General features: G+C 38.5%; 3 protein-coding genes across 3 annotated transcripts; all 3 read right to left on the bottom strand.

Moving 5' to 3' along the window:
• Positions 1–59,459: 59,459 nt before the first annotated feature.
• On the bottom strand, positions 59,460–85,099 carry zw10.S (zw10 kinetochore protein S homeolog). The gene is given in 16 exon segments (NM_001137572.1): positions 59,460–59,666; positions 60,852–61,054; positions 61,887–62,018; positions 64,029–64,159; positions 64,515–64,684; positions 67,675–67,746; positions 69,723–69,955; positions 71,246–71,428; positions 72,491–72,654; positions 73,850–74,041; positions 74,997–75,146; positions 76,698–76,857; positions 79,947–80,024; positions 81,129–81,230; positions 82,775–82,909; positions 84,943–85,099. Coding segments are annotated over 16 exon segments (2,331 nt in total). The 5' UTR covers positions 85,048–85,099; the 3' UTR covers positions 59,460–59,545.
• A 3,772-nt stretch (positions 85,100–88,871) lies between these two features.
• Positions 88,872–107,704, bottom strand: LOC108697239 (G protein-activated inward rectifier potassium channel 4). Its single transcript, XM_018227151.2, has 5 exons — positions 107,583–107,704; positions 106,446–106,530; positions 98,614–98,893; positions 95,389–96,637; positions 88,872–89,410 (listed from the first exon to the last, which is right to left on the bottom strand). The coding sequence occupies exons 3-5, from the start codon at positions 98,830–98,832 to the stop codon at positions 89,058–89,060; spliced, it is 1,821 nt and encodes a 606-aa protein (XP_018082640.2). The 5' UTR covers positions 98,833–98,893; positions 106,446–106,530; positions 107,583–107,704; the 3' UTR covers positions 88,872–89,057.
• Positions 107,705–114,027: 6,323 nt separating this feature from the next.
• On the bottom strand, positions 114,028–128,405 carry LOC108697238 (5-hydroxytryptamine receptor 3A). Its single transcript, XM_041570631.1, has 8 exons — positions 128,294–128,405; positions 127,648–127,805; positions 125,950–125,994; positions 125,439–125,548; positions 123,574–123,743; positions 119,775–119,932; positions 118,517–118,727; positions 114,028–114,320 (listed from the first exon to the last, which is right to left on the bottom strand). Exons 1-8 carry the CDS (start codon positions 128,403–128,405, stop codon positions 114,028–114,030), a joined length of 1,257 nt encoding a protein of 418 aa, XP_041426565.1.
• Positions 128,406–144,179: the final 15,774 nt, after the last annotated feature.

Raw genomic sequence — 144,179 nt, 5'->3', positions numbered from 1 at the left:
CTTCTGATGTTGGTACTTTTCCTATTGTCTCTGCTTTTTTCACTGGGGCTGCTCCAGGGACCCCTGGCAGATTTATCTAGACAAAATTCTATTGACAAGGCCCAGAGTGAAGAAAAATGAAAACTCACATATCCTTACCACTCAGCTCTGCTTGGGATTGTGCAGCTAGTTTGCCCTGACCTTTTGGTTGTCCAAGTGCCATTTGACATTTTTGAACCTATTATATTTTTATACAGTTAGGGGCACATTTACTAAGCTCGAGTGAAGGATTCAAATGAACTAAACTTTGAATTTAGAATTTTTCGACTATGACATTGACTTTGAATCGAACGATTCGAACTAAAAATCGTTCAACTATTCGATTGTCGAAGTACTGTCTCTGTAAACAAAAACTTCGACTACCTACTTCGCCAAATAAAACCTACCGAGCATCAATGTTAGCCTATGGGGACCTTCCCCATAAGCTTTCTAACCTATTTCTGATCGAAGAAAAATCGTTCGATCGATGGATTAAAATAGATTTTTCCTTCGATCGTTCGATCAAACTAAATGCCTATGGGGACCTTCCCCATAAGCTTTCTAACCTATTTCTGATCGAAGAAAAATCGTTCGATCGATGGATTAAAATAGATTTTTCCTTCGATCGTTCGATCAAACTAAATGCGGTAAATCCTTCGACTTTGATATTCGAAGTCGAAGGATTTTACTTTGATGGTCGAATATTGAGGGTTAATTAACCCTCGATATTCGACCAATAGTAAATGTGCCCCTCAGTCTTGTATTCATGGTCTAATTTTTCTTTTTTTATAAGAAGATGACATTTGCAACTGCTTTCTATTTTCTGAAAGTTTTGTACATGTGAGAAAACCAGATGGAATCAGTGTATCTTTCAGCTCCAGTTAATAAAGTGTCACTGTCAACAACATTTTCATGCAAAAAGGAGCTGCTCAGTCAGAACACTGTTGTTGTCAAAACCTATTAACCATCTCTCTTTGTTGATAACACATCAGGTTTGGAGTGATAAACTGAAATACAAAAACAATATGCAAATATTAAACAAGCACTGTTAAAGTCAATCCATATACAACCATTTAGAACCTCTTAATCTTGCTCCCAAATGTTTTTAAATTAATAATTAATCAAACTGTACTGGGGATTTTAACTATAGACCCATTAAGTCCATTTTTTTCTTTAAATCTATAGTATATGCCTCCATTAATTAGATATTACTTTTTCTGAAATTATTATTTTACTCTGGAGTAAGTGTTCACTAAAATGAATTCATATCTAGCAGCTAAAATTATATTCTATTTTTTTTTACTTTCATTTTTGTATTTATTGATAAGGAGAAAACACTATCTGTGTTAGGGACAATAATCAGTCCTGAGAGTATCTATTCCCGTCCTAATTAGTTTGTGCAAAGGTCTAGACCGGAAGAATGACACTGACACAGACAGTTCAGTATACAAAATGCTTCTTCTGCTTTATTCTAAGGCACACAGGATTATATAGGTTAGGTGGGGTGTCGGCTGGCAGCCCCGGATAAAAGAGTTTTATCAGCATAGCCAATGATTATAACATAAATCATAATATGTCCTTATTCGGAAAGCTTCTGCAGTCATCTTCAGGAAACAAGTGCAGAGTGGCTTGGCCACAAACCGTTGTGACAGTTTCTTAGCATGAGCCTGTTTCTTTGAAGAGGTTCCTCTTTGTTTCTTCCTAGTGTATAGCGATATATGATATATGTTTGCAAACAGCTGAGCAAGGAAATAGGTCAAACACACAGCATAACAGTAAAATAGACTTTTTACCTGAGAGATGATAAAGTAGCACAGTTACCTGTCCTCCACATCTGTATTCAGTCCAAATCAGGCATTGATATTATGTAATTTCTTGGGAAAGTGGAGGGAGAATTTGCTTAGCAATACAGGAGCTTGCATAGAGCATGAAGTAACTGCATAATACATTGGAATAATTGATATTCTCAGTAGCTGTCAAGTCATGGGGTAAGAAAAATTGCTTGATTTAAAAACCATGTGAGTGCATTAACTTTTCTCTTATGCCATGGTGAGTCTTGAATTACATTAATATATAAAATATATATCAATGAGGAGAGAAAGCTAAATGTTGGGAAGAAATGAATAAAAAACAGGGCTGTCAGCTGTTTGTTTATTGATTTGTAAAACTCTTCAGCAATGCAAAAGTAATAATACTTTTAACAATTCTGTGACTTAACAATGGAGGATTATTCTAAACTTACATACAACAAATACTGTACTTTGCAGAATCAATCTCTGGCAACCTACTGCAAACTTATACGATTTGGTACATTCCAGACAAAAAAAAAACCCTCTTTTTGAAATAGGCTTAGAGACATTACAATTTCTCTGGGAAATAGAGAAATATGCTTTGACTGAGGTCATGGCTGTAACTGACCTGTAACCCCAGGTAATTGTGCCAGCAGTTCATTCACACAAGGTAAATGTAATTGCCTTCTTTTTACAGTTCAAATACAGAGAAATCGTCTGTGTAATAGGGCCATACTTTTCAATGTTTCACTAGTTTTTAATTCGAAGAAATGTTAACTCTCTCTCTGTCAGGAATATCCAGTAAATAAAAGGACCATTGCTCTAAAATATAATTATATATAATTTTATATATATATATATATATATATATATATATATCCTTGTTTGTTATATATATATATACAGGTATGGGATCCGTTATCCGGAAACCCATTATCCAGAAAGCTCCGAATTACGGAAAGGTGGTCTCCCATAGACTCCATTATAATCAAATGATCCACATTTTTAAAAATGATTACCTATTTCTCTGTAATAATAAAACAGTACCTTGTACTTCATCCAAAATAAGATATAATGAATCCTTATTGGAAGCAAAACCATGTTATTGGGTTTATTTAATGTTCACATGAACTTCTAGTAGACTTAGGTATGAAGATACAAATTACTGATCCATTATACGGAAAACCCCAGGTTCCGAGCATTCTGGATAACAGGTCCCATACATGTAATATATATGTCTCTGTTGTACCTAAGGTCAAAGCTGCTGCATAATATAACATGCAGACAATAGTGTTGGGCGAATTTGTCCCGTTTCACTTCACCATGTAATTTGCGAATTTCCAGCGAAATTACACACATTAAAGTCAATGGGTGTTCGTGTAATTGTCACCAGCGTCTAAATTGACGCCAGCGTGGAAATTGTCACCAGTGTTAACGTTTTTTTGATGCCACTGAATTTTCGCTGCAATTCCGTGAATTTATTCGCTGGCGGCAAAATGCAGAAATTTGCCGCAAATTCGCGCCTGCCGAATAAATTTGCCCATCAATAGTGAACAATTCTGAAAGACAGTATTTTCATTCTGAAGCTGATTTTAACTTTCTATCCGATACCCTGGGAGAGTGTAACTTTAGTCATTAATGGAAAAAATATGTGCAATATGCAAGAATTAGTGTCCCATCTGTGAGTGGAAAATTTATTAAAAATGGTATTGTTTGTTCCAGTGCACAGTGCATATAATAAGAAATTTACAGGTATGGGATCCATTATCCTGAAATCCGTTATCCAGGAAGCTCCAAATTGCGGGATGACCATCTTTCCTATACTCCATTTTAATCAAATAATTCACATTTTGAAACATAATTTTGTTTGCTTTGTAATATTAAGATAGTACCTTGTACTTTATCCCAAATAAGATATAATTAATAGGGATGTAGCGAACGGCGGAAAAAATGTTCGCAAACATATTCGCGAACTTGCACCCAAAAATGCGAACGGTTCGCGAACGTCGCAAACCCCATAGACTTCAATGGGAAGGCGAATTTTAAAAGCTAGAAAAGACATTTCTGGCCAGAAAAATGATTTTAAAGTTGTTTAAAGGGTGCAACGACCTGGACAGTGGCATGCCAGAAGGGGATCAAGGGCAAAAATGTATCTGAAAAATACATTGTTGACACAGCGCTGCGTTTTGTGCTGTAAAGGGCAGAAATCACACTACGTCACTCAGGTGATGTTTCTGGACACGGAATGTGAAAAAGCTCACACAGCTAGGTGGCACTTGGTTAAAGACTGGGCAAACAATGCCTGCAAGGGCAACGTATACAGTAGGGGATACGGAATATATTATTGCTGCTGTAAAAACATCACTCAGGTGATGTTTACGGACACGGAATTATTATTGTTATTTAGACAGAATGTGAAAAAGCTCACACAGCTAGGTGGCACTTGCATACCTCCCAACTGTCCCTCTTTTGACCACTCAACCCCCTGTCCCTCTTTTGTACTGGAAAGTCCCTCTTTTCTCTGCACTGAACAGCCAGAAAAAAACCAGTTTCTAACTTAATTGGCTTTTGGCAGAGAGCTCAGAACAGCTAACAGGTGCAAATAAGATACTTTGTAACAATTTTGACTCTGGTTGGTGCTGGTAGTGATGAACTACTAGGAGGAGCAGCACACTAGGGATGTCGCGGACTGTTCACCCGCGAACTAATTCGCGAGAACATCAGCTGTTCGCGTCCGCCGAATGTTCGCGAACGTCGCGCGACGTTCGCCAATTTGGGTTCGCCTTAGCTGGCGCTTATTTTTGACCTCTCACCCCAGACCAGCAGATACATGGCAGCCAATGAGGAAGCTCTCCCTCCTGGACCACCCCCACACCCCCTGGACCACTCTCCTTCCATATATAAACTGAAGCCCTGCAGCGTTTTTTCATTCTGCCTGTGTGTGCTTGGAAGAGCTAGTGTAGGGAGAGAGCTGTTTAGTGATTTGAGGGACAGTTGATAGTAACTTTGCTGGCTAGTAATCTACTTGATACTGCTCTGTATTGTAGGGACAGAACTCTGCAGGGATTTGAGGGACAGTGAGTTTAGGTTAGGTAGCTTTGCTGACTAGTAATCTACCTTCTACTGCAGTGCTCTGTATGTAGCTGCTGTGGGCACTGCTTCTGATCTCATCTGCTGACTGCTGTAATAACCCAATAGTCCTTGTAAGGACTGCTTTTATTTTCTTTTTTGTTTTTTTTACTTTGCTACTGTAAGAGCCAGTGCTATTAGTCTAGCTGTGTTGGGGAGTGGGACTGGTGTGCTGCTCCTCCTAGTAGTTCACCACTACCAGCACCAACCAGAGTCAAAATTGTTACAAAGTATCTTATTTGCACCTGTTAGCTGTTCTGAGCTCTCTGCCAAAAGCTAATTAAGTTAGAAACTGGTTTTTTTCTGGCTGTTCAGTGCAGAGAAAAGAGGGACTAGTGTGCTGCTCCTCTTAGTAGTTCACCACCACCAGCACCAACCAGAGTCAGAATTGTTACAAAGTATCTTATTTGCACCTGTTAGCTGTTCTGAGCTCTCTGCCAAAAGCTAATTAAGTTAGAAACTGTTTTTTTTTCTGGCTGTTCAGTGCAGAGAAAAGAGGGACTGGTGTGCTGCTCCTCCTAGTAGTTCACCACTACCAGCACCAACCAGAGTCAAAATTGTTACAAAGTATCTTATTTGCACCTGTTAGCTGTTCTAATATATTATTAGCTTATATTAGCTTATATTATCTTATTATTATCTTATATATTAGCTTATATATTATATTAGCTGTTCGGAATATATTATTGCTGCTTGAAAAACGTCACTCAGGTGGTGTTTCTGGAGACGGTATTATTATTGATATTTAGACAGAATGTGAAAAAGCTCACACAGCTAGGTGGCAGTTGTTTGAAGAACACACTGGGCAAACAATGCCTGCAAGGTAAACGTATACACTACAGCAGTGGATACGGAATATATTATTGCTGCTTGAAAAACGTCACTCAGGTGGTGTTTCTGGAGACGGTATTATTATTGATATTTAGACAGAATGTGAAAAAGCTCACACAGCTAGGTGGCAGTTGTTTGAAGAACACACTGGGCAAACAATGCCTGCAAGGTCAACGTATACACTACAGCAGTGGATACGGAATATATTATTGCTGCTTGGAAAACGTCACTCAGGTGGTGTTTCTGGAGACGGTATTATTATTGATATTTAGACAGAATGTGAAAAAGCTCACACAGCTAGGTGGCAGTTGTTTGAAGAACACACTGGGCAAACAATGCCTGCAAGGTCAACGTATACACTACAGCAGTGGATACGGAATATATTATTGCTGCTTGGAAAACGTCACTCAGGTGGTGTTTCTGGAGACGGTATTATTATTGATATTTAGACAGAATGTGAAAAAGCTCACACAGCTAGGTGGCAGTTGTTTGAAGAACACACTGGGCAAACAATGCCTGCAAGTGCACTACTATTGGTGCACTACTATGAAGAACAGCAAACAGCACTGGACACGTTAAAGAACAGTAAGATAAGTAAAATAAAAAAAATATATATATATATTAAAAAAAAAATTACTCTGGTTGGTGCTGGACTACTAGGAGCAGCACACCAGTCCCACTCCCCAACACAGCTAGACTAATAGCACTGGGCTCTTATAGTAGCAAAGTAAAAAAACAAAAAAGAAAATAAAAGCAGTCCTTACAAGGACTATTGGGTTATTACAGCAGTCAGCAGATGAGATCAGAAGCAGTGCCCACAGCAGCTACATACAGAGCACTGCAGTAGAAGGTAGATTACTAGTCAGCAAAGCTAACTAACCTAAACTCACTGTCCCTCAAATCCCTGCAGAGTTCTGTCCCTACAATACAGAGCAGTATCAAGTAGATTACTAGCCAGCAAAGTTACTATCAACTGTCCCTCAAATCACTAAACAGCTCTCTCCCTACACTAGCTCTTCCAAGCACACACAGGCAGAATGAAAAAATGCTGCAGGGCTTCAGTTTATATATGGAAGGGGAGTGGTCCAGGGGGTGTGGGGGTGGTCCAGGAGGGAGAGCTTCCTGATTGGCTGCCATGTATCTGCTGGTCTGGGGTGAGAGGTCAAAAATAAGCGCCAGCTAAGGCGAACCCAAATTGGCGAACGTCGCGCGACGTTCGCGAACATTCGGCGGACGCGAACAGCCGATGTTCGCGCGAATTAGTTCGCGGGCGAACAGTCCGCGACATCCCTAATAATTAATCCTTATTGTAGGTAAAACAAAATTATTGGTTTTATTGAATGTTTAGATTATATTTTTAGTAAACTTAAGGTATGGAGATCCAAATTAATTTGGAAAGATCTCTTATTCAGAAAACCCCAGATCCCATGCATTCGGGATAACAGGTCCCATACCTGAACTAAGAAAGTAATTATATTTGCACCATAAATTACATCACCTTCAAGCACTTTCACCTTCAAGCTGATGCAGGTGCAATTCAGTGCATCCTTAATTCCCTGTAAAGAATCAGCATAAAAAATATAAAAAGCCAAGATCAGCTGTCTGGAAGGGCTTAAAAATTAAATCACATTAAAGGGGTTGATCACCTTCCAACTCTTTTTTCAGTTCAGTTGTTTTCAGATACTGTAGTTCACCAGAAATAAAGACTTTTTTTCCAGTTACTTTCTATTTTCCATTTGTGACAGTATTTTCCAATATTGAAGTTTAAAGTTCCATTTTTCACCTTCTTGTGTCTTTCTAAAGCACCTCTGGGGGGGGGGGGGGTCGCGGACACTGTAACTGTTTAAAATTGGCCCTGCTGAGCTGAATCCCTGAGTTTGATTAAAAGGCTAGTTCACCTCTTAGTTAACTTTTAACCCTGTATGTAATACAAGTCACTAAGTTTGCCCAGGACAAGTAACCCATGGCAACTAATATGTTTGCTTTTAAACAGGTGACAAGTAAATGCTGCCTTTGTATGGGTAACTGCTCCTGGGCAAACTTAGTGCCTTTTACTATGTAGTGTGTTATAGAATGAGAAATTGTAAGCACATTTCAACTGATCTTCAATTTAAATTTTTTATAGTTTTAAAACTATGTGTCTTCTTTGTCTTGTGACTCTTTCCATCTTTCAAATGGGGATCTCTGACACCTGCAGTCAAAACACTATTGCTCTGCGTGGCTACAATTTTTTTGTTATTGTTACTTTTTATAACTCATCTTTCTGTTTAGGTCCTCACCTATTCTTATTCCAGTCTCTTAGTCAAATCACTCCCTGGTTGCTAAGGTACTGTAATTTGGACATTTGCACCCAGCTGCCGGAGTGAAATCCCCCTCCTTTAAGGAACAAGACAGGGTTGCCCCTATCCCCACTACTCTTTAATATCTCACTTGAACCATTGATTAGATCATTAAACAACATAAACTCTTTCCATGGTATCAAAATCAACAAAGTTTATTTGAAATCACTTGCTTCTGTAATTGATTACTCAAAATGTCAATGACTCATTAGGGGAAATCTTCAAATTACTCCAAGAGTTTGGGTCCTTTTTGGGCTACAAAATAAACGCCAATAAATCAGAACTTATGAATATTAATTAATCTATTATGTGATCCTTCCAACAAAAATGTAATCTTAAGAACACCAAATCTCATTTAACTTACTCAGGGCTCACAATTCCATCTGAGGAAGCACTATGCTTTGATTCTCACTCCAGCTATTAATAAGGTGCTTTCTTTTTGCAATAAATGGAAAAATGCTCCCTTAAATTTAAAACAGAAGATAGCTTTTTTTTTAAAATGCTCATTTTCCCCAAACAAATCTACCTGCTGATAAATTTGCCGCTTCTAGTAAAGCACTCTAATATAAAAAAAACTGGATTAATCTTTGAACAATTTTATTTGGGGGAATAAGAAACCTAAAATTGCTCTTTCAGTTACCTTGTCCTAACGAACTGGGGGGTTGAAGGTTCCTGATTTTAGGTCCTTCAAACTAGCTTCTATCACTAGATAGATTATCAAGTGGATATCTGGGGGGGGAAAGATTTATAAAACCTTGAAATATTCTATGAAAATATTTCTAACATCTTGGCAGTTGTTCATAAAAAATGGAAAGAGGTGCCCACTGGTTTCAAAACTAATCCCCTATACAGAGACTTGCTGTTCACTTGGAAATTCTTGTTTTCGAGCCACAATTTTACCCACATGCAGATCCCCTTTATACCTCCACAACTCCTGTGAAGAAATTGTAAAATGAGCTGTCCCTCCTTCCTCTCTGTTAAGAGAAATAATTTACTTTTACAGATGAAGGATGTGGTAGATCCTAAACTGGCCTGAGTTTAGAAGACACAACAACCTGAAGCCCTCTTATCACTCTAAGTACATGTTCATTAAGAATGGCTTGATTGGAGCCCCAAATAAAAAATCACATGCTCTTCAGAAACACTGGCTTTCGAGGTCAATGAAAGATTTTCTTGAGAATCCTGATTTAATTAATATTTATCTCATTTCTCAAAAATATTGGTCTTCAGGAAACATGCAAAATCATTCTCTTAAGAAAGTGGCTAAAAATGGTTTGGTTACTTACATACTGCAATTACTCCTTCCTAACTCTCATATTCCATTATTAAATATAACAAGTTCTTGGTGTCTGAAAACTGGAGAGTACAACATTTTAAATTGGTTCACCTGGGCTATGGTAAATTGTATAAAAAGTCATCGGGCGTGAGCCCTAAGACATTTTTTCTGAAATGTACCCAACTAAATGTTGACTTATTTCACTACTTATGGTGTTGTCCAAAAGTGAGCAAGGTATGGTTATCCTTAAAAAAGTTTTTGATCCCAAAATGTAAGCTTTTAACTAAGCCCAGAATTTGCACTCCTACATCTGCATTCTCCAGGATCCAGTCCGAAGGAACAACCCAAATCCCAGAATATTTATTGTCTAGCCTAATTTTGATGTTTACAGCTGCTACTAAAAAAAAAAACTGTTCTTAAATTGGCTGTCCACTTCTTCACTGGCAGACATCCTGTCTCTTCTAAACCAACTCTGCTAGCAAGAAGCAATAAGGATTAAATCAGCAGAACCACATCTCAAGCAATCATTTACTGAAACTTGGTTAATATTCTGGGATAAAATTGACTTCAAATCACATACTCTGGGCTTGTTACAGTTATAAGCTTATCCTTAGTGGTTTAATGGTTATATCTACATATTCTTTGTTTTCATCCCTTGCTTTATGTTTGTACTATTTTAGAACCTTATAATATTCGCTGTTCAGTGATGTGTTAGTTTGGTTGTACGATTTGGTTTTAATTCATTTGTTTTAATCTGTTGAACAACTTAGATGGCTTCACCAATTATAGTTTCATTTTCCTATTAGGAATATTTGCCATAACAAGTTGTATAGGTGTGCCTCATAGTTCAGATTTGATCCTTTGTTAAAATCCTGCTTGTTTAACTTGGAAAACAATAAAAAAGATTCAAGGAAGCAGACGGCACTTCTGAAAATGGGGTTTATTGGAGTACCTGCTGGTAACACCTAACGCGTTTCGGGAGTTATCCCTTAATCATAGGTAAGCAGTACACTTGTTACAGCTGGGTTACTTATACACAAAGTATTGGTGCCCTCTAGTGGGCTTACATAAAAATTGCATCTTTATTTAAATCATTTAAAACCTGAAACAATTGAAACATGAGGACATTTAAAAAAATAAACAATAAAAACAATAAAACATTTAAAAATAAAATGTAATCTTAAACTTCCCAGTATAAAAATGTTTATTGACTATAATTGTTATTAAGCAGTGTCTGTTTATTCCTCTCTGTTTTATATTACAAAGAACTTTACACTCATCAATAAGAATAAACTATTGTATATCTGAAAGCTGCTTAGAATGACATTGTCTTTCATCATGCTTATGTTTGGGTTAAAGGGGTAGTTCACCTTTATGTTAACTTTTAGTATGTTATAGAATGGCCAATTCTAAGCAACTTTTCAATTGGTCTTCATTCTTTATTTTTTATAGTTTTTAAATTATTTATCTTTTTCTTCTGATTCTTTCTAGCTGTTAAATGTCGTCACCGACCCCATCTAAAAACAAATGCTCTATAAGACTGCAAATGTATTATTATTGCTAGTTTTTATTGCTCGTCTTTCTGTTCAGGCCTCTCCTACTAATATTGCAGTGTCTTATTCAAATCAATGCACGGTTGCTATGGCAATCTGGACCCTAGCAACTAGATTTCTGAAATTACAAAATAGAGAGCTGCTGAATAAAAATCTAAATAACTAAATATCAACAAATAATACAAAATGAAGACCAAATGCAAATCGTCTCAGAATATCACTCTCTTCTACACCAATACACGCAATATGTTGGCGCTCTATAAATACATGTTAATAATGAATAATAATATAACATACTAAAAGTTATTTCAAAGGTGAACAACCCCTTCAAGTTAGAGACATACAGTAATAGGGTTGCCACACATCCTGGTTTGGTTCGGGATGATAGTTTATCATTTCAAAATGATAGCTTGAAGAAGGGTAGTTTTATATAGTCAGCCCATATATTTTTAAGCCTCCCTGTTTTTTTCTGCACACTTGACAAAAAACAGTACCATGTTCTTACAAGATTATGACGTTTCACATAAACTACCTGTTTTATTTAGAATTGTTAAGCATGGAATATCTCTGTTTGTACGCATATACCAGACATTTGCAAGGGGCAGAAAAAGTACCTATACCAAAGCAACATTCTAGGAAAATACTATTCTGTGCATGCATCCTCAGAATATCCTACAATAATTATTGAAAGAATTCATATTTATGAGCTTAGTATGTGGATTACATTTTCCACATCTCATAAAAAATCAGAACCTCAGCTCTTGTGACTTTACTAGGCAGAAATTAAGCTCTGAGTTTCTCGGAGTGTTAAATTCTTATAATAGACCACATTCTACTTACACAGATGGGCTGAGCAAATGAATTGGAATTCTGCTATGCGGAATTAATGTTTCCTCTAGATGGCAGTTATCTTCTTTATTATGTATATGTGCAAAACTCTGGACATTTTTTTTTTCAGCTTTGTTAATCAAGGGCAGAACACGAGCATCTCCATTAAAGTGCCATTTTTAAAAAATAAAATTCTGCTCAATTTAGGGACCATAAGCTAATACACATGGAAAATTCGATGCTGATGCTGAAACAAATGAAGAACTTGAGGGAAGCAGAACAGGTGGCATTTGAATATAGTAGTGGTAGTCAGTTTTAGGAAAGGTATCACCATAGTTAATATTCAAAAAGTAGACTCAAAAGTAAGAACTTTAAAATAAATAACAATTTATAGTGTTACAGCATGTCAATTAATAGATTGTTTTCTAGCATGGTGTGGTGACTGTGTAATTTTTGAGTTGTTTAAAGCTAGGGAGAGTTGTGTATTCCTCCAAAGATAAGCAAAAAGATAGGAGTGGGTGCAGTTACATTCATTGGTTTGCTGGCCTTGTACAGCTGGGAAGTGTTATTGAGCTTTGTTGCCATAAGAATCCAAATCTGATTTTGCCAGACTACAGTTTCTAATATGCTTTACTCTTTTTTTTATTAAGTTTTTAACATATAAAACAATATAAAGCATAGCTTGTACATGTACATCTGTCAGTTATTAGTCTACATCAATCCAGAGAGAAGAAAAAACAACAAGGAGGAGGGCTTACTTTAACTAGAGAGGGTTGTTTTCAGAATGCCTCTAAGGCTCTAGAAGCCTTTGGTACCTGTCCCTGGTTGATTCAGTCTGTAGCCAAGGCCCGATAGTAAACGGTGTGTCGAATGGTGCTCTAGGTGGGTCAGGTAGTAGAGCAGGCAGTTCTATGAAAACAAACTTTATGATCTAGGATTTGAGTGTGTATCCTGTTAGTAATATCCCCTTGAGTGAGGTTGTATTTGGGGAATCTCGTCCTAATGCGCTGAGGTCTTTGTAATTTCAGTCTTGTGTCAGAAGCTAACAAGCAAACTATACTTCTATGAAATGAGACATTTTATTATGTAATGCAGCTATCCCTGCCTCAATTTTTTTGTTACTGTTTAAACTGCCTATTATTTCCTTTAATGAAGGTGGAGAAACATTCTTCTATTTAGCTGCTATTGCTAAGTGGGCAGCTGTATATATTTGGTTGAGGAGGATTTGTTAGTGCTTATGGGTTTTCTGCATAGGTCTGCCCATTAGAAAGGTTTGAAAATCTTTTGTTGCCGGCTTATGAAGGAGCCTGCTTACAAGTGCTGTTATCTCATCCCCCGTTGTTTGAATAATAGGGCAGGATCAGAAAATATGTACTAAAGTACCAATTTCCCCACAGCCCCTCCAACACAGTGGAGAATGATTAGGGAAAAAGGAGTGTAGTTTGGCTGGGGTATGGTACCAAAACATAAGTATTTTGTATATATGTTCTTTCTGCCTAGAGCACAGTACCAATTTTTTTGCATTCGTCCATATGGCATTCCACTCGTTATCTGTCGGGGGTTGAGGTAGTGTAGTATCCCATTTTTTCATATATGGATGTCTTGGGAGAATGTCCCCTTGGGGGTCATTGAGTATGTTGTAGATCTTTGATATAAGGCCTTTCTGTGGAAGTCCCAATTTTGCGCGATTTTCAAAGGAGGTGGGTGATGAGCTCTTGATCACATCGCAAAAGGTCTTAATAAAATGCTTGAGCTGTAAATACTCAAAAAATGTAAGCTTTTTTTGATGAATTTTGTCTGAAAGATCCGTGAAGAATACATTTCCTTGGTGAGTGGGTTGATTAAGTCGTTTACTGTCTGGAACTGAGTGGTTCGCCAATTATCAATATAGTGACGGCAGGTTCCAGGTTGAAAACTGGGGTTATCCAAGAATAGTGTGTATGGGGACAGTAAAGAAGATAGTTTGTCTTTCTGTTTGTTCCACAAGATTATCATGTTGCGTGTGGAAGAGAGAAGTATGGAAAGGCCTGTTAATCCAGACAGTTGGGACCAGATAAGGTGTTTAATATGGCCTTTTGTTGAAAAAGCATTCTCTCTGTGACCCCAGGTAGTGTTGGAACATGCTTTACTCTTGATAATATTCTGAATAATATTTGGAATTGCACACTATTCAGCATGTGAGTGAAAGTTGTATTCCTCATTTCCCATTAAATGACCCTGTGGCTTGAAAAAGTTTTATTCTCTCTTAAAGATGTATGAACTACTTAAAGTACGATAAAAGCTTTTCCAAGACACCCAGGATCTTGTCACCTCTGTTTACATGGTTATGTTGCACAGCATTATGACTAGGAGATAATATGGCAAATGTTTGCAGCATTATTACACTGGAAGCAACATTAGAAGGGAAGTGATCGTGCTGTTAAGGTGAGTGCTATTATTTTCCTGCTCTCCCTCTAAGTTATACCTCTGAACAGCAGTGCATGTGCTGACACAGAGGTTATTCAGTGTGTTAGTTTTATTCTCATGTTGCTGATGCTCAACCTTCCACTTCTAATGAGACATTGGCTGTTACATTTAATCAGTTCCAAACAGCAGGAGCTCAAACTTCTTGTCAAATCTTGGAGACATCAGGGACATGTTATGAAATGTGTGTTTTCTCTTTTTGATTTTTCCTCCGTTTCAGTTTGATTGAAAGCTTCAGAGCAATTTTTCCAATACAGATTTCCCTGGCCACAAAAATTCCTATGTCTGGCTCTCTTAACATCTCTTAATAAATGTATTGTTCTACAATTAAACTTCTTCAAGTCAGCAGTAATACTGTGGATACCCAAGTGCGATAAACAAAAACACAATCCTTGAGTAAAAAGGAGGTCTGGTTTTAGATTTATTTCATGACATTGACACACTGGGCCTGAAGACTTACATAGAAGCCCTGAGACACCCTTTCTGTATTTAGAGTGTTCTACCTATGGGTCTTAAGTTGCAAAATGTTTGAAGTATAATTATGGGCAGTCCCTGCTGAGTGCTGTAGTACAACTCCTGGAGGGCCCCAGACTGGAAGTCTATGTTGCAGATTTACTAAAGGGCGAAGTGGGTAACGCTGGCGACGATTCAGTATCATTACCTCTTTCAGGCACTTCGGCAATTTACTAATGGGCGCAGGCGTAACTTTGCTAGCAAAAGAGAAAGACGCTAGCAGTCATTCGCACTCTATCAACAGACGAATTTTCGCTCTGGTGAATGGACGTTACTCCACAAATTCACTTTACTGAACGTAAAATCGCCAGACTTGCCTTCGCCAGCTCAGACCAGGCGAAGTGCATTGGAGTGCATAGATCTTTCTCAATCTTCTGTTACTTACAACATATTTTTAGTGGGAAAAAGTTTCTAAGTCCCAAAAAATGCTGGCATATTTTCCTTATGAGTGATAACCTGCAAAAGTCCTTAAATATTTTTTATGGAACATAAACTATACAGTGGGTTCATGTGTAGGGCAATATAACAACTCTATTTTCTTTATTAAGGTTCCCTGGACTTGTGTAATGTAATGTATTTGCTGCAACATATACGTCCATTCAATTTATAATTTCCCGCCGTATGCGAATTAGCCTGGGCAAAGACCTCTAACAAAGTTGCGCTAGGCATAATTGAACACTAGCACATCTTCGATTTCATTGCCGAAGTAACGATATTGAAAATTCGCCAGTGTTCGGCACCCTGGACACAACTTCCCCTTTTAGTAAGTTAGCATTGTCTGATCGAATTGTCTGGTAAATTTTAGCTGCTTAGTAAATTTACCCCTATATCTGCATATGAAAAGAGTAACTTCAACACTGTGAATTTCAGGAATTACAAACTACTGAATATATATAGAATGGTAATTAGGAGTAACGTCATGCTAAACCAAATCTGGGCTCATCAAAATAGGAAAATGCAACATTTTAGCCAAGGATACATTATACATTCTAAAATGTGAGTAATTTCACAACTGGAGCACAATATCATTGCATGCACTATAACCAGTGTCGGACTGGCCCGGCGGGACACCGGGAAAAAACCCGGTGGGCCCCGACCCTCGTGGGCCCCCGCCGGGCCGGGCCCCCTCCCCCGATGCTTGTTTTTTGAAAAAAAAAAAAAAGGATCTTCGTGGATGCGCAGTGTGCGCATGCGTGCAGACGCAGCGCCGTGCGCGCATGCGTGCAGACGCAGCGCCATGCGCGCATGCGTGCAGACGGAGCACGGTGCGCACACAGAGGGGGCCATCGTGTGCGCATGCACACTGAAGGACGATGCGTTGCAGCAGGGGGACGGTGGTCTGTAGGGGGGCCCTGGACTGGAGTCCCGGTGGGCCCCTGGCCCCCCAGTCCGACCCTGACTATAACAAAATAATACATAGATTAGATAATATAGCACACTTACATAGTAGTGAATAACAGAAAGGAATAATCATTTTAAGTGCTCAGTTTAATTCACATTGTGGCCTTAACCAGCTCTTCAAGGCAAAAAATGCCAATGAAACATGGTCATACCATATGAATTCAAAATTCAACCTTTGATAAATGTGCTTCTAATTGTTTGCACACAGAAAAGACAATAACATGTAAGCTGAGATGTCACTTCAAAGCTGCTCATTATACGAGTTTTCACAAATTTGTTGGTGTGATAAATATTGTAATCACTTCCCCAATAAAATAATGTATAATATCGTACCTACAATTCATTTATTAATATAAATATATATATATATATATATATATATATATATATATATATATATATATATATATATATATATATATATATATATATATATATATATATATATATATATATATATATATAATCTGTGTCAAATGACCGCACTCTGAAGACCGGACTTGGTATGATCTTTGTGGGTGCAGGGTCCAAAAAAAATTCATATAGAGATTTGTACATAAGGATCCGCACACCACTATTTTTCATCAAAATAAGTGTTTTATTCGGTACATAGATCCGACGTTTCGGCCCACATAAGGGCCTAATGTGGGCCGAAACGTCGGATCTATGTACCGAATAAAACACTTATTTTGATGAAAAATAGTGGTGTGCGGATCCTTATGTACAAATCTATATATATATATATATATATATATATATATATATATATATATATATATATATATATATATATATATATATATATATATATTATATACATTTACATAGGATTGAAATTTGTCACTGGCAATATTTTTTATTTGTGAAAACAAAAACTGTATTGATGTAGAGAAGGCACTCTCATATTCTCCTATGATTCAGTGGCCCATTTTCTTTTTTTCCCATGAATATCGAAAACATTTGCGGTTGTCCTATATAACTAAAAAAAATAATTAAAAAGTTAGATTTATTAAAAGGCACATTTATCAAAGGTCAAATTTCGAATTCATGTGAATATTTAAAAACTCCGCTAAATGCCCATAAATTCAAAGTTCGACCAATCGAAATGTACTGATTAAATCAAATTTTTTAAACTCGGATGAATGGAATCTACCTACATGGATTCAAGAAAAAAACTGGAATGACAGGAAGGCTGCAAACAACTCCAAATTCATCCCTGGACCTCTCCCATTGTCGTAAACAGCAATTCGGCAGGCTTTAGGTGGCGAATAGTCGAATTTGGCTAGAGTATGATAAATCACGAAAATCAAATTCAAATTTTTAAAAAAACCCAAATCAAATTTGACTAATTCCCTAGTCAAATTTGACAGTTTTGACCATAAGAGTAAAAACCATAAAAACTTTTAATGCAATACTACCCCAAGAGAAAGTTGTGGAGGTGCTCTAGAAGTCAATGGGAGCTGTGCTGATCTTATTGGATCGCTTTAAATCAATTTGGACTTTTAGAGGATTTCAGATTATTTCTCAGCTAGAAACTAAAGGTTTTTAGAGGTTTTCGAGGTATTTATATTCCTCTCTGGATTGTTCAGGCTTTTTTTTCATTTGTACTTTTTAGAATCAGAATTTTTAATAAATCCAATGACAATTGTGGTTTTAGAGTTTGTAAGTTTAGTTGTGGTTTCTAAAACCACTAAAATCGGACCATTAATAAATAAGTCTCTCAGTGTTTGTGAAACGCGAACTACATAAGGTTACCTCAGTGTGTACCTGAATAAACATTTTGAATACATTGGTGAGGTATGTGAATTTACTTTGGGGCCTTCTTTCTCGAGATGCACCGAATCCACTATTTTGGATTTGGCCGAACACTCGAATCCCTCGCGAAAGATTCGGCCGAATACTGCAAATTAGGGGTGGGAAGGGGAATTTTTTATACTTCCTTGTTTTGCAACAAAAAGTCACGTTATTTCCCTCCCCTAATTTGCATATGCAAATTAGGATTCGGTTCAGTGCACCCCTACTTCTATCAATCCTCTATATTGTGTAAAAATAAACAACTGATCAGCCATTAATTGTTGGTTAGACTGGCATTTTAGTGGTTTTGGCAGCAGTTGTTCTCTGCAATATGTTTCAGCTGAAGTAGTGCCAATTTCTCTTTAATTTTTATGTATTAAAACCTTATATTGCTCCTTGCTGCCATTCAGCCAGTGGTATAAATATTTCTTTGCAGGTATTCTTTAATTAACTTGGGGTTATAAGAGTCCATCTATCTCACTAATGATCCCTTGGTAAAGAGTAAAGGACCAAAGGTTAATTCTAAACTGCATAATGCTGCAAAAGTGCTTAAAGATTTTAATTCCACACAACATTAAGTTCTGGATACCAGCATGCTGCTGCCAGACTAAAAATGACATGGCAGTTAATCTTAGGTATTTTGGTACCCTAAACAGGCCAGACTAGAGTGATCTAATGATGCTGATGCTGTAATAGTGTCTCTATATGTATATGCATTTTTATACTTTTCTTTTGATGCATAGTAAAATGTACATTTTGTCATTTTATAACATTTTGGTTAAAGTACTGAACACTAAAATATAGATATTGTGGGGCTGCCTTTCATTAGCAGAGTCTGGGGATCATGTTTAAACACAAGAAAGAATAGACAAGGCCAAATACATGAACAAGTCAGTTTCAGTTTGCTAAAATATTGAATCTTAGGTTATAGCTCACCTTTCAGCAGGACAATGATCCCAAACACTGGGATCAGTGAACATACAAATATGTAAGTACAGTGCCGGGCATGTCAGCCCCACCGATCGCGCTTGTCGAGGGATCGCTAGTGCGCATGCACCGTAAAGCGCACACTTGCGTGAACTGCTACCACAGCTTCTGGACAAAACTGTCCGAACTAAGGGAAGGCGTCAGAAGAGGTATGTGCCTGGCACCCTCTGCCTTTGTGCTCTAGGCATGTGCCTCTTCTGCCTACCCCTAGTTCCCCAAGTGGATTTGCAGCACAGCGCCGAGAGAGCAGGATTTCTTATTCTTGGATACCCCTAGTTCCAGCCCTGGGTAAGTATATTACAAAGGCCCAGTCCTGACCTCACTCCATCTAAAGATTAGAAATAATATGCTTTTATTTATTTTTTTAGATAGTATATGTCCTAGCATTTGGGGGGTTATATAAGTCCAATTTTTTCAGGACTTTTATAGGAGAAAAACGCAATTTTTTCGTAGAAAAAAAATAGAATTTTTCAAGATTTATTAAACCCGATGGTGTTAAAAGTCAGAATAAAAAAGTGCTCCATCTCAAACCTGCCGAGTTCACGAAGTCAATGGCAGATGTCCCGTTTACAATTGGAAGATCTCCAGATCTGCACTCGATTTCGTTCGATAAAAAACTTTTTTAGGCGATTTTCAGGCGAAAATCCGAAAAAGTTGAACGGTTCGGATTTTTTCACGATTTCATCTGGTCTTTTCCTGGACAAGAAATTTTTGTGATAAATAGGGGGGGGGAAGTCCATGTGGATTTGGTTGAATTTTTTTCAGAAAATAGTGAGAACTTTTTGGATTTTGATAAAAAAAAAACTTAAACTGGGGTATCTAAACCTTGCATTTTATTCTATTTACAAAATGTAAAACATTTATAATGTGATGATTCAGAAGAATGTGACAGGTCATCAGATTCTTCGAAAGCTGTAGAAGAGATGGGATGTTTGAGCTCAATAAGAAGACTGACTTCCACTGACATTAATCCATACTGCAAGGGATCTAAAATCTGACCAGAATGTGAATTTTTAAGCACAATATAACAGTAAAATCACCCCATAGTACTGACACATTTACTCAGAGCTTTACAAAGTTGTTCATCAGGTTTTTCCCCAGTGGAGATCATAGTCTAAGGCAGAATTGGGAGAAATCCTGAGGGACCCTGTCCCCAGTGGGCTCCAGTGCAGGATCCTCAGGTTCAGGAGGAACACAAAGCTGGGGGGTCTCCGCAGTAAGTTGACAATAGGGGTGGGGATCCTCAGTGGCACAACACTGTATATTTGGTTTCATGAGTAGTTTGTAAATTTTGAGTGTAAAAAAAACCCAAGGCAGCCAAAGGAAATCCACTCATGCGTAGGGAGAACTGTGTCTGTGTGGGTTTCCTTGCAAATAGTTGCCAAACTAAAAAGAATAAGCTCTGAAAGACAGTAGTGCTACTCTGTCACACTTTTTCAAATCCTATGTGCATGAGCATCATCAGATTAACCAGAACAACATGAAGCAAAACTGCCAAAATTAATAGAGTGAAAAGCTGGTAAATACTTTCCCTAAAAGGTTTAGAACTGTTGTTGTGGAGACTGACTACTCATGCAAACAACATAAAGAAATGTCACATTAAAACACTAATGTTGAGTTTTATTGGTATGAAACTAAAAAAAGGTTGATTAAAATGAAACTGCAGGATTTATTATTAGTAAAATGATAGAATTGGGTCTGAATACTTTGGCAAGGGACAGTATACGATTGCTGCGTCACAGGGCTGAAAAAGGCCATCGCACAAACGTTTACAACCAAACAAAAAGGTAATTTCCCTGCATAAAAGGTGCCATTGAAATGTAAGCAAAGCTGTAACTGGTCCATTCACATCTCATGACCCCATAATTCAAATAACAGCAAAACTGAGTTGAGCTCTGCTGATCTGTTTTGCTCGCTCAGCCTGGTAACAATCTGTACTCGCTGACTCTTTAGCTGCAGGTCACAGTCTGAGAATCAACAACATTGTGCAGTTTACTTTTGGTGAGTATCACAAAGTCAGATGCATTCAAGTATGGACAGAAAAAGGTTGAACAATCAGGTCCTGTATGTTTATGTGCAAGTAACACCCATCTGTATTTAGCTCTAAAAATGTATAATTTACATTAAAGTGTTCGCTCAGACATACAGTATTTTAACATGTTATCAAATGTCTTGTGTAGTGGAGACCTATTTATTAAAGGTCGAATGTTATTGTTTTTAGAGATTTTTGAAACTATGATTAAACTCTATTCCTTTAAATTGGAAATTTTTCCAAAAATTTTGAACCATTTGTGGTTTTCTATATTTGTAAAACGCTCTAAAAATGTTAGATTGTTATAAGTGTAAAAACCTCTAAAGCAAAACTTCACCTGGTAAATACCTGGGTAAATACACCTGGTCCTATAGAAGTCAATGGGAGCTGCGCTGATCCTGTTTTTTAGGACTCAACAGCTTTTACTTGTTTTTGTGGTTTTTACACATAATGAATATAACATTTTTAGAGTTTTAAAAAAATAAAGATTTTTAGAGAAAAAATTCACAAATAAACTAATTTCCACAAAGAGGCCCAGATTTCTTGCAAGGCCACAAAAGCATGGGCCTAGGGTGGCATAGATAAAGGGACAGCATGCTTCCTAGTCGCATGTGGGGAACGATTGTTTAATTAACTATTACTGTTACTTGCAGTTAATTATTAATATCTAAGTAGAGGATTTAACTAGAAATGTGTTATGTACAGCTGCAATATATAACACTTCTTATTTTACACTGTATGTGTCAGGGAGCCGGGAGCTCCCTCCAGGGAGGTTGTCTGGATCAAGGAGGAAGCCCTCTTGAGGGAACAAGGTCGCGGTATCCAAAGGGTTAAACGGAGAATAGTCAGGATCAGGCAAGAGTTCACAGGCAGGCAGAATACAATCAAAGTCCAAAGTCCAGGCAAAAAGGTCAGGATACAAGGCAGGAACAATATTAGGCAATAAGGCACACAGGAAACCCAGGATATGCTTCAGGAAAGTAATCCTATTCTTGGGCGCCATTCTGGCGTCTAGTTGGAGTTTTTATTTTCAAATTTGGCGCCATTCTGACGTCATTGACGCACTTGCGCCGACGTCGGCGCGCTGACGTCATCACCCGGCGCCGCTACCCACGTGGCGGCCATGGGCGCCGCCATTTTGGGAGCGACGCCGGCGAAGATGGACGCGCCGCCCGGAGCTCCTGGGCCTGCTCCGGGCGGCGATCGTTACAGTACCCCCCCCCTCACGGGGGGCCTCTGGACCACCAGGACTTGGCTTCTGGGGAAACTTGGAATGGAACTCCCTCACCAGACGAGGAGCGTGAACATCACGGTGTCCTTCCCAGGAGCATTCTTCAGGGCCAAAGCCCTTCCACTGAATGAGGTACTGAAGGGACCCTCTGGAGATTCTGGAGTCTAGGATTTTCTCCACCTCGTACTCGAGTTGACCCTCCACTGAGATGGCAGGAGGAGGAGACTGACTGCCAGAGAACCGGTTGGTGATGGCGGGTTTCACCAGAGACACGTGGAACACGTTGGGGATTCTCATCTCTGGTGGAAGCTGGAGTCTGACAGCCACAGGGTTGATTATCTCCAAGATGGGAAATGGTCCCACGAATTTTGGACCCAACTTGGGAGATGGTATCTTCAACCGGATATTCCTGGAAGAGAGCCAGACATTATCACCCACCTTGTAGAGAGGAGAGGATCTTCGACGACGATCCGCGAAAGTCTTATGAACCAGAGCACTCTTCTCTAGGTTCAACTTGGTCGCAGCCCAAATAGCAGACATATGGGCTGCGGAGTAGTCGGCAGCCGGGACGTCAGATAGCACAAAGTCTTGGGGAAAAGCTTGAGGATGCTGACCATACACCCACATGAACGGAGACCTTCCTGTAGAGGAATGACAAGCATTATTATGAGCGAATTCCGCCCATGGGAGGAGATCAGACCAGTCATCCTGGCAGAGGGATACGTGGTTCCTCAGGAACTGCTCCAGGGCTTGGTTGACACGTTCAGCTGCCCCATTCGTTTGCGGGTGGTATGCAGATGAAAACTGAAGAACAATTCCCAGGTCTTTGCATAAGGAACGCCAGAACTTGGCAGTAAACTGGGTGCCTCTATCGGAGACGATCTCCACCGGGAAACCATGCAGGCGGAAGATGTACTGGATAAAAAGCTGGGACAACTCCACCGCAGAGGGCAACTTCTTCAGAGGGATGAAATGGGCCATTTTGGAGAAGCGATCAATAACAACCCAGATCACAGTATTCCCACCGGAGGGAGGAAGTTCGACAATAAAGTCCATAGAGAGGTGCGTCCATGGACGAGAGGGTACCGGCAAAGGCTGTAACAACCCACTGGGGCGGGAATGGCTAGGCTTAGAAGTGGCGCAGACATTACAAGCAGCCACAAAGTCCTTTACATCCTTGCGGATATCAGGCCACCAGACTAGGCGCCTCAGGAGTTCAAGGGTCTTAGCCGAACCAGGATGTCCAGCTTGCCTGGAGCAGTGGGTTTGTTGCAGGATGGCCAGGCGAAGTTCTGGAGGGACGAAGGCCATGCCAATCGGAGTATCTTGAGGAGCCGAGGACTGCCCAGCCAGAATCTGGTCGGCAAATTGGGGATACAGAGAGGCAATGATCTTGACTGGTGGAATGATTGGTTCCTGTCTCTCAGGGTCACGGTCCACCGGAGTGAAGCTACGAGACAAGGCGTCGGCCTTCAGATTTTTGGAACCTGGGCGATAAGTCAAAACAAAGTTAAATCGGGAAAAGAAAAGGGCCCACCTGGCTTGTCTGGGATTTAGCCTCTTGAGGGACTGTATGAACTCCAGATTTTTGTGATCAGTGAAAATCTGGACAGGAATTTCAGAACCCTCCAGGAGGTGACGCCATTCTTCAAGGGCAAGCTTGACTGCCAAGAGTTCTCGATTCCCGACGTCATAGTTCTGCTCTGCGGATGAGAACTTCTTGGAGAAAAACGCACAGGGGTGCAATTTTCCATCAGAGGAATGTCTCTGAGACAGGATAGCTCCGGCTCCGACTTCAGAAGCATCAACTTCGATGCAGAAGGGTAGTGCAGGATTGGGATGTCGAAGAACAGGAGCGGACGTGAAGGCCTCTTTCAAGGACTGAAAGGCTTCTATAGCAGATGGAGGCCACAGGCTGGGTTTACCCCCTTTTCGGATGAGGGCCAGGATAGGTGCAATGCGGGAAGAGAACCCCCGGATGAACTGTCGATAATAATTAGCAAATCCGACGAATCTCTGGATTGCTTTGGTACTCAGTGGGAGAGGCCACTCCTGGATGGCCGACACTTTCACGGGGTCCATCTCAAATCCCTCTGGAGAGATAATGTATCCTAGGAAGGGGATCTTGGATACCTCGAAAACACACTTCTCCAACTTGGCGAAAAGAGAGTTCTTCCTCAGACGAGAGAGTACCTCCTTCACCTGGGAGCGATGACTTTCAAGGTCCTTGGAAAAGATCAGGATGTCGTCCAAGTATACGACTACGAACCTTCCTAGGAGATCTCGGAACACATCATTCACAAACTCCTGGAAGACGGCAGGGGCATTGCATAGGCCGAAGGGCATAACGAGATATTCATAGTGCCCATCCCGAGTGTTGAATGCCGTCTTCCATTCGTCACCCTCCCGGATGCGAATGAGGTTGTAGGCCCCCCGGAGATCCAACTTGGAGAAAATCTTGGCCCCTTTCAGCTGGTCAAAGAGCTCGGCAATCAGGGGCAGAGGGTATCTGTTTTTCACGGTGATCTTATTCAGACCCCGATAGTCTATACAAGGCCGAAGGCCTCCGTCCTTCTTCTCCACGAAGAAGAACCCAGCCCCTGCAGGAGAGGTAGAAGGGCGGATAAACCCCCGCTGGAGATTTTCTTGGATGTACTCCTTCATAGCGGTAGTCTCTGCAGGAGAGAGAGGGTAGGTGCGCCCTCTGGGGGGCATAGCTCCAGGCAGGAGTTCAACCGGACAGTCGTAGGAGCGATGTGGGGGAAGGAACTCTGCAGACTTTTTACAAAACACATCGGAAAATCCCTTGTAAGTGGAGGGCAAAGTCTTTAATTCCGCAGAGGAGACATTCACCTTCTCGAGGGGTTTTGGCGGAAGGCAATGTTGCAGGCAAAATAAACTCCAACGAGAGATCTGCCCAGTGGACCAGTCTATGGTGGGGTTATGCAGACGTAACCATGGAAGACCCAATATCACTGGAGTAGAAGGACAGGGGATGATGAAGAATGAAAGTTTTTCTTGATGCAGCGCCCCAACTTGTACAGATAGTTCCGCCGTGAACTTTGTGACGAATTCAAACTCCAGGGGTTTATCATCTATGGCAGTAATTCGCAGGGGAGAAGACAATGGAAGCAGAGGAATCTTCATGCGTTCGGCAAAAAAGGCATCCATGAAATTGCCATCCGCTCCGGAGTCGAGGAAGGCCCTTTCGAAGATAGACTTACTTGCCAGGTGAATCTGCAAAGGAAGGAGAAGCCTGCGTGAATTTTCTTGATACTTCTCCAGAGAACCTCGAGTGATGCCCCCTACATAAGAAACCTGAGACATACCTCGGGGTACAAAACTCTTGGCTTTGGCAGGACAGGCGTTGGCAAAATGGGAATGCCCACCACAGTATAAACAGAGACCTGCCATACGTCTTCGGAGTCTTTCCTGCTCGGAGAGGCGAGTCTTTCCTACTTGCATGGGTTCCTCCAAGGGAGACATCGACACATGGGTCACAGGAACAGCGGGTGTTTGCAGAATCGGCCTTTGAAAGCGAGGGGCCAACATGGGAGAAAATCGTCTACTGCGCTCTCTCTCCACCTGGTGCTCTCTGAGACGAGTGTCCACCTTAATGGATAGAGCGATCAACCCTTCCAGGGTGTCAGGAGTCTCTCTGGAGACGAGATCATCTTTGATGCGAATGGATAGGCCTTGGTAGTATACAGCCTTGTAAGCGTCATCACACCAGGAAGTCTCCGCCATCAGTGTTCGGAAGTCTATAGCATACTCATTGACACTGCGGCTTCCTTGCCGGAGCTGCAAGAGACGGGCAGGGGCGTTCGTAACCCGACCTGGAGCATCAAAGACTATACGAAAAGCTTGGAGAAAGTCTTTAACATCAAAAGTCAGCGGGGAATTCTTCTCCCAAAGAGACGTTGCCCACTCCAGTGGCTTGCCTTCCAATCGAGACATCACATACCCCACCTTGGAACGCTCGCTTGGAAACTGTGTGGGTTGGAACTCAAATTGAATTTGGCATTGCGTGGCAAATCCCCTGCAGGCTTGTGGGTCCCCACTGAAACGAGGGGGAGGTGGAATGCGAGGCTCACCTGTCGGGTAGCTTGTGTTCGTGGGGGCTGCCGCCATGGGGGGATCCCCAGTAGGTGGAGCAGTAGAGGACGCAGAAGGCACTTGAGCCAGCAGGACATCGAGTGCTTGCCCAATGTGAACTTGCTGGTTTTCGTAGTCCTCCATGCGGGATGCCAGTCCGCGGAGCGCTCGTCCGACATGAGGTGTGGCTTCCTCAAAGGGATCCATGGCCCAAGAATAATGTCAGGGAGCCGGGAGCTCCCTCCAGGGAGGTTGTCTGGATCAAGGAGGAAGCCCTCTTGAGGGAACAAGGTCGCGGTATCCAAAGGGTTAAACGGAGAATAGTCAGGATCAGGCAAGAGTTCACAGGCAGGCAGAATACAATCAAAGTCCAAAGTCCAGGCAAAAAGGTCAGGATACAAGGCAGGAACAATATTAGGCAATAAGGCACACAGGAAACCCAGGATATGCTTCAGGAAAGTAATCCTATTCTTGGGCGCCATTCTGGCGTCTAGTTGGAGTTTTTATTTTCAAATTTGGCGCCATTCTGACGTCATTGACGCACTTGCGCCGACGTCGGCGCGCTGACGTCATCACCCGGCGCCGCTACCCACGTGGCGGCCATGGGCGCCGCCATTTTGGGAGCGACGCCGGCGAAGATGGACGCGCCGCCCGGAGCTCCTGGGCCTGCTCCGGGCGGCGATCGTTACAGTATGTAAAAGAGACATCAACTAACCCCACTTTATTAGGGTGATGATGATCCACTCTGGAGACTCTATTTCATGTTATCATTTTGATTGAAGAGGAATTGTTTTTTTAAAAACTCCAGGGTTGGATCATTATCTATCTAACAATACTTAGGGGTTATTTACTAAACTCTGAATGCAAAAATCATGATTTTTTTTTTTTATATAATATCAGACTTTTAAAAAATCACAAATTTTTTAGAATTTATTAAACCCTGAGGATGGAAAAGTCAGAATCTGAAAATCCGGCATCTCAGACCTTTCGAGGTTGCATATAAGTCAATGGGAGAAGTCCCAATGATTTTTGATGTGCGCTGGGTTTTCGTGCAATACCCCGAACTTTTCAGAGTTTTCAGGTAAAAATTGCAGAAAAATCTTGAAATTCGTGAATATCGTATGAAAAACTCCAAAAAATCGTGAAAATCTGTTATTTTTTTTACCGCAAAAATTTTTTCTGGAAAATGTAATAATAAATAAGTGTAAAAAACCCAAGCGGAGTTGATTGGAGTTTGTAGCAGAAAACATTGAGATAAATTCAGACTTTGATAAATAACCCTAGGAGCACAGGTATTGTAGATTGCATTAACTGTTTTAGGTAACATTAATTATTATATATGCAGGTATTGTATATTGATGGTGCAGTGCATTTGTATTCTTTCTTCATTTTGCTCCACAGCAGCTGCTGCTGCTCCCCTTTGATTTCATCTGCCTGTTTTTATGAGTAAAGTGGAAAGCACAAAGGTCTGTACTGGGACTCATTACACTTTGGAGTGAAAGGTCACACAGTTTCATTGTTTGCTCTGTATCAATAAAATAAATGCCATTGTAGAGTAAATGAAACAGTTAAATATTTATCATATTTTTAATAAGGACAGGTCAGGGGCACAAATAGAGAGAGCAAGGGAGTGTGATCTAGCCTTTTTATATATTTGAAAGGGTTCATATACTGTACATATCCAGTTGTTATATTTGACAGCATATATATAGAGAGAGAGAGTATGTTTTGAATAGTTCCTTTTAAGGGTTGTATAAAGTTGTCAAGAAAACTATAACTGTGTAGTATTTTTTAATGCAAAATTGCTTTTTTGCTAATCTTTTCACTGCTCACAAAGGAAATATGAATCGGTTAAAGAAATAGTATAGTATAATTGTATAAATATGCCTCTGACTAATAAATATTCAAACGTATTCATAAAGAGCAGCGCACTGGAATCTTAAAACATGCTATTTGCGTCATCGCAAGATATTTAAATGTAAACCTGCATTAAATAAAGGCAACAGCCACCAATCAGATGAAAAATCAAATATATCCTTGAATATATACATATATTTGGTATAAAATCATTTTCAGGTACCCAATGGAATTTAGAAACAATAGAAGCCAGTATCAGCACTGAGAAATCGAATATAATCGAATTAGAACATAATTTTTAAAAAAAGATGATAATAATAGATTGCATTTAAAAAGTTCATATGTAAAACCGTGCTTCAAGTAAATAAACCATTTTCAAAATAATATATATTATTATATATATAGTAGTATGTGCCATTGAGTAGTGATAAATAGATAATTGCCTTTTTAAAAAATAAGGACCATCCCCAGGGATCATAGGATTCATGGTGCACACAAACAAACCAAACAAATGATACATGTTAGGTCACATGAGCCACTTAACAGACAGTTCTGTCTTTTGCTTCCATACTTCTTCCTGTTTCAGTTAGAGCTGCAGTATTTCTGGTCAGGTGATCTCCAAGGAAGCACAGACACAATCACATAATGGAGCTCAAGGGAAAAAAGGCAATATTTACTTAAATATATCTACAGCACATATATTTATTTTGATGGGATAGTTTTCCTTTAAGGGGCATTAATCTTGGTACCCTATTGATGCTGTTTCATGTTGTCTCTCACTCTTCTCTAGAGTCATGAATCCTTGGCACGATGTGTTGTTGACATTAAAAATACTGCTATCATACTCATTAGGGGGTTTGAAAGGAAGACTTCGGACCTTACAGAGCATTTTGTTTTTAGATGGGGTGTTTCACCTTTATGTTAACTTTTAGTATGTTATAGAATGGCCAAATCTAAGCAACGTTTCATCTAGTCTTCATTGTTTATTTATTTTTAGTTTTTTCTTATTTATTTGCCTTCTACTATGGATTCTTTTCAGCTTTCAAATGGGGGTCACTGACGCAATGTACAAATTTATTGTTTTTTCTACTTTTTATTACTCATCTTTCTATTCAGGACTTTTCCTATCCATATTCCAGCCTCTTCAAATCACAGACGTATGTGACTGCCTAAGGACTGTCGCCAGAGGATAAAAACTCAAGACCTGATCATCAGGGAAATAGCCACCACCTGGGATATGTTGAAATATAAGAAAAGTCTCTCTAATAATAGCTCCAGATTAACTCCCATATTACACAATAAAGAATTACCCCTGGGAATGAGGCCCATTCATTTAAAAAAATGGTCTCACTCAGCGTCTTTATGGGCCTTTCAACTGCTAGATGGAAAGGCACAAACAAATAGATGACATTATACCAACAGAAGATATTACATCCCTTGATTAAGTTACAGCACTTTCTAAACACTAAATGGATCACAGATGCTACAGGACCAGAGGATAATGTATTTGAATAATTATTTACGAGAATAGAGCACACCCCTCATCAGAGCCGGGCCATGCTGGCCAGACGCCCTAGGCAACCTGGCCGGTCCCAGCGGCAGCTGGATGTGCGCATGCATGAACTGCCGCTTGGCGTGGGAATTGCAGCTCGGTATGCGCATGCGTGAATTGCCACTCGTGCATGTGCGAATTGGTGCGCAAGTTGGCACACAGAGCCGCAGAAGCGCAAAATGGATCAGAAAGATATGGGACTGGACATGGGGTAGGCAACAGAGAGTGTAGGCACCCCCCAGCTTTGCACCCTAGGCACGTGCCTACTCTGCCTACCCCTAGTTCTGGCCCTGTCCCTCATGAAATGTCTGCATTACATTTATCTACAAAATGCTTATAAACGGACCGGAAGCACCACTGAGCAACTTCAAATGAAAATGGGAATTGGAACTACAGTACAATTTTACAGAGGAAGAATGGGAACTAATTGACATTATGTCTAGCCCCATGTCCGATTTCAAATTTAAATATAAAAAAAATCTGTTTGCTCTTTTGAGAAATGGATTTCAGTGCAGAATTCTGCTGGAGTAGCACTATTAACTGATGCATTTTGAAAAAAACATGTTTTCCGATGACAGGATCCCTTTAAAACGAGGGTCTTTCGATTTGGGTTGACCATTGTTTCCAGCCAATAGTTACAAATTTAAGATCTTATCTAAGAGATACTGCCCATTTGCTATTCAAATTGAAAGACATGGATGTCCAATCTCTATATTCTTGTATCCTACATTCAAAGGGTTTGGAGGCCATCAATTATATATTACATAATTCAGGACTTTATTCACATGACTGTATTTCCTTTTTGATCTTGGCTCTTGAATTTCTTTTGACTCATAACTATTTTTATTTTGATGGTTCATATTATCTCCAAAGACATGGAGCAGCAATGGGAGCTAAGTTCTCACCATCCTATGCCAACCTATACATGGGTTGGTGGGAGCGTACCCACGTCTTTGGAGACGACTGTATCATTTATTATGGTCTCTACATAGATGATCTCATAGTTATTTAGTCTGGATCATCAGACATTATTTAAATACCAATTCCTTAAATTTGTCGTTTACCTTTAATCAGAATCTGGGTACTATAGAATTTTTTGGATACCAAACTTATGGATATGCCATCCACAGGCAAAACTGTAACCAAAATATACATTAAACCAATGGCTGGTAACACTATTCAGAGAGCCGCGATACACTATAATGAGCATTCCATTCAGTCAGTTTTTACACTTAGGCGAAATTGCTCTACAATTGAAATATATGATGAACAATCAATTATGCTGATAGAGGTTATTCTGCTGATATTGTTGAATCTGCTCATCTTAATTTTTAGAAAACAGCAATAGAAATGGAGATGGTAATACCCCAATTTATTTCAGTATGGCGTACAGCACTGAATATAATGACATTTGTAAAATAATATGAAAACATCTCCCAATTTTGTTTGATGATTCTATACTAAAAGAAATTTTAGGAACAGTTCTTTGAAATTTATATCAAGAAGATCTTCCACATTGGGTAAAATATTATCTCCCAGTTTCGAGTCCAGTCCAGCTCCTCCATCTTTGGACAACTGGTCATGTACCAGAGGGACCTATAAATGTGGGAAATACCCCTGTAAGACATGAAAAGTGATTACAGTTAGTTCCGAATTAGGATCAAATATTACAGGTAAAATATATAAAAATCACAAGTATAATAATCATTGTAGTAACCATGTGGTCTATTTGCTGGAATGTAGATTATGTTCAAAACAATATGTTGGACGGACTGTTCACCCCCTCAAAGAGAGAATTAGGGAGCATTTAAATGCCATTGAGAAATGCGACAGCAGATCTCCTATTGGCAGACATTTTAGCACATGCAGAAATCAGAGTTTCTTGGATCTAGGGGTTGAAATCATTGAAAAGGTGAGTTCCCTTTAAGGGGGGGATATGTTACGTACACTGAACATTGAGAGGCTTACTGGATATTAATCTGAATACACATAGTCCCCAAGGTTTACACCAGATTTGATATCTTCTATTTCGTATAAATGATATAATTTGCTGTATGTGTTTTTGGCTTTTTTTCCTTTCTTTTTTACTCATAATGGACTTCATAATGTTAATAGGTTTATACAAATAACCCTTTTAATATTTATCTATTCCTAGGGGGTAACGGCATATATTATACCTCTGTCTTTAGCTGGACAATTTTGTTTTGGCAATATACCATTAGAGGTCGCTGTAGACCTTGTCTATACAGTATATATCGTCATTTTCCCAATGTCTCCTTATACTTATGATTAAGGGCGTTTGCGACCAAAACGCGTCAAGCAATGTTGTGAAGCGTGTCTTTTTAAACATGGACGAATAAAGATTTTGATTCTTAATACTTTGTAGTGCGGAACCACCTCTTTTTGTCTTCCATATTGTGCAGCGTGGGACGCTGAAGGAATCCAGCACCTACCGTACAATCACAAGCTACCAGGCCCTTCTACAGGCACATGTGGTGAGTCGGAGCAGTTACGCTTACTTACTCTCCAATTGCATACTGTCTTAAGGTTCTTGCCGAACGACCGATTTTAGGTAAGCCCGACCAATCCTTCGAAATTGTCGTGCGGTTAGTGGGATTCGAACGATCGTACATCTTATGATTTTTCCGCCGACATCTGTCAGGAAATTGATCGGCCAGGTCAAAAAATCTTTGTCGGTCCCAGTGCAATCTATCTATGTTTGCAGGGCCAAGCAGGCAGCTCCCCTTTGTTTTCCTGGCAAATTGGTCTTTTTAGTTGATGGTAAATTCGTACGATTGTACGATCGTTCCGAGAAGATCGTGGTCTCACGATCAGGATCTGATCTTTGAAAAATCTCAACATCTATGGCCAGCTTTAGAATATAATTCTCTACATCAAACTAAAAGTTAACTTAAAGGCGAACAACCCCTTTAAAGGAGAACTAAAGCTTGACTAAAGAAGTAGGCTAGAAATGCTGAACATTATGTTCTGGGCTTCTGTACCAGCCCAAGACAACCACAGCCCTTTAGCAGTAAAGATCTGTGTCTCCAAAGATGCCCCAGTAGCCCCCCGTCTTCTTTTCTGCTGATTCACTGCACATGCTCTGTGCTGCTGTCACTTACTGAGCTTAGGGACTGATTCACAATATACAGTACACATACATAATAGAAATGTCACAATATAAGGTGGATTAGTAATTAATACAGATAATTACTACTTGGTATCACAGAAACCAGTGCAATTAGCATCAGAATTTAATAATCAGCCCTGTAGCATCATCTTATATTACAGACAAACCTAATTTTCTGCTTGATAATTTTTGACAACCCCTAAGCTTAGCTTCTCAACAGCTGCTCAGAGCCCACTGAGCATGTGAGTGTTGCAGATACTTTCCAAGATGGAGACCCCCCTGTGACAAGTTTGAAGTCCTGGATCATTGCTGCTATTGAGAAGCTGGAACTTTAGGCTGGTGCAATAAATTAAGTATATAAAATATGGCATTTTTAGCCACATTCATTTTTAAGGTTTAGTTCTCCTTTAATAAAATGAGGCTCTTCACCAGTACTGAAGCAAACCAAAACAAACCCAAAAAGAGGATTCTGGTTTCACTAGACACAGCCGAGGTCTTGAATTCTGTCCTATGGACATGTCTGGGACATGGCCCCAGTACAGTTTACTGTGTAATATTTAGTGTGATGACCAGGGCAATTAACAATTAAGTAGTGTTAATATTAATGAAGCTCAACCCTCCTGTTGAGCCTTTGAAATACTGTCAACTAAGGTGATATCTAGCATATTAAATAAATGGTCTATTATCAGGTGATCGGTAACATGTAACTTAATCTTAGTAGTAACTGCTTTGAAGCAATTTTTAGCCCCACAATCCCATTAGTAGGTTTCTAAGAAATTATTACAGATGCAAATAACTTTTTTAAAGAAAAGCACCATACACGCGTTATATAGTCATCTTGTTATCTAATATATTGAGATGGTGCTGCTGCAATTTTCCACAGCACTGCAATAAAATGTCATTTTGCTTCTGTAGCACTTGACTCTATGTTCTGAAGTGATTATTACCAGTACGAGTATTGAAAGTAACAAAGCCTGAACACAGAGGGAATGCCATTATTGAAGTTTTTCAAAGACATTAAATCCTGAAAGTACATGAATAGCTTTGTAATAACAGAAAGCTCAGACGGCTAAAGGAAATTGAAGATTGCAGTAAATAGATTAGGAATGCAGAAGTTTATGAGTTTGGCATTAAAATACAATTATTCCTTTCATTTTTCAGCAAAAGTGTTGCTTTATCAGGAAATGAGAAATGAAATGAAGGCTGTGGTATTGTATTATGAATGCAATGTTGGCAAAATACAGAATACCTCAATGGAAACTGCACATCAGTTATAATCACCTGCAGCTTGGTATTCCCCAGAACTAGCAATTCAATGCTATTTAGAATCTGTTTAGCCCATGTTATAAATCTGTTGAGAAATATGCCAGCTTTTCTGTGTATGTGACTGATGCAAAGGTAAATTACATATATTTTCTTTTTACAGGAAAATCAAAATCATGCCGCTTTGGTATGCAGAAAAACCATTCTCTTTACTGTTGTCGTATTTTCCAGCGCTGCTGTGGGAATTTTTGTCTTAGGTACTTACCATTAGCCTTAAAAAATGATTTTCTGCGTACCTACAGAATGTCCTTGTAAATTCATGTACGAGAGCTTTTCAAGTTTCCGTATCAGGTACATTTCAATTGTACTGTCAAAAGTCAGAAGGAATGCATTAGAGAATATTTTGCAACTCAAAAATGACACCAACCTATAGTAACAGGTATGGGACCAGTTATTCAAAATGCTCAGGACCTGGGGTTTAAAGGATAAGGGGTCTTGCCATAATGTGGATCTCCATAAAAACACAATAGGCTGGTTTTGCTTCCAATAAGGATTAATTATATCTTAGTTGGGATCAAGTACAAGGTACTGTTTTATTATTACAGAGAAAAAGGAAATCATTTTGAAAAATATGAACTATATGTTTAAAATGGAGTCTATGTAAGATGATCTTCCCGTGTTTCATTCTGGATAACAGGTTTTCGAATAACGGATCCCATTTCTGTGCCCATGTGCAGCTCTACTAAGATCCAATACATGCTTGATTCTAGTCACAGGCTCATCAATGGTTATTCCACAGTAGAAAGCAGATTAACATGAGAACACTTAAACCCATTGTGGGTTTTGGTAGTAGAGATACAGTTTGCATCTAAAGTGTATTAACAGACACAAAACTATTACGATATAGTACAGAAGGTTACAGAAAACTGATCCCCCCCTGACACTGCGTGAGATGGCACGAGATAACACAAGATAACACAAGCTGTCCTGTTTGTAACTAGTTAAGTTATCGGAGGCTGGTGCTTCATCTGTAAATATAATGTTTGGCAGAGATAGTTGATCTCTGTGATGCCACCTTGTTTTATATATAATGTATATATGCAATTTAATAAAGCTTTGGTCAATTTTTTGTTCTTAAGTACCCTTTCAGGCTTACTTACATGGAAAAAAAAATAGAATAGATAGATAGATAATATAAACAGGTATGGTACATACTGTATCTGTTATCTGGAAACCCATTATTCAGAAAGCTCAGAATAGACACAATTATATACAAATAATGCAAATTTTAAAAAATTATTTCCTTTTTAACACAAATTGTACCTTTTACTTGATACAGACTAAGATACTGTATAATTAATCCTTATTGGAAGCAAAACCATCTTATTTGGTTTATTTAATGTGTAGCTGATTTTCTAGTAGACTTAAGGCAAGAAGATCCAAATTACAGAAAGATCTGCTATCCAAAAACCCCAGGTCCCAAGCTCCCATACCTGTATAAATATAGGGTATAGGACCTGTGTGTGTGTATATATATATATATATATATATATATATATATATATATATATACAAAAAAGTCTTCTAAATACATTAATGGGATCACACCATCGCCCAGCAGTATATCCTACACTTTCACCACCCTCAGCATGAAGAACCATTTGCTTCAAGGGAAGGTTCTAATATATGACCCCTGGTTCTTTTCGTTGCTAAAAAGATTTTGTTTTGCCTTGGCAAAAGCAAGACCATGAATGCAGTAGTAAACATTCTATAAAAGTGTATGGTATGCTTATTGATAGTTATTGGGACAATACAACATCTATAAATCCAAAAATATAACACTTGTCTGCTGCAGTCTATAAGGCCTGTCTAAAGGGACATAGATGCTGGGCTATAGCCCCCAGTTCACAGAGCACATGTTACGCCTTACGCGTTTCATACCCAGTGGTACTTATGAATAAGTACCAGTGGGTATGAAATGTGTAAGGCGGAACATCGATTGGTCTGTATGCCTACTCTTTTAATTATATGTTAAATAAAGATTAACTTTTTGACTTTATTGTAGAGTTTTTGGGATATATTTTCTATAAAACCCAATTTAAATTTTCTGGAATTGCACCACTTACTTCCCCCACAATCTCTGCCCCTCAGGCCTCTGCTTGTAACCCTTATTTCGGCTCTGTGTGGCCCCTGATATGATAAAGAATTTCCCTGTATAGAAAACACTGTAAACCAAAACTTCTCTATTGATATTGAAATTGATTGGACATGACAAATAAATTATTTCTTGTCACTGCATAGATTTTGAATATGTTTGGAGTGAGAAGTAATATTCCATTAAAAAAACAGTCCAGGATGTGTTTTTTAACCCCCAAAGAATTGATTTGGTTTGCACATGCAGAGTGAACTACCGCAGGAAACCAGTTTTTCCTTTGGCGACTCCACATCCCTTTTCTTTAAAAACATTAAAGCTGCCAAGCCAGGCAACCCTGCCATGTAAAAAGTCTAATATGCAATGTAATAAACTGAAATCTCTCAGTGACAGCAAGAACAAATATAAAGAGTTGAGGATGTCTATGCTTTCATCCATAGCTGCTAAAAAGCATAAATTGCATTTACATTGCCTTATAACTGATTCTGTGCCTTCACCCACTGCAGCCAAAATGCAACAGATTTATTCATTGTTTCCCTTACATGCTTTTATGGGCAAGGTTTAAAGTTGTTCTAGTTTCTGTGCAGATTCGTTTCTGGTTACTGCATAATTACAGTAAACTCACCTGTGCTTATTGCTTAGAAAAATCAAAAGATAAAATAACAGGAAAAGAAAGTTGTGTGTTGTGTTTTCTATGAATATGAATGGGAAAATACAGATTGATACCTGTCAAAAACAGATAAAAACAAATCCAAGAAATCTTAGTTGGAGCATGAAATTCATTCCCTTTTCTGTTTCCAATGAAAGAATACGCATGGGGTTTAACCCTTTCCCTACTGTGGGTTTTTGATTTTGCCACAACATTTGGTGCCAGTAAACTCATAGTTGGGCATTCATTAAAGTCATTGCTGATTTCAAGCACTGTGACAGGCAAGCAGTTAAGTCAGGTGCATTTATAGTTAATCAGGGATATCCCATGTAGTACAGGTTTGGTATCTATTATCCAGAATGCTCGGGACCTGGAGTTTTCTGAATAACAGATCTTTCAGTCATTTGAATCGCCATACCTTAAGTTTACTAAAAAATAATTTAAAATATTAAATGAAATATTAAGGATTAATTATAATTTAGCTGGGATTAAGGGCAAGGTACTGATTTTATTAGTACAAAGAAAAAGGAAACAATTTTTAAGATTTTGAATAGAGTCAGTGGGAGATAATTTGGGTTTCTGGATAATGGATCCCATACCTGTATAAAGAACTGAAGATGTTAGGTGCTGAAGTTCATTGGATCTGATCGACATGATAAACACCTAAAATAATGTCCTAATAGGAAGTAAAAAACCCTGATTATTTTATGTATAATCCTGCTATCATTTTGCAGCTATTTCCTACATGTGTGCCAAATTTCCATGTCTATAAAAACAATGATTTATTTGCTGCTGAACTAGCTAATGCTGCCCCCTCCTATATGTATTATTTAGCAGGTACTTAGGTCAGCCTTTGACACCAGCTATAGCCACAGAAACTATAAGAAAGGTAGTCAGGTAACTGAATGGCCTGCCCTTCAAAGAAAATGTCTGCTGAGTCATCCTTGTTATTATAAACGCTAAACACACTCTAAATTTATCTTGCTATAGCCCTGGAGCAACTTTTAGATTAAATAACAAAGACTTTACAGAGGAAACAATTGTTTCTAATTGGAAGTATATTGGATTTCTCTTTGTAACTTAGTTGAATTGCGCATTATGAAAAAAGTGCTTTATAAAAAAAACAGTTGTTTTTGTATCTGTATTATCTGTTATGAGGTTTAACATCAAAACATTGCAAAACCAGTGTACGTCTTTTTTATTTTCTTTTTCTAGCGTTTCCCTTGTCTGCGATGTATGATAACAGCTCTCAAATGAAGTTCTCAGGGGATATAAAAAGACATAAAAGGCAAATTATAGTGTAACACTGTTATAACAATGTTGCAATGCCGTGTCTCAATTCAATTGAACTTACAGAACGCATTTTAGGACATAATCAGGAGAACATATGCTGCTGCGTGCGCTCTCCTAAGTATGCAGACTCCCCTCTTATTATATTCACTTATCTGAAGAGGCTGCAGTCACACCTCCATGCTGCCCACATTTGCTGTTGCAAACTCCCCCCTTGTGGCTCACTCCTCAGCCCTCCCTCATCGATCCTCAGCCCTCAGTATAAAAGCTCTCCATCCTCAGCCCTCCATCCTCAGCCCTCCATCCTCAGCCCTCCCTCCTCAGCTCTCAGCCCTCATTCCTCAGACCTCAGCTCCAAAGCCAGGCTGATGGCTAAGGAGGGAGGGCCAGTGGCGTAACTACCGGGGGAGCAGGGGGTACGATTGGACCAGGGCCCTCAGGGCCCCCGGCAGCTTGTGCGCCACTGATTCTGGGGTAAAAATTGGGTACAGAGGGGGGTGGGTGGGGTGCCAGGGCCCATCTCCTCTATTTAGGTTACTTGGGAGGGCTGATAGCTGAGAAGGGAGGGATAAGGAGGAATAGCTCATGGCTGGAGGCTGAGGAGGGAGGACCCAGGACCCAGGACCCAGGACAGAGGTGCAACTGCAGCCTTTCAGGATGGGTGAGAGAAAAAGCAGGCAATGCTGCATTCCTTTGCCTTAGGAGATTGCATGCAGGAGATCGATTTCCCCTGAGGATCTCCTAAAATGCTTTCCGTATGCACTCACCTTTTGTCAGTTGTTTTATAAAAAAAAACGTCTAATCTTCTTTCTTTGCTCTTTTTCTGCTGTATACCAACTCCACTCTGCAGCTCCTGCCGTGCTCCTCTCCCCCTCCTCTATTTCTTTCCAGCATTTCTGGTGAAAAAGGTAAGTGCTCAACAGCGTGTACCGCTACACCGTTTAACCGCGGTAACTATTTTTCCTCCTTTCTCCGCTCCACTATGATGGACCTGAGGAGGTGTCACTTTTGGAAAGTATAGAAGAAAGTTTTTTTGTTTAGTTTAAATAAATTACTTTTTATTTTTAAGGTTATAAAATTCCAATGCATTTTCGTGTTATACACAAAAAAAATTCTTCTTTTAGAGTATTACAGGTATGGGACATGTAATCCTAAATGCTTGGAACCTGGGGTTTTCCAGATAATTTGGATCTCCATACCTTGTCTGTTAAAAATTAATTTAAACATTAAAAACCCCAATATCTATTTAGCCTCCAATAAGGATTAATGTTATCTTAGCTACAGATGAAGCCACTTGGATTTGTGAGATAAATGCGTCATGACTCATGGTTAATTGAAGAAACTGCGTTATCTAAAGTCATCTTAACTCATTTAATGCATTTAACCTTTCCATTAGCATACCAAAGCACCATTGTGAACAATGGTGAATGCTTTAATTAGATGGGATGTTGTGACGCAGTTTTCTGTGTTAAATGAGATAAATGGGATATCTGTGTTTAGTTATTCTGTGTCAAACAGACAAACCAAAGTGGCTGCATCTGTAGTATCAAATAGAAGTGCTTTTGTATTAGCAATGAAGGAAATTATTGTTAAATATTTGAATTAAAATTTAGTCTATGGGAGCTGGCCATCCCATAATTCGGAACTTTCTGGATAATGGGTTTCCAGATATCAGATCCCATATCTGTATTCATTATGGTATGGAGTGTTCATTTCTATAAGTTTTTATTTTAAAATTTAACTTCTAGAAGCTGTATACATTTTTGTCTTTGGGTCTATTGGGCTGATGACCACACCAATATTAACATCATTACAATTTAATATGTAATTTATTTCACAATATTTAGTGGATTAAGCCCTTTAAATCAGTCTTCTGTTCCCAGGTGCACAGGTGTCACTTCTTGGCTTGTTACCATATTGTACAGCTCCAGAATAAGAGTGATTACTAATGAAAACTGTACAGATGTGAAGTTATGGTTATTGGCTTCAATGAACAGAAAGCTCAACGTTTAGAAACAAGATGATCTCTAGTGTATAAAGCTTTCACCATATGTATTAATACTTACATTCTGAATAACTAAGAAGGAAAAGTAATGGCCTGCATCTTACAGGTAGGGGAACTATGGGGTTTTCCAGATAAGGGATCTTTCTGTAATTTGGATCTCCATACATTAAGGGGCCTATTTACTGAAACTTGTATTTTTTCACAAATTGTATTTTTTCTCTAAAAATTCATTTTTTTATTTCTCTAAAACTGTAATAATTTAATATTTAAAAAGGGTAAAAACCATAAATACAAACGGTGCTAAGTAAAAGCAATGCGAGCTGTGCTGATCCTATTGGACCATTTTTAAACATTTCAGACTTTGAGAAATTTTTTTCCCTCTAGTAATTATCTAATAAAAAGTGAATTTTTATAGGTTTTCATATTTTTTAGTGCATCGATCAGAATTTTTTCCCATTTGTAATTTTTTATAATCTGAATAAATTCCATGGCATTTGTAGTTTTAGAGATTTATAGTGTTTAATCGTAGTTTTAAAAACTTAAAACCACTAAAATTTGACTACTAAATAGGCCTCCACGTCCGCTAAAAATCGATTAAGCATTAAATAAACCCAATTCATGCAGTTAGAAAGAAATTGAAATAATTTTGAAATATTTTATTTTTTTTACTTATAATGGAGTCTTTGGGAGATAGTCTTCCCCTAATTTGGAGCTTTCTAGATAAAGAGAATCCAAATAAATGTTCCTTTATCTATAATATGTTTTAAGGGTTTTAAACAAATCATTTTACCTTAATTGCATGTTAATAGATAGCCCACAATACATAGAGATTTGGTAAAATTGTCATGCCTACATGCACATAATAAATAAAAAAAGAAAGAATGAAATCAAATTATATTTAGAAAAATGGATGTTCCGCTATAGTTGAAATGTCAAATTCTGTTACACAATTTAGTAACTAATGACAAGGCTAAAGGTGCCCTGGTCACATCGTCATTATATTGCACTGCACTTCAGAGGAATAAGCTTCCAACTAAGTGATTTATTAATGTATGCAACTGTGGTGATGGAGTGAGTGTTTAAAGGTTACACTGTGTTTTCATATATGGAAATTCAAATGACATATTAAATATGTAGTTGTACTGCCTCTATGCTTAGTATTTCTTTGTTCCTCCTTCCCCAAATATCACTTTTCATTTATCAGCCTCTTCCAAAGCTTTTATGGGACCCATAATCAAGGAGGGGAGGATAGGGGAGAATGTTGTTGAGTTGGAGCAGCCATCATTACCCCATATGATCTGTTTATGCACCTGAAAGCCATACTTTGATACACTGGCACAGAGAATGTAACAACAGTAAAAAAAAAAAAAAAGTTATGCTTATGAAAACATATAAATAAAAGCAATTTTAATCCCCCCTGCATTGTTCACACTTGTAACACCTCTATTGTTCGCACCCTAAAGCATTGTACTGTTCACACCTTAGCCCCAGACTGAAACTACACACATTTTTCACCTGTTCACACTCATACAAACTGCTGGAGGGGCACCAGTACTGTGTATGTAGTACATACATAGAGTGGTCCTGAGTGGTTTCCCTGTCTTCTGCTCTGTTCTGCCTTCCCTATTCTCCCTGTGTGTGCGATACTCTGCCTGCTTTATGCTCTGTGTGTGTGTGCCACACTCTGTCTGCCCCATGCTCCTTGTGTGTGTCATACTATGCCTGCTATATACTCCCGGGTTGTGCCATTCTCTGCCTGCCCTATACTCCCAGTGTGTGCCATACTCTGCCAGCCCTACTCTCCCTGTGTGTGCCATACTCTGCCTTCCCCATGCTCCCTCCGTGTGCCATTCTCTGCCTTCCCCATGCTCCCTGTGTGTGCCATACCCTGCCTGCCCTATACTCCCTGTGTGTGCCATACTCTGCCTGCCCTATACTCCCTGTGTGTGCCCTGCCTGTGGAACATACTGCAAGCCTGGTATTTATTCTGGGGGGGGGGGGGTTGGTAAAGGGTTGAATTCTCCTTTGAGGAATGGACTATGTTTTTTATTGTTTTATAAATATGAACACAAAGGACTTTTGAACTGTATGTCATAGTATAAAAGTAACAATCCTTGGGATAAGTGTCTCCTGACCTTGGTATTGGTTTCAATCAAAGGTGGTCTCATGCCTTTAAAAACGGGCGTTGGTTTGGGCAATCTCTCTCTCTCTCTTAAAAGCCGCAAAAGTTATTGGTGGGGGAGGATCTAGCCCTCTAATTGAAACCAATGCCAAGGTCAGGAGACACTGATCCCAAGGAATGCTACTTTTATACTATGACCAGAGGTAAACAAGTTAGGGACCACCGTATGGGGTTTACCTTTTTAACCAATTGTAACTTTGTAACTAAAGACCCCTGTATCTGTAAACACATGCACATATATATCTATCTATATATATATATATATATATATACTGAATTACTTGTGAGACAAGGGACCACGTAATGTGCAAAATATTAATTGGACAAATCAGTTGATCTTCCATTGTATTTAAACACATTTTTACTTAGTCTTGGAGTGCTTCCACAACCCCCTTGTATTTTATAATAATAATGGAGGCTGAATTGTGCTTGGGGGGGGGGGGTGAGTGCTTGCCATGTGTGTTACTTAAACAAGGAAGCATCATCAATTCAACAGAAATAGTTAAAACCTCTTCATTTGACCTACAAATGCCAAATTAACATGAATTCATCATTTATATATAATGATTTATTAATGAGAACAAATGCACTTATCTCTTAAGACACTAGAAGGGTTAACATAATAATAAACATAATCAATTAAGTGTAGGGCTATATGTGGATATGAAATAATGTGGAAATAGCTGATGAACACAACATGATGTTGTGGTGTCAAATAGTATTTGGCAGACGGTGTAGTTGTAGCTAGAATTAAAAAGAAAATGTCTTGCTTTGACTGGCATCGCTTATAATAATGTGAAATAATGTGCATATTAATTTATAAGCTAAACTTGAACAGCACCTGATATTAGGCAAAAACATTTCCCTCTATTGCCAAATGTTATAATGCTCAAGGCCATAGAGTTCTGCAAGATATTTTTACATTTTCATTCTAAAGTAATGTAAATAACCCTCTAAATGTTTTTATATCTGTAAACAACACATTTGCATAGCAATTTAAGCCTCAGCTGATGGCAATTACGAGAACTCCATATTAACTTTACTGTATGATATTTTCCTGTAATCTGATGCACCACAGGGCTGTAAATTTAACAGATGTCAAATTAAATCACAGCCAATAGTTTGTTCAAGTTCCTCTTGCCCATGACAATGGAGCTGAACTTGTCTGGAAAAGCAGGTAAACTGAAGAGCAAGTTAAATACATTGACAACTAATGAATATGTGTTTAATATTAGTGATGGGCAAATTTATTCGGCAGGCGCAAATTCACGACGAATTTGCGCGTGTTGCCGCTGGCAAATAAATTTGCAACGTAGGAAAAAAATTGACGCTAGCGACGGTTCTGTCAACTTTGCGAAATTCATGGTGAAATGAAACGGGACAAATTCACCATCACTATTTAATATCTCTCTATATTGTTGTATATGTTGTATATGCATGCGACTATTCTGACGAGCAGCCACATTTTTTTGATGCAGCGGATTTTTTGGCAGAAATTCACCCCGAATTCACGTCTGCCCATCACTATTCATCAATTCACAACTGGTGCATCGACTCAGGAGCTACAAGTCATATGGCTTATTATAAGGAATTCTTCACTCAGCTTGATCAATGCAAATCAGAAAGAATTGCTATAACTAATGGGCAATTTATGGTCTCAGAGGGAGTGGGGGAAGGTTTTCCTCACTGCCCTGTCTCCAAAACGGTTACTAGAAAGATACCAGTCAAGAATGTCCTATATGTCCCAGCTCTTGAAAGTAACTTTTTGTCTGTTAAAAAGCTAACTAAGCAAGCAAATACAGTTAAAATTGCAAGTGCATTATCACTAAAGGGAATCACATACACGCAGGAGGAAAAATCTGAAATGAAATCTATCAGCTGGACTGTAAGGAAATGGTTGAAATAGAACAATGCTAGAAATTCTGTATTTTGTATACTAAACATTAACTTACTGCACCAGAAACCTACTGATTCAGCAAGACTGATTAATAATCATAAAATTCAGACTGCACTGGGTCTGTGGATATGAATCTATACACAGTCGCCAGCTGCTCGACAGGGAAACAAACAAAGCTGCTCATGGTCAGGGAAGTAAGGTGAGGGGGATCCCCATGCCATTTGAAAGTATGATTGTTTTCTGCAGAGTAGGGACCGTCTGAAGTTTCCTATTCTCAGCAGTCAGAGCAAGTAAAACGAAGGGGGAATTTCACTGCATACAGTCAGGTTTCTTATAAAAATGGTACACATTTTTTTAATTAAAGTATATTGGAGATAGATTTCTTTGTCATTAAAGAAAGTAAAAATGGGATTTTATTTTTTTTGCCTTTACATCCCCTGCCAAAGAGGAATGACATGTGAACTTTATTCACACATGGCACTCTTGCCTTAGGCACATAAATAATGAAGCAATTAAAAGGCTAGTTCAGACACAGCATGCCAGTGGTATAAAATTTGATGCATGCAGTAACCTAATGAAATGTACTAGCTGTATAAAAGGAAACATGACAAAGAAACCATTTCAAAAAGCCAGCAACAGTGAGATCAACAACCCTGGACATAATTCACACATATATATGCGGTCCAATGAAAACTCAGACTCCAGGAAAGAGAAGAAATATTTTCTTATATTTATTGATGATTTCCAGAAATGCTTGATGAGTATCTTGCTCAAGTAAGCAAAATTACAAACATACTGTGTGCAGGGATTAAGTGGGATTGAGTATGCAAGTGGCAAACACAAGCCATTCTTAGGAAACATGTATTGATCATCCCAGACTACTGTACCATACAACTCAGAGCAGAATGGTGTTGTAGAGAAAATGAACTGCACTTTGTGTGAAAGTGGAAGAAGCATGCTTTTTGATGCAGAAATGCCAGCCATGTATTGGGGAGAAGCATATATAACAGCTTGCTATCTTTAAACTGTTCACCCAGCAAAGCAACAGAGAAAACTCCATATCAACTATGGAATGAAAAGAAACGACTCCTGAAACACACCTAAATCTTTAGAAGCAAAGCCTATGTACATGTTCCCAAAGAAAAACATGCAAAGTAGGAATCTTGTGCTGAGGAAGGTATACCTTTTAGCTACAGTGGATTGAAAAAATGGTACAGAATTCTGCACCAAAGCTCCAACAAAGAAAGTCAGCTGGAGTGTGATTATGGATGAAAACTGACAACAGGGGGCCATTTATGTATATGCATTTTACAATTAGCAACAAATACCTTCTCACTTATATACTGTGTTATACTGTTGTTTACTTCTGCCAGTAAGCGTCAGTGCTCAATTTCATTGTGTGTTCATAAAGTTTTAATGAATCGTGCATTCTGGGAAGAATCTCCATGATGTGATGTTATATTTTTCTTTGATCTGCATGTTGTGAGTAGAATAAAGTGTCAGCCATGCTTGCAACATCATCTTGATTTTCTAAAAGTCCTGTTACTTCACCTCTATATTACCCAGTTACTCTGTTAACACTTACTATACCACATTTTACGATTGGCATTACAATTTTAAGCAGGTAGCATTATCCTGGAACTTGGCAAACCCAGGCTGTCTGTGAGAAAACAATGGTGGTAATGTTAGGTTTGTGCAGTGAGTGTTTTGACTGAAGACATGCAGTTTTACACGTGTCCATTATTCGGATCCTGACTTTGTACCATGCTACTGATATGGTATTCCCTTTGGGCTGGGACATCGACTATGCTTCTGGTTCCTGATTTTGTACCACAATGTCTGTTTGGCATTAACCCCGGCCTGTGACCTCAACTACACTTCTGGTTCCTGACGTCGCACCACACTGCTGTTTGGCATTGACCTCGGCCTGTCCCTAGACTATACTCCTTGTTCTCCGTCCTTCCTGAACACGTTCAGTTCCCTAGTCTGCCTAGAGCTCTCTCTTTGTTCCTCTCACTTTAAGACCTGGCGGCATCCAACTAGCTGAGACATGATTGGGACCCTGGCGTTAGTTCTGAGTTTTGGGATACCTTACATTAAACCATAATCTCATGTCATTGTTTATCTTTTATGAAACTATCTAGTTATGCATGAGATAAATTGAATATATTGAGTATTTGACATCAAATTTCCAGTGTGCTCCAAAAAAAATAAAATGGACTGCTAGCACTCCTATGACCAGATTGTAATCACCTACTTTTATCTGAATGCAGACAAGTATTAATGCAGACAGTGTCGGAATGGGACACCAGGGGCCCACCCAAAAACCTTAGATCAGAGGCTCACCCAAAAACCTTAGACCAGGGGCCCACTCTCAGAACAATTATTCTTCCTCTCCTCACTCAACCTCTATTCTCCTAGTCTCTTTTCTTTACATACTATAATCTATTATTCCATCGATTGGGCCTCTTTGTTCTCATAGAAATCATGAATGGCCATGAAATAGGCTAAATGTTCAGCAGCATGACGGCCCACTGACACCTGGGCCCACCTGGAGTTTTCCTGGTATCCCGGTGGGCCAGTCCAACACTCAATGCAGACAATAAGGCCTTCCACATAACATAAATCACCTTCTTCCTTACATCTTCAAAACCGCATCTTGAACTCTCTGCCCTGGACACATTAACCTTCCTTTTAATCAAGCATTTTTTTTTTCTTAATAACAATCAGTTACAAATCGTATGGTTTGAGCCCATTATAAAATGCTGTCTAACTGAGCACTAACTCAGCTTTAATACTGTAAATGTGCCTTAGATTTTAGTATTTTGAATCACGAGTTTATTTCAACTATGCAAATGAAAGCAATGACCTGATTGGTTGCTACTGGATGCTGCACTTGTGCAAGTTAGCGTCTGTGTTTATATATACTGTAAGCCCTCTTATGAACTAACGCCTGTAAATGTTACTGTTACTCTGAATCTCGTTTCTACTTAATTCATTATTTTTCTGGCTTCTCTAGGAGTTAACCCTATATAACAGTGACATTTATTACCATCCTACAGATACATCATATATTGTCCCTTGATAATATCAAAACCATTTAGACAGTAAAGACAGGAAAAGTGCACCCTTATTTTACTAGGCACCAAACTCACTTGTTTATCATTATAGGAAAACACGTCAAATGCTTTCCATTGTGTGTAGGCACATTTTGTAGCATTTACCTGTGTCACAGAATTATATCCTTTACATTTTGCACTAAATATCAAGTGTTATTGAAATGAATCGTGTTTCCTATTTGTTATTACTTTGCTTTTTATCTAGGGATACACTATTCCCTACATAAGCTTTAGAGGGATGAAATTTCATGAAGCAGATTTCTGTCTTTTGATTTAGTATACAGTAATTGGAATGATTTAGCCTTATTTCACCTTCATGTAAAGCATTCAGCCAAGTAAAAGACCTCGGCCTGTGTTTTGAATTTGATAGCGAGTTGTACAGTATTTACAATTCTATTTCTACTATAATAACAAACGTTTCAACTACAATAACAAATCTTATCAATATCTCACTAACAAGGCACAATTATATTGAAACCACTGGTTTAGAATTTCCTCCCAAACACATACATCAATGATATATACCATTTACATTGGGTTTCTTTCCTTACTATACAAAGAACCATGCATTACCTTTCAGCTTTTCGTTTCAGGACTTTAACGATAGGTCAAGGGGTAACTCTCCTTTTCCTGTGGATTCGTACGATTTTCGGACCGTGTGTGGAGAGTACCGACATTTTTCGTCCGGCGGAGATCAGTTGTTTGGTCGATCGGACAGGTTTGATTTTGTCCCAACCGTCCCCCCGGAGCCCATTGCGTTCTCATCGTAATCTGATTCAGACGTTCAGATTACCCCCGATATAGCCATGCCTGTTAGTGGCATATCGGGAAAGATCGGCTCGTTTGGCGATGTCGTCAAACGAGCGGATCTTTTCTTCTATGGCTACCTTAACTCTTTATTGAGTAGGCACGAAACGCGGTAGGCCATTTTTTACTATGTCCTTATAAATGTTTTTGTATTTTTAATCATCTTGTTTTTGGAGGGACTAGGTAATATGCTGCCCTTGCCATAAAACAGAAGTGACACTTTTCACATTTCAGTATGACTCTTGAAAAATATTCACATTTTTAGTGCACACTTTCACAAGTACAAGTTAGTAAATCAAATTTATTGTAAAGCCAAATGAGCAAATCTTTCCCCCAACAGTTCCACCTTGGCTTGGCGGTATCATGTTAATATGATTGTTTGGCCTTAGGGCCAAATGATTGCATTACAATGAAGGGGATGCAAAAAGTTGGAGCAAGGATCACATCAATGAACCGATTCGGTCCTCCATCTGACAATATAAACAAACATGCCCTATCAAGATCTGGACGATTTATCTGGGCCCCATACACAGGCAAATAAGATGACGATTCGGACTTAAGGACCCAAATCGGCAGCTTTAATCTGCGTCTGCATGGTTTGCACCCATACAAGTACAAGTTAGTAAATAAAATTTATTGTGAAGCAAAACAAGCAAATCTTTCCCCTAACAGTTCCACCTTGGCTTGGTGATATCATGTTTATGTGATCGTTTGGCCAAAGGGCATGGCCACCTTAAGGCATAAGGGCAAATTCACTAACAGGCGAAAATTCGCCAGCGATAGCTTCGAGCACATCGCAACATTTCGCCAGGCATAAATTTGCCTGGACAACGCTAATTCACGAAGATCCGAAGTTGCGCACAGGGTACCGAACGCTGGCGAAATTACGCTCAGCAGTCCGAAGTTACGCTAGCGTTGGCTAATTAGCATACGGCGTGCAGTTAAAGTACAATGGCTGTATATGCTGCAGAAAATACATTACATTACACAAGGCCAGGGAACCTTAATAAAATTATATAAAGTTGTTATAATGCCCTACACATGTGCCTACAGTATAGTTTAGGTGCCATATGTTAGCAAATGTAGGGGGAAAGGAGGATACCCGACAAAAAAAATTTACAATATTTTTCAGTCTATCACCCTTTAAATAGGAAAAAACGCCAGCGTTTTTTTTTTTTTTGAGGAACTCCTATTCACTCTATTGCACTTCGCCTGGTCTGAGGTGGCGAAGGCAAGTCTGGCGATAGAGGTAACGGTCAGTAAAATCAAAAACTTCGTGAATTTGTGTAGTAACACTCTTTCGCCAGACCGTAAATTCGCCTGGCGTTAGAGTTCGAAGCTGCGCCAGAGTCTATCTCCTTGGCGAAATTACGCCAGCTACCGTAAATTGGCGAAGTGCCGAAATGACATCACACTGGCGAATTTTCGCCACCGTTAGCCACTTCACCCTTTAGTGAATTTGCCCCATAGAGACAAGGCAGGCAATATTTGAGTGACAACTTCGATTTTTTAGCACTTTAACAGTTATGCATACTTTAATAAAAAAAAATGGATTTCATATTTCATTTGCAAAGTACTTTTATAAAACAGCTTTTTATGACAGGTCCTCTTTAAAGATTTTGTTCCAATACAAATATGGATAGGTACAATAGGTAGGAATTGGATTCATGGTTAAACCATCACAAACAACAGAATTAGCCTAATCAAAAACATCTCAATTTGGCCAATTCATCCCAGAATTGTTCAGTCTGAATAGCACAAAGAACCCCAGCCAAGATTTAGGGACTACTTTATAAATGTTCAAATTTGAATTTTTTACTGTGATTTAAATGTTTTTGTTGAAACTCAAATGTTGATATTTATTAACCACAAGAAAATACGAAAAACATAATTGTAAACCTTCGGCATCTATAAGTTTGAGAGATCATGAAGAAGTCAATGGGGGTTGTCCTAGGCAAAATGTAAGCCTTAATTGTTTTTGAAAATCTCAACACTTATGTGTTATGACATTATCACTATCCCCCATCTGTTGGTTACAGATCTTTTCAGCCGTGTAGTTGGACCATTCTTTCAGGCATTATCAATCACTCCTCCACAAACTCACTGGCTTCTACATCTGCAGTGAAGAAGATCATTTATCACCAGAAGTACGATGGCAGAAGTCATGATTACGATGTTGCGCTTGTGAAATTATTATTATAGTAAGAGCTACTATCTGATAAATATACTATAGGTATAATTCGATTTTGGCAATTGTCGTTGTTGCCTTTGCTGATTTTGTACACTAGACTGGTTGATTTGAAAAGATTTTATCATATTTTCTAATGAAAACTGTTTTGTTTTTCACAGTTCTAGCTTATTAAAAAATAGAATGCCTTTAAAGGAGAACTAAACCCCCTTGCTAATATAACCCCTACCCTCTATAGTCCTCCCTTCTTGCTCCTCCCCTGCACAGGTGTTCACACAAGTAAATGCCCCTAAGCTGGTAATTACCTCTCATTGCAGCATCAGCACAGCGGAGCTCACGGGCGGCATCTTGCGCATAGAGGCGGGGCAGATAATATTTGATTGAAGCTTAGATATTTATACACATTTTTATATAGCGCCAACTGAAATCCATTTCTCAAAAGAGCAAACAGATTTTTTTATATTCAATTTTGAAATCTGATGGGGCTAGACATATTGTCAATTTCCCAGCTGCCCCAAGTCATGTGACTTGTGCTCTGATAAAATTCAATCACTCTCTACTGCCATACTGCAAGTTAGAGTGATATCACCCCCTCCCTTCCCCCCCCCAGCAGCCAAACCAAAGAACAATGGGAAGGTAAACAGATAACAGCTCCCTAACACAAGATAACAGCTGCCTGGTAGATCTAAGAACAACACTCCCATGTCCCACTGAGACTCCTTCAGTTACATTGAGAAGGAAAAACAGCAGCCTGCCAGAAAGCATTTCTCTCCTAAAGTGCAGGCACAAGTCACATGACCAGGGGCAGCTGGGACATTGGCAAAATGTCTAGCCCCATGTCAGATTTCAAAATTGAATATAAAAAAATCTGTTTGCTCTTCTGAGAAATGGATTTCAGTGCAGAAGTCTGCTGGAGTAGCACTATTAACTGATGTGTTTTGAAAAAAACATGTTTTCCGATGACAGGATCCCTTTAAGGCATGGTAATCCAAACCATGGAAAAGACCACTGGAAGTCCTGAGCATTTCCGATAACAGATCCCATATCTGTCTTTTTGTTAGAAAATGTTCAAAGCCCTCCATTTCAGTAATAATGTAAGCATAATTTCAACAGAGACTCCATAAACCACACGCTTTGACATGTGGATGGAACAAGCAGGTTCAGTAAATCATAAGGCTGTTCCCATGAATAAACGGTAAAGGGCCCAGTAGGTTTCTGATGCAGTTTTAGTGTATATTTACAAAAAAAGGTCATTTTCATTACAAGAACTCTATTATACTGTGAAGGATGAAACATTTTCACCAGAAGTTCTGGGAACGCAATTTATCAGAGCTTTTCCATTATTGTGCAGCTGCTCTGAAGAGTAAACTTTCATTTTGTAGATGTTCCTGCTGTGGGTCATGTACTAGTATTGTCATAGACTGATATTTCTGCTGGCAAGGTATTTGCTGTAGCTTTTCTCCGGTATCTGAAGGTATTTTAATAGGTAAATAAAATGGTTTTATTTTTGGCTGAATAGAATCCATATTATTAAGCTTAAAACAGAGGGGACAAAACACATTTAATTAAACTGAATTTGAGTGCATGTAAAAGTAAAAGTGTATTCCTGAAGTCCACATCGACTTTTGCTTATGTTCCTTATATGGACAGGACTAGATGAATCGCTTGGACACCCCACGTCGCAATGCGACTAAACGCACGCAACGTGTCGGGTGTTTTACAGAAAAAGGAAGTGAAGGGGAATCGCAGGAAACAACTACATTGATCCGACGGGTGAAAACGCAGCACATGCGTTTAGTCACATTGCAACGTGTCGGGTCCAAGCGATTCATCTAGTCCTGCTCTTACTCATGAAGATTTAAAGGAGAAGGAAACCCCCAGGGCGCTAAACCCCTCCCCCCCTCCCCTGTGCTGCCCCCCTCCCTCCTCCCCCCTGGCCTACCTGTCCCCCTGGGCAAATGCCCCTAACTTTTTACTCACCCCTCTGCGCAGGTCCTGTCCACGGAGTACGCAGTCGCCATCTTCTCCCACGCGCGTCTTCTTCCTGCTCTGATCGGCGTTTTCTGGCGCATGCGCAGTAGGAACAGGTACCGGTACAGCTCTACTGCGCATGCGCCGAATGTCACGAAGTGAAATCGGAAAACTTCGTGACATTCGGCGCATGCGCAGTAGAGCCGTACCGGTACCTGTTCCTACTGCGCATGCGCCAGAAAACGCCGATCAGAGCAGGAAGAAGACGCGCGTGGGAGAAGATGGCGACTGCGTACTCCGTGGACAGGACCTGCGCAGAGGGGTGAGTAAAAAGTTAGGGGCATTTGCCCAGGGGGACAGGTAGGCCAGGGGGAGGAGGGAGGGGGGGCAGCACAGGGGAGGGGGGGAGGGGTTTAGCGCCCTGGGGGTTTCCTTCTCCTTTAAAGGAATTGTTCAGTATGAAAATAAAAACTGGGTAAATAGATAGGCTGTACAAAAGAAAAAATGTTTCTAATATAGTTAGTTAGCCAAAAAGGTAATGTATAAAGGCTGGAGTGACTGGATGTCTAACAGAACAGAACCTGTTTTGCAGCTCTTTTAGTTTCCAGTGATTGGTTACCAGGCAGTAACCAATCAGTGACTTGAGGGGGCCACTTGGGTAATAACTGTTTGCTTTTGAATCTGAGCTGAATGCTGAGGATCAATTGCAAACTCAGTTATGTACCATGTGGCCCCTTAAATTCACTGACTAACTCAGTGTTAGAGAGCTGAAAAGCAGGAAGTAGTGTTCTGGCTATTATGAAAGACATCCAGTCACTGCAGCCTTTATACATTACATTTTTGCCTATCTACATTAGAAACATTATTTATTTTGCACAGCCAATTTAGCCAGTTTTTGTTGTTACACTGAACTGTTCCTTTAAGGCAAGGTCAGTGTTTTTTTTTCTTTCTTAAATATTCTAGGTTTGTCATTGGTTACAGGGCTGTACAATACTATTGGAGGTTAGGGCAGCTGACAACGAACAAACAAAACAGTTATTAGTGTAGGAATATTGTTTGAGAACAAAAGAAACAGAGGGTCATTGTGCCTTTTAGAAAAGAATAGAAAGTGTTTACTGGGCTTTATTTATGAGCAGGGAGCTAATATTATCAAATTCAGTAACATTTGCAATCAAGATGATATTTGCTTTGACTATCTCACCTGTAGAAAGAAGGCCGATCAAAGGTAAAGGGGACCTGTCACCTTAAAGGAGAAGGAAAGGTTAAAACTAAGTAAGCCTTATCAGAAAGGTCCATCAAAATATACCAGTAAACCCCCCAAGTAATGTTGATCTGAGTCCCCTGTAAAAAGAAATACTGCATTTCTTTCCTTCCATTGTGTACACATGGGCTTCTGTATCAGACTTCCTGCCTTCAGCTTAAACCTCATTGCCCTGGGCAAGAGCATGCTCAGTTTGTGCCTCTCCCCCCACCCTCCCTTCTCTACTGTAATCTGAGCCCAGAGCAGGGAGAGACTCAGGCAGGAAGTGATGTCACACCACATTAATACTACAGCTCCTATTCTAAACAAACAGAGTTTTTAGAGCTTTTTACTCAGGTATGGTTAAACATTGTACAGAATAAATATAGCATTCTAGCTTGCACTATTGCAGCTAATCTATTGGCAATAAAATGCCTCCGTAGCTTTCCTTCTCCTTTAAGGAATAATTTCAACTTCTACGTCATGATGTTGAAGCAAAATAACTCTTCAAATATGAATTGCTGCGTCCCTCAAAAACCAAAGTTTATCGAGGGGGAGATAACAGAAAGTTTTATATAGTGTAGTATTTATAAAATAAAATTCGGATCTCACCCTTAGTGATTGTTTATAACAACAGTGCATTTGTTCACTACTTTTTACTTTCTCCGTAAGAAGTTATTTAACAAAACAATCCGTGATTAAATATAACACACTTTTAGAACTGTGAAATCATAAAGTCCCCACCAATCCCATTAGTTCTGAGCATAAGGTGCTGTGTGCAGTGATTCCCACAGTGTGAGCGTGTAACTAGGGAGGTGGTGGTATAGCAACCGATCTCTAGAGTCCTAGTGCCCCCAGTGGTATATTATACTCACTAGACGCAAAATAAGCTCTGCCTGCACTATATAAAGTATTTAAATCTTGATTCTTTTAGCATTGGAATTCACAATTACATCACACGGGCCAGAGCTATTTTGTGGATACTGTTATAAAGTCAAGCTTTTGTATCATGCAAAAATATTGTCCTGCACCTGATGCACATGTCCATGCAATGGCTACACAATGAGATGGTGAAGAGAATGGGGGAAAGCAGTGACATCTAGGAAGTGTTGAATGGAAAGTGAAAGTAATTGCTTGCCTAAGGCATAGTGGAGGGGCAAGAATTATATGATGGACAGCCGTGCAGCTTAGAAAAAGTCACTGCCATTGACTCTGATGTGTTTCACAAATTTTTGCTGTTTAATTTTTTTGTTGAAGTGAAACAGGGACAGTTACCCATTTCTATTGCTGACACAGGTGTGGGCTGAAGCAGAATGGCAACTGTGATTGGTTTTCAGGAGCACCTCCAGCACTTGTGAGCAATGGCTATAATGTTATGGTGATGCGGCTCCCAGCAGCATTTTGATGTGTGCAAACTGTGCTCCAGGCCTTGCTGCTCAACATCAGTGCCCAACCTCTCACATATGAACAGAACAATTTCTCAATATGTAGTAAAAGTCTTCCTAGAAGGGTAGAGATTAGGATGTTTTAGTGACGACAAAGATATATATACTGTACAGCTGTGTTCAGAATAATAGCAAAGTGAATAAAGCTCAAAACCGTTATACAGGTATGGGACCTGTTATCCAGAATGCTCGGGACCTGGGGTTTTCCAAATAACGCATCTTTCCGTAATTTGGGTCTTCATGCCTTAAGTCTACTAGAAATTCATTTAAACATTAAATAAACCCAATAGGTTGGTTTTGCTTCCAATAAGGATTAATTATATCTTAGTTGGGATCAAGTACAAGCTACTGTTTTATTACTACAGAGAAAAAGGAAATCATTTTTAAAAATTTGGATTATTTGGATAAAATGGAGTCTATGGGAGACAGCCATTCCATAATTCAGAGCTTTCTGGATATCGGGTTTGCGGATAAGGGATCCTATACCTGTAATAGCTTTTATTTCCAAATATAGTGCATTGGGAACAAGGCACATTCTATTCCTAATCAAAACATGTAGAAAAATGTATGAAATGTGTGTTATTCCTTTACAGAAAGTAGGGAGGCCGAACCCCCGAATCCTTCGTGAAAGATTCGGCAGAATACCGAACCGAATTCTAACTTGCATATGTAAATTAGAGGTAGGAAGGGAAAACATTTTTTATTTCCTTGTTTTGTGACAAAAAGTCATGCGATTTCCCTCCCGCCCCTAATTTGCTTATGAAAATTAGGATTTGGATCCGGTTCGGCCAGGCAAAAGGATCCTGAGCCGAAACCTGGACAGAAAATGAAGAAAATGGAATATTAGGCTGTTAATTTTTTTTTTTTGCTTTCACTGAACGAATATTTAGTTGTATAAGCAGTGTTTCAGCCAAAATATGTAAGCTCACATGCCACGTCAAGGCCCCTCATTGCAAGTGAGTCCTACACTAGTAAGTAATACTACACTAGTAGTAAGACCAGTATGCACTTACACTTAGCTCAGGAGCTCTAGTGAGAAAGCAGGGAGCTTTGAAGCCCCAGCCAACAAACATACACCTGTGAATAATTCCCTTCCTAAACTATTAGCATTCTAAGTTTGTAGTGTATTTTAAATCAAGTCCCCCAGTAGAGAATGTGACTGATATGCTAATAGTGTAGGAGGGGAATTATTTACAGGTGTATGTTTATTGGCTGTGACTGTGTCCAGTGTTTGGACGTCATCTGACAAACTATCTGCGGTCCCTAGACCCAAAAAGAACAATCTTGCTTTCATTAGTCAACAAAATGTTGCGCCATTTCTCTTTAGGCCAGTCAATGTGTTCTTTGGCAAATTGTAACCTCTTCAGCACTTCTTTTTTTCAACAATGGGACTTTGTGGGGCTTCTTGCCAATAGCTTGGCTTTACATAGGCGTCTACTTATTGTAACAGTATCACAGGTAACTTTAGATCTTCTTTGATCTTCCTGGAGCTGATCATTGGCAGAGTCTTTGCCATTTTGACTATTCTTCTATGCATTTGAGTGATAGTTTTCAATTTTCTTTCAGGTTTTGGTTGCCATTTTAAAACATTTGAGATCATTCTAGCTGAGCAGCCTAACATTTTCTGCACTTCTTTATGTGTTACCCTCTCCAATCAACTTTTTAATCAAAATACGCTGTTCTGAGCAATGTCTGGAATGGCCCATTTTACTCAAGATTTTCAGAGAGAAATGCACTATAAACAGAATGCACAACATTTGCTGCATTTCCTTCCTTAAATAAGGGCCATAATTGACAGAATTTCACAGAATGAATGACCTCACTAATTGAACTCCACACTGCTATTATTTGAAACAAGCTATTATTTTGAACAAGCCTCAAATAGTTAATTACAGAATCAGCAGCATGCATGTCAGGACGGTTGGGTCTGTTGGTTTTCTTACTCTACTACTGACTAGTAGTTCTCTGAGCAGGTGTCTCTGTTGCCTATCCATCTCTTCCTGTCCGACAGATGTGATTATTCCAACAAAGATATACAGTATAAATCCTACCTTTACTTGCCTGTTGTGTGCTCCACTCTTTACAAAAAGCTTCCTTTATTTGTTAAGGTTAAAGGGATACTGTCATGGGAAAAAAAAAAATTTTTCAAAATGAATCAGCTAATAGTGCTGCTCCAGCAGAATTCTGCACTGAAATACATTTCTCAAAAGAGCAAACTGATTTTTTTTATATTCAATTTTGAAATCTGACATGGGGCTAGACATATTGTCAATTTTTCCAGCTGCCCCAAGTCATGTGACTTGTGCTCTGATAAACTTCAATCACTCTTTACTGCTGTACTGCAAGTTGGAGTGCTATCACCTCCCTCCCCCCCCCCCAGCAGCCAAACAAAAGAACAATGGGAAGGTAACCAGATAGCAGCTCCCTAACACAAGATAACAGCTGCCTGGTAGATCTAAGAACAACACTCAATAGTAAAAACCCATGTCCCACTGAGACACATTCAGTAACATTGAGAAGGAAAAACAGCAGCCTGCCAAAAAGCATTTCTCTCCTAAAGTACAGGCACAAGTCACATGACCAGGGGCTGCTGGGAAATTGACAAAATGTCTAGCCCTATGTCAGATTTCAAAATTGAATATAAAAAAAATCTGTTTGCTCTTTTGAAAAATGGATTTCAGTGCAGAATTCTGCTGGAGCAGCACTATTAACTGATACGTTTTGAAAAAAACATGTTTTCTGATGACAGGATCCCTTTAAGTAATGAATGTAAAATGCTTGTGCAGATGCAGGGCCATTTTCAGTGGCAGAAAGCAAACATACATCTATGCTCAGATGAAGATGTTGGACCTGTCTGCATCTCCTCCTTTCTTGCTCAATTACAGTGAGATTGATTTGAAATGTTTTGTTAATGTATCCTAAAAAAGTACAACAATAGAGATTTTTAGTAACCTAGGAAACACTTTGTGTAAATAAGCAGAAAGGCACAATAAAGGAATCTGTACTCAACTCAACCATTTTCTTTCAAGGACATTCTAAAGTGTGCAGATATCTCCCTCTGCTGGGCCTATGCTGTTATTATCCACTGCTTTCAAATACACCAATGAGCTGGGATTGAGCCACCTTGTTACAGTGAATGGAAATTGGTAATGTAATTGTAGGAATGGGCTTTAACTGTCTTCAGTGGTATATAGTGGTGGAAGTTTAATTTTTTTATATAAATGTGACCTAAATCATCATCAAGTGAATACGGATTCACTTCCTTTTGCTACACGCAGTTATTGGATCAGCGCCTTGGATCGCTCCAAAATCATCAGTGTTGTCCTAAAAGCCAATATATCTTTTACCTCTTTTTTCCCCGCACTTAACAATCAGACTACAATCTTTAGCTTCCTTTCTTACCAACTTTAGCTCATCTTTGGTGGCCCCATAAATGCCTGCCTCTTCAGGAGAACTAAACCCCCACAATAAAAAACCATACCTCCTACCCTAGGTAGTCCCCCCCTCCCTGGCCCCCTGCATAGTTCATCACCCCATAAAATTGCCCCTAAGAGTTTGCTTACATATCGGAGCAGAATAAAAGCAGCAGAGCTCATTGCCGCCATCTTTCGGATCTTCGTGTCTTCTTCTTTCCCTTCTGCAATTTCTGGCACTTTTGGCGAATGTGCAGTTGCTACGAACCGGAAGACTGCTCCAACTGCGCATGCTCCAATACGGCGCTCACTTACAGTAGATGACTGGAGATCCAGAAGATGGCACCCATGAGCTCCGCTGCGCTTACTCTGCACCGATATGTGAGCAAACTCTCTGAATCTGCCTGTGTGCCCTGACCCTTAGGGGCAATTTTAGGAGTAACTAACTTTGTCGGGAGGAAGCAGGGAGGGAAGGGGGGGAACTACCTAGGGTAGTAGGTAGGGGTTTAGTTCTCCTTTAAAGGGATATTCTCCTGGTCAATTGTATAATTCAAGCCCACCTTAAAGTAAAGGCCGCAAAAACCCATAAATCCCATTCTTGCACATGTTCCACATCTCATTATATAGTACAGTTACATAAAGGACAATGTGGTTTGGAATCAAATTACTCCTCTGAAATCTATAGTAAATGCCAGGTTAGTACAGCTGAGAAGTTATGTATATTTGAGATACAGGGAAAAATTCTACTGTTAAAGGCATGAGGTTTAGAAGAAAGTCAGAGGTAATGGTTAGAAACATTATTAGTTTACAGTTTTTTTTTTTTTTACAGTGTCCAAAACTGTATATATAAGGAACCCCAATAGAAAGAGAGATTGCCACAGTCCGATAAAATATGCCAAGCCCTCCCCATTACAAGTCATATTTACAATGGTTACTAGACACTGTTCAGATTAAACTGAAACTGTCCCAGAATTTACATTCTACTGTCCCTAGAATTAAAATGTACAGAAGAAAAGGGCTTCTTAAGAACTTGTTTACTGGAGTTCACTGAAGCATACTTTATGTACAAAAATTTACAGGCATTATGGTGAAATTGCTATACAAGTTATTTGATCTTTGCCAGGGCGGCTGCCCTTCTCTCTGTATTCTGAAACAGTGCTCTTATTAGGTTCTTCACTTCACTAGGGGAAAACTCCACAGCAAGGGGTCCTTTTCCATCTGCCCACCTACAAAGGAAATATAAAAATATGAATTCACCCACAGCATATACAAAATCCCTGTGTAGGATTTATTTGAGCTATACCTCTCAGTTTCACTTAAACCATATTAAATAAAATAAAAAAAAGTAGGTGTTTTTTTCTTGCTCAAGGTACACACACAAGTAAGAAACAACAACCCTTTCCAAGTAGGGATTACTGCACAGAACAATCATTTTTTTTTATCTTAATTAGGACAAGTTATTATGATCCTCGATTTGTTTTCTATTCACAGTGTTTATAGTAAAAACAAGTGACTGTTAAGATTCATACAATTTGGAATTTTAGAGGAAATCTGAACTCAAATGATTAAAAACAGTTATTTTATATGAAAATATGTTTGTTAAATTGTGAAAGAATACGTCTCTAGCGCAGTATTTCTTAACCTTGGATTCTATACTCATTATCGATGAATGGAATTTATATGATATAGAGTGATGGCAGTGCCATTGTGGCAGCAATAATATCATGGTATTAGTTTAAACACAGAGGTGTTAATGAGTAATTCAAAGTGTCCACATGCAATGGTGATCATAGAAACATGTGGACATTGCTTACTGATAAAGGCCCTTGATAACATTGCTCCAGGCAATTATTTTGTTCATAGCCTCCTGTTTTGGACACAATGGGATTTAAACGGACAACTTTGCTACATCTGATGTACAATGGCTCATGTTATGATGACCAGCAACTTCATTTTACTCATTTGTTATTCAGGTGCACTGCGATATGTGGAATCCTGGTAATTCTTCAAATTGATTTTGAGACACATTTAGGGCCTGGGAATTTAATCAAAACTGTGTCAGTTCATAAGAGGCTGCTTTGAGCAAATGTCATTCTGCTGCACAGGATTCTATTGTTCAGCGTGGCTCACTATCAGCCATCATAGTCATTGCTCCACTATCTAAATCAGGGAGAAAGTACTCATACAATTATTTTCTGCAATAGAATGATAGTTAAATATTTAACGGACGATAATGTTTTACCAATAACAATCAGCAAAACTCTATTTTAGGTTACGGGGAAAGTGGAAGAACATCTGAGAATACCTCTTTAGTCTTAAAAAATTGGGCTGTATAGTGGAAATTGTAAGCACTTTTAATTTGTATTTACTGAATATATCTTAACAATTTAAGCTTACTAAAACACACTTACCGATCCACTATCTCCTGCAAGCTGGCCTGCAATATAATCATTTGTTCTTTAAACTTCATCCACTTTTGAACATAGAGAGTTACTTCTTCCTGATATTTTTTGTTTTTTGTTTCTTCTGGCATAGGAGTGAATAGAAGTGGGCCTTCCTCTATCATTGTCCGGCACAAGGAGTACAGACGCTCTCCATCTTCAGTAGAGATGTCCTGTCAAAATGAAAGTAGCAAGGAACCACTTTAGCTATTATGAATTTAGTCGCTATAACTATAAGAAGTAAATATAGTTTGTATGTACATGAAAACACTTTTGTGTTTAACAAATTAGAGATTAAATAGACATGGGATTTATCGTCCAAAATGCTTGGGACCTTGGATTAAAAAAAAAAAAATCAAGGTTAGGTCATAGGTTTGTTTGGCTATCAGTATGGGGGAAGTCTCATAGATAACTGGTTTCCAACCCCATATTAAAAAAAATAAATAAAACGAATCAGAACAGTGTAGACATGAACAATGATTCTGCTTCCGTTAAAGGAACAGCAACATCAAAAAATTAAAATGTTTTAAAGTAATGAATGTATAATGTACAGTTGTCCTGCACTGGTAAAACTGCTGTGTTTGCTTCAGAAACACTACTATAGTTTATATAAATAAGCTGCTGTGTAGCAATGGGGGCAGCCATTCAAAGGAGAAAAGGCTCAGGTTACACAGCAGAAAGCAGATAAGCTCTGCAGAACATAATGGTGTTATCAGTTATACACTATTTAACCTGTGCCATATAGACTTTTTCAATTTCCACCATTGCTACACAGCAGCTTGTTAATATGAACTATAGTAGTGTTTCTGAAGCAAACACATCAGTTTTACCAGTGCAGGGCAACAGTACATATTTTTATTACTTTAAAACAATTTAATTTTGTTTGGTCTTACTGTTCCTTTAATGAAAATTAATAACAGCACCACAGTGTGGAAAGACGAAAGTGGTATTTTTTCATACATAAAGGTTTATATATTATAATATTATATATAGTAGGCAACCTACCTCTAAGGCAGTAATTTTGCTGATCATCTCTACTATAGCGGTATTTAGTAAGGTGCCCATAGCTTTGCAGTATATAGCTACAGGAAGAACATCCTGCCATACCTTACCCAAGCGACTCAGTTGATGCATGACCTTTGAGAAGAAAATAATCAGTATCAGCTTGTGCCAGTAACAAAAACTGAATAAACACAGCAAGCAATACAGAAGGTAATGATTCTTAACTAAAAAAACCTTTAAAATGAATAAAACAATGCCGTTTGAGATACTTCCTGTGCATAGCTTGCGCTAAAAATAAAGAAAATCAGCTAAAGTGCAAAGTGAGTCTGCAATATATTTCGGGCTAAACTGTTTAATTACAGAAAAAATACAGAGGGGAAAAGACAATGTCAGTGATCCATCTAGACCAGGGGTCCCCAACCTTTTTTACTCGTGAGTCACATTTAAATGTAAAGAAAACTTAGAGAGCAACACAAGCATGAAAATTTCATGGGGATATCAAATAACGGCTGTGATTGGCTGTTTGGTAGCCCCTATATGGACTGGTAGACTACAGGAGGCTCTATTTGGCAATATTACTGGTTTTTATGCAACCAAAACTTGCCTCTAAGCCAGGAATTCCAAAATATTCGCCTGTTTGAGGCCACTGAGAGCAACATCCAAGGGGTTGGTGAGCAACATGTTGTTCGCGAGCTACTGGTTGGGGACCACTGATCTAGACAGATCTTTAAAATGCTTGAAGATTCCAGGAGCCAGCACATAGAAGTGATCTGCATGTGGAAATCATATGTGGAGGTAATATGTGCTAGGAGTCTGGTTGTCTAAGCATATTTAACTTACCTGTTGTAAGTGTATTATAAGGGGGAAGTGTGCAGATATGAAATAAAGTTATCGTGTACACAAAAAGGTTCTTTACAGTTTAGAAAAGGCAAGAAACATCTTCGTTAACATCTGCCTTTGACTTTTATATGACTTCGACAGGTTTTAGCTGGAGTATTTTCGGATTCAGATTTTTAGCAGCTTTGCAGCATAATAAATCTCGGAAAATAAGTATTTATCTCTTTCACTCAGCAACTGCAATGTCCTTAAATATGTTTCTAGTATTTTCCCTCAAGAATTAAAGATTTATGTAATTTATATGTAGGTCGGAAAAAGATGCTACACCTTATGCTTCTGAATATTATGGGATTTTTTATTAACATCTGAATGGTATAAACTTCAAGTTTTTTTTACTATAAAATTATTATACCCCGAGGCTGCAAAAAGTCCAAAACCAAAATAATCTTCAACCAGTCGAGGTCCTGTAGAAGTCAATGGCAGAGGTCCTATTTGCACTTTGAAGATATTATGGTCTGTGCTGGGTTTCATATAATTTCACAAAAAATTCAGACTTTCTTTTTCAGTCTTTTTTCGCCCGACAATCCGAAAAAGTCGCCTTTTTTGTCGATCTGATAAATAAGGGTAAATCGTGGATTCTAGTTTGGTTGGACTTTTTTTTTTTTATTTAAAAACAATTCGGATTTTGATTAATAACCCCCTATGTCTACCTTTTTAAGTTTGTAAAATAAATCTGGGACTCGGTTATGCATTGAGGAGGCACTGAAGCAAACCAATTGTTAAAGGTCAATGATTATGTAAACATTGCTGTGTGCTTGCGTTTTTTTTGTACGGGTTCATTGTGTGGATAAAAATGAATTTTTCCCAAGTGTAACCTTTTAAATGATATCATTAGGTTTCTTTCCAACTTAATGCAAGATAATTATTTAGGCATATACTCCCACTATAATAGGATGCCAAATCCATTTGTTACCATGCAGCCTCTTGAATCACGCAACCTCTCAACACCATTGCTTCCAAATAATTGCCAAAAGTTCATAAAGAAAATAAATTAAAATGCCATTATAGTTGCTTGTGGGGTAATTTATAAGAACTGGGCAAAAACTTACCTGGCCTCAGTAACCCATGGCAACCAATGAGATGTGTGCTTTCACTGTTCTACCTGAAGATGGCTGATAAAAAGCTAACCACTGACTGGTTGCTATGGATTACTGTTCAGGCATAAATTTTCCCAATGTTAATAAATAAACCTGACACAAAGCAAAAAAAAAAAAAAGTGACAATCTATTGTGACAAGGCTGCTCTCACCTGCCTTATTGCTTTGTGAGCAGCAGTATAATTATCTTCATCTTCAATATTGCTGAAATTTCTTGCATTTGAAAGCCTTTCTAGAAGATCTCCTTTTTGGGAGCGCATTTGGGCTAGGAAACTCTCAGTACCTGTTAAAATCAAGTCAACATACAATAAATATGGCAGTTGTATCGCAGAATGTTGTTACTAGTGACAGACTTTTTATTATGGCTATGATAACTTTTACAATTGAGCACATTTGTTCATAAACAATCCCCATAAACTATGATGATGATGATGATGAAGAACAGGCCAGACTCTCAAACACCAACAATGGTTTACTAAGTACATGTAAGTTTTTTTAGATTTAGATCAGGGAAGGATGCCCCATGAGTATACATTTCAACTAGAACTATAAACAGCTTAAATCAATCAGCCTTTATCTGAACTAAGAAATGCCCTGTATTATGCTTCAACTTTTGTACAAAGTCAGTGAGAATTTACCAAGTCTTCTGAAACCTGGAACCATATCAACAAAAGTAGCAGCTCCATCACTGAGAGGGGAAGGAAGATGGTAACGAAATTGGTGTCCAAGTGTCAACAGATGGTGCGCAATGTACATACAGTTGTTATGGTGGATTGCAGAAAGTTGGGGCAGTTTTTGCAAATTCTCTCTGAAAGAAAAGAAAGCACATATTGAATAATTATCCAGACAAGCAATATAAAACATACAAAATATTTTAGTTCTGGGTGCAGGTTATATAGGAAAGGTCTTTTAACTTGGGGGTGCCAAAAGTTAAGCACCCCCAGCACCCCCAAGTGATTGCATTTACTTACCTGACACTCCGGGCATGTGCTCCTATCAGCCAGCGAGCACCACGGATCTATCGACTTTGGGCTTCTCATTTTTTCTTGTGGCTGTGTTTGAGCAGTAGCGTGAGAAAAAAAAAAAATTGGCTATTTCATTCTACTGCGAATGCGTCTGTCCCGGGAAATTTGAAGATAAAAATGCTGGTCGATCCGTGGTGCTCGCTGGAAGAATCCCGGGCCGGTGCAGTTTTCTTCTGATAGGAGAACTGGCCTGGTGTTTCAGGTAAGTACATGCGATCTCTTGGGGGTGCCTTATGTTTGGCACGCCCAAGTCAAAAGACCTTTCCTTCTCCTTTAAACCCAACATACCAGGGATAAATAACTGGAGCTTGAGGGCTGGTTGTGGCATAGTCTACTGCCTGCCTATGGACTCAACAGATTGTTCTATTAAATGAATGTGGCCGACAAATGAAACATTTCACCTTACTGGCCCACAACATGGAAAGAGTTGGACGGTGTTGGTGTAGAAACATAATAAAATATGTCTAAATATTTTTTATATCTACAGGACAGAAATAATTAGTACAAGTTTGGATCTATTATCCAGAATGCTCAGAACCTAGGGTTTTCCCAGATTTGGGGTTTTACCATACATTGGATCATCATGTCTTAAAGGAAAACTATACCCCCAATCAATGTAGGTCTCTATAAAAATGCACTGCATAAAACAGCTCATATGTAAAAACCTGCTTCATGCAAAGTATACTTTTTTGGTAGTATGTGCCATTGGGTAATCATAAATAGAAAACTGCCATTTTAATAAACAATGGCCTCCCCCCTGGGATCCTACACATGGTGCACACAAACAAACCATACAGTCAGGTCACATGAGCCAATTAACAGACAAAGTTCTGTCTTTTGTTTCCACAGCTTTTCCATTTACAGTTAGAGCTGAAGTTTTTCTGGTCAAGTGATCTCTGAGGCAGCCCAAAGTATATCACTTAGACATATATACCAGCTTGGAAAGATTCTTTAATATTACACTTAATATGTTTTAAACTATCTGTTGCTTAAATATTCATTTTGGGGGTAAAGTTTTCCATTAAGTCAGCTAAAAAAATATTTTAACATTAAATAAACGCAATAGTATTCCTACTGTGCAATCAATCTGGAATCATTTAGCTTATGGTAGTTAGGAATGGGTACAAGGGACTGGTTTATTATTACAGAGTTAAGGGAAATAATTTATAAATATTAGATTTGCTTAGATCAGAATGCATGGAACCGGCATGGCCTTCCTGTATGTTGGTGCTTTGTGGTGCCGAAACAATACTTTAATGTTTACATAATTTTTAGCAGGGTTAAAGTATGGTAATCCAAATTACTGAAAACTCATAAGTGCCAAGCATTCCAGATAATAGCTCCTAATACTGTACATTAAACAGAATTGTTTGCCTCCTATAAGGATTAATTATATCTTTGCTTGGATCAAATACAAGGTACAAACCAGTTTGTATAAACCAAGATTATATAGTTTTAAATTGTACATAGCATTCTGAAATAAGAAACTTTGTAAATACAATCCATTAAATATTCTGCCTCTTTTTTGAAATAATCAAGTTTATCTTCACTATTCCTCTCTCAGCATCTGTTTCTCTTCATTTTGTCTTTTTTAGCAGTTGGGTGTCAGATATTTATGGACAGATAGGTCCAATATCTCTTAGGGGGGGGGGCTTCCTTTCCTAGCAGCTGTACTAGAGTTGATTCAAATAAGTGATTATAGCACAAACAAAATCTAACAAAATAACTGCCTTTTGCACAAATCCTGCATGTAGAGAGACAGAATGTCTAGTGATTTTAATGGAGTAAGCTCTAATGGTGGCCATACACGGGCAGATAAAGCTGCCGATATCGGTTTGGACTAATTTGACAGCTTATCTGCCCGTGTATGGGGGGTTCCGACGGATCTTCCTGATCGATATCTGGCCACGATATCAATCGGGAAGGTTTGATTTTTAACCGACCGACCCATCGGAGCCCCTTGGCGTATCGTAATTCGATCGTTCAGCCGTCCGGCCGAACGTTCGAATTAGCAATGCCGTTAGTGGCATATCGGGGAAAGATCCGCTCGTTTGGCGATGTTGGCAAACGAGCGGATCTTTGAGTCTATGGCCAGCTTCATACATATTCTAGGCAAAATGAGCTCCCCTATAAGATATATTGGATCATTCATATGACACCCAACTGCTGCATGAAGACAAAAGGAATAGTGAAGATAAACTTGATCAGAAACAGTACAGCATTTTTAATTTTTTTAGAAAGCTTCTTATTTCAGTATGCGGAAGCTTATATTAAATTATAATAGTTCCCCTATAAGAAAGTACAGTCAGATAGCATGGTCCATTTTATAAGCAACAACACAGTTTTACAATTATTAACTACTAATTAAAACAGAGTCTATGGGAGATGGAGAAATTATATATTGTGAAAAAGAATTACCACTGAAAAAATGCACTCAGAAGTGTGCGATATATTTTGTTGTTACACAGTCTAATGAATGATTTTATCTATTAATTTAATAGGCCAAATATTGAAATATTTTTTTCTTATATGCACAATGTAACCAGCTTGATATCAAAACAGGTTCAGGATATACAGCAACCCTTTCATTCTACTGTTAAATAAACGACCAACAAAACATTCACTTTCACTTTGGTTTAGATAAAGGTTTGTTTTGCAAATAACATTTATGGTATTCAAAGAAGCAAAATGTATATATAAAACATACAGGCTACAAATAATGTTGATGTGCAGCGCAAGCCATGAATTTCATGAGGATGTTTGAAACACTCACTTGTGATACGTTGGCACTACATCATAGAACAGATGGAAAATGTTTCTGACTGTGTAGAATAGCTGGATGGAGCTGAAATAAAGCAAGGACCAGAAATAAAACAAAAAACGAATTAACGGTAATGAACACATTTTCAAGGTGTTTATTTTTTTTGATGTTAAAAGTAATTTAATTTGCCCAAAAACATGTACAGATTTATTTGGTTTGTTTAATATCTGCAAATAATATACAGGTATGGGATCTGTTATGCAGAAACTCATTATCCAGAAAGCTCTGAATTAGAGAATGGCTGTCTCCGACAGATTTTATCCAAATTTTTAAAAATGATTTCCATTTTCTCTGTAATAATAAAACAGTACCTTGTACTTGATCCATATTGGAAGCAAAACCAGCCTATTGATTGTATTGAATATCTATATAATTTTCTAATAGATTTAAGGTATGAAAATCCCAATTACGGAAAGAACTTTTATCTAGAAATCCCCAGGCCCGAGCATTCTGGATAACAGGTACCATACCTGTATAAGAAAGATGGCAAATACTAGAGGAGGTGAAAATGCCAATATTGAAGTGGTGATAGAAAGCGAATGCTCCTACAATGCGAAGTAAAGTGGATTGATTCCCTGAACACACTGGAACCATGGGGTTTGAATGATGCTCTCAGTTATAAATGCTTTTTGTAACATCACTTTTTTCCATTATAGAATGAATACTTACTATGGCTTATATACATGAAACAGGACTGAACATTACAATGGGTAGGAGAATGATACTTACTTTGAAACGTTTTATACTGCTTGTATACTATATATCGTAATTTTTTATGAGAACGCTGTCTTTGACTTATATACTATGTATCTGTATTAGACGGTGCATTATTGGAGCTGGCCACAAGATGGCAATACTCGAGAAAATTTGAGAACGTATTCTTATACGTCTGGCCACATGTTGACACGCTTGTTGGTGTAAAGGGGTTGATAAATGATTTGGGTTAGTTCACACTGAGACAAGCACCTGATGAAGGATATGTATATATGTATATGAAACATGTTGTGCATGAATAAATAAAACCATATTGGAATTGATGTGGTGACATTTATGCTGATCTTGGAAGTTGGATGGTCCTGGCGGTGCCATTACTCTGTTGAGATGAACCCTGTTACAGACTAAAGTGTAGGAGGCTATCGCTTAAATTTAAAATTACCTGTACATTACCTGTAAAGCCTTAAGCCCAAAGAAGTCTGTAGATCTGAGTGAATTTTATCTGTTTAAAATATGTTTAAATTGGACCTGTCACCCAGACACAAAATGCTGTATAATAAAAGTCAAATTAAACATGAAACCCAATTTCTATATTTTATTAAAGCATTCATAGCTGTTGTAAAATCATTTAAAAATCTCAGCTTTCAAATATTGTTTGCCCCTCCTCTATGCCTAAAGCATAGAGGCAGGGCAAACAATGGCTTTAACTTTCCATTCAGCACTTCCTAGATGTCACTGCTCTCCACTCGTTCCCCCTGCTCTCTTTATCATTTAATTCTGTAACCAGGGCATGGGGATGGACATCGGGTCCCCCATTCTGGTGCACTAACAAGATTCTGAGATGATGCAAGACTTGTCTTAATAACAGTGTCCACAAAATGGCTCCTGCCTGCTTGTTATAATTATGAATTCCCAGACTGAAGGAAACAAGATTCAAATAAATCATATAGTGTAATTAAAGTTCATTTTGCTTGACTAATGCGATAAAATAGGATTTTGAATATTTTTTTTTGAGTGACAGATCCCCTTTAAGAACGGCTAAACAGCCTATTTGCTATGTACAAGGTATCCTGTACAGTATATCTTCCTCTTTGTGTATTTATAGAAATACAGCTTCTGAAGCAAGCACACAATAGGAGGACTATACAGTACATTAGGGAGCAAATTAACAAACAGTTAACACATTGCATTTGCATTCCAAACCATTCAATAAATTATCGGGCACAAATACCAAATTATTGTTAATTTATACATGACACATTTTAAGAATGACTTTTTTTTTTTACCATGGTTTACTACTAGTGGTAGCTTCTGAGAGTGTCTGGTAAGCAAGCTCCATTAACTTCTGCACAGACTCACTGATCCTGCAAGTGGGGAGAGCAAATGTATGTTGACTCAGTTTAACATTGTTCTCCAGACCGGGAGCTTCTTGTGAAAGATGGTTCTCCTTCTTTATCATCTTCTCAGATCCTTCAGATTTGGGAAGTACTGGCACAGTAATTTTGCAGTCGGGTGTAATCTAAGCATGAAGTTGCCAAAAAAAAAAAGTATAATAAATATATATTAAAACCATTTCTTATACTTGGTATTATTGTTTCCATCACAATATGTACAAGGGTAAATTATTTACTTAAAATGGGAACAAATGTAAGCTGTGGTGAAGTACAGAAAATACTGCAGCGCCACAAGGGATATAGAGAGAGAGAGAGAGAGAGAGAGAGACAATATACATACAATGCAGGTGTTTTAGAACTCCAGTGAACTAATATAATTAGCTTAAAATTAAATGGGAGGAGTCCAGTGTTCTAACTAGGTACACATTAAAGGGGAACTATCACAAAAATATAAGCTTCTTCATACTGAAGAAACTTTCTAAATACAATCAATTAAAAATTCTGCATTGTTTCTGAAATGTATAGTCACTATTCCTCTCTCAGCATCTGTTTCTCTTCATTCTGTCTTCATTCAGCAGTTTTGGTGTCATTCAGCAGTCAGAAAATCTAACCAAATAACTGCCTTTTGATCAAATTCTGCATGTAGAGAGCCATGATTTCTGGTGATTTTAGTACATGGTATTAGAGAGTGAGCTCTAATACATCTTCTAGGAAAAATTTGCTGAGAGAGGAATAGTGAAGATAAACTTGATTATTTCAGAAACAATGCAGAATTTTTAATTGATTGTATTTAGAAAGTTTCTTACTTCAGTATGAAGAAGCCTATATAAAATTTTGATTTTTGAGATAGTTCCCCTTTAATGAAAATGTAGAAGCTTGTGTTCTATTCTTGCATTTGCAATATATCCATGACACACACGTGGTCAGTATTAATGGAGTAAATTAGACTTAAATATTTATTATAAAGATATATGTTTGCTAAAAATACATGCGGTGTGAGCTGATACAGTACAAACAGGGGACTCTTTATTATGCTGTATTAAACTAAATTGGCCAAAAAAACAATGTAAAAAATTATGTAAAATAAATGGCCAATGTGTGTGTTATTTTAGGCCATGCATAAATTATTTTACAATGCTTGCGACCTTTGAAAGTTCTGGCGGAAACTGTTTAAAGAAAATGCGCACTAAAAACAATGTCAATTTTACACCGGTTTTACATGGCGATGTCTAGTGAATTATTCAGCAGTTTTTTATACCACATTATAAATCTGCCCCATAGTATCTAAGGATCATAGCCATTCAGAATATTTTTAATACTGACATTGCCTGTAAACACAACCCTCTTACATATCTGAATACAAAAAAAGGGGGGGTTATAAAGGTTTTATAAAGACTGCAATAGTTCATACACACCTTTACTGTGTTATGTATTTCAGAGGTCATCAAATTTCTTGCCATGACAATCACATCTTGGCACTTCTTGCTAGCAAAGTGGGCATTAACATTTTGTGCATATTTCAGAAGATCTGTTGCATCGCCCTTAAAATAATTCATATCCTTTAAAGCATTTTCGAACTCCTCTGTGGCATTTATGACCTGATTTTGTGGGGAAAAAAAGCCACATTTATAAAAATATTCAGCACAAGGGTATCTCTAAACTATGAGGACTAAGCATACAGTTTAGCCACTTGTAATATAACAATGTAGAACAAAGAACAGCATTAAATGAAACAACCACTAAACCATCTGCATCACAATAGTTTTTGTTTAATAAAAATGTATTTATATATAGCAAAGCCCTTGTCATTTGAATACTAAAGCAATTTCTTTAAATCCAGGAGGGGAGATGAAGGTCTCTTGAGTAGGCTGTGGCTGTCAGAAGGCTGACATCATACGAAAATCTCCTCTGTTGCAATCTACAATTAGGGATTGAAGGGCGTATGATCACAGTTTAGAAATGTATAATGGTAAGTAGCCCTTCATCATCTTTCTAAAGGAGCTGTAGTGAAAGATACATTAGACCGTTTCAAAAAAGGATGGCTAATACAGGAATGGGAACGGTTATCCAGAATGCTTGGGGCCTGGGGATTTCTGTTCCGTAATTTGGATCTTCATACCTAAACTCTGCTAGAAAATCATGAAAACATTACATAAACCCAATAGGCTGATTCTGCTTCCAATAAGGGTTACTTATATCTTGGTTTGGATCAAGTACAAGGTACAGTTTTAATATTACTGAAAAAAAAAACCATTTAAAAATATTGGGATTATTTGGATAAAACGCAGTCTATGGGAGATGGCCTTTGCAAAATTTGGAACTTTCTGGATAACGGGTTTCCGTATAACAGATCCCATTCCTCTCAAAACAAGTTACATTAGCTTAAATATAGATAGGAATCACTGGGCCAAGGAATAGACTTGATGGACATGCTGTATGTTCAACAAAGTCTCATTATATATATCTTTGAATGAGCATTTGCTGATTGATAGATAGATAGATAGATAGATAGATAGATAGATAGATAGATTTTTTTTATCCTAGGAGAGAAGAATAAATGTAACAAAAACAAAAATGTTCTGTTTTGTTATGAAGCAGTGAAAAGCGTGTTAGCCCTGAATAGAGAATGAGCAGAAATGTGTTTTTGTAAACTTAGCTACCTCTTCATATTGAACAAGTTTACTGCTGTTATTTGGGATGGAGTAGACCAAGCAATCTTTTATGATAGCTTCAGAGATTTCTTCCCAAATCATTTCACCAAGAACTTCTGCCAATACCACCATGCCTTTCTCACCACTTTGTGAGGAATCTTCCACGGGTACATCTATAATGAGAACATCATATTGCATGTCAAATTTTATAAGGCAAGCCTTGAAAAATTAACATTTATTTTTTTACAGCAATAAAAGACAATGGGGCTCATTTATAAACAATGGGAAATATGCACCTGGGCAGTAACCCATAGCGACCAATCAGTAACTAGCTTTCTTCAGCCACCTGCAGGTTGAGCAATGAAAGAAAAGCTTTGATTGGCTGCTATGGGTAACTGCCCAGGTGCAAATTTGCCCAGTGTTTATAAATGAGCCCCAATCACTCTCTCAGTGGTCTAAGTCTTGTCATTGTTCTGGCAATGCGCTTTTCTGGTTTTAGCAGGATAAAAATGCTGCACATACAGTAAGATTAATGCAGAATTGGTTTGCAAAGTTCGGAGTGAAATAACTTGACTACCCTGAACGCAACTCAAATGAACAGCTTTGGGAATGAATGCAAAGCCAGTCCAAGTCAGTGCACAACCTCTTACACATAAATGGAAGCAAATGTTATCAACAATTTGGGTAATGCTGACAATGAGAGGACCCTATTCTTATTAAAGGAACAGTTCAATGTAAAAATAAAAACTGGATAAATAGATAGGCTGTGCAAAATAAAACATTTTTTCTAATATAGTTAGCAAGGCAAAATGTAATCCATAAAGGCTGGAGTGACTGGATTTCTAAAAACCAGAATCCAATTTCTTGCTTTTCATCTCTCTAACTCTGAGTTAGTCAGCGACTTGAAGGGGGGCCACATGGTACATTTCTGTTCAGTGAGCTTGCAATTGATCCTCAGCATTCAGCTCAGATTCAAAAGCAATAGTTATGACTCATGTGCCCCCCCCCCCTTAAGTCACTCATTGGTTACTGCTTGGTAATCAGAGTAACCAGTAAGTGGAAACCAAAAGAGCTGGAAATCAGGAAGTAGTGTTTTGTTCTAAATTCAGTCACTCCAGCCTTTATACATTACATATTTGCCTAACTATATAAGAATTCTTTTTTATTTTGCACAGCCTATCTATTTACCCAGTTTTTATTTTTATACTGAACAATTCCTTTAACAACCTTTAGTTCTGCAATGACATGTCAGACTGGCAGGTGTCCACATACATTTGGTCATATAGTGTAACTTATACATTTATGAACCAACTACAATATAAAGTTAGCAGCACAGTAAAATCCATATTTGTGCTTTATTTTCCATACCTAATAGGTGCTTATGAAGTAATTCAAAGACTAGTCTCAGTTTGATGAAAACCTCTGCAGGAGGTGGGTGCTCCAATTGTGTCTCAATACTTTCAAAGCGTAAAATAACACCCTGTTGTTGAGTTTCCATCTGGGCGTGGAGGGATGGATAAGACACCAGGGGCTTTAATATGTAATTTAGTAACAGCTGGCCTGTGGATGAATAGAAGGAACAATGTGTATTCAAAAAAGGTCAGTAACATTATCACAAAATGGTGGTGCAACGTAAAGAGCAATAGTTACGGATATATAGATATATGCCAGTTTTGTAATATGTAATCTTTAAAGAAGAACTAAACCCCCAAACTAATGAAAACCCCTACCCTCCATAGTCCCCCCTCCCGCACAGGTGTTAATACCTGTAAATGCCCCATAGTCTTTAATTTCCCCTCGATGCAGAGTAAGCACAGTGGAGCTCACGGGCGCCATCTTCACCGATTCGAGAATCCTCAGGTCCCTTCGGCAATTTCCGTGGCTGTCGGCACATGTGCAGTTGTTTGGGACTGGAAAATTGCTACAACTGTGCATGCGCCAATACACCATTTACTCCCAAAGCAGTGAAGATGGCGCACGTGAGCTCTGCTCCGCTGACTCTGCATCGAGGGGTATTAAAGACAGAGGGCTCTTACTCACTTGCGTTCTGACCTGCGCTCCCCTGCGTTCCGTTTTTTGGCGTTCAGCCGCAGGAATAGACGCATGTCATTATTTCAAATGGGGCTGTACTCACTCAGTCGCGTGTAGGCGCCGAACGCAGGTTCAGACGCAACATGCTGCATTTTTCCTGCGTTCGGCGCCTACACGCGCCTGAGTGAGTAAAGCCCCATTTGAAATAATGACATGCGTCTATTCCTGCGCTCCCCTGAGGCTGAACGCCAAAAAACAGAACGCAGGGGAGCGCAGGTCAGAACGCTAGTGAGTAAGAGCCCTTAGGGGCATTTTCAGGTATTGATACCTGAGGGGGGGGGGACTATGGAGGGTAGGGGTTTTCATTAGTTTGGGGGTTTATTTCTCATTTAATATATGATATAAACTCTTGGTTAAGTATTTATTCTGCATGTATAGTTTTCCTTTATGAGATTTTTTTTTTCCCAAATAAGAGTGATCTTACTGAAGAATTTCAACTTTGTGTTCAGTTCACCCAAGATTGCAAATGCCTGAAGAACCGAGGCCAGCAGAGGCACAGTTGCACTTTCATCATTTGAAGGCAGAGTACACAAATGAAGCTCAGTCTTTAGTATCATCTCCATGCTGGAATTTTCTGAAAGGCAATAGAAGAGCAGGTTGGTACAAAATCATTGCAATTATTTAATGTACATACAGACATTGAGCCAATTTATTTAGACCCTGAGCAGAATTCAAGAAACTGAAAAAAGGGTCTTTAAGAAACCCAGAATGTCATTTCAACACCTATGGGTAGATAGATTTATCAAAGGTTGAAATTCGAATTTACCGTATATACTCGAGCATATGCGGAGTTTTTCAGCCCCCAAAATATGCTGAAAAACTCTACCTCGGCTTATACTCGGGTCAAGCGCAAAAACGGTCTCCAAGAATATTCGCCGGCGTCCAAGAATGGTCGCCGGCACCTCTAATGGGAGTAGAAACCCTCAATTTTTTGATTGAAACTTACCAGAAGCTGCTGCATTTCTCACCCTAGGCTTATACTCGAGACAATAAGCTTTCCCAGTTTTTGGAGGTAAAATTAGGTACCTCGGCTTATACTCGGGACGGCTTATACTCGAGTATATACGGTATGTGAAATTTTTTTTACTCTAATAATTTTGAATATACTCAACTCGAATGGGATGTTATTTAAGAAAAAATTATAACGTCTAATATTCGATTGAATGGTCCTAACTTGAAAATTCTAATAGAGTTTTCCCTCCAAAAAAAAACTCGAATGTCAGGAAAGCAATTAACATATTCAAATGGTTCAATGGACCTCTGCCATTGACTTGTAAATAAACTTGGAAGGTTTTAGGTTTCCATGATCGAGGAGTGATAAATCTCACGTTCGAATTTAGAATTAAAATTCGAATGTATGAATTTTGACATAAAAAAAAAAACACAATCTAATTATTCGAATTTACTATTCGACCCTTAATAAATCTGCCCCCTACAGGTATCTCTTGCCACTGCAGTCAAAAGGCAAGCTCAGCCATTAAAAAGAGGCTGCACATATTCGATCTACATTGCACATGTGCCAGGAAGAAATTTTACTCTGTGCACCTAGGCAAACACCAGGAATACAAAAACAATGTGCTCTGGACAGATGAGGCAAATATAGAGTAATTTGGCCATAACACGAGAAGAAACAGTATTTCGCCAGACATACAGGACACCAACTGGATAGCTTAATGGTGGAGCAGGGGGAAACATTTATGAAAAAAGCTTATTTGCAGTTGTTTCGTGCATTAGAGCTAAGAGAGTACTTACATGTTACTCTAAACAAAATGGCTTATCTGTTTTTTTTGTATAAAATTGCTGCATAGCATTTCTTTTCCATTCTTATCAGTTAAATAAAATCCCATATTCATATGTTCATGTATAAAAAAAAGAATACACTTAACATGGGTGGCCTTATTTTTTTTTTTTACATGACTGTACATGAGCATTTAAAAATCAACATGTATTTGCGTGCAGCTGTATTCAAAGCTCAGAGATTTTCCTCAAATAAATGCAATTGGGTCATATAGGAACCTGGTAGTTGTAATGGTTTATACATAGAACAATCAAGATGCAGCCATAAACAGAGTCCGTTTCAAACAGAGTCAAAATAAATACACCAAAATAAAAACAAATCCGATACCTTTGGATGGCGGCAATTTCCAGACTGCTAACTGCTGCCACTCTTCTCCGAGATGATAGAGCAAATTCTGTTTCTGCACAGTCAGTTCTATTCCAAGAGATTTCAGCAGCTTCAACTCGCATCCTTTACGAGACTTTAATACTTTTAAACAACTGTGAGCCTGAAGCATAAAAGGACTAATATTTATATAATACATACTCCAAGAGACACCTGTATGTTTATTTTTTTTATATAATAATGAAATCTCAAACAGGTCAAGAAAATGTCTAAATTAGACATTTCAAGTTACACACATTACATGACTTACTGATATTTGTAAGCCTTCAAGTCAAGAGTTTTGTTAATGTAACTGATGTTATAGCCTCTGGCTTTTTATACCCTTTCTTTCTTTTGTGATGAAAAGTCACTTGATTTCGTTACCCGCCCCTAATTTACATATGCAAATTAGGATTCAGATTCAGTTCAGCCAAGCAGAGGGATTCTGCCGAATCCTGCTGAAAAAGGCCGAATCCCCAATTCGGTGCATCCCTAATAAATATATATATATCTTTTAACCTTTATTAAAAAAATTCTTTATTTTAAGAGTGCATGATATGGATGAATCGTGGATTCTGCACCCAGGCAAATTAACTTCATTTTTTGAGAGTGCTGGTATCCTGCTGGACTGAAATATATATATATATATATATATATATATATATATATATATATATATATATATATATATATATATATATATATATATATATATATATATATATATATATATATATATATATATATATATATATATATATATATATATATATATTTATTTTGTAATTTTTTTAACATATTTGTAAATTTCCTTTGTTGCACTTAGTCTTCCTTAATGCCATGCTCAAAAAAATGAGTCAACAACTCTGCCTGCTTGCTTGCTTCTTTTGCAGAGGATGGACGTCATCCAAATGCAGTATGACTTACTGCACAACACCATCCTGATCTTTAGCTATTTATTTCTCTGCCAGTATCAATCTTAAGCTTCCACTATTTTATGTTCACTTACTTTTGCCATTCTACTATGACAATATTTCCTTAGACTTTTTTGATTAAAGCTGGACATGCACATGAATGTGCTTGCTTGGCAAGGTTACCAAATTATGGGTTATGGGTAGAAATGTTAGGCCCCCTTACAAGACCATTGCACTGCTCTACAAACTACCTAGAGGCCAATTTACTAAAATTCATTTTTTTTTCACGAATCATATTTGTTCTCCAAAAATTTGTTTTTAAAAAGCATTTCTTAAAAACCTTAAAAATTGGAGATTTATTAAAGGGGACCTGTCACCAAAAACAAAAATGATTCCAAATCCTATTTTATCGCGTTAGTCAAGCAAAATTAACTTTAATTAGACTATATAAATTATTTGAATCTTGTTTCATTCAGTCTGGAAATTCATTACTATAGCAAGCAGGCAGGAGCCATTTTGTGGGCACTGTTATTAGGCAAGCCTTGCATGATTTTGTTTGTGCACCAGAATGGGGGACCTGATGTCCATCACCATGCGCTGGTTACACAATTAAAGGGTAACGAGAGGGGGAATGTGGGTAGAGCAGTGACGTATAGCAAGTGCTGAATGGAAAGTGAAAGCAATTGCCTGACCCGCCTCTATGCCTTGAGGAGGTGCAGGCAATATTTGATTGACAGCTGAGATTTTTAAAATAGTTTACAACAGCTATGAATGCTTTAATAAAAAAAATTGGGTTTAATTTGAAATGGACTTTTAATTATGCAGCTTTTTATGTGTGGGTGACAGGTCCCCTTTAAGTGTAAAAACCACAAAAACCTCCAATACAAAACTGCACAAAGGAGGCAAGCAGGCAGCCGCCATTTTGTGGACACTTACTAAGATAAGCTTTGTGGCACCTTTAAAATCTTGTTTATGTACCAGAATCGGAGACTTTACGCTCATGCCTACTAGCCACACAAATATCGACTGTGAGCAGGTAGGGGCAATGTGAGGAGAACAGTGATATGTAGGAAATGCAAAAATGGAAAGTGAAAGTAATTGCCTGCCCCGCCTCTATGCATAAAGGAGGGGCAGGCAATATGATTGACAGCTGAGATCTTTAAATACATTTATAACAGGTATGGATGTTTTAATGAAAAAAGAATTTGGGTTTCATGTATAATTTAAAAAGGACTTTTATTATACAGCTTTTTTTGTCTGGGTGACAGGTCCACTTTAAAGGAATAGATTTTAAACGTAGTTTTAAAAATCTCTAAAAGAACTAAAATTTTACCTTTAATAAATAGGCTTCCTAATGTCCAGAAAAAACTTTCAAAGAAATTGAACTGGGACGATTGCAACTTTGGCAGCACCACTAATTTATCAGATATTATCAGATAAGAATGGTTCTAACACACAAAATGTAAGAAATGTTTGTAATTAAACAGCTTTTGTCAAAGGACAGTCTGGTTATCTGAGTCATAGACAATTGAAAGCAATTTAAATTAAAGGAGAACAAGGTTAATGGCTGGGGGTTACAAATGTGTTAACTACCCACTCAGTATAATTGTTAACTTCAGACCCCTGCAAAGCTCTCCACTCCACCAAGAGATCCACCAGCAGGGGATAATAATTTAGTGACCACCATACTACCATGTTTCTGTGTCCCAAGGAACCCTTGCTGTCAGACTGTGTATCTGCACAATAGTCACGTCTTCTCTTAGGCGCAAAAAAAATTTAAATTTTGTATGTATATGCCCTTGAGTCACACTAAAGATCCTAAAGACTAAAAAAGTTGGCAACATTAAGTCATTATAATAAATTATAATCATTAAGGGGGAGCTAGCAAAAATGCACCCCCCCCCCCCGATTAGCTTTTCAAGCTTTTCTTTAACAGAAGCTCCTTATATGCGGAGACCTTTGTAAAAGTAATTAAAATATGCCGTGTAAGTAATTAACCTTCAGAAAAAAATATAAGGATAATTAATGTTTTGCATGTATGTGTTTCTCCCAGTTTGCAACACTATATTTTTTTTACATTTATCATCTCTGCCCTGTGTGGCAGGATGACAAATGTTTGCTATTATGTATACAACTAAAATAGTTTACATTTCTTGCCTAACTTAGCAATAAAGCAGAAACCTAGACAAAATAAAAATTTGATTTGCAAAGCAAAAGTATTTAACAGTATAAGTTACAAATGGTCAGTAGGAATGCAAGAATTCAACAAATATCAAAATTTTGATAACTGAACATTTACCTTTTGAAGATGTCGGGCTGCAGAGATATAGTTTTTCCCTGTCAATGCGCAGTTGTATTTCTCAATAGCACTGTCAAACTAAATAAAAACAGATTTAAGATGACTTGGACAACCTTTCAATAGCTTTGATCAGAGCTGTTCAAACAGAGGGTCTGCAGGCTAGATATGCTTAAACATGAAATATGTATGGTGCTTCGCCTAGGCTCTAGAGACTATGTAATAGTAGATATCACAACATATATACGGGTCACTGCACCTACAATGCCTCGATTTTTCCAGGAAATGCTTTAGGTGCCTACAGATGTTGTAATTATATAGCTACACACCTGTATATAGTCATCTAATGATACTCTTGAAGATAATCAATGGAGTAAAAAGGAGCTACAATTCGATCGTTCATACTCTCATACAAACTAAACCCATGCTGGGTATGGTCCCTGTGGGTGATTTCAGTCGGATACTAAATGAGGTTAGACCATGTATAGTCATATTTAGGCTGGGCTATAACAATAAACTGAGCCAGCAATGCCTTCTTAGAAGTTTTGAGAAAAGGCAAATATGAAGCCATTGATTTGTTAATAATTCAGTTTGATAAAAAAATAAATAGCACAATTACTGTATAGTCCCTATGTTTATGCAAGAACAGACTGCTTCACAATTTACGGATTTTATACAAACCAAAAACAAATAAAATATTGAGTAGAGGTTATGCAGAAAAGGTACATAAAAACTATTTGAAGCTTTAAAAGAATTGTTTAATATAAAAGAAAAAACTGGGTAACACTGAACTGCTCCTTTAAAAATAAAATACATTTTATTCACACATGTCTTATTCCACAGATTGCAAAGAAACCAAAATTGTCTGTCTGTGCTCATTAGGAGCAGTACCTCGGCCCCCTTAGGCACCCTTCCATCCATTGTTCCTTTGTGAAATGAGGTTGAGTGTGTGTGAATGAAGTCACTCACTACAGAAAACAGAGGGACATAAAGTCCTATAATCCATCACTTCACTAGAAAGCAAGTGAAGGAGAGGGGAGGCGAGAGGGGATAGGCAACCGGTCTAAAGAGATAACACAGACTATCACGGTTTCCTTTCAGTCTGTGGTATGTCTGTATAAGAAAAACCAAAAAAACACATTTATCAAACTAGGAAGACTGTTTTATTCATGTTATGCCACAAACCTCTTGAAGTTGTTTGAGGACCCCCAAAATAAGAGTGTTTTTCTCCAACTGTTGTTTCAGTTCAGTAAATTCATTTACAGCAACTTTAAGGTCACTTTTTACCTGAAATAGGAAGACAATGTGAACAAAGGAAAGTTACCAATTAGCCCCCAAGAGCACTAGTAACATTTACACAACTGGAATTTGATATAGTCACAGTAACTCTGATCACTAGCCATAGCCATTATTGGTTTGGTCAGCTGTCCCAACATCCAGCTGTGAGTGGCAGGGGGAGTATCAGAACGCAGCAATACAGATCTGACCCAGTTAATCTATTTTACATTTGAATTTTCACATCTGATTTTACACTGGTTACTGTGATTGCAATTTCAGAACCCTAAAACAAATCCATTAAAGGGGTCGTTCCCCTTCAAACACTTTTTCCAGTTCAGTTGGTTTTGGATTGTTCACCAGAAATAAAGACTTTTTACAATTACTTTCTATTTTCTATTTGTGACTGTTTATCTAGTATTGAAGTGGAAAGTTAAATGTTTCACCTTCTAAAGCAGCTCTAGGAGGGGGAGGGGGTTGATGACTCTTTAAAGGACCAGTAACATCAATTTTTTTAAAAAAAAAAATTTGTTAGTATAGAATGAAAAAAAACTCAATGACAAATTAAACTTTTAAATCGCAAGGTCTTAACTTACCGAAACACCGCTTGCACTCCTCTTCAGAAAAGGCAATCCATCGTGTGGCGCTCGATTTCTCCTCCCTGCTTTCATTATAGGATATAGCCAGGGAGGAGAAATCGATTGCCACATGATGGATCGTCGCCACGCCGCCTTTTCTAAAGAGGAGCTCAAGCGGAGTTTCGGTAAGTTATTTCTCAATAAAGACTTAGCGATTTAAAAGTTTAATGTCTTTGTGGGGTTTTTTCGTTCTATACTAACTTTTTTTTTTTTTTTTTTAAATTGATGTTACTGATCCTTTAAATGTTCTAAATTGATACATTTAGTTGGTACATTTCTTATGCTGAGCAGAATCCCCTCATCACAGGCAGCTGTTAGAATTGATACAATAGTTGCTATAATACTGCTGAGAAATGCATCAACTAAAAATAGCAAAGTGTAACAGTTCAGAAAGCCCCTGGATCACAGAGCTGCCATACTGAGGCACTAGAGACAGGAAAATGAAACTTACATTTAGTAAAAACGGTAAAAAATAAAAGATGAGATGCAATTAAAAAAAAGTCTTTGTTTATGGTGAACAATCTAAAAAAGAACTGAACTGCAAAAAGTGTTTGGAAGGTGAACAACCCCTTTATAAAATGGTACTGCTTGTCGGCTTATTATGAGAATGTGGTATATACAGAGTCCTGCTTCTACTTGTGACTAATAGGCAATCAAAATACATTGCATAATTTTTCATTATAAAAATGCCTGGGAATGCTTGTCTGTGTTAGAAACTTGTGGCAGCAGGTGGCCAACACTTAAAGCATTCATGTTCCCAAGCAATACCTGTGTACCTGTGATTAGAAGTCAGCTGTGTGCTGGAACAAAGCATTTGATCATTGCAGTTCTCCTCGAGGGGACTGAGGCAATAGCAAAAGTCCATGAGACTACCAATCAACATGCTTGTTGTCGTCAAAGACTCAAGTAGGTTCCTACCTCTGTTTCAATTCTTGATTTCAAGACATCCACATCACTGACAAGGCCATGTACTTGTGTCACCAAGTCTTCTGCACTCTGCATGCTCGGAAGGAATTCATCATATTTTTTATTGATCATGTCACACACTTCACCCTAAAATCAAAGAGAAATACACTATTGAAATTATTTCAATTCATTCATTTCCAAAAGTAACCTAAGGATTAAATGGTTTAAAAGTTATAAAAGCAGGATAAAAACAAAACGAAACAATCAAGCAGACGCTGCTGACTCATCTCATACATGGGACACTGTATTCTTTCTTTTTCTGTAAGGATTTTTTTTTTGTACTTTCCATTAAACGTTTTCTTAGAACCCAGAGGAGCACCCAGGGAACCTGGGCTGGCAAAAAAGAAGAGACCTTAGGATCTATGAATCGCTAAATTCCCAAGAAGATTTTTTTTTTAAAAAAATAAACTTCTGTTTTTCAAACAACATTGCAAATATTTGTTATTTTCAAAAACTGTTAAGAATGGTAAACATGTCTTTTAACTATATGGTCTTAAAATTTGCAATGCAACAGTAAAGTTTTTTTCAACCAGAAAAAAGAAACAGTTTCTGGAAGTCATTTGTTGTGTCAAAGTGATCCAAAGAGTGGGGCTGAAATGGATTCTGTCATGATTTTTATGAGGTTGTTTTGTTTTCTAAATTACACTCTTTACACTGCAAGTAATTCACTCTACAGTTTAAAATGTAATTCCTGAACCAGCAAGTTTGCTTTCAGAAAGAGCCAGCACTTTAGGATGGAACTGCTTTCTGGCAGGCTGTTGTTTTTCCTACTCAATGTCGTAGTGGGACCTGGATTTTACTATTGAGTGCTGCTCTTAGATCTACCAGGCAGCTGTTATCTTGTGTAAGAAAGCTGATATCTGGTTACCTTCCCATTGTTCTGTTGTTAGGGTGCTGGGAGGTAAAGGGGAGGGGTGATATCACGCCAACTTGCAGTACAGCAGTTAAACTGAAGTTTATCAGAGCACAAGTCACATGACTGGAGGCAGCTGGGAAACTGACAATATGTCTAGCCCCATGTCAGATTTCAAAATTAAATATAAAAAAATCTCTTAGTTCTTTTGAGAAACTGATTTCAGTGCAGAATTCTGCAGCACTCTGGAGCAGCACTATTAACTAATGCGTTTTGAGGGGGAAAAAAAACAAAAAAAAAAAACACAATTTTTTCCTATGACAGTATCCCTTTAATGAAACAGCGGGACTCAAACTCTCACCCAAAATGCCACATTGCACGAAAAGTCGTATAATAAAAAAAGTGAAGGACTAGGCATGCACCAAAGCCACTATTTTGGATTCGGCGGAACCCCTGAATCCTTTGCAAAAGATTCGGGCGATACAACACCGAATCCTAATTTGCATATGCAAATTAGGGGTGGGATATATATTTAATTCCTTGTTTTGTGACAAAGTCACACGATTTCCCTCCCCTTCCCTAATTTGCATATACAAATTAGGATTCTGTTCTGCCAGGCAGAAGGATTGGGCCAAATCCGAATCCTGATGAAAAAGGCCGAATCCCAAACGAATCCTGGATTCTATGAAGGACACAAAAAAATTGTGTATTTATGCTCCCATTTCTGTCAGATTGTTCGAATGAGGAACAAACGTACGTGAATAGCTGCACACTTCTACATTACACCAGACGCCCCTTTACAAAACAATAAATCAAATATATATGATTCATAAGTACTATAATAATTCTTAAGAGGTCCTAGAATATATGCATTATATACCAAAACTCTGCCTTTGTGAATTTCCCTCTAAAATAAGCCCCAGAACACATTAACACAACTAGACAGGTTATAAATAAACATATCCAATGTATTGACTTCCGGCCAGGTCACGTGTGAATAAGTAGCATGCCATACTGTGTTCTGTCACTTGCCCAGGAATGCCAAGCTTGCTGCCTCCCAGCTGTTGACCTACCCAAACTCCCAGAATCCTTCACTCCGCGTTTGGACAGTTCAGTGGCTCTAAACCTGCTAAATTAGACCAAGGGACTCGCATATAAACATGTAGTGTGATTTATAAAGGCACAATGCAGGGCTGCGTTATGAAACCCCTAAACATAGCTGGAAACAACAGGGCAGCCGCCGCCTACAGAAGTGTTACTGTCTCACCTTCAGCTCGTCCACCCTGCGGGACAGGCGGCTAATCTTGGTACCGAGATCCTCCTTCTCCAACCTTCCCGAGTTCGCCAAGACCTCAGTCACAAAAGAAGCCATCCCGAAGGCTCGATCTCTCCTCACAGAAGAGCTGACGGGGCCACTTTCAAATCGTCACAGCGCGGGGATTCATTCCTTAGAGCAATGGATGCTGGGAAACGTAGTGCAAAAGCTGCCTGATCAAACGTAGAACGTTCAAGCCAAAACTACAACTTCCAGAATGATCTTCGTTCCGACAGACGAGAGGACGCTGTAGGCGATGAGGTGGATGACAGAACGTCGCAAAGCTTCTTGGGAAAAGCCGCCACAAGCTGCATTTTAATTGGTTGATGTGCTGGCACTGAACTGACAGGCACAAAGACTGCAGTGTTTAGGATGTTAGGACGGAAGCTGTAGTAGAAGCTCAATCTACACTCTCTCTCTACTCTATATTACAGTAATATGTATTAGTATTCATTTCTTAAAGGAAAACTAAAGCCTAACTAAAGAAGTAGGCTAAAAATATTGTACATTATGTTGTGGGCTTTTGTACTAGCCCAAGGCAACCACAGCCCTTTAGCAGTAAAGATCTGTGTCTCCAAAGATGCCCCAGTAGCTCCCCATCTTCTTTTCTGCTAATTCACTGCACATGCTCTGTGCTGCTGTAACTTACTGAGCTTAGGGACCCACTCACAATATACAGTACACATAAAATAGAAATGTCATAATATAAGTCCGATTAGTAATTAATGCAGATAATTACTACATTGCAGCATAGAAACCTTTAATAATCAGCCTTGTAACATCAGCTTATATTACAAACAAACCTCATTTTCTGCTTGTAAATTTGCGACAATTAGGGTTGCCACCTTTCCTGAAAAAAAATACCGGCCTTCCTATATATATATTTTTTTCCCTATTAATAACATTGGGATCAACCATAATTTTTACCTGTCAGCCCGGTAAAATACCGGCCAGGTGGCAACCCTAGCGACAATCCCTAAGCTTTTTTAAAAATTGGTGCCAGGGCCCCCCATAAAAGTTTTTTTAAAAATCATCGGTGGTCATGGCCCTCCATAAGTTAAAAAAAAACATTGGTGCCAGGGCCCCGCATAAAAGTTTTGCTTAAAAACATTGGCACAAGGGCCCCCCTTACAAGTTAAAAAGAAACATTGGGGCCCCAGAGAATATGTAAAAAAAAAACAACCACATTAGTGGTAGGGGCCTATAGAGTATTAAAATAATAAATTGGTGACCAGGGGTTTAATAATAAAAAAAAAATTAGTGGCAGGGGCCTATAGAGTTTTAAAATAATAAATTGGTGACCAGGGGTTTAATAATAAAAAAAAATTAGTGGCAGGTGCCTATAGAGTATTAAAATAATAAATTGGTGACCAGGGGTTTAATAAAAAAAAAAAAAACATTAGTGGTAGGGGCCTATATAGAGTATTAAAATAATAAATTGGTGACCAGGGGTTTAATAAAAGAAGAAAAAAAAAACACATTGGTGTTCAGTACAACTGAACTTGTGGCTTCAAGACTTCAACTTTGGCTCCTTTTGCAGCTTTGGGACTTTTCTTTGCTTCGGGACTTAAACTTCGGCTCCTTTGGAAGCTTCTGGTCTTTTCGCAGCTTCAGGACTTCAACTTCGCCTCCTTTCATGACGTTGGGTCTTTTTGCGGCTATTTAAAAAAGTGCAGCACAGCTGGACCCCCCTTTAGGCCTGGGCCCGGTACAGCAGTACTTCCTGTGCCCCCTTATGGTGGACCTGCCCTACTAGTCACACCCTGATTCATTAATCCCTAGGCTCAGGCAGGGATTGAAGGGGGAACAAAAGGGAATAGGTAGAGCAGGAACGAGCAGAATGTTAAGTAGGCTTGGAACAAGGCAGAAGTGGAAAAAGCAGAATCTAGATGGGGGTGCACCTGGGAAAGAATGGAAAGCAAATGAAAAAGGAGAGAGGACAGTAAAATATAGAAGGAAGAATGAGAAGAATGTAGAAAAACAGAAGAAATATGGGATAGGGAGAGATAGAATAAGTTAGTAGAGTAGAATATAAATTGAGGGACAGCAGAACAGGAGCAGATCATTTGGAGGAAGAATTGATATGAAAGAAATGAAAGGGAACAATGTGATGAAAATCTTGGAGAGGCACATAAGAGCAAAAATAGCAAAAATTGAGGAAACAGACGCTGTTTAAAAAAATGGATGTAGTTGGTGGAGTTGATGGACCTGTGTTCTACCATTTTAGGGTACATGGAAGCCCTCATGTTGGTTAGCATAAGTATTTGTCTACCTTTTTATAGAAATAGAGAGTGATAGCTTAATTGTATACAGGTATTTGTTGCTGCAGAGGGGTGTGTTCCTCAGAAAGGAGTGCAGGCCATTACACACAATTGTTCTTTCTATAAACAAGATCTTTTATTATTTTTTTATTGGCAGTTCTTCTAAAACTAAATATAATATTAGCAATCTGTCTTATGGAAGTAAAACCTCCTCCTTTCTGCTAGTCATAAACTCATAAAATCTCTTTACTGTATTTCTTGCATACTTAAGTCAACTGAAATTATGATTCTTTCATCTGTAGATTAGCATTTAGTCTACATTAGAATTTGTTATAAATGATTTTACATTTTGTCTTGTTTATCTTATCAATTTAAGATCCCAAACCCTTGTCCATTTGTATCATTTCTATAACTTTCTTGTAAATGTCATGCTAGCATTTTGATATACTGTTTATGATACTGACTTCCTCTCTCTGTCTTATGCTATCCCTTTAGTTAACCATTGAAATGTGACAATCAGATAAAAACTTCCAACAGAAAATCTGTTGTGCCTTAGATTTTCCTAATGGATTAAAGAAAAGGTGCAGGCTGCTGCAGAGGTAGAAGATCCATCTTGTCGTCAATCTGTTATGTTTTGGGTAGCCGAGGATTAGTAGAGTATACCAGTGCTTTATTAGCAGAGACTCATGCAGCCATTACACAACAGTAACTTTTACTTTCACTTTTAAGCTGTCAGGACGTAGTCACAGTATGTCTGAACACAGTGGCATCTACAGGCCATTTGTATAAACACCACAGTTCCCATTATGCTTTAAGAGCAAGACAGAACTCTAATTATGATGTGTTTGTCGCTGGGATGGGCTGGCATGATAGTATTTTGACAGGGGGTTTGGAAAGGGCAGGTCCATGTATTTCTACTCATGTAATTTGTATTGTTTTCTGGGTGATTAACACTGGGGGGGGGCAAATCAATATTTCTACCCGGACACTAAGGGGGTTATTTTTTAAAGTACAAATGGCAAAAACTCGAAAAATTCAAGTATTTTTTTACTATAAAAACTATATAATAGTGGAATAGTGGAAACAAAACTTGAATTTTTCTGGATTTATTATACTAAATAAAAAGTCTGAATCCAAAAATCAGGCATCTCAGACCTGCCAAGGTTGTATATAAGTCAATGAGAGTAGTCCCGAAGATATCTTGATCTACGCTAGGTTCCGTGCAATAATCTGAAGATTTAATGGTTTTCAGGCAAAAATTTAAAAAAAATCTAATTTGGAATTTTTTGAATTCGAAAATTCACCTCGACCTTTGATAAATCTGCCCCTCCTTGTTTTGTGGTCCCACCAATATATATAATGCATAAAACATTTCGCTGATTTTACATTTTCCCAGATTTTACACCATTTTTTTCTGGGCCCCTGAAAAACGTAAAATGGGGTTTCCACTGTATATGCAATCTGGGATGCAAAAATATTCATACTGTCAGTTGGATAGAATCTATACACACAGACACACACACAGATAGTATAATCAATGTAAAACTTTGAGGAATATGTCAGCACTATAAAGAAAGTACAGATATATATGTATATATATACAGCATCAACTTAGTTTGTATAGTATATTTTGAATGATTTATTATGTTTTTCCTTGTGATACAAATGTAATAATATAACAAAGTACAAGACATTTTACACATTAGGTAGTCTGAAGAGCAGGCAGTATAAAAACATGTCATTTCCACAAGCAGTCAGATCTCGCTAATTTATTCTTTTAAAATTTGCAATTAAACAGTTATTCTATTAGATATCAAGGTCATTGCTCTTTGACTCCTTACAATCCTCTTCAGCAATATAATTCTTGTCCTGATTATGTGGAATAAAATCCACAGAACCTGTGTTCGAGTCATCAGGAAGAAAGGTCTGAAGCATGTTGTCCCAGTCAAAGCTCAGAGTGGACCTATCATTCTGTTCCATTTCCTTGACTTCATGCATCTCCTTTGCACTGCTCCAAGGTGTCTGTACATCAAAAGTTTTATCAAAGTGTGAATAGTCCACACGAAAAGCTCCTTTTTCCAGAGTCATGCAAGGCTCAAACCGGTGCCCCCACAGTATCTCATCCTCTGTGTATGAGGTCTTAGCTTGGCATGTCATACCTGCACCAAAAAACATTGCATGTTATTAAAAGAAATGTAAATATTTCCTCTAAGATTTTTAATTGCTAGCTCTTTATTGCAAACATTTGGTGGACAAGTCAAGATATTGTAATCTAATTATGTTTCATCATAACAGAGTCTATAATGCATATGATATATTATTCACTCTAATATACATGTTCTTAAATGGGCAGGACCATTTATCAAAGGTCGAATTTCTAATTCATTCATTCATTACTCACAATTCGACTCAGAGGCAATTTAAGAAAACAATGAATGTTTAATATTTGATTGAATGGTTTCCGACCCAAAAATTCTAATCATATTCAATTCTTATTTGTTTTGTACGAATCAAGTTTTTCTTTCGAAAAAAAACTTGAATGTAAGGAAAGCTATAAACATCTCCAAATGGCTCAACTGACCTCTGCCATTGACTTGTAATTGAACTTGGCAGGTTTTAGGTGGTGAATATTAAAATTAGGACTGTTTCTGTGATCGAGTTGTGATAAATCTCACATTTTAATATACGTTTCAAAGCAGGGATTAAAATTTGCATGTGTGAATTTTGACACTCGAAAATTTGCTATTCGACCCTTGATAAATCTGCCCCTTAGACTTCAGTTGTAATATATAGCAGTGGTTCTCAGTGTTTTTGTCACACTGTGTATTTGTATACTGCTGAGATGACAATTAAAATGTTGGTAGAATTTAGATTTTTTTTTGAGACAAACTATAATTCTTAGGTGCCAACACTGCTGAATAAATGTCCTAAAAGGCAAAATCATATGTTTGGTGTGCTTCCTCCCTATGGGAATTGTTGTATGAAAACCAGGCTTGGAAGTAGCTGGAGGAGTTGAATGCACCCTAAAGAAAAAAGGAAAAGTAAGTGGTGTGCCGAAGAATATGTATGCAGGTATAATTCTTAGGTCACATGAGCCAATTAACAGACACACACACTCTGTCTGTTAATTGGCTCATGTGACCTAAGAAGTATAGTTTGTAAAGTTCAGTAAAAAAAAGTCGCCTGGCGATAGAGTGCCAATAACCGCTAGCGCCAGTCTGTTTTGCTAGCGAATTGGCACCTGCGCCCACCAGTGAATTGTCGATGTCCCTGCGGGTAGCAACCTGATGAAAAGTCACTAGCCACTTCGCCCTTAAGTAAATCAGCCCCTTAGCCTTTAGTTACATGGGCTAGTTTTATCATGTAGCTATGTTTAGTAGCTCCTAAAAACAATAATCAACAACACTGAAAGCACTGAGCAATTCAGAATTCTGCAAGCAAAAGTACAACAGGACCCCATGGCATCTATAGGGTCCATTAAATAGTGCAGCTCGGTCAGCCTGAGTGTAATAAGTTTAGATCATCTTACCACCTTTATCACCAATGGTCTCTATGGTCTCTGAACAATTGTGTCTTCCTTTATAAATGCAGCTATTCCAATGACAGGCTGCTTAGCAAGGTTGATGCTGGTAAAAGTTTGCTTCCTGATGGTTCCAGCTGTGAAACCATATTTTTTTCGAGAGAGAACTACAGTATACTTGCTTCTTGGATAGAATCATAAGGAAACAACGTTGGAGATGTAGAGACTGAAATAGCAGAAGACTGCCCACCAGACCTGGACTGGCAATCTGTGGGCTCTGGCAAATGCCAGAGGGGCTGCTATAAGGTGCTATAGAAAGTCAGTATTTAGTGGGCTGGTGGGGGTTGTTTGGGCCTCTGTGTGGGCCTCTACATTGCTGTCATTGCTACTAGTGGAATGAATGCTACAAGGGTAAAAATGGTACCATTCTGGCTGTGTAATAAATCCGCTAATAAATGCATAGTGTTTACTAAACATAATAACAATACAGGAGAACCCTGAGTTTACATTTCCCGGGGGGAGGGTTGCGTGAAAACAACATAAATTCTGGGAAACCATAAAAACTGGGGGGAAGGGGGTTGGAATGCTGCTTCCCTGTATGGTACAGCGAAAAACAGTGTCAATATTAGGAAAATTTTATATCTGGGTATGTAAAATAGGGTTTTACCGTGTATATATCAATTATCTTAATTTAGGAAACACTAAGTGCAAATTGTCATAATCCTGCAGCACGTTCCCAGGATTAAATTTAGTGAAATTAAGGAAATGAGAAATTGATTTGGCTTTATCTGGATTATTTTTATCCGACTACTTAAACAAATGCAATCTCTAGTGGATTTGGTATAGAAAATGAAGCAGACATTCCATATATTGACTGGAATTTTTGTAAAAAAGTGTTCAGCATGTACTGTATTATATACTGTATATTGCCATTTTCAGGTGAAATGATGCTAATTTAAAAAAATTTACATTTCATTTTTATTTAAACTAGATATGAAAACTTTAAACATACAATTTTAAAAGGTTCATTCTGTGACCGCAAATAACTGCCCTCTGTTTATGAATACACAATCAATTGGTTGGATCACCTTGGCAATACTATTATATTGATCATTACGCTAGCTATAATAAATCACACCCAGAACTGAACCGGATCCGCCCTGCTCCCCTAGTCAACATCACAGATGATGATATAATGGGGGGCGGGCTCTAGGAAGTTCCACTGTCCCACCAATGATGAAGGCACCCAGCTGCTCTCACCTATTATTTAAATTACAGATATGGGATCCCTTATCCCTAAACCAATATCCACAAAGCTCCATATTACAGAAGGCCATCACCCAAAGAGGCAGATTTATTTAAAACAATCAAATTTGAATATTGTCACGTTTTTTCAAATTGAAAAAAATTTGGAAACCTCACCAAACTGGAATGTGTACAAATTTATTAAAAAACACGATCTCTCGAATTCAGATCTGTAAAACATGAAAAAGTATTTTGTTTCCAAGTGTGCCCCACAAATAAGGTTGGCGTCAAACACTAATCTCAATAGTGTAGCAAGGTACTGTATATACTCGAGTATAAGCCGAGTTTTTCAGCATCCAAAATGTTCTAAAAAAGTCTACCTCGGCTTATACTCAAGTCAGTGAGCAGTAGCTGAGATTGCAGTCACTTTTAATCATTCCTATACCAACAGTTCGCTTGGGGAGAGACTGCAATATTACACAGCGCCCTCTGTTGGTTATATGAAAGAATAACCGTGACTGCAATATCACACAGCACCATCTGCTGGTTATATAAAAGAATAACCGTGACTGCAATATCACACAGCACCCTCTGTTGGTTATATGAAAGAATAACAGTGTGCCCTCTGTTGGTTATCTGAATGAATAACAGTGACTGCAATATCACACAGCGCCCTCTGTTGGCTATATGAAAGAATAACAGTGACTGCAATATCACACAGTGCCCTCTGTTGGTTATATGAAGGATTAACAGTGATGGCAATATCACACAGCACCCTCTGTTGGTTATATGAAAGATTAACAGTGACTGCAATATCACACAGCACCCTCTGCACATGGTAGTGGGACAGTGGGACAATGCACACAGTAATCCATTTGGCAATTCTCTGTCACCATCAACTTTGCAAAGAAGTCCGGTTGATCGCTGGGGGGGTCGTTTGGCGGAATGTGCGCTGCTGGGAGACAGGGCTGTAGTTGTGTCTAGGCTTATACTCGAGTCAATAAGTTTTCCCAGTTTTCGCAGGTTAAATTAGGTACCGCGGCTTATACTCGGGTATAATAGGAAAATGAAACCAGGACTTTACATCACTAGGAAATTAAAGGGGAAGTAGTGCAGGTCAGCAGACAAGCAGACTTCTAAAAAGAGTAGAGGCTGCAAGAAGGGAGCTTAGAGGGGGACAGTGGAAGGTAAATGGAAGGAGGTGTAGAGTTTAACCTTTTAAAGAATGTAATATTAGACAAAAATGTAAACAAATTGACGAAAATGTAAACACCCATTTATAAAATATGGTGTTATTAGTGCTTATTCACACAACAATGCAGAGAAATTGTTTATGTATCATTGTGTAAGAAGTGTGTGAGCAGTATCTACAATGTACTAATGCTTCAGCAGAATTATGTAAAACATACACCAACAGGTTGATTAAAATGTTTATATAAATTCCGATCCAAGGCATGAGTTGGAATACAAAGCCCTTCACTCAGTTAATCAGCAACAATAAACCCTGCATTTGTTATCACCAATAATAATGGCATAGAGTTCTTACTAAAGCTAAATATCAAATATGGGAATACAGATATCAGAAAATGTTTCTAACAGGAAAGTGTTTAAAGGAGAACAAAATTTAAACTGGGTGCCAAAATGTTAGTCCACCATCTTTTTCTGCTTCTTCCACCTTCCCTTTGTTCTGGTCCAGACAGGCACATGGGCAGTAAAGTGAAAGCCAAACTTAGGGAAAAAAAGCCTCCTTTTTCACTCTACTGTGCATGTGCCTGCCTATACATAGAGGAAAGAAGACAGAAGAGGAAGAAGATCGTGGTATATCAGCTTCTACAGGCCAGGCCAGTGCATTTTTCTGCTAACAAAAGCACCAGCCCAGTAATTTTTTTTTCTCCATTAAAGCCCAAAAATTAAATTTTTCCAATTATTTGCTACTAGCGACTCAACTAGGATTCAGTGTGTGCTTAAGTGGAACAGCTATAGCTTTTATTGAGCAAACACTACTACAATAATTTTAGGTCACATTTGCAATTTGGTTTGGTACTGCCCGCATGCTGATATCCAGGACACAACCATGTTCTGTTCAGCAGTTATCCTGATTCAGGTTTATCGAGAACTGACTGTGCCCCCCCCAGATGGCAGCCCTAATCACATGGTAACTGCAGTTGTGCTCCACAGTTTATGAAAAAAGAAGCACGTGTTACAAAAGAAAGAACACACAAGCTCAACATAGCTTGAAATAAAACATTAGAGTAAAAAGACAACCATGGCTAGATCAATTATACAAACCTGCATTAATAAAATAGTTCTAAAATTAACTATTGAGTAGTGATGGGCGAATTTGCGCCGTTTCGCTTCGCCGAAAAATTTGCGAATTTCGCGAAATGGCGAAAAATTCGCGAAACAGCGCCGGCGTCTCGTTTTTGACGCCGGCGCCTGTTTTTCCGACGCCGGAGCCCGTTTTTTACGCCGGCGCCCGTTTTTGGCGCCGGCGTCCATTTTTTCGAAAATTTTTTTTGAAGCCGGCGAATTTTTGCCGCGAATTTTCGCGGGCGTTTCGCGAATTTATTCGCTGGCGGCGAAACGCGCAAATTCGCCGCAAATTCGCGCCTGGCGAATAAATTCGCCCATCACTACTATTGAGTGAAACTGAGTTTAGTGTTTGTGCTCTTCAAATACTGTAACAGGTTGCGCATATACCCTTATAGTATCCTCAGAAATATGTATTCTGGAGGCGATGCAGTTCTTTCATGATTTAGAGACGGGTTTACCATGAGCATGGTACCATTAGGATAAAGGTGTTCATGGAATGGTAAAAAATTGTGCAAAGTAACTTGAAACTTGTAGGCAGTGGATGCTGTTTAGCACACAGCGCATTATACGAAACTGCAGTCACAGACAATGGCATGGAACTCCATTGCCTGTATTTGTATATTCTGCAAATAGATTCAGAATAATCTTGGGAGAGAGAAGCACAAATTGCAAAATGTGTTTTCCTAACTCAAAGACATTGCTTAACAAGATATAAACAAACATTAAACAATTTTACTGTACAAAGTCCTAGTTAGCCCTACATTACTGTTACATACATATACAGTAGGCACATTGGTCTTGTAAGGGGTTATTTATTCTACCTGTAACAATGGTCAAAAGGTACTGAGAAATGAAAACATTTGGATGAATATTTAAAGTAGATATCAAGTAAAACAGAAAACCCAATCAAGTAATTTTAAAAGACTAACACATTTCTTTAAAAAGCCTCAAACTTTGCATAACTGTGTCAAACAAATAATTAAAGGGGTTTTACTGACTCATATATCAGAGTTAGTATAAAGAGTTGTCAAGTTGATGTCAGAGAATATAACATCTTACCTGTGGCTTCAACAATACCCTCCAGTATTACAATGATTTCAAATTCCTCTCTTTTCAATGACTCAGCAGTCATTTCCCAAAAAGGACTATGGTCATTGATGAAATGACAGATGATCTGAGGCTCTACAAGGAAAAGCCGGTCCTCTCCAGTATCATAACCTAAGTTGATCTCTGATTGTTCCAAGGGTATAAATTCCCCTTCCTTTGTCTGACGGGATTTTATCAGTTTTGCCCTTATCTTTGCATCTACCATGTGACTGTCTCTTAGATCTCCAATCCTGAACATTAAGCACAACTTTTCATCCCTGTGGGACACCACACACTTCTTACTGAAAATCAACGTTTCTGCCCGTTTTTTTGGACGAGAAATCTTGACAAACATACATCCTACCATAAGCGCATCAATCATAGACCCTAGTATTGATTGGGCCATAATCAGTATAACACCCTCAGGACAATCTGCTGATACCATCCTTGATCCATAGCCAATTGTTCTTTGAGTTTCCACAGAGAAAAGTAAGGCAGAAAGAAAATTGTCTACATTGTCAATACAAGGCTTCCATTTAGGGTCCCCAATATGGTTCACATCATCTCTAAGTAGGGCATCAACAAAATATATGACTCCAAACGCAACCCAAGTGACAATGTAACACAACATAAAAACAAAGATGAAGCAGCGAAATTTTAAATCCACAATAGTGGTAAAAATATCTGATAAAAATCTCTTTTTTTCATCAATACGTCCAAGGTTTACCCTGCATTTTCCATCCTTAGTCACATATCTCTGACGTGCCTGTCGGTTGGTGAGGTTGAAGAGCTGTCGGTCATCATACATAAGTTTACAACGCATCCTGTGAGATTTTGTAGTGACCGGAGCTGATACAACACTACGAGTAGGATTCTTACTGCGCATGGGAATATTTGGAACACTGAGGGCATGTTTAGGGTGCCACTTGTTGCTGACCTCCTGTATTGGCATTTCTTGCTTTGCAGCTCGTTGGTAGCGTGGTAAGTCTTCTGTGTTTATAGTTACACTAGGTCTATGTTTTACAGGCTGTGTGGCAGCAGTTGAGTTGGTAGGATCCACAGTAATAGATCTCCTTTGACGAGATTCCTTAATACTATTGGCAGAAAGTGGGATAAAGCTTGAGATTATGCTTCCTTTTTTTGGACCATTATGTTCTGTTTTAATATCTGTTTTTTGATGATAATCATCACAGGAAGTTGTTGAAACGACCATAGTTTCAGGCTGGAAAAGATGAAACACAGGCAAAAATTAAACTATACAATTTAGAGTAATTGGTCATGTTCTCCCTTACATAATAGACAATAGTGTCTGTCTTTGACTGGAAACCTGAGATCATTGGATCAAGTACTGAGGTGAATTATGCATAATCCGAGTAAAGCACTGCAGGATATGTTGGCGCTATATAAATCCAGGATACTGATATTTATAACAAATTCATTTTTTGCAAATACTGTAGCTCTAATATTGTTCCTTAAACTATAAAAAAGAGAAAAAGAACCCCAATTGCCTCCCACTCGTACAGCAGTTCCTCAAATGTTAAACTACCTATTAAGTATTTTGTGATTGCTGAGGGCAATCACTAACCAATAAAATTAATGATGTGCTTGGTTTTAACAAAATAAGATTACATTAAAGTGCAAGTGCTATAAAAATTTATTCTATTGATTATACTTTAACTTAAAGGTTAATAAATACTTGATACAATTAATACTTCGCACAAATTAATAGCCTTATGATACAGTGTATTATCAGGTACCTTATGTTTTCACCCACAATCAATTCGACCAAGGAATTAAGTGCTGATTAGATTATTATAAGATGGCAATTACCATAAATTCATAATTGCTTCCAAATTAATTGATTATAAAGTGCTAGACAGTGCCAAGTAATTAATAATAAATAGATAATAAATAGTGTAGTTGATATAAAGAGGACCACAATTGATGGGATAAATAATTGTTAAAAACACACAGAATGCTCAGGTTAAAAGGTTTTAAGCAAGAAATGGAAAAATGCAGGGGGTGGAGTTGTCCCAAAAGCTGCTACCTGAATTATTTTCTATCCCTGGGACACCACAAAGATAAGGAGGCAGAGTATCCGGGACTGTGGTCTTGTTTGTTAATCTAAATCCTATTCTGAGGAGAGACTAAGTAACCCTAAAAAACCACAAATCCACGGGCTCTTGTGAGCTTTAGTAGCAGAGAAGAGAGAGATACCCGAGCACTAGGTAGAAGTAGATTTCCTTCCCACCCCTTCTATTCCGTTTCCCAAAGACCGAAATTATTCTAAAATTTTAAGTTAAAAGGATTCCAAACGCCGACGCGCGTTTCGCAGTGATAGCTTTATCAAGCCTTGATATTTTGTATTGTTCCTTAAACTGTCATTGCATTGCGCATTTCAAATTTTAATTGCGCACTCTTAAGAAGTGCTTGAAGGTGTCGTAATCTTTTGGACATAACGACTTTTTCAGTAAGAAGTTTTATTACATTTACTGCAAAATAGCGCAAACTATAAAATTCACAAACGGTCGGAAGTGGTAGCTAAATACTTTCCGGGTTCGCAAAAGCTATATTAAATTCGCGCAAAGCAAAATTTTTTGCTCAAAGGCATACCTTTTTGCATTGCGAATAGTTTTTCCGGTACCGACTTATATTACATTCCCCCGCAAGTCTGCTAAAAGTCCTAATAAAAATTCTCCATCTTGAACCTGCTGAGGTCATGTAGAAGTCAGTGGCAGATGTCCCATTTACAATTGAAAGATATCCTACCCTGGATTTAGTACAATAATTTTTGGCGAAAATCTGAAAAAAAATCTACGTTTTTCGGGCATCAAATCCCCCAAAAAATCATACGATTTAGATTTTTTTCACAATTTTCTTGTACCAAATTTTTTTTGAGTTAATTTATTGATAAATACGGTAAAAACATGGACGGAAGTTTGGTCGAAGTGGTTTTAAGGAAATAGCGAGAAATTTGGATTTTATTAAATAACCCCCTTAATGTAGTGAGATAACGAAGATAACGCAACAGTACAGTGAATCTTTGTATGGCATTCTTATTCTGTTAGATATGAGGAAAAAGTTATAGTGATATCTTTCATCAATTAACTGAATACATCTCTGCTATTAGGTTCATGTTTCCAGTAATAGATTAACCATTAATTTAGTGAGTAGTTTTAACATTAAAAAACATTTTACCTTTTGAGGAAAGGTTCCATATCTGCTGGTGTCTGTAGGGGGTCGTGGTAGATATGCAAGCATATGCTTGGCCGTGGGAGTCCTTGCTGGTGGGATGGAATTTCTTCTTACGCGAGGGTCATCCACATTTAACCTGTTGTCATTGATGTTATTCTGTACACAAGAACTATTGTCCTGCTGCAAGTGCATGCTACTGCTGCTTGGAACAGGCAGAACCATTGTGGATCAGAAGATAACCTTGCCAGGTCAGTCAAGCACATGTGTCTGCTGCTGTTGGATTCTAACATAAACAGAAATCAACAGAGCATCTTTATACTCATCAACTTTCAGTTAATTTATGCTGAAAATAATTTTCAAATTAAAGGAGAAGTACAGTCTAAAATAGAATAAGGCTAGAAATGCTGTATTTTGTATACTAAACATAATCATGAATTTACTGCACCACAAGCCTAATCAAACAAATGATTTACGCTTTCAAAGCTGGCCACAGGGGGTGACCATCTTGTAACTTTGTTAAACATCTTTGCAAGACCAAGACTGTGCACATGCTCAGTGTGGTATGGGCTGCTTAGGTCATAAATTATCAAAATAGCACAAGTTAAATAATATCTGTCAGAAGCCGATACAGCAAGACTGATTAATAATCAGAATAGGCAGACTGCACTTGGTCCTGTGCTGTCATGTAATCTAATGTGGATTTTTTAGTTGTTATACTTTTTAATACAAACTTTCTTCAACTCTGCAGAACCAGTGGCTGCAGCAAAATAATCCTCCAAATAGAATCCCAGTTTATCTGTTTAAATCTGGTTTCATGATCTTTGTTCCTGCAGCTGGAGTTGGAAACAGTAAAGGGGATATAAAGTCAAAAATTTGACTTACCTGTTGTCAATCTGGTCACAGGTGATCTGTGTAAAGGTGGCCATACACGGGCAGATAAAGCTGCCGATATCGGTCGTTTGGACCGATTTGACAGCTTATCTGCCCGTGTATGGGGGCTTCCGACGGGTCTTCCCGATCGATATCTGGCTACGATATCGATCGGGAAGGTTGGATTTTTACCCGACTGACCCGCCGGAGCCGCTTGGCGCATCGTAATTCGATCGTTCGGCCATACGGCCGAACGTTCGAATTACCCCCGATATAGCCATGCAGTTTAGTGGCATATCGGGGAAAGATCCGCTCGTTTGGCGATGTCGCCAAACGAGCAGATCTTGGAGTCTATGGCCACCTTAAGCCATTAAGCTGGCTATAAAACCCCCTACACTGCACTGACACATTGCCCAATGTAGGTCTATTTCTTGATAGTTCCTGTGTGTGTTGCTTGTCTGATTATATTCCTGACCTTTGCCTGTTTTTGACCTTGCTGTATTGCTGCCTGAACTGACTCTTGCCTGACTTTGTACCGTGTTACCGATTGGTTTTGATCCTGTTTATCCTGACTATGCCCCTGGCTCCTGATTTTGTACTGCACTGGTTGATACCGTCACAGCCGGTTCCACGACTGCTGGTCCCAGCTCCTCCTGCAGTGTTGGACTGGGCCGGCGGGACACCGGAAAATACCCGGTGGGCCCAGGCCCTCATGGGCCCCCGCCGACCCAGACCCCTCCCCCAATCTGCTGGCCCTAAAGAAACAGTTTGCGCTGTGCGCAGGCATTCTAACAGGTCGCATCAGCCAGGCTGTATGCAGGGCCTTTTTCACGTTCCTTCCTGCTGCGACCAGCATAGAACACAGTGCTCATGCGAACCTGTGCAGAAGTGCACACGCAATTTGGAACGGCGGATCGGTGGAGCGTCGGAAAATCAGGGGGGGCTACATGGGCTCTACAGCAGTGGGAGCCAGGGTCTGCAGGGGGGCCCTGGACAGCAGCCCCGGTGGGCCCCCGGGCCCCCCAGTCCCACCCCGTCCTCCTGTATAAGTTACGGTTCGCTTGTCTGCCCAGGACTTTCTCCATGGTCTTCTCACTTTAAAGGAACTGTTCAGTGTAAAAATAAAAACTGGGTAAATAGATAGGCTGTGCAAAATAAAAAATGTTTCTAATATAATTAGTTAGGCAAATATGTAATGTATAAAGGCTGATCTGACTGGATGTCTAACATAATAGCCAGAACACTACTTCCTGCTTTTCAGCTCTCTTGGTTTCCACTGACTGGTTACCCTGGTAACCAGGCAGTAACCAATGAGGGGCTTGAGGGGAGGCCATATGGGTCATATCTTTTGCTTTTGAATCTGAGCTTCATGCTGAGGATCAATTGCAAACTCACTGAACAGATATGTACCATGTGGCCCCCCTTCAAATCGCTGACTAGCTCAGAGTTATAGAGCTGAAAAGCAGGAAGTAGTGTTCTGGCTATTATGTTACACATCCAGTCACTCCAGCCTTTATTCATTACATTTTTGTCACGAACCATATTAGAAACATTATATATTTTGTCGAGCCTATCTATTTACCCAGTTTTTATTTTCACACTGAACTGTTCCTTTAAGACCTGGCAGCATCTGAGTAGCCGAGGGCTCTTCCCGAAGCCAAAGTTTGGCTGCTATAGGCGGAAGCGTGAGCTGAGGCCAGGACCTTGGGGTTTGTTCTTGATTTGGGATACCATACTTTACAGGTAGGTTCCTGGACTGGAAAGCCATAAAGCTGTTAAAAAAAAATACAGGTACTGTAGATATCCCCTATAATGGACAGTTGCCAGCACAAGGGTTACAGTGAGAGAGTATGGTTCAATCCATAGGGAGAGTGTTGTCAGGCCCATTGTTCTTTTCCAGTGTGCATTTTGGTTTGTTTACCCACTCTGTAACTTTTCTGTTGTGGCTATTTTGTTCGACCTCTCAAAAAACTACCTGACAAATACAAAATTATTTGCATTGGCTTCCTATTTTGTACTGGCATAGCTAGTTATTTGTAGCCACTAATTAGATAGCGGTCATAGATAATATTTACAGTATATTTTTGTTAAGAAAATATATATAATCTTTTCAGCCGTCTCTTACTGGAGAGAGATTCGTCATCAACACAGAACATCCGTCTGTACACTCTGTACATAGTGCATAATAATCTAAACAGAAAGGGAACAGGTTTAGGGCTCAGATTATGATAAACTGTAATCCTCTGCAAATGAGGCCTGAAGCTCATGAAAAGCTAAGATTAGGTTGCAGATAGGATACAAAAAAACTGTTTTGTATAAATAGTTTTTTTTATCTATAATTCACTCTTGTCTTCTGTGTCAGTTTCCAAAAGGGACTTAAATCTGTTTTACAGTTAAAGATATGAGGGTTTATTTGTTATTGTTGGGAAAGAGTGCAAAGTGCAAAATATAGGTGCAAACCTTGCCTGTTCTTTGCCCCTTACCCAGTGGCTCACAAAATGTGGGTCTGCCCTTTGGGGGGGGTGGCTTGGAGCCATTGCATGGCATGGAAGCCTCAGCCCCAACTTCAGTTTGGCTGACATTTAAGATTAATATTTATTTGCTATCCTAAGATTAATATTTATTTGATATTCTTAGGAGCAGATTTATCAAGGGTTGAATTGAAATTTTGAACTGTTAAATATGAATTTCGATTTTATTTTAGTGTAATTCGACTAGGTAATAGTCCAAATTTGATTTGAGTTGAAATTTATCATAAACTGTCTCTTTATGAATTTGAATTTGACTATTAGCCATCTAAAACCTGCCGAATCGTCGTTTTAGCCTATGGGGGACTTCCTACAACCTTGGATCGAATTAGATTGAATTCAGTTCGAGTTTGCAGGTCGATCCTATTCACCTAAATATAAAAAGAATTTTTTTTTTAATACATTTCAATTGGTCGTTTTTTATTGAGTTTCGAGTTGATAGGAGTTGATGGGAGTTTTAGAAACGCCCATAAGCTCAAAATTCGACCCTTGATAAATATGCCCCTTAAAGTTTACTGGTTGGTTTTTTCTTTGCATGTAATACAGATTACATTCAAAACATGTTTTAACCCATTTATTGTACAATAGGTGCATTATAAATAGATGTTAAAGGGATACTGTCATGGAAAAACATGTTTTTTTTTCAAAACACATCAGTTAATAGTGCTGCTCCAGCAGAATTTTGCACTGAAATCCATTTCTCAAAAGAACAAACAGATTTTTTTATATTCAATTTTGAAATCTGACACGGGGCTAGACATTTTGTCAATTTCCCAGCTGCCCCTGGTCATGTGACTTGTGCCTGCACTTTAGGAGAGAAATGCTTTCTGGCAGGCTGCTGTTTTTCCTTCTCAATGTAACTGAATGTGTCTCAGTGAGACATGGGATTTTACTATTGAGTGTTGTTCTGAGATCTACCAGGCAACTGTTATCTTGTGTTTCTGGTTACCTTCCCATTGTTCTTTTGTTTGGCTGCTGGGGGGGAAATATAGGGGGGTGATATCACTCCAACTTGCAGTACAGCAGTAAAGAGTGATTGAAGTTTATCAGAGCACAAGTCACATGACTTGGGGCAGCTGGGAAATTGACAATATGTCTAGCCCCATGTCAGATTTCAAAATTGAATATAAAAAAATCTGTTTGCTCTTTTGAGAAATGGATTTCAGTGCAGAATTCTGCATGTTTTCCCATGACAGTATCCCTTTAATAAAAAATATAAATAATTTACTAATACACCAATATATTTTACAGTGTTGTTCTGTACTCTGTACTCCTTTCATGAGCTTGGGGGGCCTGGCCAAAGGTTGGACTTGGACTAAAAAGCGCTCAAGTGAAATAAAAATGACCCCAGAAAAGAAGATGAACATGTTTTGTCACTGGGTTTTTTTTTTTGTCTCTAGACTACAATATTATGGATTAGGCAGTGTAGAATCTTTCTTGCAGTGCCTGTTTTTTCTAAAATTATGAAATGAAGTGAAAATATTTATTTCAGAATTGCACAACCTGTAAATCACAAATGGGTTCATCAAACAATATGGTATGCATGTAAGTGGTGATTAATATGCATTCATAGGAAAATAGGCAATTTTATATTTATATTTTGAGATGACACGTGTTGTCAAAATAAGTTAATAGTTTTATTTGTATTAGTTACATGGTTTATTTAATGGAATACATTTAACTGTCTAGTTTTCAAGTGGTTTATTCCTACATGCAAAAGCTACTTGTGATTTGCTTTGTTGCAGGTTGTGTCCAAAATGTGCAAGTGCAGTGAGGATCAAATAAACATAAAATAATGAGATGTCTGTTCAGTCAGAGCTGAGACCACAGCCCTTTAAATATTTAATAGATTGCTCTTAGGCCTGTGAACGCATAGCTGTATTTTGTGTGTGTTTTACAGCATATTTCCCCCCTATGCTTGAATACCAGCAAAGGGGATTGTCAGACATTTATCACCGAAAAACTTACTTTTTTAAGTGAGAATCATGTGAAAATCTTTTCAAGGGATTCCCAGTGACAAAATATGGGACGGCTGGTCACAATTGAGATGTGTTAGAGCATCTTTTGGCCATTGGCAAACCCAAGAAAAATGTTTTGCAATCTAGAAAAGATCCATAATCATTAATCTGTACTTTGTAATTAAATCCATGTCCCCGAGTACATAAATAGTTGATTGAATAACTGAAAAATTAGATATATTTGGCAAAATTTGCGTCTTGGGCCTTGGGACACTATCTTTTTCTGTTACTACAATACACTGCAACAGTAGTTATGTAATGACATGTTTGTGGTTACAATACATAAGAAGCATTTCCTATCTTCATTTCAGAATCACTGCATATCTCTTTGTTGTACAGCTCAGTTTATTTTATGTGTCGCCAGGATAATCCTTACTATTCCTGACCAGAGTGCCCACACACGTCTGCCTATGGTCTTTCTACTGACCTGCATTATCCCTCTGCTCTCCTCACACACAGCCAGCTGTGCCACCCCAAATACTTTGTTTAGTGATCCCTTAAATCTCCACTCTGCTTGATTAAAACCACTGCCATGATCTCACTTGCTTGGTGTATCTGGATCAGACCTGATGCTCAGTATCAAGATGTCAAGCTTTTAATCAAACACACTTTGGGAATTATATTAATGAAAAGGGAATTAAACAATGATTGCCAGGGATCTGCACTGTGTAGCACTCCAGCTTTTGCTGAACTATCAACCCCAGCATCCTTTAAATAGGCCACTCCGAGCCATAAGTTTCACATTCCTGCCAACGTCACAGACAATGACCAGGTCAGTCAATTCTACCTGTGGCTTTTGCAATAGATGATCATTGGCCTATGTATTGGCTGCCATGAATAATCTCATTCTGCTGTGATACACTATACTAGATTGTCTAAAGTGGAAAACAGTGTTGATCAGTGACCCCTGTAGCCATTTCTATCAGGGCAGTGGACAACATGGAACTGCACTTCCACTAGTTTAATATGAAAATGAAGGTGTACCTTTACATACACTTTTATTAAGTTATACATGAACCTATTATAAGCAACTTTTCAGTGGCTGCTCTACATATATTATAAATATAAAACATGAAGATTTATTTTCAAGCAACTTTAAACAACCATTTCCTGTAAAGTATATTTTAACTGCATAAGCATACAATCTTGTTTTCCTGGGATGCATCCACAGAGTTAAATATCGCTTCATCCTCCAAAGACTCCCCATAGCAAATAAAATTAGATTGCTGATTACTCTTTGGTTTCTTAAGCTGGAAGTGGGGGGGTGGGTGGAATTGCGGAACATCTAAGTACTCTTGTGGATTTAGTAGGATTTGAAAAAAAAATCAAGAGAATAATTATTTGGTATTAGTTTGTGGGATTTTGAAAAACATCCAAATATATTCAGTAAGGATAACAGGAATGAATTTTGGGTGGGAGAAGTGGTGTGATGAAACCTCTGTGCTCCATTCTTAGATTCTTAGATTCTTAAATGTTATTCAACCAAATTATTTTGATGAAATCCCTGCTACTGCGCTATATTTATTTTTAATGGTGTCATCAAAAACAGTAAAATAAGTATAATTCATGTTTCTGAATGCTAACACTGGTTACTTTATCTACTTGATCTTTCGCTTTAAAAAATAAGATTTTTTAAATGTATGTATGTATATCTGTATGTATGAGAGAGAGAGAGAGAGAGAGAGAGAGAGAGAGAGAGAGAGAGAGAGAGAGAGAGAGAGAGAGAGAGAGAGAGAGAGAGAGAGAGAGAGAGAGAGAGAGAGAGAGAGAGAGAGAGAGAGAGAGAGAGAGAGAGATGTGATTGTGTAAAATTGCACTCACTCTGGTCCTGTAAATGAAATGAAGAAATCTGATGACATTGGCTACCAACTTGTCCCACTGGAAAAAGAGTGTATCCGATTAGGCTTTGTATGGGCCTCATCAGTTCACTGAGATAGCCAGCCAATTGGATAATTCTGAAGTGGTGTTCAAAAAAAAAAAATCTGTTTGATAATTTGGCCAAACAAATGGATCTTTCAGTGAAATGCCAGATGCTAATGTACTCCCTTACAAAGACATGAGGAAGGAAGTGCCCCGGGCCAGTGCTCTAACTAGCAGAAAACTGCACTGGCTCGGGCACTTGCGAGCAAGTGATGATGCTCTTCCTTCCTCCTGTCTTAGTATCAGGTAAGTCATTACAATCCTTCAGAGGTGCCCTAACATTTGGCACCACCCTTGGATCAGAGCTTTCCCTCTACTCTATGTATAAATAACATGATACAGAAAAAATCTAATGAAAATTAATGGAATCATAATAAAAATTATATCAAACGTTAAATTAAATTAATGTTTGTGAAGTCCAAACACTGTTATGTACACATAATGCCTAAATTGTGTACTTTAACCATTTGTTTGTGGCTAATATAAAGCATGCACTTACCTTGAACCTCAGCTACTGGGATGCTATTTTCCCTGGTTTCATTTAGACAGTCTTCCATCTAGATGCACCTTGGCTGGGTGCAGGGCTGTGAGAACAATATTATAGTTGGTGAATAGTTAATTTTTTTTAAAAAAATTTAAGTTTCTGCTACACTTTTGAACACCATGAATTGTAGAATCTCTGTCGCAACATGGGAGAAATAGTCTTAATAAAATGGAGGAATAAGGATTCAGTAAATAGAAGACCAAAACCGCCACTTCAGTCCAATGAAGCCTTATAGAACAAAAAAAATGATCTGGCAAAAATTTGTCATACACAGATAATTTCCTGCAAACCGTGTTAATAAAAACATAAGCTTTTGTAGCAAATTATCTTTGTATGACCAGTTCTTGCCTCATTGTTTTGTTGGACTATAAGGCTTCATTGGAACGGAAGTGGAGGAAGGACTGTTCAACTCGTTTTAACAAAATGAAGTGTCAAGAACTAGTCATACACAGATAATTTGCTGTAAACGGTGTTAATAAAAACATAAAGAATAAAACACTTTTGCAGCAAATAATCTGTGTATGACCAGTTCCTGCCACATCATTTTGTTAGAACTAGTGGGACAGTCCAGACACATTGCAGCAGAAAGTTCAAATACAGTAAGTAAAAACAACTTGCCTAATGTGTATATATATATATATATATATTATATATATATATGAACATCTCTGCACAATTAATGAATGAATGTTTAATCTGCAAAAATGTGATTATAATTATGATGTGGCTGTACATCATTTGGAACAAAAACCCAATTGAAAAAAGGATTAAAATGAAAGAGTTTTGACCACTTTAGCACCGCTGAGGGTTACTGTAATATATTTTGATAGAAAATGTGGGATGAAATACAGGATTTATCCTGTATTATGAACAAATACAAATAGTTCTATATCCCTACCTTTATGTTATAATATTGCTAGGATTGCATAGCACCTGCTTAGAAAATACAGCTCGAAAGTTCTTTACAACTAAATGTCTTACATTTATAGTATAATTAGAATATTAATACAGTAGTAGACTCCATACCATAAAGCATGTGTAGAGCTATATATATATATATATATATATACATATTTGAATAATTGTGCCTACCTCATCATCTGTGAAAGTCTTTGGAAACCCTATTGAAGATGAGATTATGATCCAGGTTGACTTTTCAACTGGAAGAATCATTCAGACACAAGGTCTGAGACCCAGTACACTGCTGATGAATATGCCAGTGCTGAATGTGTAGCAGTGTTACTGAGATTCCAATCCCTTTCAGAAGGAGGTCACTTGCTAATCTGTACCAATGTCAAGCAGAATTACCGCTAGATGATTTAACCACTGGACAAGCTACAAGCAGCAGCCTGGACATGTCAGGGTTAATACGACAGTGGGAGAAGGTTGGTTACCTCTTTTTGTTACCTCCCAGTCAGGGATGTGGTTAAGGTTTTTCATTAAATCCAATTATATCACATTATTCAGACTCCCAGATGTCCCACTGGTATAAGCAGTGGCGTAACTAGATATTACTGGGCCCCACAGCAAATTATTTTTCAGGCCCCCAAAATGTTTAGAGGTTGACTTGTTTCTCCAATATTTATTGAAATTGTATATGAATTAGGGCCTCATGGGGCCCCTATACCTCCTGGGCCCCCCTGCAGCCGCAGGGTCTGCTTCCTCTATAGTTACGCCCCTGGGTATAAGAAAGTCATGGGATTTTAGATTTGATGCTACAGAGTAAAAGGAACAACTCAATAAAATACATTTATCCATTCCCAGGTTACATTGTCCCTGCCATACTCTTTCAGTTCTGTTGTACTGTAGCAGCAGTGTTAGAAACCCAGAAGCTAAGTACTGTTAGAGCAAGAGGTTAGATTTTACCAGTTTTATGACTTCTGGTTGGAGGTCAAGCACAGCAGCCCTATTACTAGGGGTGCAGTAAATGAATCATTTTCAGTGCTCAAAATAGAAACCAGTGCAATTAGCATCAGCATTTAATAATCAGCCCTGTAGCAGCAGCTTATATTATAGGCCAACCTCATTTTCCGCTTGATAATTTGCGATGACCCCTAACAGCTGCTCAGAGCCCACTGAGCATGTGAGTGTCACAGACACTTTCCAAGATGGTGACCCCCTGTGTCAAGTTTGAAGTCCTGGATCATTGCTGCTATTGACAAGCTGAAACGTTAGGCTGGTGCAATAAGTTGAGTACATAAAATGTCATTTATTTTTATATTTAATTTGTTTATTCAGTTTTTTAGAACAAAAAATAAAATACAAAATAAAACAATACATTACATAATCATATTCGACTCAGAAAGTAAGTTTGTATATATACATAAGCATATACATATGCATAATAGAAATAATAATAAAGAGAAACAAAAAAGAGAGAAAAAAAGGAAAATATCACCCCCTTCTTAGTTGTTATCCTTCATTCTTTAGGAATTCACACCATTGTTCCCATAATTTACAATGTTTACTAATTTTACCTCTCTTTTTTGCTATTATTTCTTCTATACCTCTTATTTCTTCAATTTCCTTAATCCATGATATCTTATTTATTGGTGTTTTTGTTTTCCATTTACGTGGTATCATGTACCTTGCCAAAGCTATCATTAGTTTAATTATCAGATCTGTAATAGTACTCTTCTTTTTGTAGTCGTATAAAAGTACAATTTGTACTGTGTCTGTATATGATATATGAGTTCCCATTTTCTCTATTGCATTTAGGACATATTCCCAAATCGGTCTGATCACTTCACATTCAAACCATAAATGAGTGTATGTTCCTTTACGTTTTCCACATCTCCAGCATACATCGGGCAGTCCATACATATTATGAAGTTTGATCGGAGTATAAAACCATCTGGATATTAACTTATAACTGAATTCTTGCAATTTGGTGTCCTTTGATATTTCTATATTTGCTTTACAAATACATTTCCACTCTTAATCTGACAAGGATATTTTTAATTCCTCTTCCCATTTTTTAAAGAAACACGGTTTATTTGCAGACCCTTCAATTAACTCCTTATAAATCCTCGACAAACTGTGTCATTTTTAGCCCTATTATTTAACCCCATTTTTAGGGGTTAGTTCTCCTTTAACCTGCACCCTAATGACATTGCACATAAATTGTATATTAGTAGCTAAAGCCTGAAATTAACTGACTGAGGCTATAATTTATATGTGGTGGCCAGGGATTGGCAGGTCATAGGCTCCAACTGAGGTATGTGGGTAGAATTGCATCTATGGACATGATTAACACAAGGTAAAAGATAAAAGTCTAGTGATTGGTATGTTATAGGGTGAAAATAAGACCCTTTTTGGAACTACATGACTAGACATGTTCAGGACATGGAGAAAGTATGACAGATATGCAAGGTGCTTATAAATCTGGAAATAAATACAGAAGGAAAAATGTTATGAAGAGGCAAGCATTTTTGGAACAACACAAATACATATTATATAGTGAATAAAGTACCCCCACTTGTAAAATATAAGGATATTATAAGTTACCCAGGAGTTTCATGACATATAAAAACACGAGGCCGAAGGGCGAGTGTTTTTATACAGGTCATGGAACTCCGAGGTAACTTCTAATATCCTCATATTTTGCAACCGGGGGTACTTTATTTATTATAATACACAAGTTTCAGTGAGTCATGTGACAGAAATTACATCAGAACTCACCGTTTATAACTGATGACATCAGAACTCACCGTTTATAAGGATATAATTTACAAGATATTCATGGCTCTTGTGTATTATAAGCAATTATAAGCTTTGGCTCTTTTAAAGGGGAACTGTCACCATAAGAAATAATTACAAACTAGATTTCATGATGTTAGTCAAGCAAAATAAGTTTCACTTACGCTAGTAAAATTATTCAGATCTTGTTTCTTTTAGTCTTGGAATTCACAAGCACAGCAAGCAGGCAGTCACCATTTTGTGGACACTGTTATGAAGCTTTGCATCATGCCAAAACCTAGTTTATGTGCCAGATTGGGCACCTGATGCCAATGTCCATCTACCGGCTACACAATTAGTGATGGGGGAATGTTAGATGGACAGCGATATCTAGGAGGTGCTGAATGGAATGTGAAAGTAATTGACTGCACAGCCTATGACTAAAGCATTTACAAAATTAGCCATTTTGAAGCAATTTTTACAATTTTATTCAAATCTTCCACTTAGCAACATCTTGTCTCCCATACATCTTTATGAACAAAGATAAAACATCATAAATATGAATGCCAGGGATATACTGAACAGTTTGCTGCCCAATATTTATTGGATTACCTAAAAATGAGCATATTTACTGTATGTTATGTGCTGCATACGTCACAAAAAAGTTCAGCATATATTTTTTTGCCAAAACCAAAATGGGTAAACATATGTTCTTAGGGCAAAAACAACACATGAAATTTTAAAATAGAAAAAAAAGTTTGTGTGCCTAAACACTTGCTAGATTTAGGAAGTCATGGAGAAGGAAAATGGTTGTTATAAGGCATGGGATCAGTGTTGGGACAATTGGATTCCAGGGTTGATCAAACAGGCCCATATGGTCAATCTCTAGGGGCCTCTGTGCAAGTACAGTGAGCTTCCCACCGTTGAAGTGCATTTCATGAACTACCATCTTGTTTTGATAAACATTCTGTTCACAAACAATGGATGGGTAATTGTGCTTTTAGTTAATCAATACAACCTTGTGGTATTTAATGTGTTTTTCAAACAATATTTTGTTCCCACACATTTATGCCCATAAGTGCTTTTTCCAGTCATCAAGCTGTCATAGTAATAAATATCCAAAAACAATATCCTGTTACACACTGTTAAGGACATTGCATGCATGGGACTGCATAGCTTTTCTGAACATACAGCTTCTTTAGTTTATATCTTCAAATAATAAAAATACACAGGGTTGGACTGGACTACAAGGAAAAAAAACAGTTGGGCCCGGCACTTGTGTACCAAGCCGGCCTAGCCTCACTCCTTGCTGCAACTTTGAATGCTCTACCCCTGATTATGGCCACAAGTAGGAAGTTTACAGTTTGTGGCATGCACACGCGCCGGTAGTGGGGGGGTGGAGGCTGGTGGGTTTGTGTAGTGATGGAGTTAGCTACTGGGGTGGGGGCCTCTTGAGTCCAACACAGCACATACAGTCAATAGTTAAACATTAATTAAACATCATATCACAGTCTTCACAGTGGTGTATACTTAATTGACTGTAGCAACAGTAGTGGACAAAACTTTCCAATATATGATCATTTTTTACACAGCCACTGTAAAAGAAATGGATGCATTTTCATATATCACCCCGATAGCAAAATAGTGCAACAAAATCATACTGTAAAGTCCACAAAGGAGCTAGATATGTCCTGCAGGTGTCTATTTAATTAACTTAGAAGCAAATTTATAAAAGCTGAAAATTAGATCTCACCACAGTAAAACTCCACCTCTCTCTATTCAGTCCTTTGGCATTGCTAGAGGTGTAGTTATTAAATGGCAAACTCTAACTTTTACCCATTAATAAATATGACTCTAAAAATCCCATAGGAATGAATAGAAATTGCAGGAATTTTACTGTGGTGAGCTCTAATAAATATTACTTATTTTAAAAACTGATAAAATCCAGTTGGTTTGGCTACAACCTATTGTATATTTAGTTGTGTAATGGGTGAAAAATTCCCTGGGATTTGCACAGGTTTTCTCAAGAGCTGCACCTTTATTCAAAATAATCAGCTTTACCCTAGGTGTGCTCTGGACGAGACTCGTTACCACAGGTGTGGGCCCTTGCAACACTGTGGAGGCAGACTGTTGAGGAACTGTAATCTTTAGTAAGGATGGGCGCCAGTGGTTCCTGTGACTTAACCAGAACTTATTTATTGAGCACAATCCACAAAGGAGATTACTGAGATAACACAGATTTCAATATTGAGTATATACTCATGTGCAGATTTGGCCAGGAGATGTCATTGTTGAGTAAGCCTTCATAAATGAGAGGTGCCATGTACTCAGTCTCTTTGCCTTCCACCTCAGGAGGGGGTGGATGCTGTGTGAGAAAAATGAAATCTAGGCCCAATGGATGTTGAGGCCCTTGGAAGATTCTGGATAGGGTGGCTGAGCATTATGTAGAGTTTGACCTGGAGTAGATGGTCTGGAGCAGAACTAATTGCTTAACTTAGGAAACCCCTAGAACAACTGGTCAAAAGCTTTGCAGTACTGGTATAGGATTTAGCCTTTATCCAGAAAGCTCCGAATTATGGAATGGCCATCTCCCATAGACTCAATTTTTTCAAAATAGTCCAATTGTTTTTTATATTATTTCCTTTTTCTCCATAATAATAAAACAGTAGCGTGTACTTGATTACAACTGTGATATTATAGCTCAATGGAACTGAGAGAAAGCACGCAATGCAGATTAACTGCTAAGTGATTTATTTTTCACTCACTTGTTACACCTGGAGCGGGGGTGTCCTACTGAGATAGAGAGCCTGAAGTACCCCAATACCCAGTCATCTTCATTTTGTGTACAACTGTGATATTGTTAATTTTTATTGGAAACAAAACAAGCCTATTTGGTTATTTAATGTTTACATGATTTTCTAGTAGACTTAAGGCATGAAGATCCAAATTACAGAAAGATCCCTTATCACGGAAAACCCCAGGTCCCAAGCATTCTGGATAACAGGTCCCATACCTGTATTTAGAAAATGTACCCAAAACTCTTTTTAGAATGGGCTTTATAATGACTCAATCATTATAGGGCAGATTTAGCAAAGTTTGAAATTGGAGCTCATCACACTAAAACTCCACGTCTCTCCATTTCTGTGGGATTTATAGAGGCATATTTAGCAAACGGTGAACTATTTCACCCTTTGATAAATACGACTCTAAAAATCCCATAGAAATAAATATAGAGCACTGGAATTTTACCATAGTGAGCTCTAATTTCCCACTTTAAATCTGATATACAGTATCAGTATATTACAGTATATATACAGTATATTCTGGAGAACTTGGAAATAGAGTTGGTTCCAGGACTTTATCAAATGCTTAATGGTGCACAAAAAATGCTTATAAGCTCTTGATATCTATAATTTATTTATGTTATGCCATACAAAAAGCAGTTCCTCGTGTAAATTAGTGGTTCAAAAAAAATTACACAAAAGTTCTATAATGTGAATATAGAAGCCGTCATAAAGATCTTTCTCTGCATAGCATTCCGTGGAGATGGGACTTAATCTTCATGATTATCACTGCAGTACAACATATACTAGTAGTCTCAATTATGGCTGAGAAAAGGTACAAGTTCAATTTGCATATAACTGTCTTGGTTTAATAAGCTTTTTTTTTAAAGAAATAAAGATAGGTATCTCACTAACACCACTAAAGATCACCACTGGTCTTCGATATTGTTCCATCTATGCTGAAGGATTTTTGCCTTTACATTTACTTTAATACCATTGGTAAGGCTGTATGAATGCCCCTGAGCATAAGGGACAGACGTACCTACATACGATCATACTGTCAGCATAAGCACAGCCTAAAAGTTTGTCATGGATTTCTGCCACTGAGACCACAAGATTCCTAAGGTAAGGAAATATGTAAATACTACTACTAGATACAGTCGAAATAGTAGGATGTCAAGGACATATGCAATCTGCAGCCACTCCACCTCACTGTCATGACTTGAACTGTTTTCCACAGATTTTCTGATGCTGATAACCTCCTGTAGGATACTATCCAGTATATCAGGGTTTTCTCTCTTTGGCAGAATCAGCCCCATAGAGTTTTTGCCGTCTGCAACATTTTCTTGGTTGTACTTAGCCAGTTGCTCTGCAAAACATAATCAATTCATCTTCTTTTATTATACAATTATTTATTATATAAATATTCATATAAAATAGTCTTCATACATTTTTTGGTAGCCTAATTAGTTTGTTGGCATATAAAAATAAGATCTATACATAAGCTGTAAAAAAAAATGGGGGGGAGGAGGGAGGGGTGCCTACACAGGGGAGGAGGGAGGGATTTTTGCACGTAGGGGTTGACTTCTCCTTTAAGTTGGAAAATTGGGCAGCAAACTGGAAAATGAGGTTCAATGTTGCATTTGGTAGAAAAATATAAATGGAAGTTATACACTTGTAGGGGTCCATAGGGTTAACTTCCCCCTATATTCTGTAAATCCCCTACTGATTGGAAATCCCCTGGTATGGCCCGCTAAGAGTAGCTAATGTAGAGATGGGGGGGAGTGATTCTTTTTTCCCAAGTTTAAGTGTGCCGTGACAGTTCCAGCTTTGGCTGGAAGGTGTCACTCTTATGTAAGTCTATCTTAAGGAGAGGCACCATGTGCTCTCTCTCTCTCTCTCTTGTGCCTTCCACTGCAGAAGGGAGTGGATGCTGCTGGGAGCTTAGAGCTTAGGTCCCAGGAAAAGAAAGGCCTCAAAAGTATTGAAGCCCTTGGTGAACGTGGGATTCAGGGACCCCAAGCATCATGTAGCCCAGAAGCAGTAGAGAAATAAGAGGGCTGCCTGGCATTGCTGACAAAATTTAAAAGGGGCTGTGGTGTGCTTCAGTTAAGCATAAAGAAAGAGGCTTTGTGTTCTCAGCTTGGATGCTTGGAGCTCAACCAGATTACGAGAGTTTCTGCATAGATGCTATGGATTACTTTTTCAGCGTGTGAATCCCCTGTGTGAGGACAGGTCTTGTCCATATGCCTGCCACATGGGAGCAACTGTCTTGTCCAAAGAGACAGGTACTTTGGGGTAGGAAGCACCATCAGGGGAAGTTAAAGTGGGCCTGTCACCCAGACACAAAAATCTGTTTAGTAAAAGTCATTTTCAAATTAAACATGAAATCCAATTTAATTTTTTATTAAAGCATTCATAGCTGTTGTAAGCTCATTTAAAAATGTCAGCGGTCAATTAAGTATTGTCTGCCCCTCCTCTATGCCATGAGCATAGAGGCGGGGCAGACAATTACTTTCACTTTCCATTCAGCACTTCCTAGATGTCACTGCTCTCCACACATTCCCCCATTCTCTTCATCATTTAATTGTGTAGCCAGGGCATGGGGATGGACATTGGGTCCCCCATTCTGGTGCACAAACAAGATTCTGAGATGATGCAAGGCTTGCGTTAATAACAGTGTCCACAAAATGGCTGCTTGCTATCATTTTGAATTCCCATACTGAAGGAATAGATTTAAATAATTATATAGTGTAATTAAAGTTCATTGTGCTTGACTAATTTGATAAAATTCAAAAATAGAATTTTGAATAATTTTTTTGGGTGACGGGTCCCCTTTAAAGAGCTCTTGGGGAAGGGACTGAACCGTGAGGCTGTCTTTGTCAACCCAAGTGGAGTGTGGAAATCTGTCCTGGTAAAGACTGTGCCAGGGTTGGATTTACCTCACAGGTTGCCCAGTTCAGGGTTATATTGTTGAGATTGCATCTACTATTTACGTCTTTATTTCCATATGAAGTTATATTTGTTTGCTGCAACATGTGTGGTTTATTTTTCCTAGGGGAATTCCCCTGAGGTTTAATTTCTCAGTGTCTACTAGGCGGAGGCACTGTGTTAAAACCTTTAACATAGCAAAGAATAGTTAATGGTTATATAAGAGAATGTGCATCCTAGTCAGCTAGAGTGGTCTTGAAAAGGGTTACACGCTAAATGGTAGTGTGTTAGAGGTGTTGAGAAGGATCTGGGGATTTTTGTACATAAGAACAATCAATGCATCAGAGACCACCCCTCTAGATTAGAGGAACTATATTTTACTTGAAGCTGCCGGATGATGTTGTGGTGGAAATTTCTCAAACAAGCATAATATCCAAGGCTATTGAAATACTAAACTATACAATCAATATAGATATCAGTATTTTAATCCACCTGAATAGTGTTGAACTATTGGAACTACACTGTACTCCATTCTACGTTTGAACACCACAATTTTTTACATGATTTGTCAAAATCATGTAAATGTCAAATAATTCATCTCACCAGTGATGGTTCTCTCCACTTCTTGTAATGAAGCAGAACTACCTGTCCTTGGTAGCCTAAACATCTTCTGGTGTTTGATGCACAGTAAGGCAGTGATCTTCTCCAGGACCAGTCTCTCTAGCCACTTGGGAACGTTAGGCTGTAGATGTTGCTTATGATTTATCCGTATTATAAAAATGCTCTCTGCCACGCTGATTACAAGTAATGCCATACAGACTATAAAATATATTCCTAGCACACAGAACAGACAATAGGTTAGAATGCTGATCCTTTTTGTGGATAATTTAGTGATGATGTGAGTTGTGTTGGGAGCAAATCACTCAAAGGGGCAAATTCACTAAAGCGCGAAGCGGCTAACGCTAGCACAAATTCGCCAGCGTGACATAATTTCGTTACTTCACCGATTTACTAATGGCTGCTGGCATAAATTCGCTAGCGAAGTGGACCTACTCTAGCGCTACTTCGCACCCTTACGCCAGGCAAAGTTGCTCTATGGCGAAGGGACGTAGCTACGCTAATTCACTAACTTGCGCATTTTACTGAACTGAACGTTACCTCTTGCACCAGACTTGCCTTCGCCACCTCAGACCAGGTGCAATATAGTAGATAGGAATTGCTTCAAAAAAAGTTTGCATTTTTTCTAAGTCCCAAAAAACGCTGACGTCTTTTCCTTTTTTAAGGCTGATAGGGTGAAAAAGATCGTAAATTTTTTTGGGGGTACCCTCCTTCCCTCCTACATTTCCTAACATATGGCACCTAAACTATACAGTGGGCACATGTATAGGGACAAAATAACAACTCTATTTTATATTTTGAAGGTTTCCCAGGCTTTTGTAGATTAATGTATTTGCTGCTACATATATGTCCATTATGCTTTAACTTGGCGCCGTATGCAAATTAGGCATCGCTAGCGTAACATCACTTTGCTTGACAAATTAATGCTAGCGCAACTTCGCTACCTTTTGCCTCCCTGAGCGCAACTTCGGATTTTAGTGAATTAGCGGTGCCCTGGCAAAGCCTGCGCTAGCGCAACTCTGCAGGTTAGTGAATTTGCCCAAAAAAGTTTTAGATGAAAGCAAATGAAAAAAAAAAAGATAACAAAAAACTATAAAGAATACTTTCTGTGCTTCAGTTACCAGGGATAGATGCCCTACACTATTTTTTATTTTTCCAGCATTGTTACTTTTTGCCTATTAAAGGAATACTGACACTAAAAGTGATTAAAATAAAATGTACTGTTGCCCTGGGCTGGTAAAGTGATCTGTTTGCTTCTAAAACACTGCTATAGTCTATATTAGCAGGTTTCTGTGTAGCAATGAATGAAACTGACATGATTAAATGGCACCGGTTGAATAGTGGATAACAGATAAACAAACTCCTTTGAATGGCTGCTCCGAAGCTACACAGTACATGTATGGGATCAGTTATCTAGAAACCCCTTATCCAGAAAGCTCTGAATTACAGAAATGTGTCTCCCATAGACATTTTATCCAAATAATCCAAATTTTAAAAAACGATTTCCTTTTTCTCTGTAATAACTAAAAAGTTCCTTGTACTTGATACAAACTAAGATATAATTGATACTTATTGGAGGCAAGACCAGCCTGTAGAGTTTATTTAATGTTTACATTATTTTATACCAGACTTAAGATATGAAGATCCAAATATGGAAAGATCCTTTATCCAGCAAACCCTGGGTCCTGAGCATTCTGGATAATAGGTTCCATACGTGTATTTTATATACATAAACTACAGTTTCTAAAGCAAACAAGCATACAGCATGCAAGGCAACAGTACATTATATTTTAACACATTTTTTGGTGTTACTGTTCTTTTAAGGGCAACTCTTCATCTAGAAAACACCTCCTACCATCAATTTACACTGCAGCTGAACACAGATAACTAAGGCCTTATTTAATTGTGGTAGAATTAAAATAAAATTCACATGGTAGACTGAAGAACTTACTGCAAACGTTCCTAATAACAAACATAATCCATCTTTGGTAAAATAACTTGTAGTAATAATCTTACCTATCAGCGGTGTTCCCCTGGATGTTACAGGTGACTTATCTGATACAATAATAAGAAAAACAGAGTAGCCCAAAAGCAGGGTGATCTTGAAAGAAATTCGTTCTCCGCATTCTGGTGGCTGAAAATATCCAAGGATGTCTAGAACCATGAGAAATGCACTAGGTATAATCAGGTGCACAAAATAAAAAAGAGGTCTTCTTCTGATCACCACCTGCAGTAGAATTCATTGAACAAGCAATAGTTTAGATGTACTGTAGCAATTTGATTTGTAATATCTAAGCTTAGAAATTAGCACATACACAAACGCCCATGGTGCATTTAAGGTGTAGAGCACCTGAATAAAAAGAGTTAAATGGGACCCGTCACCCAAACAAATTATTCAAAATCCTATTTTATCACATTAGCCAAGCAAAATGAACTTTAATTGCACTATATAAATTATTTGACTCTTGTTTCCTTCAGTCTGGTAATTCATAATTATAGCTAGCAGGTAGGAGCCATTTTTGGAAACCCTGTTATTAAGGCAAGTCTTGCATCATCTCAGAATCTTGTTTATGCACCAGAATGTGGGACCCAATGTCCATCCCCATGCCCTGGCTACATAAATGGTTAAGAGAACTTGGGGAATGTGGGGAATGCAGTGACATCTAGGAAGTGCTAAATGGAAAGTGAAAGTAATTGTTTGCCCCGCCTCTATGCCTAAGGGTAGGACTGCACGAGCGATTTTGTTGTGATCTCATGGTGTCGCAGCGTTGATCCGATGCGCGCTGCGTCTGCATCCGACAGTCGTGTCGCGTCGGATCAATGCTGCGACACCATGCGACAATTCTATCTCTTACCTTATTTTTGTGGCATGTGACAATTCGCATGCGTTTTGTTGCAGTGTGTCGGATCGCAACAAAATCGCTCGTGGAGGATATGCATTATTAGTGAATCAACTGGGTTTAGCCTGTATTTAATCATCAGGTTGGTTTATATTGTTATTATGCATTCATATACATAAGTGTATTTGGTGTTTTATTTACTTGAATAATTGCATTTCAAAAACTATACAATCTTACTTCATCTTAAAAGGAATAGTTCAGTGTAAAAATAAAAACTGTGTAAATAGATAGGCTTTGCAAAATGAAAAAAATGTTTCTAATATAGTTAGTTAGCCAAAAATGTAATGTATAAAGGCTGGAGTGACTGGATGTCTAACATAATAGCCAGAACACTACTTCCTGCTTTTTATACTGAACAATTCCATTAAACTTACAGTGAAAACCTGTCCTCCATAGCTATAGTCAAGATCCTCAAACAAAAAATATGTTGGCAATACAAGAAGAAGGTCCCATTCTCCATTGTTCATAAAGATCCTTCTGTCCTTCTTCACTTCTTCTCTAGATCTTCCTAGTGTTATATTCATATCCTGAACTGCAAGCAAAATATGCATTGTTAATTCCATCAGTTGCACTATTCAGCATTTAAATGAATATTGGTAAAACATAATTTTGTACCGATAGAATGTGTATATGGTTACATTATTTCTAAAATACATGGGGCATAATATTTACACTATACAGTGGGACAAGCCTTGATTAATTTCAATGTGCTCAACTGAAAAGGGAAATTTTATTGCACAGGAATGTGTTCTCTATTATGTTATTATGTTATATGTAATGTATAGCCTATATATATATATATATATATATATATATATATATATATATATATATATATATCTATATATATATATATATATATATATATAAAAGTAGAAAGTAGCGACACTCACAGGTTTTTTAAAGTTGCAAAAAACAAAAAAGATGTTTATTGTGGCTCAACGTTTCGATCCCCCACAGGGATCTTCGTCAGGAGTGTACAAACAAACATTCAGACAACCCATAAACCCCCTGAATTAAAACCCACGTCCCATAAAATGGCGCCAAGAGCTGTTGCTAGGCAACCGTGGTAGCTGTCAGTCAGCTATTGTAAGTAGTGTCCAAACTCGTGAAGTACATAGAAAGGAGAGGGGAAGGAGGACAACCAGTGCGCAGAAGTGCGGGTGAAGAATAAAAAGCTTAATAGCAGGTGAGTATCTGATCAGAATGAACTATGGCTGTGCCAGAAAAAACCACGCTCCTGTGCCTGCACGTCCTTAGCCAATCATAGGCTTTTACAGGTCCTTCACGGCCAATTGGGACCCGGTCCAATACACAGCCATTGTCTGGCCTCCTATCACATCGTCTAGTAGTGGTGGGTGTGTGCGCTAGCGCAGCGAGCCTCTGTATAGCCATCCGTTGCCTAGGGCCCGTCATCTGGCAACCCGAGTCAAAAATATAAACAAATATAACCAGCGGCCACAGGTGACGCAGCTCCCTGCGTCTCCTGAACCGCGGTTGCATGTAGGAGCGAGGTGCCTGGTTGCGACCACAGCGCACAGGAGGAGTTAGCCGCCTGTTGCTGGTAGCAACCAACACGAATCATTAAACGCACCAGGGTAGATTCGGTCGCATCTGGGTAGATATGGGAGCGCCCACCTTATGGGCTCAGCTCATGGCTGGCGGGTATACGTCGGTTCGTGCCCACATACTAGACATATTGAAGTGAAAACATACGTGTCACCGGGTAACAGATTAGGCAGGCACGATGGTAAATGGCATGTTCAGCAGATAGTAGCAAAGGTTAAATAAAAACAACAAAGAAAAGGCAGAGGGGAGTAGGAGGAGAGATACAGGAAGACACAGTAGTAAGGTGATCCTAATCTAACGATTAAGCAGGCTGATATTCGTGAGACAGTCCAAATTGCAACAGTGTAGACTCAACTGTGAGTGTCGCTACTTTCTACTTTTGCATTTACTCCAAACTGGCAGGCACCCAGGTACTCTCATTTGTAAACGGTGTGCACCTTTAGAATACATATATATATATATATATATATATATATATATATATATATATATATATATATATATATATATATATATATATATATATATATATATATGGGATACGAAATGATGGCACTCACATGTCTTACATTTATAGTATAATTAGAATATTAATACAGTAGTAGACTCCATACCATAAAGCATGTGTAGAGCTATATATATATATATATATATATATAAGCAATGCAGAAGAACGGCACTCACTGGACTTGCTGAATTAATCTCCCAAAGGTTTATTTTGTTCAACGTTTGGTCCCTTCATCAGGAATCAAACAGTGCAACCTGACTGAGGTCCCTGTGGGGGACTGAAACATTGAGCAAAATAAACCTTTGGAAGATTGATTCAGCAAGTCCTGTGAGTGCCGTTCCTCTGCATTGCTTGTGTTATTTCTTAGTTCAACTGTCTATGGTATGCACCGCCGGGTCTGTAGATGACCAGCACCACCACTGCAGTGAATTGAGGTACAGGAGTTGCGGTGGATTGTAAACATGTGTGAAGATTTGGACATTGTTATCTTCAAAAGAGTGTTCCTTGTATTTTAGGTGTAGCAAGACGAAATCACAGCACCATCCAAATCGTGTATAATCTTAAAAAGCCTTTATTGGATTTTCTGGCTTGGATCTCAAACGAACAACGTTTCAGGCCTATGTGGCCTTTTGTCATAGGCCTGAAACGTTGTTCGTTTGAGATCCAAGCCAGAAAATCCAATAAAGGCTTTTTAAGATTATACACGATTTGGATGGTGCTGTGATTTCGTCTTGCATTGCTTATTCGGTTGGAGTGGACAACCTCGCACGTGCACCTGCTTGACAAATTTGTGGTTTGGGTGAGTGCTGACCAATTGTTCCAGCTTGTATTTTAGGTGTAGACAGACAGCCGAGTCTTGCCCTGCAGAGTTTGCCCTCCTGTGCTGAGCCATTCGTTTGATGAGCAGTTGTTTTGTCTCCCCAGTGTATAGATCTGTGCACTCCTCACTACACTGGACTGCGTAAACCACATTGCTTTGTTTTTCTTTAGGTGTTGGATCCTTTGGGTGTACCAGTTTTTGTCTCAGTGTGTTGCTAGGTTTGAAAAACACAGGGACATGGTGTTTGTTAAAAATCCTCCTGCGTTTCTCTGACACACCAGCTACATATGGGATGACTATGTTTCGCCTACTATGTGTCTCCGGGCGGTTATTTCTTTTGGTGTTCCTGTTGGGCTTGGTTCCTATTGTTTTGACAAATGCCCAGTCTGGGTAGCCACCTGTCTGTTACATACAATGCTGTTCTAACATCTGTGCTATATCAGAACACGTCACACGTCCATTCATGCAACTCTCACAAGTAGCACCTGGTTCTAGGCGTTGCATGACACATTGGATAATCCTGTCACAGTAACTACACAGAATCAACACCTCTCTGAATTTCAGATGTCACCTCTCTGAAGAGTTACAATGTGCCATTGTGATTTGATTAGTGGAAGAGTTTAAATGCCGAGGACTTCCCACACCAGTCAGTTGAACTGAAGAAGCTGCTCGGATGAGTAGTGAAATGATTACTCAGCAAGTCCAGTTGTTTTTAGAATTACTTATATTAGATATACCATGACCTGGATGAATGAAAATCTTCATAGTTAGTTTAACCTGGTGTGTTTTTAAGTTTTGAGTCATGCAGTTTGAAAGACTATGGACCAAATTCAATTCAGTGAGAAAAAGTTATCTCACGGTTTATGGTGTGAAAACTTTTGGATGAGATTCAATTCAAGGAGAAAAACACATCTTTCTAAATGCAGTTACAGTTTTTTTCTCATAGACTTCAATATAGGAACAGATTTACTAAGGTTCAAATGGTAAATTCGAATCAATCAAATGGTAGACGTTCGAGTTTTTTCATAAATAACCTCCCATTTGAGTTGTGAGTACATTCGAATTTATTAGAGTTAAAAAAATTCACATAACTTTGAAATTTGACCTTTGATAAATAACCCTCAAAGTGTTCATGTGGTAAAACTATGAGATAAGTAATTCTGAATGGAATTGCATCTCAAATTTAATATCGTCCATGAGTTTTCACATGATAAACCTTTTTCTCACTGAATTGAATCTGGCGCTTTGTTTGCTATTACAAAAATGCAAGACATACCAACGTGAAGCCAGCTGATGAAGGTAAAATTGCATTTCTGCACATCAAAAGGGAAATAGTATATTCCAAGGTCGCAAGTTGTCATCGCTTGAATGGGTTTAGCATGTATTACTTCACCTTTATGGGAAATATAGACGTAAGGATTTTCTGCAGATTTTCCTGTATCCACACTGAGGAAGAAAGTTATAGTTAATGACTTGAATACATACATGATTTCTTGTTTGACATCACTGGTGATCTTACCCGTAACTAATTCCCGCAAACTGATATATTACACACGCACACTTTTGAAAGGGATGAAAATGCGAAAATGACATCGCTCGTTTAAAGAGAGCGCACTATAACTCCACGAGGAAGTGGCTACAAAATGCATTGGTTTTTGGTTTATGAACCCTGATTATAGTTTCTGAGTGGACATCTAACCATTAAAGTACAGTGATGTAACTAGAGTTTGGGGGGCCCCGCTCCCACTTAGAAGACAAATGAAGCATTAATTTAACTGGCAGATGCACAACTTCCAACAGAAACAGAAATAAGGAAATATTGTTCTGCCAAACTTTTTGTGGCCATGTCCCCAATGCTCATCTTACATAAACTCATCATTTTTCATGTTTAGAATAGCAGCATCAGAAGCACAAAGTGCAATAGAAGATTGACACTGTGGCCTGCACCATTTCATGACATATTGTGGGCTAAAGTATTTCACAACACACTGTGGCACCTGCTTTTCATGACCGTAAGATCACTGTATAAATGAGCACAACATTAACCTCAGACTTGCCAGTAAGAGCACTGCAAAACTCTTACCATTCCACAATGGAACACATGGACAACTTCGATTTATTCCTGGCAATTGGGGAGCTGTGAGCAATGTCAGCTCCCAGTTGTGGCAGGCACTATGGGGTACAGAGGCACATGCCCTTTAAAACCCAGCATTACCCCACACTGCAGGGTCTGTGAGGGCATTAAAGGAACATACACTGAGCTCAATGCATTGGTATTTAGAAGCTTTCATTGATTTTACATGGAATATCAGTGAGTACATAATGCTTTACACTGTAGGTGTGCACCCCCTTGTACCTTTTATGTTTTAGGTGGTTCACAATGAAGAATAACCAGTTGGGCGATTTTGCTATGCCTTTAAGAGTGGCCAGGATGACTTGTTAGACAAACAAATGATCTTGGGCTATAGTGATCTCAAGATCTAAAGCTAGTTTAGTATATATGTATGCTAAATATATATGCATGCACTAGGGCCCATTTAGCAGGCATGAACTAGTATGGTTTTTTTTACCCAAATTTACTATTTAAAATGTAACTTTATATGGTTTTTATACCTGTGCTAAATGTTGTGCATGTAACTGTTTCAGTACAGTTCACTGTATAAATTATAAGGAAAGATAAAGAAAAATATTTATACTTTTATAGAAATATTGGCATTGGAAAGACGCAAGAGCATGTAAAAGTAAACACCAGAGGGTATTCATCCAAGGTTACTAAAATGCTTAGCGATGGACAGTTGTGTGACTTAGATGTAACTGCACTACAGTGTATGGCCAACGTTTTGGGGCGTGACCCCGGAGTCACGCCGAAACGTTGCATCCGCAGGAAACGAGCAAGGTTCTTCCTGCTAGCATTACCCATCATGCGCCCGTGTTTTCTTCTTTTCTTCTGATACCTGTCTAACCACAGATGTTCTGTGAGTATGCATTACATAACAAAAATGATGACTAAATGTAAAATATGTTAAATTGAAATATTCCACTTATTCTGTAAAATATTGCTAAGAGGACTGAAGTGGTAACTATGAATTTGGTTAAGTCTTCTGTGTAATAGTGTTGAGAAAGTTCTCTAGTGATACTCACAGCTCGTGAATAAGTATATCTGGGACCCAGACTTGATCAGCTGGAATGGAAAGTCTCTGTATACCATTGAACATTCCTGGATTCCAGTTCAAATGCTCATCAATCCAGTGCTCAAGAGAATGACAACAAATATGCAGAAGTTTTTGCAAATTACAACAGAGAGATACAATTAGTACATTTCTATACTTTAGTGTTCACATTGATTTCTTTAAATGGTACAGCATACATGCAGCAAAAGATTTGTAGAGATCCTCGTTTCAATCACTTGCTAAAACTGGGTTGCTATAAAACTATCCCCTCCCACAGCTATTCTCTATAAAGATTACCTAACATTAGGTGGCTATACATCGCCTTCAATCTGTTGGATTGAATCTGTTGACTAGGGGAGGCATTTCAAAATATATATGTAATTACCTTACAGTTCCCAGTGTCTGAACCAGTGTCTGAACCAAGTGACTTGCCTAAGGTCACAAGAACTGGACTTTACTGCAAATCCAGATTTCATACTTACCTGAGTATACCATATGTAGGTTGTCAATAACTGATTCTTTTCATCCTAGGGAATTTTGAATAGAACAAAGAAAGGAATTAAGTTTCTATGCAAATATAAATCTTAAGGTAATAATTGCATTTGTTATCCAGTAACCTATTGGTTATTATTCCATTAGGATTGTATGTTTCACATTATAGACATCTTTATCAAAGTGTTAAGACAGTGTATAACCCCATGAAAATTATGCTCTGGAATGTGAGTGCATTAGTATCTGGTATGTGATTGTGAAGGTGTATTCGATTAATGCCCTTTCAAGGTAAACAAGAGATCTTTTATAGCTAATGTTCAGGATAAGAGACCAGCAGTAGGGGGAGTTCGAAACCTGCATTTCTTGCAATAATTATGCACACAAATATACATAGTTAGGCAAAAATGTTGTATCATGATAGAATGAATTGGTCTTTATCCCTGACAGCCTGATACTTCCAGTGTTTTTCCCTTCCAAGCCAATGTAACTCAAGTCTTGCTCTAAGACAAAAATAAATTATACTATGGGTGCTGCCCTGACTGTTTTATGGAACAAGAATCTACTCTACATTGCCCTTTGGTTGGATTAAATTAGATGCACCTCCCCAAATATGGAGGTTTGTAAAGAGGCAATCTAATCAGGAAATAAAAAGGAAGAACTCTTTTCTGCAGGATAAGAAATACTGACAGCTACCTGTGTATGCTTACAGTAATGTATAAGGCAACTTAACCGTGCACCCATGTTGCCTCTGACTAATCTAGCCCGAGAATACACAAAACACCCTTGACTCAAAAGCAAAGTAATTCCAATAAATATTGTTATAAATTATTACATTAAGGGGCAGATGTATCAAGGGTCGAATTTCGAGGGGTTAAATCCCTCGAAATTCGACTGGGGAATAGAATCAAATAGGCAATTCGGGCGAATTTATGTGCTGGCGAATAGTCGAATTGGCGAATATTCGCCAGGCGAATAGGCGCTCGATCGAATATTCGCTCGAAGGATTTTCATTCGATCGAATGCCTTTTTATTCGATCAAAAACTTGGAAAACAAGCCTATGGGACTTTCCCATAGGCTTTTAAAGCAATTCGGTAGGTTTTAGGTGGCGAAGTAGGCAGTCAAAGTATTTTTAAAAGAGACAGTACTTCGACTATCGAATGGCAAATAGTCGCAGCGTTTTTGCGCTCAATCTATTCAAATCATTCTACTCAGGCAAATTTACGCCAATTCGATAGTCGAGGAGTACAAAAAACTACTCGAAATTCGAGCTTTTTTTCCCTCTATTCATTCACCCGAGCTGTATGTTTTTGTCCTGAACAAACTACATATTTGAATGGTATTCAATTCACTGTGTATTCGTATACCGCTGAGATGACAATAAAGTGTACTTTGACTTTGAATTAGGATTATCATTCAAAAGGTGTAGTAGAATTTTTATATGTGAGCCTGAACTGTTCCTTTAAAGAGGCAGCCATTATCATAACAGTGAGGCATTCAGGGGCGCGGCTGCTATAAGGGGAGTTGGTTACTTCAACAGAAAAACATTGATTTATTAAATGAGAATTTAGGTGCAAAAAAATGGTAATAATGTTTTGCTATGGTGCAATCAGAAAAACAGATAGAAAATGGTAAATACAATAACTATCAGCAGTCGACAGGGAAAATAAAAAGTTGCATTTCAGCTTACCACATTTAGAATTGCATATATAGTAACATCTATGTACACAGTTGTGGTATTGTTCCAGTTCTTCACTGGCCTTAAGCACTTCTGGTACCCTTTGAACAAGTGATCATATAACTGCAATGGGGTTGGTTTTGATGAATTACTGTTCTCGTTCTCTTGAGCTATATAAAAAAACAAAAAAGCACATAATGGGAGATTTGAAACTATATCTGCCATTATGATTCTCTTGCTGCCACGAATACAATGAGTATATGAGGCCCACAGTAAAAACAAGCTATACATAATTTATACATTATAGAATATAATTTCCCTCACATTAGATGAATGCCTAAGCATTGCATTGCCCTCTTGTTTTCTAATTCTGTCCTTCTTCATCTGACTATATCAAAACGCCTGTATCCCATTTTCTACATGCTGTAATGTCCCCCCCTATCAGCCTTTGTTATATCTGCATAGGTGTGGTCATGGTTATTCTTCCTTATACAGATATATTGTAGTTCCATTAGTGATTTCTGTGAATAACCAGCAGCAATGGAGGTGCCTTACTAGTGATGATTTCTGGCTATGAATTAATTAGAAATGACTGTGAATTGTAGTCCTGTATCATTACAATATTGACATTTAAATTGCATTGGACACATCAACTTACCAGTGGAGCTCACGATGAGGCACAGGGTTAACATACAATAAAAACGTAACATGTTCCCATTTCCATTACTGATAATCATATCTGGAACTCTTTGCAACAGCCTTAGTTTCATATTAGACATTTTACTGTGCAGATGACTGTGTTTGCTTGTTTTCTTGTCTATAATACCCAAGATACACTGCAGCCCTGGTCTTGGTTCCTTTAAAATGCACTCAGAATAGAGACATGATGATATGGTTACAGACGGTTACAGACGATTATGGATTATGGCCCAAATGTCCCAACCTTCTCTTATAGGCTTCTCTTGAGGTTTCAGTTTTCCTCTTGACACCTTCTGGGTGCCTTTGCTGTTCTCTTATGCTTTTAGTAGAGTTTTTTTCATTAACTTTGGATTTATTTTTCCATACAGGCTTCCTTTTTTAAAGCTGATCTCTCACTCTCTTTTCCAGCCTTCCTTATCATACAACAGGGTTTTTTTTTCTGCTTTTATAAACTGTGTGATGTCACCTCGAATATGAGAATACCCCCACCTCTCATGAATTAGCTCTCTAATGTCCACTTAATGATAATTATTTTTCTGGAATCACTTTGGATATTGCACCAAATCAGCTGTAGAAGCATGTAAAAGCTTTATACTGCATTAGGTATATATTTAATTTTGTTACTCATCATATATATTTAATTTTGTATTTCATCATTTAACCCTGTCCTATCTCAAACTATTGTTCTAAAAACAACAAAAACATTTTCTAAGCTCTTTCTGCATTTTTATTTTCAGCATTTCATTAGTTCTTGCAGTGTCGGACTGGCCTGGTGGGACACCAGGAAAAAACCCGGTGGGCCCCGACACTTAATGGGCCCCCACCAGCCCAGACCCCTCTCCCGATCTCCAGGAAAAAGGGTTTTTTTTAGGTGCCACGCAGCGCCATCTGGTTGGCACCAAACACCCAGGAGCGCAGAGTGGCACCTTCATGCAGGTGCGCCGAGCGAGTGCACACACACGGTGCATCACGGATGGGGGGTCGGAGGGGGGCCCTGGACAGCAGTCTTGGTGGGCCCCCCAGACCTACCCTGGTTCTATGGCTATTGGCGATTCTGCATGCATAGGAGCTGCCAGGTATTCTATACTGCACGTGCACAAACAAAAATATGCATTAGGGATGTCTGGGATACCAGAAGAAAGGTTAGTAAATGGCCTCTAGACAGTCTCCAATGTGGGGTGCTGTTTGTCCCAAATACATTCTGTATACAAGAATATCTCTAGTACTCAAAATTAATGTGTTTCAGGGAACACAAGAGCTGGTGACCATATATACAGATTAAAAAAATATACAAAGATGTATTTCTATTAAAGAATGAGAACAAAGTTTGGATTGTGCCCAAAAGGATATTTTATTACAAACTTCATTTTGTAAATGTTAACAAGCAATCTGTCTCACAAATGTATAACATCCATGTAACAAACACAGTTGTGTGTTAAGTTACCTACAGAATGAATTATGTAAAAAAAAAAAAACTTGGACAGAATATATAATGGTGCAACTAACTAGTGCATGCCAAGTTAGATTGTAATGACAAAATAGATGCTTGTGACAGAAACAAGATTTTATAGCACGGGATTCATTCAATCAACAAAATTATATCTCAGTATCCCAAAACTGATTAAATATTCAGACCCGTCTGGCCCTAGCCCAAAAGGATTCTTACAGATGTTGTGGCGCAAAACATCTAGAGATTTTGTAGATAAAAATAAAAATGTAAACAAAACATAATATGATCATTTTAGGGCATATGGATATTTTTGTTATCTTGCAACCTAGCCCATCCTTATAATAGGCCGAATATCCCCTTACATCTAACAAACTCTCAAAATTAGCTTTTAGAAGTCTCTTAATAATGTGCATAGTTATAGTTCAGCTAATAATAGGTTTAGCCAGAGTTGTGGGGCTGATCATATGTACACACATTCTGTATAGTATGATGTTTAGGTCTTGTGAGCATTCTCCTAGTTAGCTGTAGTTCAAATACTACATAATTGTTGTAGCAATACAATTCGGCCACTCCTGAGTACTGTGTGCAAACAAATGAGGTCATTTATGTTAGGGGATCATAATGTATTTAAATAAAAAAACAGAGGACAAAGTAGAGTAGGATAGGATGACACCAATTACTAGATTGTTTAATATTGGTTACAAGCCTATTGTATATTTAGTAGTGTAATGGGTAAAAAAATCCCTGGGATTTGCACAGTTTTGTTCCAGCATCTTGATATAGTGTTGAAAGCCTATGGCAATTTTGGGGGTATGGCCTTATGAAAATACCATGAGCAAAACAGTTCAGTGCACCCTAAAATGGGATGCATGAAAATCTGGGTTTATGGGTAAATCTGATGTTTCTTAATCTTATTTAGCCAAATAAATCAGGTTATCAAGGTGAACCCCTGGAGAAAGGCTTTTGTTGGGCTCCCAGTGTAAATGGTTTAATGGCTGCAGAAACATAAATGTTATTTTCTAGTCAAGCACAAGGCAATAGAGAATATTTACTTAAGTGCTTGGACCCCAGTGAGACTATTCAGAACACTTCCATGGTTAGAAGCATATGTATCCAGGGAGAATTCTCATTCAAATGGTTTCAGTAGAGGTTTTCGTCTGCCATTATTTTAGGGGAAAGAATCTGAAAAATCAGTTGTAGCCATGGGGGCAGCCAGTTAAAGATGAAAAAGAAGAAAAGGCACAGGAAAATATCTGTTATCTACTGTGTATCCTTTGCTTGAATGGCTGCTCCAATGGCTTAACAGGGCTAAACAGCAACTTTATTATTAGTTTATATAAACTATAGTAGAGTTTTTGAAGCAAACTGTCAGGGTCGGCACCCTAAATTCAGAATCAATGCTAAGCACCCTGTTCTTGGCTCTTGCTTCCACCTTTAACAGCCGCCTTTCACCTCGGGAGGAGTCCTCGGCTAATTGGATGCCGCCAGGTCTTATTAAGAGAGGTGCCAACGAAGGGTTTTGAACGAACAAAGGGGCACGACGGTAATGCAAAGTCTTTTGGGCAGAAAGTCACAGTACAAGGTGTAGACAGAAAGCGTAGTCAAATCAGGCCGGTCAGGACAGGCAGAGTACTAGCGGAGTCAGGCAGACAAGGGTCAAACCAGGAGATCAATCAGAAGGGATACGGATACAACAGTCGGTTGTATCCCCAGGCAGGGTCAGCATACAGAAGTCAGGATTGTCAAAAAACAGGCAGGGTTCACAACAGGTAATCAGAAGTAAGGAAACAGAAGCTTAAACAGCACAGAAGCACCAGGAACTCACTAGGAGAAAACCTATAACGGGCAATGAGAAAATAAAAACTGTCACTATAAATACTTTAAACTTCGCACCATTGCGCGCTGGCGTCAACACGCCAGCGCGCATGCGCCAACACGCCAGCGCGCATGCGCCAATAAATAGGAGGAGTGCACGCTGCGTGCGCCTTAACTAACTGGCGCAATGGAAGAGGCGTCCGCGCCGCACCACTAGACCACCAGGGTCAGTTGTGACACAAACTCACCTGTTTTATCAGTGCAGGGCACTTTTTTATGTTACTGTTCCTTTAATATGGTTCCTAAGAAGGAGCTAGAGTCCTTTAGAATGATACACCATGGGGGTTAATTATCAATCAATTTTTTTTTTTTTTGGAATTTATTATACCCCGAGGCTGAAAAAGTCAGAATCCAAAAATCTGCCATCTCCAAGCTGTCGGGGTCCTGTAGAAGTCAATGGCAACGGTCCCATTTCAATATCATGGTCCACGCTGAGTTTTTTCGGATTGTGGTGCCAAAAGTCTGATTTTTCAAACAGTCACAAAAAAATGGAGCGCTCACCTCCCAGAAAAACACTGTTGTTGTGTCAGGTGCTGAACTAGAAGTCCCAATCCTGTCCTAGGGTCACATCAATTCATGGAAAAAAATCCAGCAGCACACTGTTAAATTTGCAAAAGTGCACTTTTGCAAATTTAACAGTGTGCTGCTGGATTTTTTTCCAAAAGTCTGATTTTTGGCAGGAAATCTGAATTTTGGCGAGAAAATTCGTTTTTGGGGATTTTTTGCCTGAACCGATTATAGCGAGCTTTTAATATGATAAATAAGGTTCAAGCGGCAATTCAGAGTTGGTCAGACTTTTTTAATAGAAACAATGAGATATATTTGGACTTTGTTAAATAACCCCCCCCCACGGACTCATTTACTAACTTTTGAATTGCAGTTTTTGCCACAAATCTCAAAAACTTTGTGTTTTTTTTATTTTATATTTCTTAAAAGCTCTAAAACTTTGAGATTTATTCAGTGAAAAAACCATGAAAGCCCCCAATGTAAAACTTTGTGAATGGGAGCTGCATTTTCAAGGTGTTCATAAGTTTTAGCCCAGCGTTTTTTTGTGTTCCTAGTTTTAGAGATTGTGAGTTTACTCGTGGTTTCAAAAACCACAGAAAAATCGATCCTTAATAAGTGTGGTGGTACAGAGGGATACAATTACTATAAGGTGCTGAGTAGTTACTCAGGTGTGCCTCTGCTCCCCAGCCAACTTCAAAAATAGACAGACACTATTTAGTGGGCTGGTGGAGGACTATTTGGGCCTCTGTGTACTTGGACTGCCAGGGCCTATTTTTACTCCCAGTCCAGGCCTGTCTGGAACTATTTGCCACAGACCATCAACCAGAGGAATCGAAAATTGCTTTGATTTCACAGCCAGTGCAGCATCTATGACTAAAGATCATCAAGTTGCCCAGATGTCCCAACCTTCTCTTCAAGCTTTGAGTTTGTCCAATAATTCATTTCCCATATAGGCTTCTATTTTTAGAGATGATCTCTCACCTTTTTACAGTCTTTTTTTATCAAACAACTGTATTTATATTTTGCTTTAATAAACGGTGTGATGTCACCTAGATTATGAGAATACCCCACCTCTCACGAATTAGCTCTGTAGTTTTCACTTAATGATAATTATTAATCCATTCCTGGAATCACTTTGTATATTGCACAGTTTGCAACATATCCATTGCAGAAGCATTTAAAACTTGTTTGACTGCCACTGCAATATAAAAGGGGGTTGTGGGAGCACTCATAAGGCTAAGTAAAAATATATATAAATATAATGGAAGTGCTACTGACTTGGCCAAATTAATCAGTGCACATTCCCTGTGCCCCTGTCTAAGTAATTCAGTATATGGGCAATAGTGCTCCCACAAGCCCCCTTGTATTTGCCATTGCAATATGTCATTGTTTCATTGTAGTATTTTATTTAACCCTGTCCTTTCCTGAATTATTGTTCTACTTTTATAAACAACTACATAAAGAATATTACCCCACTCACCTCAGTCAGTGAATGTGAGATGCATAATATCTGCTTTGCCTGCCACAAATATAAAATGCAGCTGCACAGTACATTCCTTCTTTGGGCACTTGAATACAATGATGATGTTGTAAAACCAGAAGGTTCATATGAGGACAAACTGACTACCAAACTGCAAATCTATAATAAAGTGCAGGGCTGTCCTGAGCCTTTTGCTTGATGGGCCCCTTAGCTTCCATGTCTGAATGATGTGCAAGTTAAAGGGCACCAAAGTGGGTGCTGACATACTCTATACAACCCACTGTCAATGTATACATCCCTACTGAACCCAGGCAGCACTCTGTTCACAAGAAAGCACAATAGTAATGGGTGAATTTCTCCCATTTCGCTTATTAAATTGCGAATTTTCCCGCAAAACAGCGAAAAATTTGAATTCAAAGCTTGACTGTTGACTCCCAGGTAAATTTTGATGCCCGCGTCAATTCGCATCAATTTTGACGCTCACGTCAATTTTTATGCCGGCGTTAAAGTCAGTGGGCATCCGAATATTGTTGACGCGCAACGGTTTTTACGCAAGGGACTTTTCTGATGCACGTGCAAATTTTTTTTTGACGGCGGAAATCTTTTGATGGCGAATTTATTTACCGGCGGCGAAACACGGAAATTCACCCCGAATTTGTGCCAGCCGAATTTATTCGCCCATCACTAAAGCACAGTATTAGAGCTTATCCTGTGCGGCAGGTAATAGTATAATTTCTTGCACCCAGTTCCTGAGGAGTCTGGATAACAGGTCCCATACCTGTACTTTCCTATTTCTCTCACATTTATCCTGCCTTTCCTATTTCTTCTGAACTTCCTTATATGAACCAAAGGTAACGAACAATTATGAAATTGTCTGTAACTAAGGCTTCTTGAAAAAGGGAAAAGACAAATGCTGCAACTGGAAATATAGAGGTTTAATGTTGATATCAGCAACATACGATCTTTACATCAATGGCTGACTGTTATATGCATTAAGTTTTCACAATCACTGGTGCATGTGACAGCAAGTGGACCATAGGCCTCTCCGGAGGCTTAGTGGGAATCATTATCTTATAAACTTGTTGCATGACAATTTTATGGTACAAGTTATTGAGGAATACTTGAAGTACTGCACCAATGTTTAAAGTAAAAAGCCTTTATTTGATTCACATGGCAATGATCTGGATAACAGTGACGATAACATTGACGTTTCAGGTCTTGTTTGGCCTTTTTTCAAGCTTGAAAAAAGGCCAAACAAGGCCTGAAACGACGTTGCCATGTGTATCGAATAAAGGCTTTTTACTTTAAACATAAACCGGTGCTGTACTTCAAGTATTCTATAGTATGTGAATGGACGGTGGCCATTAATTGTACTTGCACTGGGAAATTTTCTTTGAATACAAGGTATAATGGAGCCGATTCTACCAAGTTTACAAACAAGTTATTGAGGAGCCAAACTGAAAAAATGCTATTCTGGATCTAGTGATCTCTAATTACCCAGAACGTATAGCAAATGTGCAAGTTATTGAACCCCTGTGTAAGAATGACTCTCATACAGAGAGTGATGGCAATAAATGAGCATGAAAAGCTGAACATCTTTTCTGAATACGCAGATGTGTTTCAAGGCATAGGCTGCCTAGAGTGGGAGCACAAGATTCAAGTAAATTAAGGCATTTCCCCAAAAGTGCATGCTCCTAGAAAAATCCCAGTCATGTTAAAGGACAAATTCAAGGCGGAACTGAATAGAATGGAGAAACTGAATGTAATTGCAAGAATTGAAGAGCCAACAACATTGGCAATCCATTAGTAATTGCAGAAAACCTCAATGGTAGTGTGAGAGTGTGTTTATATTGCAGTGACTAAAACTATAATGAGAGAACATTATCAGCTTCCCACAGTTGAGGGAACCACACATAAACTCCACAAAGCAAAATTATTTTCAGTACTGGATGCAAGTTCTGGGTTTTGGTAAATAAAGCAGGTGACAATAGCTCACATATATGTGCATTAAACACCATTTGGCCGCTACAGATGCCTCAGGATTCTATTTGGTAATCTGCTCCAGAAATTTTTCATAAAAATGTAAAGCAACTGAAGGTATTGAAGGCGTGGAGACCTATAGTGATGATATACTGATCTGGGCAGACAAAGGAACAACATGAGAAGAGACTTAGACAAGTGCTGGAGAGGTCTAGACTAAAGAATTTTAAACTCAACAAGGACAAATGCAAAATTGTTCTAATAGAAATCAGATATTTGGGACATATTTTGTCAGCTGAAGGTTAAAACTGGACCCAAGCAAAGTGGAAAAATGTAAAGCAGAGGTGGAGAAATTCTTAGGAATGGTGACTTTTTACGTAAAGGCATCTCAAATCTCTCAAAGACACTTTATGAACTTAGTAGAGAGGATGTAATATGAACATGGAAACAAGAACATCAGCGAGCAGTCAATAACTTGAAAATGTTGCTGACAGAAGCTATGGTCCTTAAATATTTTGATATAAATTCACCAGTGACAATCTCTGTTGATGCTTCTCTAAGTGGCCTTGGAGTTGTTCTACTTCAAAATAACAGGCCAGTGGCTTATGCTTCAAAGGTAGTTATGGGCGAATTTGCGCCATTTTGCGAAAATTTGCGAATTTCACGCAAAATTTGCGAAATGGCGCAGACGTCTCGTTTTTGTTGCTGGCATGAATTTTAGTCAGTGAATTTTTGCAGCTGTTTCATGAATCACGCAAATTCGCACCTGGCATGACAACAAGAAGTGCTATGCACAGATAGAAAAAAAATGCTCTCTATAGTCTTTGGAGTAGAAAGATTTCATCAGTTTGTATATGGAAAAGAAGTTGAGGTTAAGACAGATCTTAAACCACTCATGGCTGTTATGAAGAAACCACTCAGCTGTGCTCCAGCAAGAATAATATGTTTGCAAAAATATCATCTCAAAGTAAAATATGTTCCAGGAAAGAGCTGACCTATAGTGATGAGCAAAATTTTTCACCAAGTTTCACCATGAAAACAATGGCCATCGACTCCATAATGAGTGAAAAAAATTATTGCGTGTCAAAAAATGTTGATGTCATTGCATTTTGCCAAATTTTCGCCATTTTGCTAATTTTTGATGAAGCAAAATGGGTCAGATTTTCCCATAACTATTTAGCTAACCAATACAGAAGAACCATCAGAAGACATTGAAGTTCAAATCCACTTTGCTTGTGCCAACAGACAAAAATTTGGACCTTAGAAGAAAGAAACAAATTGATGCAACATTATAAAAATTACAAGCGGTAGAACAAGCATGATGGCCAGAGAAAAAAAATCAAGAACCACCAAAGATACAAGACATCTGGAATTTTACAGATGAGATCTCAGAAGCAGATAGCATTATTTTTAAGGGTGAAAAAAAACCACAAATGAGAAAAGAAATTAGAGGGGAGTGAAGGCTTAGGGCGATGCGATAAAGGCCCAATATAATCTCTTTATTATGGATTTGAAGTGCTGAATATCCCCAAGCCTGCATGGATTGAGTAAAAAGTTGTTAAAGAGTTGCTTTAAACAGAAACCCCTCCCTTTATTATTAGAGTTGATTTGATTATTGAGTTAATGTCGATTTACAAAATACATCTGCTCTAATACGGATATGAGTTGATGTTGAACTATTAAATGTCCATGCTCTAATGCAGCTCCACTAACTGGAGACTTTTATATATAAAATGATCTCTAGAATGAACTGTATTGGTACTGAACACTGGAATTGTGTACTGCACGTGTATTGGGGCCTGGAAGTCTTGGTTTTTAGCAAATACACAACTCAACAAACAGCCATGTGCAGGGCGTTCTTCTCCTTCTGTACAATATTGCTAATTCAAACTGCAAGAACATAAATCTGATGGCATTGACTCTATTTGCATATGTTAACAGGCAAAACTTTAATAGCTCATTTTGCTTTTTATGGCTGAGTTTGACTTTGCTTTCTCCCCCTCAGGCCTGAGCTCATAAGGTGCTTGATAACTAAAAGCCTATTATTATTTTTATAATGCAATGTTGTCACAAGTGATTTAACTCTGCAAAGTGACATAAAATTGTCATTAAATGTAGGTTTTTTCAGACACAAAGTAATGGTTTATATGAATATGTATACCAGGCCGTTCAGGGTTTACGAAGTTAGTGTCCTAAAAATGTGATGCAAAATTCACTGGAGAATTTATATTATTCTATGGGTCAGCAGCTGCTCTAATCCTGACAATTCCCAAATTGATTTATTAATAACATACTGCAGAAGAGAGGAAGTGTGCATAATTTTATTATTGTATCCCACCTGTACTTAAACCATTCCATATGGAAGTAGGTTTTATTGAAAAGCCATCAGATATCATAACCGGACACCTGCCAGTCCAACATCTCATTTCCACACCAATGGGATTACAGTGAAACCTTGATCTTAAATAAGTGATTTTAAAGAACAATTCAACTCTTAAAGGAGAATTCAACCGTTTTCAAAAAAACCCTACCCCCCACCCCACATAGACCCCATTCCCTCTTCCCCTCCAGCATAGCTGCCCCCCAGGGTAATGCCCCTAACTTTATACTTACCCCTCGGCGCAGATTCAGACATCGGAGTTCCACGCAGCCATCTTCCGGGTCTTCGGTAAAGCTAAGTGGGAGACCGATGAAGCGACGAAACTCATGGAAATTGCAGAATCACTGGAAGAAGACAAAAAGACCCATAAGATGGCTGTGTCGAACTCCGATGCCTGAATCTGTGTTGAGGAGTAAGTATAAAGTTAGGGGCATTTCCCCAGGGACAGCTATACTGGAGGGGGGAGGGAGGGGTCTACGTGGGGTGGGGGGTAGTGTTTTATTTTGAAAACGGTTGAATTCTCCATTAACTAAAGAAAACACTACCCTACGTAGACCCCCCTCCCTCCACACCCCCAGCCTAGCTGCCCCTAAGGAAATTCCCCATACTTTTTACTAACCCCTCGGTGCAGATTCAGGGATCGCAGTTCAAAGCAGCCATCTTCCGGGTCTTCGGTAATCTGAGACTGAGACGGGCGAATTGGCGCATGTGAAGTTGGAGCAATTTCCCGGGATGCGACAACTGTGCATGCGCCGAAATGGATGGAAATTGTAGAAACTCCGGAAGAAGACACAAAGACCTGGAAGATGGCTGCCGTGAACTACGATCCCTGAATCTGCACCAAGGGGTAAGTAAAAAGTTAGGGGCATTTCCCCAGGGGGGGCAGCTAGGGTGGGGGGAGGAGGGAGGGGGGGTCTATGTAGGGTTGGGGGGGTAGGGTTTTTTTTAACTAAGGGTTGAATTTTCTTTTAAGTTTTCCCACATTTTACATTTTTTATTTATGGTCCCTCCACTTTATAAAATACAACAGAGGAGGGTTGTGGGAGCACTCCAAGGCTAATTAAAAAACGTTTTTAAATACAATGAAAGTGCTACTGATCTGGCCATTAATCAATGCACATTCCCTGGTCCCCTGTCTCGCAAGTAATTCAGTATATATGCAAGTGCTTGTGTTTACAAAAACAGTGGTATTTAGTTACAAAGTTCATAATCATATTATGATTATTATTGATCCTAAAGTTGATAAGCCACCATACCATGTCAAGGTAAACCCTGTACGGTGGTCCCTAACTATTTACCTCTGGTCATATTATAAAAATAAAACGCGTACTTCGCTGCATTGTAGCATTTTGTGGAATCCTGACCTTGGCATTGGTTTCAGTATCCCCGACATTAGCTTTTGTGGCTTTTAAGAGAGAGAGGCTGCCCAAACCCATTTTTTGTAAAAGCATAGGACCACCATTTGTTTAAAGGGGTGGGTACGGGGGTGCTACAAACCACATGAAGCTTAGCCTGCAGCTTCTGGCTACAATACAAAATACAAAAGAGGAGGGTTGTGGGAGCACTCTAAAGCAAATTAAAAAATGTGTTTAAATGCAATGGAAGTGCTACTGATTTGGCCATTGTGTTTAAACATTTATTCAGTTTTGCAATAAACATGAAGTATACAACATGACAGCACCCAATCTAAAATCACAAAAAGTGTTGTATAAGACACATTAGATTAGCTTTTTCTATGAACAAATAAAACTAACAGAAAAAATAAATACGTAAATAATCCAATGAATCAAATGAACCAGTGGGCAGTGTCGGACCGGCGGGAAACGGGAAAAAAACCCAGTGGGCCAGACCCCCTCTCCCCATTGTAATTCCACAAAAAAAATTTGGCGTCGCGCATGCGCACCGGACATCGCATTTTGCGCATGCGCATTGCCCCAAGCACTCCTTGATGCACATTTGTGCCTGCCAAGCGCTGCCTCAGGAGGGGTGGGGAGGCCGGAGGGGGGCCCTGGATAGTGGTCCCGGTGGGCCCTGGGCCCCCCAGTCCGACCCTGCCTGTGGGTGTAAAGGAAAAGAAATAGCCATTGTTTACATGGAATACAAGTTATTCTACCCGTATTATATCACACACGGAGGAACCTAAAAATGTGATCTTTGTTACTAGAATTAAAGACATCATAATAAAGAGACCGTGTAAGTTTAATAGATTCTTGAGACTTGTCTTTAATTCAAAGCTTACTGCCAGCAAAGATGATTTAGATATGTTGTAATATCCGATATTGAAGGAGTCTCCTTCTTTAGCCAGTAATTAAATCACTCTTTTTTGGACTGATTTGGCCATTGATCAATGCACATTCCCTGGTCCCCTGTCTCATAAGTAATTCAGTATTTATGCAAGAGCATGCGTTTACAAAAACTGGGATTTTAAATTACAAAGTTAGGATCAAAAAATTGATAAGCCATTATTTTATAATGCATTTCAATGTGTGTTTCCTTGATTTTAAGTAATATTTTCCCAGAAATTTTGTCCTGATGTTCCCAAAAATTGCTGTTTGTCCTCTATTTATTTGTGAAATAAAGAGGTTTAACTTATTAACCAGATGTATGTATTACCAAGGTTCTGCCTGTAAATGGTCGATTCCACTTAGAGAAATTGTACATGTCCTCCCCATAATGTAAAATGAATCCTGCTATGCTTATCCTTTGTTATTAGCATAGTAAATATTGTACAGGTATGGGACCTGTTATCCAGAATGCTGGGGACCTGGGGTTTTATGGATAATGGATCTTTCTGTAATTTGGATCTTAATACCTTAAGTCTACTAGAAAATCACGTAAACAAACCAATAGGCTGGTTTTGCTTCCAATAAGGTTGAATTATATCTTAGTTTAGATCAAGTACAAGCTACTGTTTTATTATTACAGAGAAAAGGGAAATCATTTTTAGAAATTTGGATTATTTGGCTAAAATGGAGTCTATGGGAGACAGTCATTCCATAATTCAGAGCTTTCTGGATAACGGGTTTCCGGATAATTGACCCCATATCTGTATCTCAAATCAGTACTTGAAGAAAAAGTTGTTTAACAAATTTCCCTGATTTTACATTTCCCCGGATGTTCCATATTTTTTTCCTGGTCCCCTGAAAAACGTAAAATGGGGGGTTCCACTGTGGTATGAAATGAGCATTTACATTGCTTCTATAACAGTTGTTGGATCAATGTTTGTGGGTCACAAGACATTAGGGAGGTTGGGCACTGAAGGTGTGAAGATCCAAATTACAGAAAGATCCATTATCCAGAAAACCGCTGGTCCTGAGCATTCTGGATAACAGGTTCTATATCTGTACCGCTTTATTCATGCTTAATTTTTCTTTCTGCTTCATGTGTAACCAGTTGCCATTCATCATATCATACTCTTCTAAAAATAATGTGTATTTAGATTAGGGCAATCGATCCTTCTGGATTTGAGGTAAGATTTGATTTCTTTATTTATTCATTCTTTATTCTCCTGCCCGTTTTTACAATATCATTGACCACAAGGTGGCAGTATATGATTACAAATCTTGTCTTTAAAATGTCAATACTGGCTCCATGAATATTTATTGTGTACAAGTATTTTTGCAACAGAAATTTCACTTTGCATCTTCTGTGTCTATAGCGCTCACAGGGCTAGGTGCAAGTGCAGAAGTGCAGGAGCAGAAAGGGCTGCAAAACCCACATGTGTTTTTCCAGTGCAGCACACATAGGACAGAGCTGAAAGGAGCAGAGGATCCTTGTATTTGTCCCCCAACACCCCTAGTTACATGTTCTGAATGAGACACATGATGGGGGGTATGGGGGCTGTGTCATTCCTATATGTGGTTATGCCAAATGCATACAGAGAAAGGTGCACCATTTTGCTCTATTTTAGGAGATCAAAGCACTTTTAGGATAAGAACATATGGGACAGGCCTCCAGCATGGCAACAAAATATCTGAATATACCTTTATATTGTAGCAGATCTGAATCACTACTAATAAACAGTTCCCTCACACAATCAAGTGAAAAAGCAAAGGTAGGCACCAGCGATTCCCATCCATTCAAAAGGTTTTTCCAGCCTGTACAATGAACAATTTAGTGCAGGGGGCAAAATTTCACATTTGTACCCTTAGGTCAGTGGTCCCCAACCAGTAGCTCGTGAGCAACATGTTGCTCCCAAGCCCCTTGGATGTTGCTCCCAGTGGCCTCAAAGCAGGTACTAATTTTTGAGTTCCTAGCTTGGAGGCAAGTTTTGGTTGTATAAAAACCAGATGTACTGCCAAACAGAAGCTCAATGTAGGGTGACAATCCTACTAAATGGCCAATCACACCACTTATTTGGCACCCCAAGAACATTTTTCATGCTAGTGTTGCTCCCCAACTCCTTTTACTTCTGAATGTTGCTCACGGGTTCAAAAGGTTGGGGATCCCTGCCTTAGGTGAACAAGCAAACTTGTTAAGGGCAATTTTTAAAAAACATTGAAATTTGTGATCCAGCTTTGTAAACAAGCCCTTGTGAATTGAGTTGAGTTACTGATAACCTGGAATTCAACAGCATCAATAGACTTTGCATGTAAATCCTCACTGGTTGCCGTTTTGTCATATTGCTGAGCTATAAACTATAAACTACAAAGGTCTCATTGGTCACTGCCTATCTTGTTAGATGGTCTATAGGCTTGGGTTGTACAAATCACTGTGCCCTTCCCATTTATTGGCGTACTTATGATTTCGATGGACCAGTAAACTATTTTGCCATGTGCATCATCACAAAGGGTGCTTTAAAAAGAGGGTGGCAAGTGGATACAATTAAAAAACATAGAACTGAGGTAACGTTTAAAACTTTCACACTTGCAGTAGAAAGTCACCAAAGTAGGGTCATCACAATATTTCAAATCATGCACATGTCTAATAAATGCAAGTTACGGGGCTGCATTGTGTTTGAGGCAAGCACAAACAGTAGTGTAGCCCTGAGAACTGAATTTTTAGCCACAGCTTTTAGTTATCAAACAATCGGATAGCCTTCAACTATGGCTACTACCTTTAATTTCTTAAAGGAGAACTAAAATCTAAAATAGAATAATGTTAGAAATGCTGTATTTTGCATATGAAACATAAACATGAACTTACTGCACCAGAAGCCTAATTAAACAAATGATTTTTGCGTTCAAAGTTGGCCACAGGGGTCACCATCTTGTAACCTTGTTAAACATCTTTGCAAGACCAAGACTACGCACATGCTCAGTGGGTCTGGGTTGCTTAGGGATTATCATAAATTATCAAAACAGCACAAGTCAAATAATATCTGCCAGAAGCGTAAGTTTCCTGTCCACAGCAGTCAGAGCAAGTAAATCAAGGGGAAATGTCACTGCACACAGTCAGGTTTCTTATAAAAACAGCAGGTATTTTTTAATTAAAGTATATTGGAGATAGATTTTTTTTCAAGAAACTAAAAATGGGATTTTATTTTTTTTTACTTTAAATCATGGTGCATGCTGTAAGGGAACTGAGCAGAAGGAAACAGAAAATGAAAACGTTAGGCAAAAAATATAAAGAAATTTTGTAAAAAGTGCACTATTTAAAGGATGACTAGAGATTAATGCAATAATAAAAACCTCTACTGTGGGTAATGCTATTTTGGGCTATAATAGGTTACGTCCAGCTGAACACAGTAGAGCAAGGGTTGCACTTGACTCTAACACACAGGAATAGACCTACGCTAGGTGGAAGATATGAAGGGGAGGTATAGTAGAACTACAACTCACATAGGCTACTGTATATGAAAACAAATAGGGACTCCAGGAGGTTGTTGCAGCAAACAAACAGTTTTCTTCCACAGCCAATGATCCACATGGTAAAATACTCACACATTCACAGAGTCAAGGTAGTTGAAGATGATTAAATGCCATGTGGAGACAGCTAGGGAAGTTTAAGGTACAGCTCTAGGTCAGGGATGTAACTACAGAGGAAGCAGACCCTGCGGCTGCAGGGGGCCCCAGGAGATATAGGGGGCCCCATCAGGCCAAATAATTAACAATTTCAACATATACTGGTAAAACATATCTTAGTAAAACAGGACAACCTCTGGATATGTTGGGGACCCTACAATTAATTTGCTGTGGGGCATAGTAACATCTAGTTACACCACTGCTCTAGGT

The sequence above is a fragment of the Xenopus laevis genome, chromosome 7S (genome assembly GCF_017654675.1).
Source record: "Xenopus laevis strain J_2021 chromosome 7S, Xenopus_laevis_v10.1, whole genome shotgun sequence".
Taxonomy (NCBI): domain Eukaryota; kingdom Metazoa; phylum Chordata; class Amphibia; order Anura; family Pipidae; genus Xenopus; species Xenopus laevis.
This window is presented reverse-complemented; position numbering and strand designations above follow the sequence as displayed.

Bases quoted from the DNA above. Each gene is read 5' to 3' on its own strand.
- LOC108697238 (XM_041570631.1), bottom strand. From the start codon at position 128,405: ATGAAACTAAGGCTGTTGCAAAGAGTTCCAGATATGATTATCAGTAAT. The intron at 127,806-128,293 runs GTAAGTTGATGT...TTTTTTATATAG, and splicing joins CCTCATCGTGAGCTCCACTG to CTCAAGAGAACGAGAACAGT. The intron at 114,321-118,516 runs GTAAGATTATTA...TATGTTTTGCAG, and splicing joins CAGGGGAACACCGCTGATAG to AGCAACTGGCTAAGTACAAC.
- LOC108697239 (XM_018227151.2), bottom strand. From the start codon at position 98,832: ATGGTTCTGCCTGTTCCAAGCAGCAGTAGCATGCACTTGCAGCAGGAC. The intron at 96,638-98,613 runs GTAAAATGTTTT...CATCTTTTCCAG, and splicing joins ATGGAACCTTTCCTCAAAAG to CCTGAAACTATGGTCGTTTC. The intron at 89,411-95,388 runs GTAAGATGTTAT...TTTTTGGTGCAG, and splicing joins GGGTATTGTTGAAGCCACAG to GTATGACATGCCAAGCTAAG.